Source organism: Salmo salar, chromosome 17 (genome assembly GCF_965601325.2).
Source record: "Salmo salar chromosome 17, fSalSal1, whole genome shotgun sequence".
In the NCBI taxonomy this organism is placed as follows: domain Eukaryota; kingdom Metazoa; phylum Chordata; class Actinopteri; order Salmoniformes; family Salmonidae; genus Salmo; species Salmo salar.
Genome location: NC_138307.1, coordinates 48,237,883 through 48,357,855, shown reverse-complemented (window position 1 = coordinate 48,357,855; position 119,973 = coordinate 48,237,883). Strand labels below are relative to the sequence as shown.

At 43.1% G+C, this 119,973-nt stretch overlaps 2 protein-coding genes across 6 annotated transcripts; both read right to left on the bottom strand.

Annotated features, from left to right (window-relative positions):
• Nucleotides 1-34,364: 34,364 nt before the first annotated feature.
• On the bottom strand, nt 34,365-56,979 carry LOC106576020 (solute carrier organic anion transporter family member 1C1). 5 transcript variants are annotated; one of them, XR_014381159.1, is made up of 9 exons: nt 56,746-56,978; nt 56,389-56,487; nt 54,093-54,215; nt 53,646-53,792; nt 53,090-53,188; nt 46,183-46,436; nt 40,362-40,517; nt 36,557-38,901; nt 34,365-36,355 (listed from the first exon to the last, which is right to left on the bottom strand). XR_014381159.1 is itself a non-coding variant. In XM_014152816.3 (7 exons), the coding sequence occupies exons 3-7, from the start codon at nt 54,148-54,150 to the stop codon at nt 40,458-40,460; spliced, it is 618 nt and encodes a 205-aa protein (XP_014008291.1). In that variant the 5' UTR covers nt 54,151-54,215; nt 56,389-56,487; nt 56,746-56,979; the 3' UTR covers nt 34,365-40,457. The 5 variants fall into 5 exon arrangements, 1 of the variants encoding a protein (XP_014008291.1); XR_014381158.1 differs by having other exon boundaries at nt 34,365-36,352; XR_001321881.3 differs by having other exon boundaries at nt 34,365-38,901.
• A 3,354-nt stretch (nt 56,980-60,333) lies between these two features.
• Nucleotides 60,334-92,727, bottom strand: LOC106593893 (mucin-6-like). The gene is made up of 38 exons (XM_082963327.1): nt 92,721-92,727; nt 88,602-88,830; nt 87,787-87,916; nt 87,572-87,635; nt 86,619-86,701; nt 86,051-86,234; nt 85,769-85,894; nt 85,414-85,534; nt 83,523-83,658; nt 83,332-83,409; nt 83,023-83,230; nt 81,100-81,249; nt 80,698-80,792; nt 80,409-80,541; nt 79,532-79,775; nt 75,341-75,381; nt 75,133-75,221; nt 74,836-74,990; nt 74,331-74,469; nt 74,053-74,157; nt 73,573-73,770; nt 73,089-73,331; nt 71,142-71,298; nt 69,858-69,968; nt 69,479-69,620; nt 69,329-69,357; nt 64,276-64,479; nt 63,815-64,056; nt 63,391-63,577; nt 63,062-63,269; nt 62,658-62,830; nt 62,370-62,439; nt 62,149-62,258; nt 61,179-61,210; nt 60,930-61,080; nt 60,778-60,815; nt 60,533-60,640; nt 60,334-60,411 (listed from the first exon to the last, which is right to left on the bottom strand). The coding sequence occupies exons 1-38, from the start codon at nt 92,725-92,727 to the stop codon at nt 60,334-60,336; spliced, it is 4,998 nt and encodes a 1,665-aa protein (XP_082819453.1).
• Between the last annotated feature and the right edge of the window lie 27,246 nt (nt 92,728-119,973).

The window sequence follows — 119,973 nt, the reverse complement described above, 5'->3', positions numbered from 1 at the left end:
TTGGGGATCGGGGTGTGGGTGAGCACATTTAGAAACATGATCTCATGTGAAATAAATGTGACAAAATGGGGATGCAACATTGTAACATGTGATACCATGAACCTACGCATGTGACAACATTTTTGCACACGTGAAAACCCAGGCGTCAAATGTCATTGAGAATATTTTACTTCAAATAATTGACATATATTTAATTTAAACAGTCATGGTCACCTGCAGGTTTTGTCTTGTTCCCGGTTTGTTCCAGGAACGTCCCAAAGAAAATGTTTAGAACGTTTTTAGAACCTGGAGGTTTTTGTCTAGTTGCGGTTAGTGACTGACTTGGACTGAAATAGGTGCCTGTACTCATTTTGGGTGCCGGTACTGTTTACATTCAGGTGCAGGAGTTCCATAAAATGTTCAAGCTAATATTTCATAAGGTGGTGCAGGATCTCAAGCTTTAGAACATTTAAAGAGCCGGTACTAAGCTCAGTTACTGCACAGCTATTTTCAGGTATTTCCAGAGATATTAGATTGGGTTCAAATCCGGGCTATGGCTGGGCCACTAAAGGACATTCAGAGACTTGTCCCGAAGCCACTCCTGCGTTGTCTTGGCTGTGTGCTTAGGGTCGTTGTCCTGTTGGAAGGTGAACCTTCGCCCCAGTCTGAGGTCCTGAGTGCTCTGCAGCATGTTTTCATCAAGGATCTCTCTGTACTTTGCTCTGTTCATCTTTCCCTCGATCCTGACAAGTCACTTCCCTGACCAAGGCCCTTCTCCCCAGATTGCTCAGTTTGGCCTGGCGGCCAGCTCTAGGAAGTGTCTTGGTGGTTCCAAACTTCTTCCATTTAAGAACGATGGATGCCACTGTGTTCTTGGGGACCTTCAATGCTGCAGAAATGTTCCTTCAACCCCATGGCTTGGTTTTTGCTCTGACATGCACTGTCAACTGTGGGACCTTATATAGACAGGTGTGTGCCTTTCCAAATCATGTCCAGTCAATTGAATTTACCACAGGTGAACTCCAATCAAGTAGTAGAAACACTGCAAGGATGATCAATGGAAACAGGATGCACCTGAGCTCAATTTCAAGTCTCATAGCAAAGGGTCTGAATATTTATGCAAATAAGGTATTTATGTTTTTAACTTTTAATCAATTTCCAGCATTTTCTAAAAACCTTTTTTACCTTGTTATTATGGGGTGTTGTGTGTCAATTGATGAGAAAACATATATATTTAATCAATTTTAGAATAAGGCTGTAATGTAACAAAATGTAGAAAAAGTCAAAGGGTCTGCATACTTTCTGAATGCACTGTATGTGTATTAAAGTAGTCAAAAGCTTAGTATTTGGGCCCATATTCCTGGCACGCAATGATTACATCAACCTTGGGACTCTACAAATGTGTTGGATGCATTTGCTGTGTGTTTTGATTGTGTTTCAGATGATTTTGTTCCCAATATAAATTAATGGTATATAATGTATTGTGCCATTATAGAGTAACTTTTAATTGTAAATAAGAACAGAATATGTTGCTAAACACTTCTACATTAATGTGGATGCTACCATGATTACAGATAGTCCTGAATGAATCATGAATGATGATGAGTGAGAAAGTTACAGATGCACAAATATCATACTCCCAAGACATGCTAACCTCTCACCAATAACAGGGGAGGTTAGCATTTTTGGAGGGTATGATATTTGTTAGTTGCTTTTGACTGGAGTAATTTGTTTGGGGGATCAAGAAGACAGGGTTATGTGCACCATGGTGGCTGTAAACTTAAAGTCTGGGGTCTGTCACCGACTTCAGCAGCCCTGTAGCCTGAATTCTTACTTCTGTGTCGTCTGAACGCGTACTGTACATTCAATGTCAGAGAGGAACTGGTTTGAGCTAGCTAAATAGGACACTAAGGCTAATAACACCAATGCTTTATACACCTAGCTAAGAAGCTAACTAAACTATAAATATAACAGGTGGATGCGTATCGCGTTATTCACTTAACCTACCACAGATGAGAAGCGTTTTTTCTTGCTTTTTATGAAAACTGAAAGGAGTCATACATATCCACCCCAGTGGCTTTCCATAGCCCCCATACACACACTGTAGCGCGCTATGCCATTGTGCTGAAACAGTGCAGCAGAGATACAGATTTTGCGCCAACCTGTCACTCAATCATTTTAATTTTTGTTGCTGTTTTTATATAGGGACATATATTTTTTTATATAGTGACATCAAATCTAAGTCAGACAGGGCCTATGGCAAGATGACCCCGATGAATACGGTAGCCTCGCCTCAAGCTCCTACAAAACTCGCCTCGAGCTCCTAGTGATTTTTTCTAGCGTTTTTCTCAAATTTTCTTACTCTGTTTTGTGTATTACTTTATACACCCAGGTAGAACTATTGGAATATGAATTGCTGGGTACTCACTGTGGTGGAACAGTGGTCTAGCCTCTTCAGCTAGGCGCCGGGTAGCCTGGGAGTCCTACCAGTGAGAAGGAAAGGAAGACACTGACTGAGAGGCAGACGTCTTAGTGAGTTTGAGACGGCGGGCAGCCCATCCTCCATTACCAAGCATACTACTTGTTCAATTATTAGTGAATGAACTTGGCGAACTCAGAGCGAGGTACTCCTTACAGAGGAAGATCAGATTCTGCAACATATATGTTTTTCATGAAGAATTGGCTTTCCTCCGACATGCAAATGGAATATATACAACCAGCGGGTTTTACAGTTTATTGAGCGGATATGAAGCGGACTCTCTCTGGCAAGAACAAAGGCGGTGGTGTTGGCTTCATGACCAATTACATGTGGTGCGATGGGGGAAACATACAGGAACTTGACTCGCTCGACTCGCAATACTTGATGATCAAATGCTGCTTTTTTAAAACTTTTTTACTTTCCGAGAGAGTTCTCAGGCATTATTGCCACGGTTGTGTACATCCCACCCGAAGCCGACACTAAAAATGCTCTCAAAGATCTTCATTGGACCCTAAACAAACTGGAGACCGTGTACCCGGAGGCAGAGTTCATTCTGTTCACTTTATATTAACAAAAGTCATTTGATGTCCGTGCTCCCAAATTACTATCAACACAGTGACTGTCCAACTCGTGGAAATTCCATTCTTGACCATTGCTACACGCCATCTCAACAAGGATATAAGGCCCTCTCCCATCATCCTTCTGGCAAATCTGACTCCATTTTACTCCTCCCCACCTACAAACAAAGACTCAAGAGGGAAGTTCCAGAGGTCAGATCTGTACAACGCTGGTCTGACCAATCAGAATCCATGCTCCAAGACTCTTTTGATCATATCTTCTGGGGCGACTCTGGGGGTAACATCAATGAATACTCCAACTCATTCACCGGATTCATCAAGAAATGCATCGATGATGTGATACTGATGGTGTCTTTCAAAACTTACCCGAGTCAAAAACCGTGGATTGGTGGCAGCCTTGTCGGGAAACTGAAGGAGAGAGATGCTGCTTATAAACACGGCAAGGTGACCAGGGATAATTGTTTGGCTAAACAGTGCAAATATGACCTATGCAGATCGATCAAGATGGCGAAACACAAGTAGAGGAACAAAGTATGTAGCAAGGGCTTCTAACGATCCCGGATTACAAAAAGAAAGCCAGTCACAGTGCAGATACCAACCGCGCCTGAGCTAAACACCTTTTCTCACGCTTCGAGTATAACGATTCTGAGCTGCCGAGGATAGCCCTTGAGGACAACAAGGGCTACGTGCTTATGGTCTCTACGGAGGACTTACTGTATGTAAGTCATTCAAGCTTGTCAACCCTCGCAAAGCTACCGGCCCAGACGGTATCCCTTGCCATGCCATCAGAGCATGTGCGGACGAGCTAGCTGTCCCCATGCAACTGAGTTCTGGACCTCCTGACGGGCGGTCCCCAGGTGGTGAAGGTCTGCACATTTCCTCCTCCACACTGATCCCCAACATGGGTGCCCCACAAGGGTGCGTCCTCAGTCCCCTCCTGTAGTCCTTGTATTCCCTCAACTACGTGACCTCATACAGTTCCAACTCCATCATCAAGTTTGCTGATGACACAACAGCAGTAGGCCTGATTGCCAACAACGATAAACAAGCTCTCCCTCAACGTCAGCAAAATTAAGGAGCTGATTGTGGATTTCAGGAGGAACCAGGCTGGGCCGGAGGCTCATGAAATTTGGCCTGACCCCGAGGGCCTTCACAGTGTTCTACAGGTGCACAATCAAGAGCATACTGTCGGGCAGCATCAAAGCCTGGTAGGGCAACTCCACCGACTCTAACCCGAAAGCTTATAAGAAATCCTACTATGTCCTGCAACGAACCATCAAACAGGCAAGCGTCAATACAGGGCTAAGATTGAATCATACTACACCGGCTCCGACGCTCGTCGGATGTGGCAGGGCATGCAAACTATTACAGACTACAAAGGGAAGCACAGCCACGAGCTGCCCAGTGACACGAGCATACCAGACAAGCTAAATCACTTCTATGCTCGCTTCGAGGCAAGCAACACTGAGGCATGCATGAGAGGATCAGCTGTTCCGGACGACTGTGTGATCACGCTCTCCGTAGCCGACGTGAGTAAGACCTTTAAACAGGTCAACATACACAAGGCTGCGGGGCCAGATGGATTACCAGGACGTGTGCTCTGGGCATGTGCTGACCAACTGGCAGGTGTCTTCACTGACATTTTCAACATGTCACTGATTGAGTCTGTAATACCAACATGCTTCAAGCATACCACCATAGTCCCTGTGCCCAAGAACACAAAGGCAACCTGCCTAAATGACTACAGACCCGTAGCACTCACATCCGTAGCCATGAAGTGCTTTGAAAGGCTGGTAATGGCTCACATCAACACCATTATCCCAGAAACCCTAGACCCACTCCAATTTGCATACCGCCCAAAGAGATCCACAGATGATGCAATCTCTATTGCACTCCACACTGCCCTTTCCCACCTGGACAAAAGGAACACCTATGTGAGAATGCTATTCATTAACTACAGCTTTGCGTTCAACACCATAGTACCCTCAAAGCTCATCACTAAGCTAAGGAACCTGGGACTAAACACCTCCCTCTGCAACTGCATCCTGGACTTCCTGACGGGGAGGTGCCTATAGGGAGGAGGTCAGAGATCTGGCCGGGTGGTTCCAGAAAAACAACCTATCGCTCAACGTAACCAAGACTAAGGAGATGATTGTGGACTACAGGAAAAGGAGAACCGAGCATGCCCCCATTCTCATCGACGGGGCTGTAGTGGAGCAGGTTGAGAGCTTCAAGTTCCTTGGTGTCCACATCAACAACAAACTAGAATGGTCCAAACACACCAAGACAGTTGTGAAGAGGGCACGACAAAGCCTATTCCCCCTCAGGAAACTAAAAAGATTTGGCATGGGTCCTGAGATCCTCAAAAGGTTCTACAGCTGCAACATCGAGAGCATCCTGACCGGTTGCATCACTGCCTGGTACGGCAATTGCTCGGCCTCCGACCGCAAGGCACTACAGAGGGTAGTGCGTACGGCCCAGTACATCACTGGGGCAAAGCTGTCTGCCATCCAGGACCTCTACACCAGGCGGTGCCAGAGGAAGGCCCTAAAAATTGTCAAAGACCCCAGCTACCCCAGTCATAGACTGTTCTCTCTACTTCCGCATGGCAAGCGGAGTGCCAAGTCTAGGACAAAAAGGCTTCTCAACAGTTTTTACCCCCAAGCCATAAGACTCCTGAACAGGTAACCAAATGGTTACTCGGACTATTTGCATTGTGTGCCCCCCCCCCCCAACCCCTCTTTTACGCTGCTGCTACTCTCTGTTTATCTTATATGCATAGTCACTTTAACTATACGTTCATGTACATACTACCTCAATTGGTCCGACCAACCAGTGCTACTGCACATTGGCTAACCGGGCTTTGGTGCGAAAAGTGCAAATCAATCCCAGAACAACAGCAAAGGACCTTGTGAAGATTCTGGAGGAAACAGGTACAAAAGTATCTATATCCACAGTAAAACGAGTCCTATATCAACATAACCTGAAAGGCCGCTCAGCAAGGAAGAAGCCACTGCTCCAAAACCGCCATAAAAAAGCCAGACTACGGTTTGCAACTGCACATGGGGACAAAGATTGTACTTTTTGGAGAAATGTCCTCTGGTCTGATGAAACAAAAATAGAACTGTTTGGCCATAATGACCATCATTATGTTTGGAGGAAAAAGGGGGAGGCTTGCAAGCCGAAGAACACCATCCCAACTGTGAAGCACGGGGGTGGCAGCATCATGTGGTCGGGGTGCTTTGCTGCAGGAGGGACTAGTGCACTTCACAAAATAGATGGCTTCATGAGGAATGAAAATTTTGTGGATATATTGAAGCAACATCTCAAGACATCAGTCAGGAAGTTAAAGCTTGGTCACAAATGGGTCTTCCAAATGGACAGTGACCCCAAGAATACTTCCAACGTTGTGGCAAAATGGCTTAAGGACACAAATTCAAGGTATTGGAGTGGCCATCACAAAGCCCTGACCTCAATCTCCTAGAAAATATTTGGGCAGAACTGAAAAAGCATGTGCGAGCAAGGAGGCCTACAAACCTGACTCAGTTACACCAGCTCTGTCAGGAGGAATGGGCCAAAATTCACCCAATTTATTGTGGGAGGCTTGTGGATGGCTACCCGAAACGTTTGACCCAAGTGAAACAATTTAAAGGCAATGCTCCCAAATACTATTTGAGTGTATGTAAACTTCTGACCCACTGGGAATGTGATGAAAGAAATAAAAGCTGAAATAAATCATTCTCTCTACTATTATTCTAACACTTCACATTCTTAAAATAAAGTGGTGATCCTTAGTAACCAAAGACAGGGATTTTTTTACTAGGATTAAATGTCAGGAATTGTGAAAAACTGAGTTTAAATGTTTTTGGCTAAGGTGTATGTAAACTTCCGACTTCCACTGTATGTCTCTCCCTTATGTTTTCTCACCAGTTGGTATTGTTCTTTTGTACAGGCGTGTAGATTTATGTAAATGTCTTGTTACTAATTTTGTAGTTTTATTATACGTTTCACCTGCACCTGCTTCCCGACTCTCAGCTCCGTTGTTACAACAACCTCCCGATTTGAGCTGCACTGATCTTTCTGCTGTGCCACAAAGTCTGTAGCATTCCCCTACACATTCCTTACCTGTAATACATCTCTGCACTTAGCAAAAGAGTGATATCTCAAATCAAATCAAACAAAATTGGGTTAGTCACATGTGCTGAATGCAACCTTACAGTGAAATGCTTACTTACGAGCCCAAAACCAACAATGCAGTTTAAAAAAATATGGATAATAATAAAAGTAACAAGTAATTAAAGAGCAGCAGTAAAATAACAATAGCGATACTATATACTGTACAGGGGGGTACCGGTACACAGTCAATGTGCGGGGGCACCGTTTAGTTGAGGTAATATGTACATGTAGGTGGAGTTATTAAGTGACTATGCATAGATGATAACAACAGAGAGTAGCAGTGGTGTAAAGAGGGGGTGAGGGGGACAATGCAAATAGTCTTGGTATCCATTTGATTAGATGTTCAGGAGTCTTATGGCTTGGGGGTAGAAGCTGTTTAGAAGCCTCTTCGACCTAGACTTGGCGCTCCGGTACCGCTTGCCATGCTGTAGCAGAGAGAAAAGTCTATGACTGGAGTAGCTGGAGTCTTTTATAGGTCCTTTAACACCCACTGGCAAAAAGGTCCTGGATGGCAGGAAGCTTGGCCCCAGTGATGTACTGGGCCGTTCGCACTACCCTCTGTAGTGCCTTGCGGTCGGAGGCCCGAGCAGTTGCCATACCAGACAGTGATGCAAACGGTCAGGATGCTCTCAATGGTGCAGCTGTAGAACCTTTTGAGGATCTGAGGACCCATGCCAAATCTTTTTAGTCTCCTGATGGGGAATATGTTTTGTGGTGCCCTCTTCATGACTGTCTTGCTGTGCTTGGACCATGTTAGTTTGTTGGTGATGTGGACACAAAAGAACTTGAAGCTCACAACCTGCTCCACTACAGCCCCGTCGATGAGAATGGGGGCGTGCTCCATCCTCTTTTTCCTGTAGTCCACAATCATCTCTTTTGTCTTGATCACGTTGAGGAAGAGGTTGTTGTCCTGGCACCACACGGCCAGGTCTCTGACCTCCTCCCTATAGGCTGTCTCGTCATTATCGGTGATTAGGCCTACCACTGTTGTGTCATCGGCAAACTTAATGATGGTGTCGGAGTCTTGCCTGGCCATGCAGTCATGAGTGAACAGGGAGTACAGGAGGGGACTGAGCATGCACCCCTGAGGGGCCCCTGTGTTGACGATCAGCGTGGCGGATGTGTTGTTACCTACACTTACCATCTGGGGGCGGCACGTCAGGAAGTCCAGGATCCAGTTGCAGAGGGAGGTGTTTTGTCCCAGGGTCCTTAGCTTGTTGATGAGCTTTGAGGGCACTATGGTGTTGAACGCTGAGCTGTAGTCAATGAATAGAATTCTCACATAGGTGTTCCTTTTGTCCAGGTTTGAAATGGCAGTGTTGAGTGCACTAGAGATTGCGTCATCTGTGGATCTGTTGGGGCGGTATGCAAATTGGAGTGGGTCTAGGGTTTCTGGGATAATGGTGTTGATGTGAGCCATGACCAGCCTTTCAAAGCACTTCATGGCTACAGACATGAGTGCTACTGTTTGGTAGTGATTTAGGCAGGTTACCTTTGTGTTCTTGGGCATAGGGACTATGGTGGTCTGCTTAAAACATGTTGGTATTATAGACTTGGATAGGGAGAGGTTGAAAATGTCAGTGAAGACACTTGGCAGTTGGACAGCGCATGCTCGCAGTACACGTCCTGGTAATCCATCTCTTCCTGCGGCCTTGTGAATGTTGACCTGTTTAAAGGTCTTACTCACATCGGCTGCGGAGAGCGTGATCACACAGTCGTCCGGGACAGCTGGTGCTCTCATGCATGTTTCAATGTTATTTGCCTCGAAGCGAGCATAGAAGTAGTTTAACTTGTCTGGTAGGCTCGAGTCACTGGGCAGCTCTCGGATGTGCTTCCCTTTGTAGTCTGTAATGGTTTGCAAGCCCTGCCACATCCGACGAGCGTCAGAGCCGGTGTAGTACGATTCGAACTTAGTCCTCTATTGACGCTTTGCCTGTTTGATGGTTCGTCGGAGGGCATAGCAGGATTTCTTATAAGCTTCCGGGTTATAGTCTCGCTCCTTGAAAGTGGCAGCTCTAGCCGTTAGCTCAGTGCGGATGTTGCCTGTAATCCATGGCTTCTGGTTGGGGTTTGTACGTATGGTCACTGTGGGGACCATGTCATCGATGCACTTATTGATGAAGCCAATCACTGATGTGGTGTACTCCTCAATGCCATCGGAGGAATATTCCAGTCTGTGCTAGCAAAACAGACCTGTAGCTTAGCATCTGCTTCATCTGACCACTTTTTTATTGATTGAGTCACTGGTGCTTCCTGCTTTAAATTTAGCTTGTAAGCAGGAATCAGGAGGATAGAATTATGGTCAGATTTGCCAAATGGAGGGCGAGGGAGAGCTTTGTATGTGTCTCATTGTGTGGAGTAAAGGTGGTCCAGAATTTTTTTCCCCTCTGGTTGCACATTTAACATGCTGATAGAAATGTAGTAAAACGGATTTAAGTTTCCCTACATTAAAGTCCCTGGCTGCTAAGAGCGCTGCCTCTGGATGAGCATTTTCTTGTTTGCTTATGGCAGAATAAAGCTCATTCAATGCGGTCTTAGTGCCAGCCTCTGTTTGTGGTGGTATGTAAACAGCTACGAAAAATACAGATGAAAACTCTCTAGGTAGATAGTGTGGTCTACAGATTATCATGAGTTACTCTACCTCAGGCGAGAAATAGCTCGAGACTTCCTATCGTGCACCAGCTGATATCGTGCACTGGCTGTTATTTAAAAAAAATTCATAGTCCGCCGCCCCTTGTGTTACCAGACGCCGCTGTTCTATCCTGTCGGTACAGCGTATAACCAGCCAGCTGTATGTTGATAGTGTCGTTGTTCAGCCATGAGATATTACAGTTTTGAATGTCCTGTTGGTAGTTTAATCTTCCGCATAGGTCATCTATTTTATTTTCCAAAGACTGCACGTTTGCTAGCAGAACGGAAGTGGGTGTTTATTCGATCGCCTACGAATTCTCAGAAAGCAGCCCGCCCTTTGGCCCCTTTATCTCCGCCTTCTCTTCACGCAAATCACGGGGATCTGAGCCTGTTCCCGGGAGAGCAGAATATCATTCACGTCGGGCTCGTCAGACTTGTTAAAGGAAAAAAAGGTTTCTGGCAGTCCGTGGTGAGTAATCACAGTCCTGATGTCCAAAAGTAATTTTCGGTCATAAGAGACGGTAGCGACAACATCATATACAAAATAAGTAAAAAAACAAGTTACAAACAACGCAAAGAAACAAACAAAAAAACACAATTGGTTGGGGACACGTAAAACGCCAGCCATCTTATCTGACTGCTATTTTAGTTATCAGTTAATCTGACTATTCTCACCATTGATTTAATTTTCTTATTTCAGCAATTTAAAGGTTTTCTGTATAGTTGTCTAATGTTGGTGTGGCATACAGTATTATTCTCTTTCAATGTTATTCCTGAAATATAATAGGTTTCTTGAGTGTATTTTTACCAAAGCTGATATTTACTTGGAAGTCCAAAGTGCAGGAATACAGGTGAAATCAATCATTGACACAGATGTTGTGGCATAGCAGAAAGATTGGAATGCTGTGAACCAAGAGGTTGTGAGTTCAAATCCCATGTGAGGACATGTTGAATAATAATTACTGTATAAAAAACATACACAATTAAGTCATATGTAAAATGAAAACACTGTATGTTAAAAGCACTATGTGTATCATAATGACTAATTTATGTTTTTACATGTGAAGTGTTCCAAAAACACATTTTCACATGGGAAATGTCACGTGAAGTTTTCCAAAAACACGTTTTCACATGTGAAATTTGATATGTAAAATCGTGGTTTTTCCATAAGGGAAAGTAAAAAAGGTGTGTGAAATCCTTAATGAACAGGGGAAGGGGGAAAATCCTTAGAATGGAACTTTTACTCTCCTTCTGTCTAAGACCCTTGAAATGTTTTTCTTGGCCCTGGAAAAAATCACAGAGTTCAGACAGAAAGAAAGATCTCACCAGATTTCATCACCAATCAGGCGTCATACTCTTATGAGTGTGCCCATGTGTCAATTAGTGCTACTAATCAGAGTTAAACAGACTTCCATGTCTACATCCAGACAGAGTAGAATCAAATTAATGCACCCAGCATGTTAATTACCCTGTGACAAGGGCCCGTAACCTCTGACCCTTCTGATATGGAATTATGTAGACACTCACGTCAGTGTGAGCGATATATAACAGTGTGTGAGATATAATAGCCAACCAGATAACCATGACTGCGGCTACATGTTCTATTAAGGGCTAATAAACTCTGTTGGTGGCTGTGGTATTGTTTAATATGCTGGGATTATTAAAAGAGAAGTGATCTGACATTAGAGGGGAAAACACATTTCCGATAGCTGTATGGTATAATTACACTGTGGGAGTATATCACAGGTGAAATGCTACTGATGTGACTCACATTAGAATGAATGGGCCGCTTTGCTCTGCTCCATCCAAACTATTTTTCAGAACAAAGGTTTGTAGTATTAGTAAAGATATGATCAATACACTTGGACGATATAGTTACTGTAGTCTTTGTAAACACTCTGGTAGATTGATAATAGCTATATCCAGCTATTTGAGTAATAGGCTACACTATCAACAGTATTGATGGAATTAGCTCAGACACTCCATAGAGATAAAGCTATTATCAACCTACCAGAGTTTTTATAAAAAGTACAGGAACTACATCATCCAAGTGTATTGATCATATCTTCACTAATTGTTCTAAAGCTGTATCCACAACCATTGGATGTAGTGACCATAATATAGTGGCTATATCCAGAAAAGCCAAGGTTCCAAAGGCTGAGCCTAAAATATTGTATAAGAGATCATAAAAAAAGGTTTTATAATGATTCCTATGTTGAAGATTTGGTAGCCTGGTGTGTGTAATGAGGAGCATCCAGACGCTGCACTTGATGCATTTATGAAATTGTTACTTCCAGTTATCAATAAGCATGCACCTATTAGGAAACTGACTTTAAACTGTTAAGGCCCTCTGGATTGATAAGGAATTTAAAAACGAAATGGTTTTGAGAGAAATCAAGCAAAGAGAGTGGCAAATACATCTGGCTGCACATCTGATTGGAAGACATATTGTAAACTGAGAAATTATGAAACTAATATAAATTATATAAAGTATGATGGACATAAGCTTTGGAGTGCTTTAAATGAAATTATGGGCAGAAAGACTAATTCAACTTCATCTTTATTGAATCAGAGGGCTCATTCATCACAAAACCTTTTGATATTGTCACATTTCTTATGACTATTTCATTGGAAAAGTGGGCAAACTTAGGCATGAAATGTGAAAACCAACTGTGGTCATCATATTAATGCATAAAATACCTAATAATTAAATACATTTTTTGAATTTTGTAAAGTTAGTGTGGAGAGGTGGATAAATAATTGCTGTCCATCAATAATGACAAACCACCTGGTAATGACAACCTAGATGGAAAGCTACTGAGGATGTTAGTGGACTGTATTGCCACTCCTATTTGCCACATCTTTAATCTGAGCCTGGAGAAAAAGTTTGTCCACAGACCTTCAGGGAAGCTAAAGTCATTCCGCTACCCAAAAATGTGTAAAGCTCCCTTTGCTGGCTTTAACAGCCAACCAATCAACTTGCCAATTCTTAGCAAACTTATGGAAAAGATTGTGTTTGACCAGATACAATGCTGTCTCTGTGAACAATTTAACAACTGACTTTCAGCATGCTTATATGGAAGGACACTCAACATGTACTGCACTAACTCAAATGACTGATGATCGGCTGAAAGATGTCGATAATAAGATATTATTGACCATAATTTCTTTTTTTTACATCATCTGTCATGTCATGGCTAGATAGCTATCTACCTAATAGAACACAGAGGGTTTTCTTTAATGGAAGCTTCTCTATCGTAAACCATGTAAAGTGTGGTATTCCACAAGGGAGCTGTCTTGGCCCTTTACTGTTCTCTATTTTTTACAAATGATCTGCCGTTAGCATTAAACAAAACCTGTGTGTCTATGTACGCAGATGATTCAACACGATACATGTCAGCATCCACAGCTAGTGAAAAACATATACAAATAGTTGCAGTCAGTTTTAAAATGGTTGGCTAGGAATCAACTTGTCCTGAACATACAGTATTTAAAACCAAAAGCATTGTATTTGGCACAAATCACTCTCTAGGTACTGGACTTCAGCTGAATCTGGTTATGAATAATGTGGCTGTAGAGCAAGTAGAAGAGACTAAACTTCTTGGTCTTACCTTAGATTGTAAACTGTCAGGGTCAAGGCATATTGATTATATTGTTGTAAAGATGGGGAGAGGTTTGTCTGTGATGAAGAGATGCTCAGATTTTTTAACATCACATGCAACCAAACAAGTCCTGTAAGCTCTGATTTTGTCGCATCTTGACTATTGCCCAGTTGGATGGGCAAGTGCGGCAAAAAAGGACCTAGAATAGCTGCAGCTGGCCCAGAACAGAGCTGCATGTTTGGCCCTCACATGTACATGGAGGGCAAATGTTAATTACATGCATGTCAGTCCTTCCTGATTCAGATTGGAGGATAGATTGACTGCATCACTCAATGTCGGTCTTTGTAAGAACTATTGACATGCTGAAAGAACTGAAATGTCTGTTCAGCCAGTTAACACACAGCTCAAAAACCAATACAAGACACGCAATCATAGGCCTCTTCACAGTCCCCAAGTCCAGAACAGAGGCTGGGAGATGCACACAACTGTATAGAGCAATGACTACATGAAATTCTCTTTTTCACCTCAGGTAACTCATGCAAGCAATAAAAAAACTGTTTTAAAAAACAGATAAAACAACACCTCGAGAAACAATGAGGACTGTGAAGACGCACAATATACAATATACAATATACACTCTACACACCCACACATTATTTTTAGTACCATTTTTCCCCCCTTATTTTTTTGTTGAGTAAATAGTCGTATTGTTCTTTAGTCGTAGTGTTCTTAGTTTAAATTTGTGTTGCTGTTCCTGTCCACTAGTGTTCTGTATTTTGTCTGTAATGCTTTCGTTAGAAGAAGTATCGGAGTCAGGCGCAGGACACAGGAATGAGTGCAAACAAAACGTGTTACTCAAAACCATAATAAAACTTCTTCCACAGCAAATATCCAGGGTTGGGAGAAACACCTCCAACAACCACAAAACAGGAAACATTCACGGACAAGACAAACAGGGAAGCCAGAGGGTTAAATAATGAACATAATCAGGAAATCATAAACAGGTGAGTATAATTAAGACTAAAGCAAACGATCAGGGAAACATAGATCGGTGGTAACTAGTAAGCCGGTGACGTCGACCGCCGAAAGCCGCCCGAACAAGGAGAGGGGCCGACTTCGGCGGAAGTCGTGACATTGTCATGTTCTATGTTTTGTGTGGACCCTAGGAAGAACATCTGCTGCTTCTTCAACAGCTAATGGGGATCTGAATAAAAATCATAAATCTGTATTGTTTACAAGGTTGAAGGCCTTGATGTTTTCATTATATTACGAACCCTTAAAAAACATGTCTATGTGATGCAATGCTTATAAGGTCTGTAGTACACTTCTGAAACAGAGTTTCTGTTTCAATATAATAATAGAACATATCCAGAAGTCTTCCAGGGTAATAGTTCTCTTCTCAGTCAATGGCAAATCTCAACTTGAATTGCCTGTATATTAAATAGCCATTGAGGCAAATTACCAAAGGTGGCCTGAAAAGCAAAGGTTGTACTTGGCATCTGAAGGTGCTATAGCCACACTGAATTTATTATTTCTCTCATACATATTCTATCCCTCCCTGCTGTGATATTGATGTATTTTATTCATTTCTGGACCTCATACCTATTTATAACATTTCTATGAGCTGTTCGGAAGGGCCTTTCTTTTTCTTCTGGAGCGCTGTTAAAAGACATGTCCAACTTGCTATTAGCGGCAAGCAATGATCTCTAAATGGAAGGAATATGGTGATGTGGTGTGAGTGATAGATGGCAGCCTGCATGACTGCCGAGCTGGATGGATGGATGGCTGGATGGAGAGAGAGAGAGAAAGAGAGAGAGAGAGAGAGAGAGAGAGAGAGAGAGAGAGAGAGAGAGAGAGAGAGAGAGAGAAAGAAATGGAGTAGTTCATTCCATCGTCGGTGATATTGTCACTGATAGACAACTCTCATCAGCAATCAGTATTGCAATGCATCAACGACATCTCCGTCGACATGAATTACCCCTGTCTAATTGACTACTCTTGACGTACATTATCCTACAGGTAGGCTATATGCGTGTTATTCATTTGAAGAGCTTGACACACCTCTGACCCCCATCACACAGTGGTAGCCATGTTTGGGGGCTTAATGGTTGGTCTGTGTATGGCATCATCAACTTAATTAACCTCTGTGCTCTTTTTTTTTTATATCCTCTCATGTCTGGGTTAAAAAGCAGTGGAATACAGGTGTCATTTTCTGCTCGCGTTGGGAATGGTATTAATCAAACACAGGTTAATGTAGTGCGTCACACCTTCCCCCTCCAATACCTGAAATGACATGTATCTGTTGAGTAACTCATGTATTATAGTATATGTCTGCGTGTATAATATGTATGCCTCATTGAGTCTACATGTTGTCTTATGTTTATGAGCATACAATTTAATTATAATTTGTAAAGCATTTAGAAGTATTCATAAGCGTACTGGTTTGTTCATGATAAGTTAATGCTTTATTTAAGATATAAAAGAGCTCAACATTGTCTCTGCATGACTGAAACTATTAATGAGGTGCACTATTTGTATTTATTATGGATCCCCATTAGCTGCTGCCAAGGCAGAAGTTACTCTTCCTTGCTTCCAGAAAAATTAAGGCAGTTATACAATTTTAAAAACATGACATTACATTCATTACAGAATTCACAACACACTAAGTGTGTGCCCTCAGGCCCATACTCCACTACCACATATCTACAACGCAAAATCCCTGTGCACGTGTGTGTATAGTGCATATAGTGCCTATGTTATCATGTGTGTGTATGCATGTGACTGTGCCTATGTTTGTGTTACTTCACAGTCCTCGCTGTTCCATAAGGTGTATTTTTTACCTACTTTTTAAATCTGATTCTACTGCTTGCATCAGTTACCTGATGTGGAATAGAGTTCCATGTAGTCATGGCTCTATGTAGTACTGTGCGCCTCCCATAGTCTGTTCTGGACTTGGGGACTGTGAAGAGACCGCTGGTGCCATGTCTTGTGGGGTATGGATGGGTGTCCGAGCTGTGTGCTAGTATTTTAAACAGACAGCTCGGTAACTTCAGCTTGTTAACACCTCTTACAAAAACGAGTAATGAGGAAGTCAATCTCTCTTCCACTTTGAGCCATGAGAAATTGACATGCATGTCATTAATGTTAGCTCTCCGTGTACTTTTAAGGACCAGCAGTGCTGCCCTGTCCTGAATCAACTGCAATTTTCCCAAGTCCCTCTTACTGCAACAAAACCAGGGCCTGTAGGACCTGCCTTGTTTATAGTGTTGTTAAGAAGGTAGAGCTGCGCTTTATTGTGGACAGACTTCTCCCCATCTTAGCTACTGTTGTATCAATATGTTTTGACCATGACAGTTTACAATCCAGGGTTACTCCAAGCAGTTTAGTCACCTCAACTTGCTCAATTTCCACATTATTCATTACGAGATGTAGTTGAGGTTTAGGGTTTAGTGAATGATTCGTCCCAAATACAATGCTGTTAGGTTTGGAAATATTTAGGACTAACTTATTCCTTGCTACCCATTCCGAAACTAATTGCAGTTCTTTGTTAAGTGTTGCAGTCATTTCAGACACCATTTTTTCCAGAAGTTTACTAAGGGTTGGTAACAGGCTGATTGTCCGCTATTTGAGCAAGTAAGGAGTGCTAGCAGAATGTCTTTGGCTTCCCTCCAGGCCTGAAGGCACACACTTTCTAGTAGGCTTAAATTGAACATGTGGCAAATAGGAGTGGCGATATCATCCGCTATTATCTTCAGTGATTTTCCATCCAGATTTTCAGACCCCAGTGGCTTGTCATTGTTGATAGACAACAATACTTTTTTTCACCTCTTCTGCACTGACTTTATGGAATTCAAAAGTACAATTCTTGTCTTTCATAATTTGGTCAGATATACTTAGATGTGTAGCGTCAGCATTTGTTGCTGGCATGTCATCCCTAAGTTTGTTTATCTTGCCAATGAAAAAGTAATCAAAGTAGTTGGCAATTTCAGTGGGTTTTGTGATGAATGAGCCATCTGATTCAATTAATGATGGAGCCGAGATGGCTTTCTTCCCCAAAATGTCATTTAAAGTGCCCCAAAGCTTTTTACTATCATTCTTTATATCATTTATCTTTGTTTCATAGTATACTTTATTTTTATTTAGCTTAGTCACATGATTTTTTAATTTGCAGTACGTTTGCCAATCAGTTGGGCTGCCAGACTTATTTGCCCTAGCTTTTGCCTCATCCCTCTCAACCATACCATTTTTTAATTCCTCATCAATCCAAGGGGATTTAACAGTTTTTACAGTCATTTTCTTAATGGGTGCGTGTTTATTAGTAACTGGAATAAGCAATTTCATAAATGTGCCAAGAGCAGCGTCCGGATCCTCCTCATTACACACCACAGACCAGCAAATATTCTTTACATCATCAGCATATGAATCACTACAAAACTTCTTGTATGACTTTTTATACACTATATTAGGCACAGCCTCTGGAACTCCTTGATATGTCTATTATATTGTGATCACTACATCTGACGGATCTGGATACTGCTTTCAAGCAGAATTAGTAAAGATGTGATCAGTACGTGTTGATGGTTTCATTTCTGTGCTGTTTGTAACTACCCTGGTAGGTTAACTGATAACCTGAACCAGGTTGCAGGCACTGGTTACAGTTTGAAGTTTTTTCTTGAGTGGGAAGGTTGATGAGAGCCAGTCAATATTTAATTCACCCAGAAAGTATACTTCTCTGTTGATATCACATGCATTATCAAGCATTTCACACATATTATCCAGATACTGACTGTTAGCACTTGGTGGTCTACAGTAGATTCCCACAAGAATGGGCTTTAGGTGAGGCAGATGAACCTGTAGCCATATTACTTCAACAGTATTAGATCTTCTCTACGCTTTACAGGAATATGGTTCTTTGTATAGACCGCAACATCGCCCCCGTTGGCATTTCTGTCTTTTCGGTAGATGTTATAACCATGTATTGCTACCACTGTATCATCAAAGGCATTATCTAAGTGGGTTTCAGAGATAGTCAGAATATGAATGTCATCTGTTACAAGCAAGTCATTGACTTCATGGACCTTGTTTCTAAGGCTGCATTGTTAATATGGGCTATTTTTAGCACTTTTCTTGGTTACTTGGTTGCTTTACTGGGAAGCTTATCGGAAGTAGACTTGATAGTGCAGGGTGAGCTGCACAAAGTGGTCTTCCTACTAGGGCACACCGCCTCATTGTTAACAGTGTAACTGTGGTTCAAGGAAGTGCAACACGGCTACCTGTGTGACCCAGCAGTTTCACCCAGCAGTGTAACCAACGACTTTCAAAAATCGATCAACTTTATTACAAAAAACAAATAACCTACACAACAGACAAACAGAAGGACAACACTTGTATTTTATATGCCTTATGCACCCGTTTACATTTTTTTTTTACATTACAATTTAGTCACATGCCATTGTGGGGTTAGTGTTGAGTTGAACCAGTTAGGGTCACAGAACAGAGACTAGTATCTCATCAGCCTCTAGTCTGATTTGTGTAACAAATACTTTTTAAAATTATTATTCTATACCAAAAGGCACTTTTTTTCTGAAGTTTATAAAATAACCAAAAACTCAAGTTAATGATTCATAACCATCATTGTTGTATTGAAACATATACATTGGTCTATACATGGCGGTGTGGTAATTTCAGCTGAGCATATCCTACATCAGTGGGCTTCAACTCATGCATCACTAGAGAGGCAGATAGCTGGGAGGCTGCAGTAGATCCCGTTTCCCATAGGTGCTGGAGCCTACATTGGTGGGGGCGTACACCGTGCCGATGGTGTTGCTGGAGCGGGTCAGGAAGTCGGCCAGTCGCTGGGTCACACAGGTAGCCGTGTTGCACTTCCTTTTCTCTATGTGGTGGCTGATGGGATATGGGAGGACAGCAATCAATTCATCCAATATGTCAAACAAATGATGCATTAGTTATCTAAACATTTATAGAGTGATAAAGATCAGGAAAATGTAGAAAAGTTATTGGCCTACCAGACATACTGTCGGTAAGTGGATAAATATAGCCCACCATAACAATAGCCTACTATATGATACTAATATGATAATATCACTACTGCAGCTACTAGTAACAATAATAGTAACAGCAATAAACTATAATTATTATTAAGATCACTATTATTTTGTTTAATTTGTAATACTATTATCACTATAAATTAAAATATTCGGTGATTCCCCCCCCCCAGATAAAATTTCTTATAAAACTTTTGACTGACGAGTTGAGTATATTAAAAAAAGGCTGTGGATCCATTTACTAAATAATAATTTTCTTACAGTGTTGTGTCGGCAATATTATCAACATTTGCACTCAATCAACAAATCAATAAAATAGGTGAAACTTATATAATAAGGTGCAACCTTACCTGTTGACAGATGTGAGCCCTCTCTGTAGCCGCTCGGAAATGAGACCGAGGAAGGGGTTGGAGACGATCCCGGGCACGAGCCAGCCTTCTCTGTCCGGGAGCGCGCTTTCCTGCTCACTAGATGAGGTGAAGTACCTGAATCAGGATGAGGAAAGAGCCAAACCGTCACTCCGACCGGTGACTGATGCCCACTTCAAAACATCAGCTCAATTCTCGAGGGCGCAATGGAGTGGCCACTAGTCCCCCTCCAGCACACACTTGATCACATTTACACGAACCACATATTCCTGTCTCTGCCTAGGTAAGACAAAACTCGACCTCTTGGATGTCACGATTGCAATGGATATTCATCTCAATGATCTCATCAATGTCATTAGCCGATTTTAGAGTTAGACTACCCACGTCGTTAATTGATTTCTTACGGTTCAAGATGGATGTGCCAAGTTACTGGATGTGCCAGCTTAAAACCGATGCTATATCAGTTGAGTGATTCATCCACCTGCAAAATTAAACCCGCTTCCCAACCGACAATTGAACTTTCGGCGACACGGAACGACACTTGTAATTGTACATCACAGAAGTGACACTCAGAAATAACGGAAATAACTGAGGCAGCTTTGCACTCTCACCTGTTGCTAGGGGCGGTGGCGACACAGCGCAGCAGCACGAGAGGCACGAGAAGGAACACGGGCAGCTTCAGGTGATACATCGTGCACGCGAGATCCCTGCATGAAAACAAAAGATGGATAGTCAGTAATCACACCGCCATTGAATTATACATGCCTGTGAATAGGGATGCACATGCCTGTAAATAGTGTAACCTACACCCATCAAATATGTTCAGTGTATGCTACTAGAACACTTTATAATAGAATGACAGTAGAAACAGTAAAAGTTCTGTAGTCTAGAGAACCATGCAAATCAAAGACCACCAAACAGACACCACACAACAGCCTACTCTCAACCCCACAGGGAAAACAGAGAAAAAGACTTTGGATAGTATGGTGTATAGTGTCCTGGCCTCCAACTCTCTCAGTTCAAATACGAATCCTAATGGTCTGGTCAACTCACCCTCAGTAGTTAAACCCAATCGCCAGTGGTTCCAAAGACAGACACGGCAACTGTCAGTGGTTTCTCAGACTGTCACACACATGCTCACACAGATAAAGGCTTCACCGTCAACCACTTGTGACATCACCCCCTCCAAATATAGTCCTGCTTTTCCATTATCAGGGATGAGGTTCACTTAAAGAAACTCGAATCCACAGCAAGAGTCACCTACTCCACACACACGCACACACACGTCATCATTTTCGTCATTCTCATCATCAGCGTCATTGGCGGCTGTGATTGGTCTGGCCTGGTAAACTCACACTCGGGGAGACAACACAGCTGGGGCGGGAACCGCACATTAATTTTACATCAAAGTATTGAATTAAGTTCTTTGGGCACAAAGTTAGACTTTGTGTTTTTAGGTGGCTTATATAATGGAGGTAACCTCTTGGCAAACTGATGGGATAACAACTTTAATATTGCAGATAAGGAGATAACATCTACAATATTGTGGATAATGGGAAAGGGAAAGGGGATACCTAGTCAGTTGTACAACTGAATGCATTTAACTGAAATGTGTCTTCCGCATTTAACCCAACCCCTCTGAATCAGAGAGGTGCGTGGGGCTGCCTAAATCGACATCCATGTCTTCGAGGGCCCGGGGAACAGCGGGTTAACTGCCTTGCTCAGGGGTGGGTTCAGGAACTAGGTTTCACCCCCAGTTCATTTTCAAATGTAGTTACTGGTGAGTGTTTGGAGATTTCTTTAGGAATTAGTATGCACTATCAATAACTCATCATGTCACCCACTTCTCCTCCATCCCACTACCTAGTCTCCAGTACCTAGTCCACACGCTCCTGTTGGGGCTAGGGGGCAGTATTTTCACGGCCGGATAAAAAACGTACCCAATTTAAACGGGTGACTACTCTGGCCCAGAAAATAGAATATGTATATTATTAGTAGATTTGGATAGAAAACACTCTGAAGTTTCTAAAACTGTTTGAATGGTGTCTGTGAGTATAACAGAACTCATATGGCAGGCAAAAAACCTGAGTAAAATTGAATCAGGAAGTGGGAGAAATTAGAAATGTAGTTTTTCTTTTGAATCTCTTGAAAAACTATAGTGACATAGGATTTACGTTGCACCTCCTAACTCTTCCATTGGCTGTCAACAATCTTTAGGAACTGGTTTCATCCGTCACCTGTTACCGGGCAGAAAATTGTGGCTCAGTCAATCACTGGCCAGTCTGAGGACAGGTGTCTTATGATGCGCCTGCACGTGACTTCGTAGTTTTTTTTCTTCTTCTGGGATGAATACCTATTGCCCGGTTGTAAAATTATCGCAATTTTACGTTAAAAAATACCCTAAAAGATTGATTGTAAACATCGTTTAACGTGTTTCTACGAACGGTAATGGAACTTTTGACCATTTCGTCTATGGATTTGCGTCCACGCCACATAGCATTGTAAAGTGTTCTGGATGGGTCAACAAAACGGACGTATTTGGACATAAATGATGGACTTTGCAGAACAAATGAACATTTCTTGTGGAAGTGGGTGCCCTTCCGAGTGCATTCCGCCGAAGATCAGCAAAGGTAAGAAAATATTTCGAACATATTTTTTGAGATTTGTCGACGCCGTGGTTGTAGGCTAATTGTATAGCTTAGCATTGAAGGCTAAGTTCTGTACTCAGAATATTGAACAATGTGCTTTTTCCGTAAAGTTATTTTGAAATCTGACAAAGTGGTTGCATAAAGGAGTAGATTATCTCTAATTCTTTAAATAATTGTTATAAATGTTGTCAATGTTTATGAGTTCTTCTGTAAATGTATGTGCCTATTCACCGGAGGTTATGGGGAGAAAACATTTTCTGAACGTCACGCGCCAATATAAAAATGGGGTTTTTGGATATAAATATGAACTTGATCGAACAAAAAATGCATGTATTGTCTAACATGATGTCCTATGAGTGTCATCTGATGAAGATTGTCAAAGGTTAGTGCTTCATTTTAGCTGTATATCTGGTTTTGTGACGGCTATCCGTGCTTGGAAAATGGCTTTTGTTTTTGCTAATGTGCTATGCTAAAATAATCGAATGTTTTGCTTTCACCGTAAAGCTTTTTTGAAATCGGACAATGTGATTGGATTAACGAGTAGAGTATCTTTAAAATGCCGTATAATACTTGAATTTTAATTTTGCGATTTTTTTTATTTTTTATTTCGCGCCGTGCTATCTCACTGGTTGTTGTCCAACCAATCCCGTTAACGGGATTTTATCTTGAAGGGGTCCTCTAGAGGACAACCCACTCATCTCGTGACAAGAGGTGAAATGAAGGTAGTAGGAAAAAGGGAATTCTACAGTAACTATACTGAACAAAAATGTAAACACAACATGTGAAGTGTTGGTCCCATTTTTCATGAGCTGAATTGAAAGATCCCAGAAGTTTTCCATACGCACAAAAAGCTAATTTCTCTCATGTTTTATGCAGAAATTTGTTTACATCCTTGTTAGCATTTCTCCTTTGCCAAGATTATCCATCCACCTGACAGGTGTGGCATATCAAGAAGATGATTAAACAGCATGATCATTACACAGGTGCACCTTGTGCTGGAGACAAAAAAAGCCACTGTAAAATATGCAGTTTTGTCACTTTGTCAATTGGCATGCTGACTGCAGGAATGTCTACCAGAGCTGTTGCCAGAGAATTTAATGCTAATTTCTCTAACATAAACCTCCTACAACGTCATTTTAAAGAATTTGACAGTACGTCCAACCGGCCTCACAACCGGAGACCACGTGTAACCACTCCAGCCGAGGACCTCCACATCCGGCTTCTTCACCAGCAGGGTCGTCTGAGACCAGCCACCCGGACAGCTGATGAAACTGAGGAGTATTTCTGTCTGTAATAAAGTCCTTTTGTGGGGAAAAACTCATTCGATTGGCTAGGCCTGGCTCCCCAGTGTGTGCGCCTATGCCCTCCCAGGCCCACCCGTGGCTGCACCCCTGCCCAGACATGTGAAATCCATAGATTAGGGCCTATTGAATTCATTTAATTGACTGATTTCCTTATATGAACTGTAACTCAGTAAATCCATTGAAATTGTTGAACGTCGCGTTTATATTTTTCTTCAGTATAGTTCAAGTCAAACTCCATGGAAGTTGCTAGCATAACTGGCTCTGAGGTCGTTTGCGCTCAGATACACCCTGATTACCTAGAGTCCTCTCCTTAGAGACTCTGCCTACACCACCGCCGACAGGCCCCGTAGGGGGCCTGCAGACAGAGACTTACAGAGAAAGGCTCCTACAGTAGTTAAGTGTAGAGTTTTACCCACAGGCCTGAATTAGGGGAGACGTGACTGACACCCACCTGTGGTTTAGCTAGGCCTGCTGGATGCAGGATTCTCCCCCAGTCTCCCCAGTGATCCTCAAGACACACTCACCCCATTTATGGAAGCGTTTGACCCAAAAATGTCAGAGTTCTACCATGATATACTTATATTCATATAATTCTAAAGTTGCATGAGATAATTTGATTTCTCTCTCAGACAATTTTACATTACATACAGTACCAGTGTTTGGACACACCTACTCATTCCAGGGTTTTTATTTATGCCAAGAGCGTTCAAAGCTATCATCAAGGCAAAGGGTGGCTACTTTGAAGAATCTAAAATATATTTGGATTTGTTTAAAACTTTTTTGGTTACTACATGATTCCATATGTGTTATTTCATCATTTTGATGTCTTCACTATTATTCTACAATGTAGAAAATAGTAAAAATAAAGAAAAACCCTTTTAACTTTTGGCAGGCACTGTATGTTTTATTATAAGATAATACATCATGGTTATAGTGAGATGTTTCTTATGCCTCTTAGATTAAAATGAGACTGTTGAGTGTTACTGACGATCTGGGGAATTGAGAGACAGTGAAAGGGTGGGTTAAAACCTCTCTAGGCTAGGCGGGACGAATTCGTCCCACCTACGTAACAGCCACTGCTATCCTGTGGCGCGATTTTCAAAACCTTAAAAATCCTATTACTTCAATTTCTCAAACATATGACTATTTTACAGCCATTTAAAGACAAGACTCTCGTTAATCTAACCACACTGTCCGATTTCAAAAAGGCTTTACAACGAAAGCAAAACATTAGATTATGTCAGCAGAGTACCAAGCCAGAAATAATCAGACACCCATTTTTCAAGCCAGCATATAATGTCACCAAAACCCAGAAGACAGCTAAATGCAGCACTCACCTTTGATGATCTTCATCAGATGACAACCCTAGGACATTATGTTATACAATACATGCATGTTTTGTTCAATCAAGTTCATATTTATATCAAAAACCAGCTTTTTACATTAGCATGTGACGTTCAGAACTAGCATACCCCCCGCAAACTTCCCGGGAATTCGCTAACATTTTACTAAATTACTCACGATAAACGTTCACAAAAAGCATAACAATTATTTTAAGAATTATAGATACAGACCTCCTCTATGCACTCGATATGTCCGATTTTAAAATAGCTTTTTGGTGAAAGCACATTTTGCAATATTCTAAGTACATAGCCCAGGCATCACGGGCTCGCTATTTAGACACCCGGCAAGTTTAGCACTCACCATAATCATATTTACTATTATAAAAGTTTGATTACCTTTTGTTGTCTTCGTCAGAATACACACCCAGGACTGCTACTTCAATAACAAATGTTGGTTTGGTCCAAAATAATCCATCGTTATATCCGAATAGCGGCGTTTTGTTCGTGCGTTCCAGACACTATCCGAAATAGTAAAGAAGTGTCGCGCGCATGGCGCAATTCGTGACAATAAAATTCTAAGTATTCCATTACCGTACTTCGAAGCATGTCAACCGCTGTTTAAAATCAATTTTTACGACATTTTTCTCGTAGAAAAGCGATAATATTCCGACAGGGAATCTCCTTTTCGGCAAACAGAGGAAAAAATCCCAAAGGCGGGGGCGGTCAGGGTCACGCGTATAAGCCAGTGTCCCTTGATCGGCCACTTGAGAAAGGCGATAATGTGTTTCAGCCTGGGGCTGGAATGACGACATTCTGTTTTTTCCCGGGCTCTGAGCGCATATGGACGACGTGGGAAGTGTCACGTTAGAGCAGAGATCCTTAGTAAATGATAGAGATGGAAAACAAGTTCAAGAAATGGTCAGACAGGCCACTTCCTGTAAAGGAATCTCTCAGGTTTTGACCTGCCATTTGAGTTCTGTTATACTCACAGACACCATTCAAACAGTTTTAGAAAATTTAGGGTGTTTTCTATCCATATGTAATAAGTATATGCATATTCTAGTTACTGGGTAGGAGTGGTAACCAGATTAAATCGGGTATGTTTTTTATCCAGCCGTGTCAATACTGCCCCCTAGCCCTAACAGGTTTTAATGGAGATTGGATAAGGAAAGAAAATGGTGATGAAGGAGTCTGGGGTGTGAACGAGTGGGAGGTGGAGAGACAACGATAACAGAGCAAAGACAGAAAATGCTTGTAGTGTATAATTTCATGACTCTATCAAAAGTTGTGATGAGCTAACAGTATGGCGTTCATACTTAGTTCTTGAAACAAGAACTGAGGAAAGAGACAGGCTTGCAAACATGAAAAAGGACACCAGGCAAATTCTGAATGTCTCATGTAACAATTAGTCTTTGGCGAAATAAAGGTGTGTGAGGCTCTTTTTGATAAAATAGCTTGACAGACATGACCACATCAGCTCTGTGCTGTTACCAAGTGGTGACTAATGTTCATTACAGTAATAGTTATAATCGTCATCACAATAATAATGCCAATACAGCAAAACAACAACACCAACTCCTTAAAACAACAGTTGTTGAGACAAATAACCTTTAACCTAGCAGATGGTTATTGTTAAAAGTAGTGCTGCACTCGACAAATGTCATTTGAGATGCCCCTATAGAAAATGGATAGAGCTGGGTCGGAGAACTCGGAACGCACCACAGGAACCACCGCGACCCAATCACTATGGAGACGACCATGGAACTCTCCAGCAGGGTCCTCTTAGATGGAACATCTCGTGGGAATCTTGAGTAGTTCTTAAGTTCTAAACAGAATGCAGCTGCATCCAAACTCACCAAGTCTGTTTTACCCTGCTTACAAAGCCCCATGGCTGGGTGTTTTTTAAGTTCCACACCCTCAGCTGACTCCTGGTCTCTCTGGAGCTTCCTCTTGATCAGCAGGATGACAAGGCCCAGTAGCCCGTAGGCACATGCATCCAGAGCCAGCACCACACCTAAGAATGAAAGAGAGACTCCATTTGGACTCCAGACTCCAGCCTGGTCTCATAGACGAGACGTAACATAGTAAATGTAAATCTGGGGACTGAGACACTACGATTTTGTATTATATGTTATGTTTGGTATGGTTATATAAGACAGATAGTTACTTAAGACAAAAATGAAAGAAGGGTGGTTCGTCAGGCTGGATGGGTTGGCATATAACACGAATGTCTAGCAACCCAAAGGTTGCGAGTTCGAATCTCATCACGGCCAACTTGAGAATTTTAACTAACTAGCAACTTTTTAGCTACTTACTACTTTTTAGCTAATTTTGCAACTACTTAGCATGTTAGCTAACCCTTCCCCTAACACTAACCTTAACTTCATCGGGGTAGGGGGCAGTATTTTGACGTCCGGATGAAAAGCGTGCCCATAGTAAACTGCCTGCTTCTCAGGCCCAGAAGGTAGGATATGCATATTATTAGTAGATTTGGATAGAAAACACTCTGAAGTTTCTAAAACTGTTTGAATGATGTCTGTGAGTTTAACAGAACTCATATGGCAGGCAAAACCCTGAGAAGAAATCCAACCAGGAAGTGTGGAAATCTGAGGTTTGTAGTTTTTCAGGTGATTCCCTATTCAGTATACAGTGTCAATGGGGTCATTTTGCACTTCCTAAGGCTTCCACTAGATGTCAACAGTCTTTAGAACGTTGTTTCATGCTTCTACTGTGAATGGGGAGAGAATACGAGCCATTGGAATCAGATGACTGAGAAAATGACATGAGCTCAATCGCGCGCACCCACGTGAGAGTTAGCTGTGTTCCTTTTAATTTCTGAAGACAAAGGAATCGTCCAGTTGGAATATTGTGGAAGATTTATGATAAAAACATCCTAAAGATTGATTCTATACATCGTTTGACATGTTTCTACGAACTGTAATATAACTTTTTTGACTTTTCGTCTGAACTCACTGCGCGAGCACAGTGGATTTGGATTACTCGACTGAACGTGAGAACAAAATGGAGGTATTTGGACATAAAGATGAATTTTATCGAACAAAACAAACATTTAATCTGGAAATGGGATTCCTGGGAGTGCATTCCAATGAAGATCATCAAAGGTAAGTGAATATTTATAATGTAATTTTTGTCATTTCTGTTGACTCCAAAATGGCAGGTATCTGAGCACTGTACTCAGATTATTGCAAAATTTTATTTTGCCGTAAAGCTTTTTTGAAATCTGACACAGCGGTTGCATTAAGGAGAAGTGTATCTATAATTCTTTGAATAACAGTTGAATATTTTATCAACGTTTATGATGAGTATTTCTGTAAATTGATGTGCTCATTCACCGGAGGTTTTGGGAGGCAAAACATTTCTGAACATTACACGCCAATGTAAAATGGGGTTTTTGGATATAAATATGAACTTTATCGAGCAAAACATACATGTTTTGTGTAACATGAAGTCCTATGAGTGCCATCTGTTGAAGATCATCAAAGGTTAGTGATTAATTTTAGCTGTATTTCTGGTTTTTGTGATGCCTCTCCTTGCTTGGAAAATGGCTGTGTGATTTTTCTTGTCTAGGCGCTGTCCTAACATAATCTAATGTTATGCTTTCGCCGTAAAGCCTTTTTTAAGTTGGACAATGTGGTTGGATTAACGAGAATTGTATCTTTAAAATGGTATATAATAGTTGTATGTTTGAGAAATTTGAATTATGAGATTTTTCTTGTTTTGAATTTGGCGCCCTGCTATTTCACTGGCTGTTGAATAGTGTGTCCCGCAGGTGGGACGCTTGCGTCCCACATACCCCAGAGAGGTTACACTCAGTTTTTCAGAATTCCTGACATTTAATCCTAGTAAAAATTCCCTGTCTTCGGTCAATTAGGATCACCACTTTATTTTAAGAATGTGAAATGTCAGAATAATAGTAGAGAGAATGATTTATTTCAGATTTTATTTATTTCATCACATTCCCAGTGGGTCATAAGTTTACATACACTCAATTAGTATTTGGTAGCATTGCCTTTAAATTGTTCAACTTGGGTCAAACGTTTTGGGTAGCCTTCCACAAGCTTCCCACAATAAGTTGGATGAATTTTGGCCCGTTCCCCCTGACAGAGCTGTAACTGAGTCAGGTTTGTAGGCCTCCTTGCTCGCACATGCTTTTTCAGTTCTGCCCACAAATTTTGTATAGGTTTGGGGTCAGGGCTTTGTGATGGCCACTCCAATACCTTGACTTTGTTGTCCTTAAGCCATTTTGCCACAACTTTGGAAGTATGGTTGGGATCATTGTCCATTTGGAAGAACCATTTGCAACCAAGCTTTAACTTCCTGACTGATGTCTTGATGTAACGCCCTGGCCATAGAGAGGGGTTTTTTGTTCTTTATTTTGGTTAGGCCAGGGTGTTACATTGGGTGGGCGTTCTATGTTCTTTTTCTAGTTTTTTTGTATTTCTTTGTTTTGGGCCGTGTGTGACTCCCAATCAGGCACAGCTGAAGTTCGTTGTTGTTGATTGGGAGTCACACATAAGGAGCAGGTTTCTCCTTTGGGTTTTGTGGGGGATTGTTTCTGTTTTGTTCAGTTGGGACCAGACAGGACTGTTTGCTGTCGTTGCTATCAAGTGTTTTGTTTGTAGTGGTTCATTTTTATTCAATGTCAAGATGAACACACAACCTCCACTGCATCTTGGTTTTCTTGCGACGACGGGCTGTTTCTTCAATATATCCACATAATTTTCCTGCCTCATGAAGCCATCTATTTTGTGAAGTGCACCAGTCCCTCCTGCAGCAAACCACCCCCACAACATGATGCTGCCACCCCCGTGCTTCACAGTTGGGATGATGTTCTTCGGCTTGCAAGCCTTCCCCTTTTTCCTCTAAACATAACAATGGTCATTATGGCCAAAGAGATCTATTTTTGTTTCATCAGACCAGAGGACATTTCTCCAAAAAGTACAATCTTTGTCCCCATGTGCAGTTGCAAACCGTAGTCTGGCTTTTTTAATGGCAGTTTTGGAGCAGTGGCTTCTTCCTTGCTGAGCGGCTTTTCAGGTTGTGTCGATATAGGACTCGTTTTACTGTGGATATAGATTATTTTGTACCTGTTTCCTTCAGCATCTTCATTACATTACATTACATCTTCACAAGGTCCTTTGCTGTTGTTCTGGGATTGATTTGCACTTTTCGCACCAAAGTACGTTCATCTCTAGGTGACAGATCACGTCTCCTTCCTGAGCGGTATGATGGCTGCGTGGTCCCATTGTGTTTATACTTGTGTACTATTGTTTGTGCAGATGAAATTGCTCCAGACTTGTGGAGGTCTACAATTTATTTTCTCTGACGTCTTGGCTGATTTCTTTTAATTTTCCCATGACGTCAAGCAAAGAGGCACTGAGTTTGAAGGTAGGCCTTGAAATACATCCACAGGTACACCTCCAATTGACTCAAATGATGTCAATTAGACTATCAGAAGCTTCTAAAGCCATGACATCATTTTCTGGAATATTCCAAGCTGTTTAAAGGCACAATCAACTTAGTGCATGTTAACTTCTGACCCACTGGAATTGTGATACAGTGAATTATAAGTGAAATAGTCTGGAAACAATTGTTGGAAAAACTACTTGTGTTATGCACAAAGTAGATGTCCTTACCGACTTGCCAAAACTATAGTTTTTTAACAAGTAATGTGTGGTTGTTGAAAAACGAGTTTTAATGACTCCAACCTAACACGGAAGCCAAACTGGTTGCGCGCGTGCGCCATCATGCATACATTTATTTTGTCCCCCTACACCAAACGTGATCACGACACGCAGGTTAAAATATCAACACAAACTTTGAACCAATGACATTAATTTGGGGACAGGTCGATAAGCATTAAACATGTATGGCAATTTAGCTAGTTAGCTTGCACTTGCTAGCTAATTTGTCCTATTTAGCTAGCTTGCTGTTGCTAGCTAATTTGTCCTGGGATATAAACATTGAGTTGTTATTTTACCTGAAATGCACAAGGTCTTCAACTCCGACAATTAATCCACACATAAAACTGCCAACCAAATAGTTTCTAGTCATCTCTCCTCCTTCCAGGCTTTCAACTTATATGGTGATTGGCATCAACACTTTTACCACGACACCGGCAAAACATTTAGTCTTTCAATCAACGACGTGGGTATAACCAATGAGGAGATGACACGTGGGTACCTGCTTCTATAAACCAATGAGGAGATGGGAGAGGCAGGACTTTCAGCGCGATCTGCGTCAGAAATAGAAAGGAGTTCTATTTTAGCCTTTGGCATCGCAGACGCTCGTTGGCGCGCGCGAGCAGTGTGGGTGCAATAATTGAATAACATGGATTTCTCAATGTATTTTGCTAGCGTCCCACCTACCCCAGAGAGGTTAACCCTTTTAGCTAATCCTTCCCCTAACCCTAACCTTAACCCTGTAACCTAACTCCTAAACTTAACCCTAACCTTAACCCTACACCCCACCCTAACCTAACTAATGTTAGCCAACTACCTAGAATTCTTATCATATGTTTTTAAAATTCGTAACATACAGTATAATATGAATTGTAATTCATAACATATTATACAAAATAGATGATGGACATTCACAAATTAATACATACCATACATAACATTTCATACTGAATGGGGTGTCTCTGAGATGCATACAGAATAATACGAAATTCTCTGAGACCAGGTTGCGCTAGCACCTCCCCCGGTAAGAAGGCAACCTCAGAGTTACATACAAGGATACATTATTGACACACAGTAATGAAATGGACATGGAAAGGTAGTGTAATGGTAGTGGTTCAGTAATGGACAGAAAACAGGGGTGATGAATATACACAATAACTGATAGCACAAGTAGAGTAACAACACTATTAACAAAGGAAGGACTGTATAAGTGGCATAGCTACCTGCAGAGTATTACACAACACAGTAAACACAGAGAAGTAACTTACAATAGGCAATAGTAGTAACTATAAAGAACAACAAGCAAGAAGGATACACATTTTACACACTCACTTTGTGCACACACACTATACCACGAGTCCAGTTGATGGGCAGAGACAGAGATGTTGATCTCTGTCTCTGCTTAAGGGAGACTGGGAGGGGGAGGCAGGAGTTGGGGATCTGTGACACAAGTTGACTGCCTGTGATTTGCTGAACCCATGGTGTGATAAGGCCCCTGGCGGCCATGACCCCTAGCAACTAATCAGTGGACAGGGCCCTAGGCGTGAAGGGACAGTTTGCGACACCCCTGGCCTGCTTAGCTGCAAACAGATTTTTCCTGCAATCTAGAGCCGTAATCATTATGCTTAATTTCTTTTTTCTGACATGTCTGGTGAGTATGCAGGCCATTGAAGAACTGGGACATTTTCAGCTTTCAGGATTTCTGTACAGATCCTTGCAGGCCGTGGATTATCATACTGAAACATGAGGTGATGGCTGCGGATGAATGGCACGACAATTGTCCTCAGGGTCTCGTCACAGTATCCCTGTGCATTCAAATTGTCATTGATAAAATGCCATTGTGTTCCCTGTCCGTGGCTTATGCCTGCCCATACCATTGCCACATGGTGGCAGTGGGGTTCTCTATTCACAACGTTGACATCAGCAAATCGCTCGTCCACACGCTGCCTTACATGTGGTCTGCGGTTGTGAGGCCAGTTGGACGTACTGCCAAATTCTCTAAAGCCGCCTCAGCTTATGGTAAAGAAATGAACCTTCAATTCTCTGGCAACAGCTCTGGTGGACATTCCTACAGTCAATAAGTCAATTGCACTGTCCCTCAAAACTTGAAACATCTGTGGCATTGTGTTGTGTGACAAAACTGCACATTTTCGAGAGGCCTTTTATTGCCCCCAGCACAAGGTGCACATATGTAATGATCATGCTGTTTAAACAAATCAAAATATATTTGATATTTGAAATTCTTCAAAGTAGCCACCCTTTGCCCTGATGACAGCTTTGCACAGTCTTGGCATTCTCTCAACCAGCTTCATGAGGTAGTCACCTGGAATGAATTTCAATGTACAGGTGTGCTTTGTTAAAAGTTAATTTGTAGAATTTCTTTCCTTCTTAATGCATTTGAGCCAATCAGTTGTGTTGTGACAAGGTAGGGGTGGTATACAGAAGATAGCCCTATTTGGTTAAAGACCAAGTCCATATTATGGCAAGAACAGCTCAAATAAGCAAAGAGAAACGGCAGTCCGTCATTACTTTAACCTTTTTTTGGTTACTACATGATTCCATATGTGTTATTTCATAGTTTTAATGTCTTCACTATTATTCAACAATGTTAAAAATAGTATAAATTAAGAAAAACCCTTGAAAGAGTAGGTGTGTCCAAACTTTTGACTGGTTCTGTATATTGCAAATATGGTACAATCCAAGTGTGCAAAGCTCTTGGAGACTTACCCAGAAAGACTCAAAGCTTTAATCACTGCCAAAGGTGATTCTAACATGTATTGTGAAAACTTATGTAAATGAGATATTTCTGTATTTCATTTTCAATACATTTGAAAAAATGTCAAACATGTTTTCAGTTTGTCATTATGGGGTATTGTGTGTAGCTGGAAAGGATAAAAAATTATAATTTTATCAATTTTGAATTTAGGCTGTAAGAAAACAAAATGTGGAATAAGTTAAGGGGTATGAACACTTGCTGAAGGCACTGTATATCTGCAAGAAAGTGATAAATGAGCGACTCTTTGAAAGGGGGTCATATAAACGTTGCCTTTTTTTTTTCTTCACAGCTATCATGCTATATTGGGCATTGTTTCTCAGACCAAATCTCCATTCTGGCTTAAACAAAGCAATCTGATCACGCTCCAGTCAAATTCACGCTATAGGGAATGCCACAAAATGGCTTCTGTAAAGCACCTATACATTGTCCAAGCAACATCCACACATTGATTTCATTCTTTGCATCTTTATTAAAACACAAACACACTTTGAAATAAATGCTCTTTTAGTGTCTTGTGCAGGTTGTGCAATGTTGAAAAGTGTGTGAGATATTAGCATTAACGTGTGTGTATGTGTGGGGTCAAGTTTGGATGGTCATTGTTACGCACGCCTCTAGAAAGAGGGAACGCAACACCCTGCTACAACTCAACTCTCCTTGTTGTGAATAAGGTAGGAAAATGTAGGTGTGAACAAGTATGACGAATAGGCAGAGAATACCGTTAACAGGGAATTTATTCCTTCACGTGATAAGGTTTGGGAAAAAGGGGCTGGACGGAACCAAAGCAAAGAAAGTAAATATCAAAGCCCCCTCTCCTACCTTACCTGACTACCCACTACTTACCTATCTAGCACCACCTGGTGCACTAACCAAAATACAGGGGATGGTCCGCCCAGGTCTTTCCTAGTGTGCATAGACAGCAAACTACTACGGGTATATGTATGCCCGCGGGCCTCTTGCCTAAACACTCCCTAGGTGCCTTCCCCTTCCCCCCTGGGAACAAATGAAACAGAATTACACAAATGTAAGTCAATAATCAAAACACTGCATCCTATTGACACACACAACCAATCAGCTCCCTCAGCAACAACGGACACAGTACATACCAAAATTCTTGGAAACAACCAACATGCTATAACCCTCAGCCATTAGCCTTGTCTCTCAGCAATCATCTTCCTTCTGAGCAACAGAACTGGGGCTTATATAGCTTCAGAAGAAGTTAGTAATTGGAGACAGCTGCGTCCTGATGAGGGGGGGCGGGGTCAGCTCTCCAAACAATCAATGTTGATTGCCCAATCAGCTGCTCGTTGAGAACTTCAGGAATCCATCTCCTGAAATACATACATGATAATACACAAACCACAACAGAAACTGGGGAACGTAACAGTCATACATTTGCAAATAGCTGAGATTGGATATTTCAGCGCCATGGACAGCAGCGAAATCGGAATAGCGAGATCTCTCATTCAGCACCACATGGCAGTAGACAGCGGCCATCTCATGTGAAGTTGGCACTGGGTAAATCCCACGTAATGGGAAATGAGGCCTAGGAGGCAAAAAGACTGAAGGAGAAGACTCCCACAGGAACCTTATGCTAAACTGGTCTGCCACATTAATTTCAAATGTTACATCTTTCGATCTGCAAATAAATTAAACTGACTTCTCAAACTACACTGTACAGCTTTAGTGTGTCTGTGCGTCATAGGTACAACTGTACAAAATTCCATTCTCAAATATCTGTTTGTGAGAAACAAAATGAAAAACAACTGTTCGACTATTACAATGCGCACTGTCATGCATTTTTACTATTACCAACAAGACAACGAAGTGATGGTCTTTACGCGCCATGGAGACATAACGGATACTTCCCCCACACCAAAAGTTCCCATGCTGAGCGATATTGTTTACTACACTATTATGCATATAATCCAAGTAATACGTTTATTGTCATTCATACTCTTATTTTTAACCGAGTAGCTTTGCAAAAGTGTACCTTTTCAGAGCTACAATTCAGAGCTCGGAAATATTGGAATAATGTGCTTAAGAGGACTCTGACACACCAGGCGCACAACAGGATAACACAACGACCACATTTTCAATTGACAATCATTGCTTTAAAGAGATGTGGTCAATAGATTTGTATAGGCATATATAAACAATTAATTTCACTTGTAAGCCAAGGTTGGATCAGTAGGTCTAAGCAACATGCACCTGGATACCCGCCTCATGAATCGGAATGGGCTCCAACATCCTCATGTACACATTATGACAAAATAAAGAGCTTAATCTTTCACGAAATAAAGACATAGAAGCATACCCATTTATACAGGTTCTACACATTCCATTTCTCCATAGCAATAGAATGTAAACATTCTATTTTGTGCCAAACACAGCCTACAACTCAATTCTAAGTGCAGCATATTGGACGACTCCACAGTCATTGATCATTCACGACTTTAAGTCATTCCTGTAAATCTCTAGAGCACCCGTATATCTATAACGCTGCATTTCTTCCCCATCTTACCATGGATAGGGTTTGGTGCATTCCGGAGTTCACTTATGGTCCCACAAAGGTAATCTTAAGATAAATTAATTTTAGCATACTGTAAATGCCTGTGCATAATGTGCATAACAAAGCATAATTATTTTCATTCTCTTCAAAGGAATTCTGTAGAAGCAGCCTTTATTTTCAGACTCTGCAGGCCTGCTGGGAGGAAGCATATTACAATAAACAGGTAAGATTCATCCCACAAAAACAAGCATTATTTCAAGACAGTTTAGAGAAGTTGGTCATAAAAGTTCTTAATATCACTTGCATATTGTGAGGTATGAGCAGTTGTGAAATGTTGCGAGAGGCCCTTCTGAAAGCACATGATATGGTATTTCGTGGCACGGTATCACACCTTACCTGATCTTGCAGAAGAAGCTCATGGTCCACTATCTGCTGCTCCAGAGTCAAGGCCAGATCCCGCCCCATGTCACCACGGAGCACATGAGCGACTGGCTGGTGTCTCAGGGCAAAAAATCCCTAAGGGAGAGGTGAGTACCACATCAGCACTCACCTTCACTGCCATTCCCTGCCAACACCAGCATTACTCCAGGAGGTGTGGGTAAAATAAACAACAGAAAAATCAGAACCCAGGAACGTTGAATTGCTCTGTGTTTTATTTGAAGGTTGTGGAAAGAAACCCTGGAGGAGGGGAACGACCTCGCCCGGCTGGTAAGAGAATGAGAGTTAGAGACATACTACAAGTCAGTGAGCTCTTTACTAGCCTTTCAACAACTAGTTAGTACAGCAGAATAGATCTGTTGTGAAATTACACTAATGGGACTTCCTGTTTCTTCATGTTTCCTACGGCAGGCCTGGGAAGTAAACACTTGCCTAAAAATGATAGACATAGAGCACGAGGCTGTCTGCAAGCTTCGCCGCTCCATCCACCCCACCTCGCCAGCTGACATGTGAGTTCCATGTACTGTCCTGCATATGACTTGATCCATTTATCTACACATCTGGAACTACGCAGAAACTGACTAAGACAGTGTTCTCTGTGAGCACATTGCATATCGTTTAGCTTTGTCTTCTCCTTTCTGTTGATTTCAGTGACCTTAAGGTCCACACCATCGTGGAGAGAGCTGTGAGGAGCATTCTGGGCAAGCTGTCCAATGAGCCCCAAAGCAACCTGCTCAGCCCATCCCAGGTGGTGGTGGAGGTGGTGCCCATGCTCCTCCTGGCCCTGTGGCTTCAGCCAGAGGAAGGCCATTCAGAGCACCCAATCCTAATAAGCGGGATGGCCGTGGGCATGGTGGAGAAGCTCTCCAGCATGTTAACGGCTCCTTCCCCTCACATCCCTTTCTCCCAGGCTGCTGCTTTTGAATCTGTGTGGTCAATCCGAAGGGAGAATCAGTCAGTCCTTCTCCACGGATGACCTCCAAAGCCCTTTTTATATGAGATCTGTCTGTGCCTTTGTGGCGGACGAGGTGTAGAGCTGCTTCCAGCCCCCTGCAGCCACCTTACCAGTCCCCCCTGTCCTTGCGGTGGCCGTCTCCACCACACTACCAGCTGACATCCAAGCAGGTGAGTAGCACTAATAGAGAGCACTCTGACAGATGCCTGTTGTGATGACATCTTGGTGCCTTGTAGTAGTAGAGCTCATCAGGATTGTTGTTGTCACCCCTAATCCAGAGGCAGACCCGGCTTCTTTCCACCTGGAGGTTGTGGACATCACCCTTAACACAGAGGCAGACCAGGCTTCTTCCCACCTAAAGGTTGTGGACATCACCCCTAACAGAGAGGCAGACCCGGCTTCTTCCCACCTGGAGGTTGTGGACATCACCCCTAACACAGAGGCAACACAGGCTTCTTTCCACCTGGAGGTTGTGGACATCACCCCTAACCCAGAGGCAGACCCGGCTTCTTCCCACCTGGAGGTTGTGGACATCACCCCTAATACAGAGGCAACACAGGCTTCTTCCCACCTGGAGGTTGTGGACATCATCCCTAACACAGAGGCAGACCCGGCTTCTTCCCACCTGGAGGTTGTGGACATCATCCCTAACCCAGAGGCAGACCAGGCGTCTTCCCACCTGGATTTTGTGGACATCACCCCTAACACAGACCTGGCTTCCTCCCACCTGGAGGTTGTGGACATCACCCCTAACACAGAGGCAGACCAGGCTTCTTCCCACCTGGAGGTTCAAGACATTATCCCTAACACAGAGGCAGACTCGGCTTCTTCCCACCTAAAGGTTGTGGACATCACCCCTAACACAGAGGCAGACCAGGCTTCTTCCCACCTGGAGGTTCAAGACATTATCCCTAACACAGAGGCAGATCTGGCTTCTTCCCACCTGGAGGTTGTGGACATCACCCCTAATGCAGAGGCAGAGCCCATCTCTTCCCTCCTGGAGGTTATGGATGTCACACCTGAAGAAAGGACTCTCACGATGGCCGTCTTCGCCACTCTGCCAGCTGACATCCAAGCAGGTGAGTAACACTTAGAGAGCACTCTGACAGGTGCCATTTGTCATGACATCTTAGTAGAACCTTTCAACTGGCAGTGTTTAGAACCTACGGTTTGCATTTGTTTACATTATGTCCCTCTTTTCTCCCTTTCCAGAGGATGATGCTGTGGTCATCCCGGATGTCACCCCACATGTCACCAAGGATGTGACCCTGGATGTTCCATGCAGAGCTAGGAAAGGGGCAGTCCGGCGATTTTTTTGCAGGCTTTGGAGGGCAGTGTGCTGCTGCGCCTGCCACAAGGAAGAGGAGGAACAATATTAATTATTCATCAGACCTTCAGAAATGGGATTGAACCACAGACCATTAAATTATTCGCAGTGCCCCTGTGACAACAATTTTGGACCCCTTGTGGCCCCCCTAAACGTGGAGTATGAAATAATTTTTACATAACAAATTTTTCCTATCGTTCTTTTTTTACATCCGTTCTTAGACAGTGCCACTGTCTAAGAACGGATGTAAAAAAAGAACGATAGCAAAAATTTGTTATGTAAAAATTATTTCATACATGGTCTTTTGCCTGCAATGTAGTGAAGAAAACGATATGACAACAATATCGTCTAATGTAACTGGCCCCTCTAACAGTACAACTGGCCCCAGCTTGGCCTCCCCAGTTGAAATGGTCTAGAACCGCCACTGCAAGGAAGATCACTCTGCAAGGACGGGATAGGACACATCACAACACTGCTGCTCATTCATATTCAAACACACCTCAGAGTACGCACACAAACATGGACACACGCACACATCTGCGCGCACCCCCCCCCCCCCCCCCCCACACACACAATTACCTGTACACATCAGAATCATACACTCTTCCCCCACATTTCTTGATCCCCCACCTCAAACATGTTGAGTCAATCAAAGCCCAGATGCCGGAATGGTGCTGGAATGCAGGTGCAGTAGGGCCTAGTATGTAATGGTGTGATACCATGTGATACCCCATATCCTGTGTGTTTTTTATTTTATTTATATTTTATTTAAACAGGGAGTCACATTGAGATTAAACATCTATTTTACAAGAGTGCCCTGTAAAAGTTGAAATCATATTGATTAACTATCAGAGAGAACCTTCTCTACATAGGAATTGCATACCATATTTTTTCTATACATCAAAATAATACTTTATTGCCAATCAGCAATTACTTACTTAGTCCTCTTCGTCCCGGGTGGGAGACAAGGCCCCAGTTAATGGTTGAAAATAACTTATTTCAGTGCCAATGAGTTACACTGAGTGTATAAAATATTATGAACACCAGCTCTTTCCATGACACATGTTGACCAGGTGAATCCAGGTGAAAGCTATAATCCCTTACGGATGTCACTTGTTAAATCCACTTCAATCAGTGTAGATAAAGAGAAGGAGACAGGTTTAAAAAAATATTGTAAGGCTTGAGACAATCGAGACATGGATTGTGTATGTGTGCCATTCAGAAGTTGAATGGGCAAGACTAAATATTTACGTGCCTTTCAACGGGGTATGGTAGTAGGTGCCAGGGGCACCAGTTTGTGTCAAGAACAGCAATGCTGCTGAGTTGTTTTAAGCTCAACAGTTTCCCGTGTGTATCAAGAATGGTCCACCACTCAAAAGACATACAGCCAACTTGACACAACTGTGGGAAGCATTGGAGTCAACATGGGCCAGCATCCCTGTGAATGTTGTGTGCACTCAGTACATTAATAGTATTTGTACCGTGTTCTTGCCGTATCCTGTAAAGCTGGAGCAGACTGTGGCAGGGGGAAGTGTTGGTGATGCCGTTGTCTGAACACACAAGGTCCCACTCCCCATTCAAGCGGGAGCAGTCTCTGTTACACTCTGACACCAGGCTGCCATCGTACACCAGGGGACCTGGGGGACAGAGAAAATGGCTGCAAATCATAATGATGTTTAAATAATTGTTGCTGAACTATCATTGACATAGGCACAGTGACAAAACAGCCAGGAATCCTGGCTCAGTAACAACCATACTGTATATTCCCACAAGAGGGAGCCCCGGCACAAGCCCATGTGTGTTTTGGTCTAACTCTCCCTCATATTCCACTGATCAAAACTTTTGTTTTTAAATGTAAATGACTGAACTCAATGATTGAATGAATGTATCAACCCACCAACCAACCAATCAGATGTAATAATTACACGTTGTAGGAACGTTGTAAAACTTAGTGCCAAACTGCAGAAGGAGGAGGTAGGCCATGAAGGAGGTGATACAGCTGGTTCATTGATAGTAGTTAGGTCGTTAGCTAGTTAACATTTCACACATATTGCCAGGGTCCAGTAAGTAACTACGTTAACGTTATAACTTGAGGAATGGCAAGAAGTCGTATACCAGTTAATACTATAGCGAGTTGGTTCGTTTACTAATGTTAGCTTATCCGATGTAACGTTCCTGTTAGCTAGTTGTCTGACTTCATTACCCAGCTAATTTTCACACCATAAACTCAATTATTTGATCAGCTAAGTTGGATAATGTTGCTCAACATTTCTCTGGCTAGCTAATGCGGAGAATTCGATCCAGCTAGCAAGATACTTAATAATGCTAACAATTCTTGTTCCACCACAATTGCTCCCTCACCTCAAACTTTCCAAATGCCATTGTTTTTCGGTTACAGCTCATGAAGTACGCTTCATCACCTTCTCACTCCAGTCTCCGTGGTCAGGCTGCTCACCTACCTCTTCGTTATCGTTCAGGGGACGCGCTGCTCTATCTGGCAAACTGCTTTTCCACTCTCTGCTGTCTTTCCAGAGCGTGCACGGATGCTGTAACTAGAAAGTTGGTTGTCTCTTCTCTCTTCAGTCGCATGCTGCATTCTGTTGTTATGTGAATGATTGACTGAGCCTTGGATACAGCCAGTATTGCTCCAAACACGCATCAGTCATTCGCTTCCTCCAAATACGGAGGTGGCTCTGGCTCTGGCCTTAGTCCCCATTCTAACCTGCCCACCCCCGCTGAAGGCTCAGGGCTGTAGACCACTGCTGAAGGCTCTGGGCTGAGGTGCATCGCTGGAGACCTCGGGCTGAGGTGCGTCGCCGGAGACCTCGGGCTGCGGGCCGTCGCCGGAGACCTCTGGCTGCAGGCCGTCGGCGGAGACCTCGGGCTGCGGGCCGTCTCTATCGGTTCCGGGCTGCGGGACGTCTCCGTCAGTTCCGGGCTGCGGGACGTCTCCGTCGGTTCCACACTGCGGGACATCGCCGGAAGCACTGGACGGGGAACTGTCGCGGGAAGCTCTGGACGGGGAACTGTCGCCGGAAGCTCTGGATGGGGAACTGTCACCGGAAGCTCTGGATGGGGAACTGTCGCAGGAAGCTCTGGACTGATGCGTGGAGCTGGCTTTGGAGGCGCCAGACTATTGACACGTTCCTCAGGGCTAGTGCGAGGAGCAGGAACAGGACGTACTGGCCTAGACAGGCGCACTAGAGACCTGATACGTGGGGCTGGCTTTGGGGGTGCCAGACTAGTGACACGCACCTCAGGGCTAGTGCGAGGAGCAGGAACAGGACGTACTGGACTGGGCAGGCGCACTAGAGACCTGATGCGTGGGGCTGGCTTTGGGGGCGCCAGACTAGTGACACACACAACAGGGCTAATGCGAGGAGCAGGAACAGGATACACTGGGTCTTGAAGACGCACTGGAGGTCTGGGATGCATAGCCTGCACAACCCGTCCTGGCTGAGTTGTCACTGTAGCCCTGCACGGGCGGATTGCTGGCACAGGGCGAACTGGGCTGTGCTGAGGAATGATGGCTGCCGTGCGTAGAGCAGGCGCAGGGTAGCCTGGGCCTAGGAAATGCACTGGTGGCCAGATATGCTGAGCAGGCATACTCCTTCCTGGCTGGATGCCCACTCTAGCACGGCACTTGCGGGGGGCTGGTATCGACTGCACCGGACTGTGCGTGCGGATGGGCGAGACCGTGCGCACTTCCGCATAGCACGGTGCTCTCCACGTCAAACGCTCCCCATAATAAGCACGAGGAGTTGGCTCAGGTCTATTGCCAGACTTACCCCAACTCCCCGTGTGCCCCCCCATTTTTTGGGGGGCTGCCTCCTCTCCTCCTAAAATGGAGGATATAATGCCTCATACCTCCGTCGTTCCCTCTTAGCTTCCTCCAGCTCCTCCTTCGGGCGCTGGTACTCCCCAGCCTGGCTCCAGGGTCCCTTACCATCGAGGATCTCCTCCCATGTCCATGACTCCAAGTAGCTCTCCTTCTGCTCCTTCCTCCGCTGCTTGGTCCTTCTTTGGTGGGTGGTTCTGTCACGGGCGTTGTAAGGAGTGGACCAAAATGCAGCGGGTATATTGATCATCTTCTTTACGTTAATAAAACCTGTTGGGGCTAGGGGGCAGTATTTGCACGGCCGGATAAAAAACGTACCCGATTTAAACTGGTTACTACTCTTACCCAGAAACGATAATATGCATATAATTAGTAGATTTGTATAGAAAACACTCTAAAGTTTCTAAAACTGTTTGAATGGTGTCTGTGAGTATAACAGAACTCATATGGCAGTCAAAACCCTGAGACAAATCCTAACAGGAAGTGGAAATCTGATTTGTGGAATCACTTTCAAGCCTTTGCCTATGAAACACACCGTGAGATTCATTTAGCACTTCCTAAGGCTTCCACTAGATGTCAACAGTCTTTACAAAGTGGTTTGAGTCTTCTCCTGTAAAAACTGACCGAACGAGAGGCCTGGAAAGTTTGTCATAGGGGGAGGGCCATTACTACTATGATGCGCGTGCCCGTGGGTACTCTTTCGTTCCGAAATGTTTTGTAAGACAATGCAATCGTCCGCCTTGAATATTATTGACGTTCTGATTGAAAAAGACCCTAAAGATTTATGTTATACAACGTTTGACATGTTTGAACGAACGTAAATACATTTTTTTTGCACATTCGTGACAAGTCCCGCGCGCTTCGTACATTTTGAGTAGCCTTCGGAACGTGCTAACAAGAAGGAGCTATTTGGACATAAATTATGAACTTCTTCGAACAAAACAACATTTGTTGTGGACCTGGGAATCCTGGAAGTGCCTTCTGATGAAGATAATCAAAGGTAAGGGAATATTTACAATAGTATATTTGATTTTAGATGGTTCCAAGATGGCGCTAGTCTGTATCACCTAGCCTATTTTTCTGAGCATAGTACCTCGTTTATTGCAAAGTGTGATTTCCCAGTAAAGTTATTTTGAAATCTGGCAATGCGGTTGCATTCACGAGATGTTAATATATAATTCTTTGAATGACAATATTATATTTTACCAATGTTTTCGAATATTAATTTTATAAATTGTAGCGCAGATTCACCGGCAGTTTTGGAGGCAAAATATTTTCTGAACATCACCGCCATTGTAAAATGCTGTTTTTGGATATAAATATGAACTTGATAGAACAAAAAATGCATGTATTGTCTAACATAATGTCCTAGGAGTGTCATCTGATGAAGATTGTCAAAGGTTAGTGCATAATTTTAGCTGGTTTTCTGCTTTTGGTGACGCCTGTCTTTGCATTGAAAATAGCTGTGTGTAATGTTTTGTCAATGTACTGTCCTAACATAATCTAACTTTATGCTTTTGCCGTAAAGCCTCTTTGAAATCGGACAACGTGGTTGGATTAAGGAGATGTTTATCTTTCAAATGGTGTAAAATAGTTGATTGTTTGAGAAATTGAAATTATTAGATTTTTGCTATCTTGTCAAGCAATCCCGTTACCGGGATGAGAACGGGAAGGGGTCCCATAGAGGTTAACGAGAGTCTTGTCTTTAAAATGGTGTTAAATCGTCATATGTTTGAGAAATTGAAGTTATAGCATTTTTGAGGTATTTGTATTTCGCGCCACGCGATTCCACTGGCTGTTGACTAGCCCAGGGAAGTTAAAGAGAAGACACTTAAACAAAACAAACGACGACAACAGTCCAGTAAGGTGCACAGACTATACTAGGAACAACCACCCACAAAAGTGAAAAATTAACACACTTAAATATGGCCTCCAATTAGAGACAACGACAACCAGCTACCTCTAATTGGAGGTCATTGAAAAAAAAACAACATAGAAATAGAAAACTAGAATAAACATATAAATAGAAAATATAGAACATAAATCAAAAACCCCGAAACATACAAAACAAACACCCCCTGCCACGCCCTGACCAAACTACAATAACAAATAACCCCTTTTACTGGTCAGGACGTGACAGTGAGACAAAACCGCGACTCGTCAGTGAAGAGCCCTTTTTGCCAGTCCTGTCTGTTCCAGCGACGGTGAGTTTGTGCCCATAGGCGACATTGTTGTCGGTGATGTCTGGTGAGGACCTGCCTTACAGGCATACAAGCCCTCATTCCAGCCTCTCTCAGCCTATTGCGGACAGTCTGAGCACTGATGGAGGGGTTGTGCGTACCTGGTGTAACATGGGCAGTTCTTGTTGCCATCTTGTACTTGTCCCGCAGATGTGATGTTCGGATGTACCGATCCTATACAGTTGTTGTTACACGTGGTCTGCCACTGCGAGGTCAATCAGCTGTCTGTCCTGTCTCCCTGTAGCGCTGTCTTAGGCGTCTCACAGTACGGACATTGAAATGTATTGCCCTGGCCACATCTGCAGTCCTCATGCCTCCTTGCAGCATGCCTAAGGCAAGTTCACACAGATGAACTTGCCTTAGTGTTTTTCAGAGTCAGTAGAAAGGCCTCTTTAGTGTCCTACGTTTTCATAACTGTGACCTTAATTGCCTAGAGTCTGTAAGCTGTTAATGTCTTAAGGACCGTTACACAGGTGCATGTTCATTAATTGTTTATGGTTCATTGATCAAGCATGGGAAACGGTGTTTAAACCCTTTACAATGAAGATCTGTGAAGTTATTTGGATTTTTATGAATTATCTTTGAAAGACAGGGTCCTGAAAAAAGGACATTTCTTTTTTTGCTGAGTTTATATTTTTGTACCCATCTACACACAATACCCCATTATGATGACGTCAAAACATGTTTGTAGGCATTTTTGCAAATGATCTGAAAATTAAATACAGAAATATCTAATTTACATAAGTATTCACACCCCTGAGTGAATACTTTGTAGAAGCCCCTTTGGCAGCGATTACAGCTGTGAGTCTTTCTGGCCAAGTCTCTAAGAGCTTTCCACACCTGGATTGTACAACATTTGCCCATTTATTATTTTCAAAATTCTTAACTCTTTCAAATTGATTGTTGATCATTGCTAGACAACCGTTTCCGAGTCTTGCCACTCAGGAACATTCACTGTCTTATTGGTAAGCAACTAGAGTGAAGATTTGGCTTTATGTTTTAGGTTTGTCCTTGAGTAATGTGTTTTATTGGATTTGCCTCAAACATAATAATTTGTATTCAGGACAAAAAAAGATTTGCTTTGCCACATTTTTTGCAGTATTACTTTAGTGCCTTGTTGCAACATTTTTATTCTGTACAAGCTTCCTTCTTTTCACTCTGTGTATTAGGTTAGTATTGTCGAGTAACTACAATGCTGTTGATCCATCCTAAGTTTTCTCCTACCACAGCATCCTCCTCAGTGTTGTCCTCTGGTAGGAAACTGCCCTGCTCCTGCTCCTCCTCTGGGGTGTCAGAGGAGTTCTTCGCCTGTATGTCCTCCTGTTTCTTTTTGCTGGGGCTCTTGCCCTGCTTAGCCAGAGTATTGGGGAGGAACCAAAATGGAATCCCAGCCAGGAGCATCAGGAAGCCAGATACCAGTAAGCTTAGCCACCAGGCCCCCACCCAGCGAGAGTCCTTGTGGTTGATGGAGATGCTCTCTGTGGGTAGGAGAGAGATACAGATGTGAGTGAATATGAGGGTAAACAGGGTCAGTTGATCAGCCGTTGCCTTAAAATAACTAACTGGGCTGCTGAATTCACATTCCATTATAATCTGAAATAGCAATAATATCAATATCAATGTTATCAAGTAATGCTCAAAATGTGATGAATCAGCAACATGGCTCAATTAGCTCTATAGAAATCCCTGGTAATCTTAGCTCTCTAAGGACCATCATTATCACACAGCAAATTCTCCAGTTGAATAAACACCGATTCTTACATTTAACACTGTTCCAGTGTCTATACGGGTCCACACTTTTCAGTGTTAAATTAACACTATGCTTAGTGTTAAGTCTTGTTTGTATATTTTCCAGTGTGCCTTTCGAGTAGGTACCACCCATGACTGTATTTGTTAGTGACAGAGACATGGCTGTTCATTGATTTTCAGTCTTGTGGCCATCACCAAGTGAGATCCAAAGCGAATATGTTTTCATTAAAATCTAATTCTATAAGACACTACAATAATGAGTGCACAAAACATTAAGAACACCTTCCTAATATTGAGAACTGCTGACTCCAAGGCTTCCTACAATTGTGTCAAGTTGGCTGGATGTCCTTTGGGTGGCCATTATTGATACACACGGGAAACTGTTCAGCGTGATAACCCAACAGCATTGCAGTTCTTGACACAAACTGGTGCGCCTGGTACCTACTATCATACCCTGTTCAAAGGCACTTACAACTTTTGTCTTGCCCATTCAACTTCTGAATGGCACAAATACACAATCCATGTCTCAATTGTCTTAAGGCTTAAAAGTAATTATTTAACCTGTCTCCTACCCTTCTTTTACACTGATTGAAGTGGATTTAACAAGTGCCATCAATATGGGATTCACCTGGATTCACCTGGTCAGTCTATACCATGGAAACAACAGTATGAAAATAATAATTTGTATACTCAGTGTATTTCATAAGGCCAAGTCTTACCCCAATACAGTGGCCTGAAACTCATGGTTTACAGGCCACTTCAGGTCTGCAAGTCACATTATGATGGCTTGCAAGTCATGTGTAATTCCTATTGGAATCCAGCCAGTATGAGAATATCCAACATTTGGAATTGTTATTCACTCAAAACCTGCATTCAGCAGGATTGCCAGGTTTCCGAAAACAAAAATATGACACTACCTAAAGCATCTAAACTTGAACAACCATTTCAGTAACAGGTGAAATAAGTCCAAGTAACAGATTGGATTAGTTTAGAACAATGCATGTTATTTATATTTGCATTGCATAAAGTTAATTAATCAATCAATGTACATTTAAAAAATATGGAAATTGAAACAAACAATTAAAAAAATCACACTGTAATAGAGCATGCTAGGAAATATGATAATGATGGGTGTGGTTTTGGTTCAACACTGGTTATTAACATCAACACTGGGGTTATTTTACACCACTGAGTGTTAATTCAACTCTTACCGAGTTAATTTAACTCCTGAATTAACATTAGAAATGTTATATTAGGAATCCAAGATGGCGTAGCAGTCAGACGTCTTTGTCTCTGTCTTGTCTCGTCCCATGTATGTATCTTTTTATATATTTTTCTTCGCATTCTTTTTAATATTTTTCCTAAACGTCAACTTCAAAATATTCTCCTGCAACCCGCCTCACCCAGTGTGGGGTGGATGTGTTTTTTTTCTAAAGTATTTCTATTTACCTCCGAACTGGAATACCTCAACTGAAGCTAGCTAGCTAACTAGTTACCAGCTATCAGCTATCAGTCAGCTAACCTTTAGCTCGGAAAGCTCTCGCCAGTTCGTACAACGCGTTTCAAACCATAGCGTACCGGACCTATTTTTCTCTCCATACCCCCGGATTCCTACTGCAAACTCTGAACCCTTTCATCTGGATCATGGCAGCTAGCTAACCGCAACCCGGGTTGACTACTCCTGGCTAACTTTTCCATCCTGGAGCAAGCACCAACTAGCCTGGGGCTAGCCCATGCCAGACCCATCTCCCGGCTTGGGCTCCTGGGCTACTCCTGAAGCCAACTCCTCGGCTACAATATTCGGACCCCTTCTACTGCCGGTACGGGGCACGGAACCCCGCCGATCCTTCACGACTGGAATACCGACATAATCTGACCGAGGATCCCAACAGGCCCCTCATGCGCGACGTCCCCTGAAGGCCCATTCTGCTAACCGCGGCCTGCTAGCTATCTATAGCATATTGGACTGCTAGCTGATCCATCGGCCAATTTCTTGGACCACTATACCCATTTTGCCAATTGGACTTGGACCCCTCTGCTACTTGGAACCCTACTAATTCCACGACTGGTCTATCGACGTCACCACACGAGGAGGCAAAAACATACTTTCCCCCATCGCGACGTCCCTCTAAGGCCCTTATGCTAGCTTGCTAGCCCCGGCCTGCTAACTGCTAGCTTGCTATCCCCGGCCTGCTAACTGTCTGAATTGCCGTGTCCCCAGCCAGTCCAACCACTCACTGGACCCATACAATTACTAGGCTACGCATGCCTCTCCCTAATATCAATATGCCTTGTCCATTACTGTCCTGGTTAGTGATTTCTGTCTTATTTCACTGTAGAGCCTATAGCCCTGCTCAATATGCCTTAACCAACCATGTTGTTCCACCTCCGACATATGCGATGACATCACCTGGTTTAAACGTCTCTAGAGACTATATCTCTCTCTTCATTACTCAATGCCTAGGTTTACCTCCAATGTACTCTCTTCCTACCATACCTTTGTCTATACATTATGCCTTGAATCTATGCTATTGTGCCCAGAAACCTGCTCACTTTACTCTCTGTTCCGAACGTGGTAGACGGCCAGTTCTTATAGCCTTTAGCCGTACCCTTATCCTACTTCTCCTCTGGTGATGTAGAGGTTAATCCAGGATCTGCAGTGCCTAGCTCCACTCCTACTCCCCAGGTGCTCTCATTTGTTGACTTCTGTAACCGTAAAAGCCTTGGTTTCATGCATGTTAACATTAGAAGCCTACTCCCTAAGTTTGCTTTATTCACTGCTTTAGCACATTCTGCCAACCCAGATGTCGTAGCCGTGTCTGAATCCTGGCTTAGGAAAACCACCAAAAACCCTGAAATTTCCATCCCTAACTATAACATTTTCCGCCAAGATAGAACTGCTAAAGGGGGCGGTGTTGCAATCTACTGCAGAGAGAGCCTGCAGAGTTCTATCTTACTATCCAGGGCTGTACCAAAATAATTCACCTTTCCAGAAACAAGTCTCTCACTGTTGCCGCTTGCTATAGACCACCCTCTGCCCCCAGCTGTGCCCTGGACACCATATGTGAATTGATTGCCCCCCATCTATCTTCTGAGCTCATGCTGCTAGGTGACCTAAACTGGGACATGCTTATTAACACCCTGGCCATCCTACAATCTAAGCTTGATGCCTTCAATCTCACACAAATGATCAATGAACCTACCAGGTACAACCCCAAATCCATAAACACAGGCACCCTCATATATATCATCCTAACTAACTGGCCCTCCAAATACACCTCTGCTGTTTTCAACCAAGATCTCAGCGATCACTGCCTCATTGCCTGAGTCCGTAATGGGTCTGGGGTCAAACGACTACCCCTCATCACTGCCAAACACTCCCTAAAACACTTCTGCGAACAGGCCTTTCTAATTGACCTGGCCGGGGTATCCTGGAAAGACATTGACCTCATCACATCAGTAGAGGATGCCTGGTTATTCTTTAAAAGTGCCTTCCTCACCATCTTAAATAAGCATGCTCCATTAAAAAAATGTAGAACTAGGAATAGATATTGGTTCACTCCAGACCTGTCTGCTCTTGACCAGCACAAAAACATCCTGTGGCGTTCTGCATTACATCACTTCTCTGTATACATAAATGATGTCACTCTCGCTGCTGGTGATTCTTTGATCCACCTCTACGCAGACGACACCATTCTGTATACCTCTGGCCCTTCGTTGGACACTGTGTTAACCTCTCTTGGGTAGGGGGCAATATTTTGACGTCCGGATGAAAAGCGTGCCCAAAGTAAACTGCCTGTTACTCAGGCCCAGAAGCTAGAATATGCATATAATTTGTAAATTTGGATAGAGGTTCTAAAACTCTACAGTTTCTAAAACTCTATTTACAATGGCTATCACTTTAATTATAAGGCCAAGTCCACCCAGATTGCAGTTCCTAGGGCTTCCACTAGATGTCAACAGTCTTTAGAAAGAGTTTCAGGCTGGTGTTTGGAAAAATTAGCCAGAAATTGTAGTATTTCTGGGTGGCTCCCATTTTGGCTGTAGTGTTTCCAAGCGGGTGGAAGAAAGCGAGTTCTTTGGTATTTCTCTCCGGTAAAGACAATAACGATTCTCCGTCTTAAATGTTATCATTTATTTACGTATTAGGGTACCTAAGGTTTGATTATAAACGTTGTTTGACTTGTTTGGAAAAGTTTATTAGTAACGTTTGGGATTCATTTTGTATGCATTTTAATGGAGGGAAACTGAGTGGATTATTGACTGAAGTGTGCCAGCTAAACTAAGTTTTTATGGATATAAAGAAGGACATTATCGAACAAAAGGGCCATTTGTGATGTAACTGGGACCTTTTGGAGTGCCAACAGAAGAAGATCAAAGGTAAGGCATTTTTTATATCGCTATTTCTGACTTTCGTGTCGCACCTGCCTGGTTGAAATATGTTTTTCATGTGTTTGTATGCAGGGCGCTGTCCTGAAATAATCACATGGTTTGCTTTCGCCGTAAAGTCTTTTTGAAATCTGACACCACGGCTGGATTAACAGAAGTTAAGCTTTATTTTGATGTATTACACTTGTGATTTTATGAAAGTTAAATATTTATAATACTGTAGTTTGACTTTCGCGCTCTGCAATTTCACCAGATGTTGGCCAGGTAGGACGCTACATAAGAAGTTAACTAACCTCCAGATGAGCTTCAATGCCATACAACTCTCCTTTCGTGGCCTCCAACTACTCTTAAATGCAAGTAAAACTAAATGCATGCTCTTCAACCGATCGCTGCCTGCACTGCCCGCCCGTCCAGCATCACTACTATGGACTGTTCTGACTTAGAATATGTGGACAACTACAAATACCTAGGTGTCTGGTTAGACTGTAAACTCTCCTTCCAGACATTTACATTTACATTTTAGTCATTTAGCAGACGCTCTTATCCAGAGCGACTTACAATAGTGAATGCATACATTTCATTTCATGCATTTTTTTTGTACTGGCCCCCCGTGGGAGGCCAGACTCACATTAAACATCTCAAATCCAAAATTAAATCTAGAATCGGCTTCCTATTTCACAACAAAGCATCCTTCACGCATGCTGCAAAACATACCCTCGTAAAACTGACCATCCTAAAGATCCTCGACTTCTGCGATGTCATTTACAAAATAGCCTCAAACACTCTACTCAACAAATTGGATGCAGTCTATCACAGTGACATCCGTTTTGTCACCAAAGCCACATATACTACCCACCACTGCGACCTGTGTGATCTCGTTGGCTGGCCCTCGCTTCATACTTGTCGCCAAACCCACTGGCTCCAGGTCATCTACAAGTCTCTGCTAGGTAAAGCCCCGCCTTATCTCAGCTCACTGGTCACCATAGCAGCACCCACCCGTAGCACGCGCTCCGGCAGGTATACCCCCAAAGCCAATTCTTCCTTTGGCTGCTTCTCCTTCCAGTTCTCTGCTGCCAATGACTTGAACGAACTGCAAAAATCTCTGAAGCTGGAGACTCTTACCTCCCTCACTAGCTTTAAGCACCAGCTGTCAGAGCAGCTCACAGATCACTGCACCTGTACATAGCTCATCTGTAAATAGCCCATCCAATCTTCCTCATCCCCATACTGTATTTATTTATCTTGCTCCTTTGCCCCCCAGTATTTCAACTTGCACATTCATCTTCTGCACATCCTACCATTCCAGTGTTTAATTGCTATATTGTAATTACTTTGCCACCATGGCCTATTTATTGCCTTACCTCTCTTATCCTACCATTTGCACATGCTGTATATAGATTTGTCTACTGCATTATTGATTGTGTGTTTGTTTATTCCATGTGTAACTCTGGGTTGTTGTATGTGTCGAACTGCTTTGCTTTATCTTGGCCAGGTTGCAGTTGCAAATGAGAACTTGTTCTCAACTAGCCTACCTGGTTAAATAAAGGTGAAATCAAAAATAAATAAAAATATAGAAAAATAAACAACAGCTAACCCTGCCCAATTTGCTGTGTGGATAAAAATATACTGTTCTAGATAGATAAGATAATTATTCTCTTAATGCAAACAGATTTAAATGTCTATGTTTAGAAATGACCTTCAGCACCCAACAAGTCCCAACCAATAAACCGAGATGACCAAACCGTTCTGCAAACAAACCACACAAACAACTACCCTCTGACACGATTTAGCAACATCATAGAAGTTCATCAACTTCAGATTCAACCAAAATAGATGGATTAATAACTTAGTAACTAATAAAATGAGGCAAATGCAACATGATTATTAGTAACACATATTCCGCCATAAATACATTATTGATGTGTACATATAAATACATACTAGCTCACAGAAAATAGACAATGTATGATTTGTTAATTCAAGGGTTGGTTACCTAAATCCACAGAGCCAATGTCCACATAGATCTTGGCACAGAAGGAGCCAAACATGAAGCCAAATACAGGCCCCAGGATGCCAACAGTCTGTAAACACTCTGAGACAGAGGAGACAGAGAGAGTTGATCAGATACAGTTCAAGCAGCAAGCAACAGAAAAGACAATAGATTTAACTGAAGTTAGGTAGTTTGGCCATATTCGTTTGCCATATGGTTTGCTGTAGCTGATACATCTAAATCAGCTACCGGAATTTGTAGGATGGCAGATTTTGATATGGAATGCCTGAAGAGGTTGTTTCTAACCAAGGTTTACACGATACAAGTGGTAGGTGTTGAGTGAAGTTTCCCCAAGATGCTGATCTTGGGTCAGTTTTCATTTCCCCACTAATGGTTAAGTTTAGGATTGAGGAGGGGAAGCTAATCCTAGACCTACGTCTAGGGGAAACTTCAACCGGGAGCGATGTGGTATGGAAGAGGTTGAAGAGATGCAATATGCTACAAAAAGAGGTTTACTATTCAATGTTGATATGGTACACCTGAAAAGTGTTTCACTAACCAAGGTAGGTGGCAGTGTTCTCCTTTCTGGCGTAGTCGTCCAGATAGGACACTCCTAAAGGCATGACAGGCGTCTCTCCAATCCCACGCAGCATGTTACCCAGGAATACATAGATCCACATGGACGAGCCTGCCTCCTTCTCACACGCTGTGGGAACACAAAACACGGTTTCTTAATCCTGGGGACCCAAAGGTGTGCATATTTTTGTTTTTGCCCTAGCAATAAGACACTTGATTCAACTAATCCACTCATCAATACATTGATTTAAATCAAGTGTGTTAGGGCTAGTACCAAAACAAAAAAGTACACAATTTTGGGTTCCTAGGACCAGTATTGAGAAAAAAAAAGGCTTATACAATTAGGATCAACTTTCTTGTCCTTAAGGGTAAAATGGTCTTGAATACACAGTGCTGCTTTATAAAAAATAACTTCTGGCAATTTTTTTACATTTTTTACTCCCTTTTGCTCTCCAATTTTGTGATATCCAATTGCGATCTTGTCTCATCGCTGCAACACCCCAACGGGCTCGGGAGAGGCGAAGGTTGAGTCATGCGTTCTCCGAAACATTACCTGCCAAACCACGCATCTTAATAAGACAGGACATCTATTGTAGTTCAAGACAATCCTAAAGAAACTAATTATACCCGGACAACAAGACTCTGACCCATTTCGAAAAGGTGTTGTCCTCCAGCCATGTGCTCATATCGCTTCAGTTATGGATTCATAACAGACAAAGTAACAGGTTATCGACCATCATAACAGTCAGTTCTAGGGAATAACTTGTGTACGCATCTATTGTTAATCTATTAAATAAACGTTAAATAAAAATAAAAATAAATTTATAAGTGAATGTGTGTGTCTAGTATGTATGGCTGAATAAATACAAACACTGTGTTTCAACCAAATATTTAGGTTGAAAACTGCTTTCTCATTTTACAGGTCTGACTGTTGGATGACACAGCAAAACATGTAACTCTTGTATCTGCCCCCCCCCTCCACCCCTCCTGCTTCATCACCTTTTTGCCTATTTGGCCTCCCTCCCCTTCAGTCCTTCAGGTCAGATATAGTTAAGAGTTTGTTTGCTCTTTTGTTAGTCAATCTGCCATTGGTGTTTTTTTCTAAAAGACTGAACCTGAGCTGTACAGAGAATAAACAATTAAAGAGCTGTCGGTAAATGTCTGGATCAGAGGCTGTCCATGGAATACGTTTACACAATCACTGTAATCCCATCTGCCATAGACAACAGCAGCAAATATAACAGCCAGGCTGTCATGTAAAAATCTTCCCAGCGTGAAATAGTTCACAATCGTTCTGATCTTGTTCTGATTGTGACGTCATGCTGTAAAATTCCTCAGCGTGAAAATGTTGCCAGTTCAATAATTGAACTCGTATCTCTTTATGTGGATGACTGAGCTCTTGAGGATTCCTCCCTCTCACACGTTCCCTCAAACTCGGGAAAACTATTCTGTGGGCAAGCGCATATGCTTCACACATCTGCCAATCATGTCACATCTGCTCCTGCTACGCTCTCTGGTGGTCATCCGGTGTCTCCTTGCCCTACAGTTAATTCCCTGCACTATCTCTCTCTCCCTCTCCCTCTGTTTAGTTGTGTGGTTGGAGACAGTTGTGCTGGAGTCAGAGCAGATCCCTACCAGCTGCAACTCATCCATAAATCAAGACCTCTACATATACCCATTCCTGCCACTTCCATTCTGCCAGATCATAATCTCTGCTCAGTCAGTTATCATTCTAGCCTTTTGTCTATTCTCAAGATCCTTTTGCTCTGCTGTGCTCGTTTTCCTGCCTTACACTATTTTTGTCCTCTCCTTGCAGTTAACGCTCTGTCTTTGGTTCCTGTTTCCTGTTCCACATCTCACCACCAACCACCTTGCTCTGGATATCACTCACCACCATTCCCTTGGATTCCCCTCAGGACCTGTTCCCCAGTTCTACTCAGCCAACTCCAACCTCACTCTACACTCCTGGTTTTTGCAACTCATCTGAGCTATCCCGATTCTGCACTCCCCATTTCTCTGTGTTAAATAAAACATTTTGTGCATTCATCCCGGCTTCCTCTTCTGAGTCCGCTCTTGGTTTCCCCCCTTCGCTCATCGTAACAAATCAATGGTGACAAGGAGTATTGACACTGACCAATCAGAAGCTTGTTGAGGCATGAGGTCAGCATATAAATACCCGGACTCGAGCACCAATGTGCTAAGGGTTGATGTGAGAAGATATTTTTTTGGCACTACTTTTTTGATTGACTGTGCATATAGTTGTTAGTTAGATAGCTAAATCAAGGGCAAGGGAGGGTGAGAGAGAAACATCCGCATGAACTCAGCCATCCACATAAAGAGACGCACATGCAATTATTGAACTGGGAACTATTTCACGCAGGGAAGATTTTTACATGACACAGGCGGCCTGTCAATACTTGACTTACTTAGTTGTCTTCATTCCTATGTGGAACATAAGGCTTCCACGAGAGAATGGCACTATTCCCTAGCTTCTGCCTGTCTGGCCAGTACTTCAATCAGGCTTATTTCATCTTATTGAACATTTATTTTTCTCTTTCCAGGATACATATTTTTTAAAAGAGACATCAGTTAAGTTCTCCTTGCAAGTTCTGTGTGGACCACAAAGTTCCAAATGTTTCTTTCCAAGTACATCTAATTTGACTGTTTCTCTTCATCATCTACGTCCTTACTACCCTGAAGATGAATTGAGGAATTAAAACACTGACCTTCAGTTTGGAGCAGCAAGGCTCCCGGGGCGCCTTAGTTTCAACACTCATGATGACCTCTGCAGTTGACACAGGTAAATGTAGAGTGAACCAGGAGACCTACAGGCAGACAGACGGCAAGATCTGGGGTTGACTACTGTGGTTATCAAAACCTTCCGGTAGAATCACATTTTCTTAGGTACACAAATGTCAGTGCAGCAACGCAGGTTAAGCATTACATAATCATTTTCTCCTCCTGTTGCTCTAGTCATTATACCAATTATTAATCAAATCAGTCAACATACTATGTACAACACACACTATCCAGCACAAGGAACAGTATGTTGATTAAAAAAATACAAATATACCAGTTTTTACCAGTGCAGCAGCAGAGGTCCCACGAGGAGATGGAGAGATGTGTTAGAGCAGCAGAGGATTTCACTGACAGGACTTTGGTTGAAGAGCAAACCTTTATCTTAAAGAGGCATTATAGCCCAGGTAGTTTGGATCCTGGATGTTGATTGGCTGAAACTCTAACATCCATTCTACAGTAATCAGTAACCCGCAGGCCACCACTCATGTGAACTCTTTGATCATGTCGACATGCAGGTCTTCCCCTAAAAAACATGAGTGTCCATGAGAGAGGTAGAACCCAATCATAGGAATCCTGGAGCAGAGTCCACAAGGTTCACGGAACACTATGGCACAGACGCAAAACAAATAGACATAAACACAAACATGCTCACACATTTACACACATTTACACACACACACACACACACACACACACACACACACACACACACACACACACACACACCACACACCACACACACACACACACACACACACACACACACACACACACACACACACACACACACACACACACACACACACACACACACACAACCGCTGAACTCATGGAGAGAATATCATATGAGAGACTCCGTGACACACTGTAATCCTCTCCTTGAGTCCTACTACTAAAAACAGTGTATTTTACAAGCAGGTCACGTAGAGTTAAAGTATCAATCTTCTACAGACTTGCAGTGATTAAGGTCCCTTTTCCTCCCTCATGAAACTCATGAATGCTTTTCTAAGGCAGGGTGTAACCATGCCTGTTCAAAGTCTTCCAGGTCTTTGTTGTAGAGTTTCAAACAATATCGCTCTCCCTCAACTGAGGATGGGACAGGAGGCTGTGGAACAATGGTTCTCAACCAGGGGAGCTAGAACACCTAGTGGGCCTTACAGAGATCTGACGGGTCTATGGAAAAGCATGGAAAAACATGAACTAACATGCCAACATGAATAGAAAAACATCAGCAACAAGAACATAATATTTTATGGAAGAGCACTGTTAGTTGTTTTAAGGTGAATATGTTATTGTTTATTATGAAGACAAAAGGGTTAGTGACATTGTGCCATTTAATTTCAGTGGGGTTTCCTCTTTAAAATGTTCTCAGAAAATATGGATATTATTCTTACAGGGGGTCTCCACATTTGAGGGGTGTCTCAGTAGGCCCCCCAGAGGAAAGGTTGAGAACAATCGAGGCTGTATCACCGCCTGGTACGGCAGCTGATCCGTCCATAACCGGAAGGCTCTCCAGAGGGTAGTGAGATCTGCACAACGCATCACCGGGTGCAAACTACCTGCCCTCCAGGACACCTACACCACCCGATGTCACAGGAAGGCCAAAAAGATCATCAAGGACAGCAACCACCCGAGCCAGTGCCTGCTCACCCCACTACCATCCAGAAGGCGAGGTCAGTACAGGTGCATCAAAGCTGGAACCGAGAGACTGAAAAACAGCTTCTATCTCAAGGCCATCAGTCTGTTAAACAGCCATCACTAACATTGAGTGGCTGTTGCCAACATACTGACTCAACTCAAGCCACTTTAATAATGGGAAAATTGATGTAATCAATTTATCACTTGCCACTTTATATTAGTTATATTAGATAATATTTACATAACCTACATTATTCATCTCATATGTATATACTGTACGCCATACCATCGACTGCATCTTGCCATCTTGATGTAATTAGATGTATCACTAGCCACTTTAAACAATGCCACTTTATATGTTTTCATAACCTACATTACTCATCTCATATGTATATACTGTACTCTATACCATCTACTGCATCTTGCCATCCTGATGTAATGTATCAATAGCCACCTTAAACAATGCTGCTTTATATGTTTTCATACCCTACAATACTCATCTCATATGTATATACTGTACTCCATACCATCTACTGCATCTTGCCTATGCCGTTCGGCCATCACTCATTTATATATTTTTATGTATATATTCATATTCATTCCTTTACACTTGTGTGTACAAGGTAGTTGTTGTGGAATTGGTAGATTACTTGTTAGATATTACTGCATGGTCGGAACTAGAAGCACAAGCATTTCGCTACACTTGCATTAACACCTGCTAACCATGTGTATGTGACAAATACATTTGATTTGATTTGAACCCCTGGCAGCCATAGAAACTGATCCTGATTGGTAGGTAATAGTGCACCTATACATCTCTGATAGGATTAGCAACTTTTGTTGAACTCAGCTAATCAATACTGATGTTAATGTATCAGATTATTCTTAATCAATACTGATGTTAATTCAATTCATGCAAATTCATCAATGAAAGTCAACTGATTTTGTTAAGTAAATGGTTATTGAATGTAGAAGCTTCAGTACTTTATTTTAAATAAATCAGAAAAATCAAAGTGGTTACAGTTTTTGAAATAAACATTTCAATAAAATAAGAAAATCACTTTCAAATTGGAGCTGCAGTCATTTATATTAAAAAGTGCTGGGTTGATCATTAGAAGATTTCCTATGTGAAATCTATGGAACACATACACAATCAACAATATGCTACATACAATTGTCCATTTCCTGCACTGGAACAGAGTATATGCAATATAGAAAAAGGCCTTCGACCGATGTGCACTAGGTGAAAAACCTATTACACTAAGGAAACCATTGTTCTGCACGTACCGTACAGTATACCCTCAACACACCGACCAAGACAGTATTATAAGAAGGTAGCAGAATCTAAAAAAAACATTGATTTGGCACATTGTCACCATCTTAATAACAGTTCAATATAGATTTTTTTGTTTGTGTGCATATACGTTCAGAACACAAGGCAATGTTTACTGCAATATACTGCAGTTATGGCACTCGCAGCTGGTAACATGTGCATACAGGTGTGGCATAACGGAGCCTCCAGTACAGGTCAGATTCACTGACTTCCTCTCATAACTCCTCACTCTGCAACACTCACACTTCTGTTCCAGTAGGAGAATACTGCGAGCAACAACCCATCTGAGGTTTAGAAAGAGGGAGGAGAGGAAGGAGAAGAGGACCAGACAAGACATTCAGATTGTAGTCATGTCACACACTCTTATCCAGAGAAACATACAATAAGTGCATTAATAATCTCTGACCAGTCTTACCTCGTCTCTGTCCCACACTGGCCTTGACACATGGGCAGCTGTAGTGTTGCTGTGCAGTTGTCTACAGTGATGTTCACACTAGAAACCCTGGTAGCACAAGTCTGGTTACCTGGGGTAGAGAGAACGGCAGTGTGTGAGTGGAACAAAATGCATCATCATCATCATCATCACAGTTTTTTCTCTGAACTAAAGGTTTCTATGTTGAAAACTTTAACAATTGTTTTAACAGAGGACTGACAAACAAAATACTAAAATAGTTTTTTTTTTAGAACTAACCCTTTAACACAGTTCAGAGTTACATTGTAAATAATCTTCCCTTGGAGCTATAAGCAGTAGATTCAGACTAGGAAATGTTCTATTGTTGTTGATTTTCTAGTCTCTCCTTGCAGTGGAAACATCCACAGTGAATAAGTGAACCACCTCAGTTCAACCACTAGATGTCCGACTCTCCATCTCTTCATGGTCAGTGTGACCAGATATGATAATTTACCTACAACACAGACTGGAGATAAGAGTTAGCTTACATGTGTAGCAGCAATGTTGTTCGTCCCATACTCTGTCCTCCTAGAAACAAAAAAGTTACATTGAAAAGAATGTCCTGTAGCTCCATACGTTGTGACAGCTGTTGACGTAAAAATGTCTTCATAAATACATTTGATTGATACAGAGAAAGAGCAGCAGGTACCTCTGAGCAGTTCTGATGGGGACACACCCTTCTCACTGTCTGAGTGCCCTCTCTGGTACAGCTATAGGACTCACAGGGCAGGGCAAGGTCTGTCCATCTGTCTCCCACCTAACCAAACAGGCACATAGACATCAGACAATGAAGAGCTGCCAATGTGTACAAAGGTCTTGTGTGTGTATATGTATACATTTTTTCTGGTACAGTAGCTATATAAAATTGGTGTTTCTAAACATCTGGATGCTTACTTTGTAGGTCCTTCTGTCATAGTTACATGTCTTCTCAACTGCAAAGGAAAGTGAGGTAATGTGAGCACTAGGAAGGTGAGTGTATTTAGAAACACCCTATACAAAAGACATGCATCATTATTATTCAGTATCAGATAGATCCATTATCTTACCACAGGTTTGTTTGCCACAGCAGCCGGTGACCAGGACTGAGTTCTGACTGCAGAGAGGTGGGGGGGAGGGGGGTTTAGGTTGACACTCCTCTGTCTTGGTTTGGTTGCTACACGTACACACCTGACAGTTGGATTGCCATGTCTCCCCAAGCTGTAAAACATAAGAACATTAATACTAAAAAGTACCAGTATATCAGCTCTGTAACAGAGCTGTAATCATGGAGCCATGAAAGCACATGATCTTCTCACCTGCTTGTGTTCTCCCAGTGGACCCTTGCAGTCTGGAAGACATGATGAACAGGTTTAACTTCATACACATAAAACATCAGTATAGTATGAATGGTTGGGGTCAATTCCAATCTAATTGTAATTCACTCATGAAGTGGAGAATTTATGTTGAATTTAATTCGAATGTCAACAATCTTCAAGTTCTTGAATTTATTTGCAATTAAACTGTTTGGACTGTTTGAATTGGAATTGAAAAACATAACATTTTTGGAAGTGAATTGGAATACAATATTATTATATTTCCCAGTAAATTAAATGAATGCACAAAGTATGACAAAATGACTGCAAGATTTATTTAAAATTAATTTCAACTTGTATTTCTAAATTACCAGTATAGCTAGGCTGTCTAAACAGTGACATGATCAGTCTGAAAGCCTGAAGGATTTGGAATTGTTGTGGATAATACTGAATTGGGAAATGAATTAATGTAATTTAACTTACATTGGAATTGAGAGGAATTAAAGTATCTCTGAGTTTAAAGTGACCTGGAATTTATTTAATTAAATGGAATTTACAGGGAGAGGGAATTTAATTAGAATTGAAATGGTGAAATTAACCCCAACCCTGATAGTATGTATTAATTGCACACCTGGAGGTCATTGCAGTGAATGTGTTCAGGCCAAATCCTGATTTGGGATGCTCATAGCACAGCATTTCCCAAACTTGGTCCTCGGGACCTCAAGGGGTGCACATTTTTTTTTATACCCTTAACACCATCAAAGCTTGATGATTAGTTGATTATTTGAATTAATTGTGTATTGCTAAGGCAAAAATCAAAATGTGCTCCCCTTGGGGTCTCGAGGACCGAGTTTGGGAAACCCTGTCTTAGCATAACTCAGATGTTCACAAGCTAAACTTCAACCTATACAAGTGGATTTCTCAAATTAGGATTTGGCCTTAGGCTCAAGAGAGAATCCCAAACTCCACTCACAGGGACACTCCGACACACAGATCTTCTTGTGCTCCTCAGCTCTGAACTGTCCTCTGAGACAGAAACATCCAGCCTTAACGTCCTCCAGTACTCTCCCTTGAACACGGACTCTGCAGAAAGAACGTGGAACGTGAACTTTTTAGACACTTTCTTATACATTAAGACACATAAAATGTCCCCTGTTAAATAATGTTAGGACACAGGGAGATGGATTCACTTACCCTCCGTGACAGTAGTCATCCAATTGACCTTGGCACTCTCTGTACACCATCCCTGTTGGGCACCCTACAGCTGAAAAAAAGAACGTTATTTAGTGAAATATTTTTTCGCTCTTCTTGTCCTTGTGTCTTAATGAATTTCCCCAGCATCAGCACACCATGATGGATGAATATTTTTTCTATATACACAAATACAACTACATTTCTTAATTTTCTTTATTCCTCAGTTGATTTTCCAAGCACCAACACACATTTCAGGAAGTTTGAGAAACAAAAAAAAAGGTAAATTACCACAGGTCCCATTGGTGAGTGTTCTCCAGTTCACACAGATGCCTGCTTTCTTACACTCCTCAACAGCCTGCTCCAGAGGAGAACAAGCCATGTCGTTCCTCCCACACGAATCAAACCTACAGTTCCTCTCAAGTTGGCTCAGATCCAACCGCCTACTGCAATCTGCAAAAACTCTGTAATGACACATACCAACAGACTGATCAACATACAGGAAAATAAACCTTCAATAGTTTTACAACACACTGCTTTTGGCACAACACAATCAGTTTGTATGTTGCATGGTTTTATCTCAATATAACGTTTTATCATAGCTGTCACAGCAACATTGAATGAAACGCAACAGATATTTGACCATTTGGGAGATCATCATGTGAAAGAAATCAAGTTGAATTGAATCATCCTACGGGTGATGGAGAAGGTCACAGAGGGGGCTGCCAGGACAGTTGGTGGTTGGAGGAGGGCCTGTATGATTGCAAGGGACGTCCCTGGGAGCAGCGCTACACTCAGGCTTCAGGGGGTCCTCATAGATCCAGTCATAGGCGGTCTTATCACAGCAGCTGTCAGCTTCAGACTCCCCACTTCTACGCACACAAGAGCTCCCACCGCACACACCTGCCAATGGCCAAAAATGTAAACGTAAGCTTGGAAACGCACACATGCATACACGCTCGCAAGCATGCACACAGTCAGGCATGCACGCACACACAGACACACTTCCTCGTCTAATACAAACCGCATTGTCCTTGGGTGTTATGCAGGAAATGCTCCATGGCCAAGGTGACAGTCACAGTGTTGGATGGTGTGAGAGAGATATGTGAGCGTATCTCAGGGATGTATACAGACACCATATAGCCGGTCGTCTCAAACCTGATACCATTCTCCTCATAGGGAGGCTCGACGCTCTTCTGGTTCAGAGTCGACTAGGACAGAGAGGAGCAGAATGGTTTGAGTGAGTGAGATCTCAGAAAGATCACTATCATGGCTATATATTCAAGAGTCAATCAATCAAATGTGCTGACTACTGGAATGAATTAACTAATAATTTAATGAATGGATGGACGGATGAATGAATCCTTAAACCAATCAATCAATCAATCAATCAATCAATCAATCAATCAATCAATCAATCAATCAATCAAGTTGAAGACCGGCAGTACCTTCACCCTGTACTCATCCGGTACGATGCTGACAGTGGCCGTGTTGTTCTGGTACTGCAGGATGATGCCTTTGGCACAGGAGCCGTCCAACTCGGGAATACAGAAGTAGTTGTCCACGGCAACAGTCAGATGGTGACGCAGCGTTTTCTCCTTGACCAGGATGTATGTACAATTATCCAGGAAGTCAAAGGTCACACCCTGGAAGGAGATGTAGTGAGGGTCTCCATAGAGGTCACAACGACCTGGGGGACAGGGGGAATAAGAGTAGAGGGGCATAAGAGTAGAGGGGGAATAAGAGAGGAATTGACTTAAAATAAGTGCATTCCCATAAGGAAGACAAAACTACTACATAAAAAGAGCATCAGACTTTGCAGGAAGTAAAACCCTCTTCAAAAACAAGATACAAGGATAGACAAACTCTAGCACTTCACACAAAGGAACAGACAGGCAGCCAGACTCACAATCACACTTCCAGTAGTCACAGCATCCGTCTGAGACTCTGACCATCTGTCCCCTGGGGCACATGGTGGGGCGAACTGGATTCGGACAGGTGACCGAAGTCATCTCTATCTTCCCACCCTTACAAGTCTTATTGATGCAGTCTTCTGTCCACTTCTCTCCACACGCCCATATCTGGTTCCTCTTCAGGTCTCTACACTCACAAACTAGAAACAAGGTGAAGATTTGACTTAAACATAGTGGAACAATTTCTACATTTATTTGTAAGGTCAGCATTAGTGTAGATTTTAGAGATATCAACCAATATCAACAATCCAAATTGCCAAAAATATATTTAAATATGTGATAAGAGAATTATCTAATAAAGGTAAATGAATCAATAATCCATGATTAATTAGTAGTTATGTAGCATGGGTAATTAATAATGAAAGTACTGAACGTTAGTTCCATAAGGTCTAGTAGAGACCTGGAAGGGAGAGACATGTGTGTGTAGAGACCGAGAGTAGCCTACAAGGTTCTCCTAATCTCGGGGGAAAGGAACAGGCAGCGCTGGACAGTGATTAACAGTGGTGGGAAGTCAGGGGAGAGATACTGTTCACCTACTGTTTGTGTGTATGTGTGTGCGTAGGTTATCTACTTTTGGTGTGGAGGTGTGTGCATAAGCGGAGAAAGAGGATAAAATGAACTTCTTTGTTAATGTTGGGCAGAACGTTCTCTGAATAAACTGTACAGACCTTTTGCAGAAAGCTGAGTCCTTGCCTAATTATTAACCCATTGTCTTACAAACCTTGGGAATTAGTCAAGGCTTATTGATTGTTAATTATTATCATTAGGATAGAAAATTCCTATGACAATATGTTGGCCTACTTGTACGTGTTGTAGACTCTGTAGATATTGTTGTTGACATGGTTGTTGGACCCGCAGATGTTGTCGATTCAGAGGTAGTGGGAGATCGTGTAGAGAAGGTTGTTGGTTGACTTGTGTACAGGGTTGTAGCTTCAGTTGATGGTCCTTCAGATGTTGGTTTGGTTGTCATTTCAGTAAAAGGAGTTGGTTTGGTTGTCATTTCAGTAAAAATAGTTGGTTTGGTTGTCATTTCAGTAAAAGGAGTTGGTTTGGTTGTCATTTCAGTAAAAATAGTTGGTTTGGTTGTCATTTCAGTAAAAGGAGTTGGTTTGGTTGTCATTTCAGTATAAATAGTTGGTTTGGTTGTCATTTCAGTAAAAGGAGTTGGTTTGGTTGTCATTTCAGTAAAAATAGTTGGTTCGGTTGTCATTTCAGTATGTGAAGTAGTTGGTTCGGTTGTAGATGTTGGTTCAACATATTTGGTTGTAGAATATGAGAATGTAGTTGTGGGTTGTGTAGATGTTAATTTAGTTGTAGTTTCAGTGTATGCTGTAGTTGCTTCTGCAGTAGTGGTTTGTCCGGCGGTAGTACTCAACACTAACCCAGCTGTACTAGGTTGAGTATTTCTAGGTCCTGTAACTATCGATGAGAAAAGTGTGGTTGTATATTCAGGTGTGGTTCTTGTTGTTGTGGGTTGTTTAGGTGTGGTTGTATATTCAGGTGTAGTAGTGGGTTGTTTAGGTGTGGTTGTATGTTCAGGTGTAGTAGTGGGTTGTTTAGGTGTGGTTGTATATTCAGGTGTAGTAGTGGGTTGTTTAGGTGTGGTTGTATGTTCAGGTGTAGTAGTGGGTTGTTTAGGTGTGGTTGTATATTCAGGTGTAGTAGTGGGTTGTTTAGGTGTGGTTGTATATTCAGGTGTAGTAGTGGGATGTTTAGGTGTGGTTGTATATTCAGGTGTAGTAGTGGGTTGTTTAGGTGTGGTTGTATATTCAGGTGTAGTAGTGGGTTGTTTAGGTGTGGTTGTATATTCAGGTGTAGTAGTGGGTTGTTTAGGTGTGGTTGTATATTCAGGTGTAGTAGTTGGTTGTTTAGGTGTGGTTGTATATTCAGGTGTAGTAGTGGGTTGTGTAGGTGTGGTTGTATATTCAGGTGTCATAGTCAGTATAGTTGTTGTAGGTTCAGGTGTAGTTCTCATTGTAGTTGATTGTGTAGCTGTGGTTGTAGGTGCAGATGTAGTAGTAGGTTGTGTAGGTGTGGTTGTAGATTCAGGTGTAGTAGTGGGTTGTGTAGGTGTGGTTGTATATTCAGGTGTAGTAGTGGGTTGTTTAGGTGTGGTTGTATATTCAGGTGTAGTAGTGGGTTGTTTAGGTGTGGTTGTATATTCAGGTGTAGTAGTAGGTTGTTTAGGTGTGGTTGTATATTCAGGTGTAGTAGTGGGTTGTTTAGGTGTGGTTGTATATTCAGGTGTAGTAGTGGGTTGTTTAGTTGTGGTTGTAGGTTCAGATGTAGTAGTGGGTTGTTTAGGTGTGGTTGTATATTCAGGTGTAGTAGTGGGTTTTTTAGGTGTGGTTGTAGATTCAGGTGTAGTAGTGGGTTGTTTAGGTGTGGTTGTATATTCAGGTGTAGTAGTGGGTTGTTTAGGTGTGGTTGTATGTTCAGGTGTAGTAGTGGGTTGTTTAGGTGTGGTTGTATATTCAGGTGTAGTAGTGGGTTGTTTAGGTGTGGTTGTATATTCAGGTGTAGTAGTGGGTTGTTTAGGTGTGGTTGTATATTCAGGTGTAGTAGTGGGTTGTTTAGTTGTGGTTGTATATTCAGGTGTAGTAGTGGGTTGTTTAGGTGTGGTTGTATATTCAGGTGTAGTAGTGGGTTGTTTAGGTGTGGTTGTATATTCAGGTGTAGTAGTGGGTTGTTTAGGTGTGGTTGTATATTCAGGTGTAGTAGTGGGTTGTGTAGGTGTGGTTGTAGGTTCAGATGTAGCAGTAGGTTGTTTAGGTGTGGTTGTATATTCAGGTGTCATAGTCAGTATAGTTGTAGGTTCAGGTGTAGTTCTCATTGTAGTTGATTGTGTAGCTGTGGTTGTAGGTTCAGATGTAGTAGTGGTTTGATCAGGACCTAAAGAGGCAAATCACATAAATGGATGTGTTAATACCAGATTTTTTATTTCACCTTTATTTTTTTAATTTTTATTTCACCTTTATTTAACCAGGTAGACAAGTTGAGAACAAGTTCTCATTTACAATTGCGACCTGGCCAAGATAAAGCAAAGCAGTTCGACACATACAACAACACAGAGTTACACATGGAGTAAAACAAACATACAGTCAATAATACAGTAGAAAAATAAGTCTATATACAATGTGAGCAATGAGGTCAGATAAGGGAGGTAAAGGCAAAAAAAGGCCATGGTGGCAAAGTAAATACAATATAGCAAGTAAAACACTGGAATGGTAGATTTGTAGTGGAAGAAAGTGCAAAGTAGAAATATAAATAATGGGGTGCAAAGGAGCTAAATAAATAAATAAATAAATACAGTAGGGAAAGAGGTAGTTGTTTGGGCTAAATTATAGATGGGCTATGTACAGGTGCAGTGATCTGTGAACTGCTCTGACAGCTGGTGCTTAAAACTAGTGAGGGAGATAAGTGTTTCCAGTTTCAGAGATTTTTGTAGTTCGTTCCGGGTCATTGGCAGCAGAGAACTGGAAGGAGAGACGGCCAAAGGAGGAATTGGCTTTGGGGGTGACCAGAGAGATATACCTGCTGGAGCGCGTGCTACAGGTGGGTGCTGCTATGGTGACCAGTGAGCGGAGACAAGGGGGGACTTTACCTAGCAGGGTCTTGTAGATGACCTGGAGCCAGTGGGTTTGGCGACGAGTATGAAGTGAGGGCCAGCCAACGAGAGCGTACAGGTCGCAGTGGTGGGTAGTATATGGGGCTTTGGTGACAAAACGGATGGCACTGCGATAGACTGCATCCAGTTTATTGAGTAGGGTATTGGAGGCTATTTTGTAAATGACATCGCCGAAGTCGAGGATCGGTAGGATGGTCAGTTTTACGAGGGTATGTTTGGCAGCATGAGTGAAGGATGCTTTGTTGCGAAATAGGAAGCCAATTCTAGATTTAACTTTGGATTGGAGATGTTTGATGTGAGTCTGGAAGGAGAGTTTACAGTCTAACAGACACCTAGGTATTTGTAGTTGTCCACATATTCTAAGTCAGAACCGTCCAGAGTAGTGATGCTGGACGGGCGGGCAGGTGCAGGCAGCGATCGGTTGAAGAGCATGCATTTAGTATTACTTGTATTTAAGAGCAGTTGGAGGCCACGGAAGGAGAGTTGTATGGCATTGAAGCTCGTCTGGAGAGTTGTTAACACAGTGTCCAAAGAAGGGCCAGAAGTATACAGAATGGTGTCGTCTGCGTAGAGATGGATCAGAGACTCACCAGCAGCAAGAGCGACATCATTGATGTGTACAGAGAAAAGAGATGGCCCAAGAATTGAACCCTCTGGCACCCCCATAGAGACTACCAGAGGCCCGGACAACAGGCCCTCAGATGTGACACACTGAACTCTGTCTGATAAGTAGTTGGTGAACCAGGCGAGGCAGTCATTTGAGAAACCAAGGCTGTTGAGTCTGTGGATAAGAATGCGGTGATTGACAGAGTTGAAAGCCTTGGCCAGGTCAATGAATACGGTAGCACAGTATTGTTTCTTATCGATGGCGGTTACGATATCGTTCAGGACCTTGAGCATGGCTGAGGTGCATCCATGACCAGCTCTGAAACCAGATTGCATAGCGGAGAAGGTGCGGTGGGATTCGAAATGGTCGGTAATCTGTTTGTTGACTTGGGTTTCGAAGACCTTAGAAAGGCAGGGTAGGATAGATATAGGTCTGTAGCAGTTTGGGTCAAGAGTGTCCCCCCCTTTGAAGAGGGGGATGACCGCAGCTGCTTTCCAATCTTTTGGAATCTCAGACGACACGAAAGAGAGGTTGAACAGGCTAGTAAAAGGGGTTGCAACAATTTCAGCAGATAATTTTAGAAAGAAAGGGTCCAGATTTAACCAGGTAGGCCAGTTGAGAACAAGTTCTCATTTACAACTGCAACCTGCATTCCTGATAATATAATACTTTAATATAAGTCAGTCACAATTGTGATCAAAGTCTTAACTGATTTACAAATATGTTAATGCTGTCATAACTTATATCCACTTACCACAGTTAATATGTCCCTGTTCACAAGTGCTGTAGACAGAGAACACAGTAAAAGATCAGTTACCATTCTCCTGTACGTTAAATTTATTTTCCCTTTGTCATTTCCTCACATAGGCCTACATGCACTGATATAGTGTAAATAGGTACTCACCATTTCTCAGTGGGTTTCCTGATAACTGTACCAGGTTTAACAATAGTCTCGTTGGAATAACAGGTGCAGTTGTCCAAAGTGGAGCATCTCCCTGTGTTCTCATCATAGTATGGAGCCTCTGCTGGGCATCTCGGGTAGCAGCCTGCACACAGAGACAATGGCAAAGTTAGCATTAAGGTCAACATCACTGTGAGGAGTAGATTCATCTCTCATGACAGATATAAACATATGGGTGAACTTAAACAGAATTATCTATTAGTGTACACAAGATTTGGTTCTGGGATCATAGCCTGGTGACAGGTCGGTTTGACAGCACAAACAGATCTGGGACCATGTTAGATGGATCATCCATTTCCATTAATTGAGTCAGTTCAGTTACCTTCCAGCTTGCCAGTGAAGAGGTTGTTTTTGCCACAGGTCTTGATCTGTCCACAGGGATCGTAGTGCCAGCTACTGTGGCCCTGCTCATTGTAGTAGTCGCAATATACCGCTGTATGGGTAGGTAGAGGAATAGTTAATTTAAACACTGTTTCAATAACACATACATATACAGTTGAAGTCGGAAGTTTACATACACCTTATCCAAATACATTTAAACTCAGTTTTTCACAATTCCTGACATTTAATCCTAGTAAAAATTCCCTATCTTAGGTCCTTTAGAATCACCACTTTATTTTAAGAATGTGAAATGTTAAAATAATAGTAGAGAGAAGGATTTATTTCAGCTTTTATTTCTTTCATCACATTCCCAGTGGGTCAGAAGTTTACATACACTCAGTTAGTATTTGGTAGCATTGCCTTTAAATTGTTTAACATGGGTCAAACGTTTTGGGTAGCCTTCCACAAGCTTCCCACAATAAGTTGGGTGAATTTTGGCCCATTCCTCCTGACAGAGCTGGTGTAACTGAATCAGGTTTGTAGGCCTCCTTGCTCGCACATGCTTTTTCAGTTCTGCCCACAAATTTTTTATTGGATTGAGGTCTGGGCTTTGTGATGGCCACTCCAACACTTTGACTTTGTTGTCCTTAAGCCATTTTGCCACAACTTTGGAAGTATGCTTGGGGTCATTGTCCATTTGAAAGACCCATTTGCGACCAAGCTTTAACTTCCTGACTGATGTCTCGAGATGTTGCTTTAATACATCTACATCATTTTCATTCCTCATGATGCCATCTATTTTGTGAAGTGCACCAGTCCCTCCTGAAGCAAAGCACCCCCACAACATGATGCTGCCACCACCGTACTCCACGTTTGGATGGTGTTCTTCGGCTTGCAAGCCTCCCCCTCTTTCCTCCAAACATAACGATGGTCATTATGGCCAAACAGTTCTATTTTTGTTTCATTAGACCAGAGGACATTTCTCCAAAAACTACAATCTGTGTCCCCATGTGCAGTTGCAAACCGTAGTCTGGCTTTTTTATGGCAGATTTGGAGAAGTTGCTTCTTCCTTGCTGAGCGGCCTTTCAGGTTATGTCGGTTGAAAAACGAGATTTAATGACTCCAACCTAAGTGTATGTAAACTTCTGACTTCAACTGTAAGTAGCATATAATTGAAAGACTATCCTGGGCAGGCTCATACATATTTCAGAAATAACAATAAAGTGTTAGCGTTACTTTTAAATGAAATGCTGAGGATAAAATTTGCATCAGTTGTGTTACTTACGGCACATGTCTGGCGTTCTCCAGCGGACACACACATCCTGGTCACTGCAGGCCTCAGCGTAGGCCTCCACGGCCGTACAGAAACCTAAGAACTTCCCCCCAAACTCACAGGAGCACGACTCCAACACACAGGCCTGGTAGTAGGGCTCTGGGTCCACCTGGAGAACAAAGCAGAACATCTTAACTGAATGTCTCCTTAACATGTTTGGGCTAGGGGGCAGAATTTTCACGGCCGGATAAAAAACGTACCCGAACTAAACTGGTTACTTCTCTTGCCCAGAAACGAGAATATGCATATGATTAGTAGATTTGGATAGAAAACACTCTAAAGTTTCTAAAACTGTTTGAATGGTGTCTGTGAGTATAACAGAACTCATATGTCAGGCAAAAACCTGAAAAGATTCCAAGTAGGAAGTGGCCTGTCTGCGATTTAGTAGTTCTCCTGTTGCTTGTCTATCGAAACTACAGTATCCGTGGGATTATGTTGCACTTTCTAAGGCTTCCATTGGCTCTCTAAAGCCGCCAGAAAGCGGATTGGGGCATCTCCTGTCTCTGGGCAAAGTATAGTAACTCAGTTTGTCAGTGGTCTGCCTGAGGACAAAGTGAATGGAAATGTGCGTTCACGAGACCTCGCCATTTTTTATTTTCCTCTTTGAATGAATACAGTATTGTCCGATTGGAATATTATCGCTATTTTACGAGAAAAAAAAAAAAAAAAAGATTTTAAACAGCGTTTGACATGCTTCTAAGTACGGTAATGGAACATTTAGATTTTTTTTGTCTCGAAATGTGCTCGCGCGTTACCCTTTGGATAGTGACCTGAACGCACGAACAAAACGGGGGTATTTGCACCTAACTATGGATTATTTGGAACAAAAACAACATTTGTTGTGGAAGTAGCAGTCCTGGGAGTGCATTCTGACGAAGAACAGCAAAGGTAATCCAATTTTTCTAATAGTAATTCTGAATTTAGGTTGCCTCGACCTTGGTGGGTGTCAAATTAGCTAGCCGTGATGGCTGAGCTATGTACTCAGAATATTGCAAAATGTGCTTTTGCCGAAAAGCTATTTTAAAATCTGACATAGCGATTTCATAAAGGAGTTCTGTATCTATAATTCTTAAAATAATTGTTATGTATTTTGTCAACGTTTATCATGAGTAATTTAGTAAATTCACCGGAGGTTTTGGGTAGGAATGCTAGTTCTGAACATCACATGCTAATGTAAAAAGCTGTTTTTTTATATAAATATGAACTTGATTGAACAAAACCTACATCTATTGTATAACATAATGTCCTAGGAGTGTCATCTGATGAAGATCATCAAAGGTTAGTGCTGCATTTAGCTGTGTTTTGGGTTTTTGTGACATATATGCTTGCTTGAAAAATGGCTATGTGGTTATTTGTGTCTATGTACTCTCCTAACATAATCTAATGTTTTGTTTTCGCTGTAATGCCTTTTTGAAATCGCACAATGTGGTTAGATTAACAAGAGTCTTATCTTTCAAATGGTGTAAAATAGTCGTATGTTTGAAATATTGAAATTATTGCATTTTTGAGGTATTTGTATTTTGCGCCACAAGATTCCACTGGCTGTTGAATAGAGTGGGACACTAACGTCCTACCTAGCCCATAGAAGTTAAATGTGTTACATAATAATATAATACATGAAATTTAGCAGATGCTTTTACTGGTACATAAACATTTAAAATATCTTATACGGGTGTTTGTGGGAATCAAACCCACTATCCTGGCATTGAAAGCACCATAATCTACCAACTGAGCTACAAACGACCCACATGTTTGGGGTGAACTATCCCTTTAAGCCTACCTTTAAGTGGAGGTGTGTGATGTTCGGGGTAAACTAACCTTTTAAGCGTACCTCTTTGGCAGTCCTTAATTAAAGGTGTTTAACGTTTGGGGTGAACTGTCCTTATAAGCGAACTGTACCTTCAAGTGGCAGTCCTTAAAGGTGTCTCCCCTGAGGATCATACAGCGTCTCTCGGCCCAGGCGGAGCAGTAGGAGTGGCGCTGGCACGGAAACACCTCATTGGTCACGTCAGAGCAGGGGGGTGTGGCCGTCTTCCAGCTGTTGCCAAAGGCGAGGGGGCTGGACACCACCGATGACCCGCTTATCTGAAGGTCGTTCATCTCATTGGAATCGAAGTTCCCGCAAAGTCCACACACTCGGTTCTGTGAAAGTACAGCTGATTAATTAGGTAATTAACTTAATAACAATCAAATTCATTGATGGGTTACTAACTTAGGCAAGACAGTTGTGCTAACTTAACCATAGCTTAATACTAAACAGTACTTAGTAGCTATGAAATGATATTTCAGCAGTTGAAATGATATTTCAGTAGTTGCAATGATCAACGAGCAATAGGGAAATCTTACAGGTTACATCTTTAATGTCTAGATAGAGAGGACTCACCCTCCATCGGTCGTCCAGTATGACGGTAAGTCTTGTGTGTTTGTCCCAGATGAGGGTTAGTCCTCTAGAAGGCACTGAGATCATGATGTAGAGGCCCACAGTGTGGGTGGAGTACAGAGGCTCCGCCTCCAGAGAAGCCCATCCCCCTTGGAGCCGTCTCATCACCTTCATTTCATTCAGAGTCAGAGTGACATTACCCTGAGAGAAAAGACAAACACCTCATTAATGAAGTTAATAACTCTCCATATTACAGTCCTATTACCACAGGTATTCAGTTGAAAATTACTTAATTTTCATGCAAACTTTCTGATACGTATTTACATTATTCAATACAATTAGTATCAACCTGGTGATCCCAAGTGGTGCTTAGTCCTACTTAACAAAACACATTCCAAACAAACTGAGGGGTAGTTCTATTTAATAATAATGGACATCAAAAGCATGGTGTGACAGAGGAGAGAAGTGAGCTAAGTGTATTACCAGCAGGTCTAACACGATGGTCCGGGAACAGGTCAGAGCCTCGTCACAGCACGGGACACTCTCCACTTTGACAGAAAACGACCCAGCTTCCCTACCACAGCCATCCTATGAGAGAAGGAAGAAAACAGCAGAATTGCAGAAGTTTTTTTTTAAGAAGCAGTACCATTAATTTCACAGCAGTATAGAATAGAAAACAAAACAAATATCCCTAACAAAATGAAGAACAATGCTTGACAACCCAATGAAAAGGTGATATCAGATTGCCTTCTCTGACTCACCTCCACTAATGTGTACTGACAATTCCCATCGTAGCGATACCATTTAGAGTCGAAGGTTTGATAGTGTCCGTTTCCATACACCAGGCATGTACCAGGGCATGGTTCATCTACACAGCTCCACTGGGCATGGTGGCAGGTGCTGGGAAGTGGATGGAGACAAACTTTTAGGGGACAATTCCGAACTTCCACTTCAGTATAATTTTTTGCTTAGTCATGTATTGATGTTAATAGTAAACTACGTGAAAAATCAACTTAAGTAGAGGTTAGGATTCAAATGATGGATTACATTTCAGACAGTAAGTATATAACACTATCTTTGCTTCAGCTCAGACAAACACTTCCTGATGTTTGTTAGATATAATACACTTCGTGGTGTGTTTGTTGGTTTGTTTGTCTTTAAAAATAGATACATCCCCAAGTCGTACTGTGATACATTCACTTATGCATGTATCTGTAATTAATACACACTTCAGCAGTTGCAAGGCAACAGTTGTGGCTCACTCACCATGTTCTACAGTTGGTCTTGACACTCTGTCCCGCTTTGAACACTCTGCCGCTGTACTGACAGGTGCAGTTGTCCACAGTGACACACATACCCCAATGGTCTTCCAACTGGCCCCCTGGACAGTAACAGCCACTTGTACAACTCTGAACAGCACTCTGGGAACAAAGAAGATGAGTGTCTCATTACAATTCAATGCTAATTGAATCAATGAACAGTTTTCAGTTCTACTTTTGGGCTAGCATGAAATATTAACTTTTTATAATTTTTTTAATATTAACTCTAATTCTGTGAACTTACTGTTGGTTTGCTCAGACTGGCACATGTTGTTTGAGCTGTGTCTATTGAAAATTGTGAGCAATGCACACAAACCTTCCCCTGGGTGCAACCTGAAACAGACAGTAGCATACAGTATTATATTTGAAGGCATATCAAACACAAAAATAGGGTAATATCATGTAAAAATTAGACCATCGAGAGGCTATTAAATAAAAATATATATATTTACCACAATCTTCAGAGCACAGCAATTCTCCATCCTCACATTTGCTGCAAAAGGGTATAAAAAGGTGGATGTAAGATGTTGGTGTATAGGCTGTCTGATCGTCATCAGTGATCAGGCCAACCACCGCTGTGTCGTCAGCAAACGTAATGATGGTGTTGGAATCCTGCGCGGCCACGCAGTTGTGGGTGAACAGGGAGTACAGGAGGGGACTAAGCATGTACCCCTGAGGGGCACCCATGCCGAGGGTCAGAGTGACGGATGTGTTGTTGCCTACCCTCAACACCTGGGGGTGGCCCATCAGGAAGTCCAGGATCCAGTCAGTTGCAGAGGGAGGTGTTCAGTCCCAGGGTCCTGAGCTTAGTGATGAGCTTGGAAGACACTATTGTGTAGTCAATGAACAGCATTCTTACGCAGGTGATCCTCTTTTCCAGGTGGGAGAGGGCAGTGTGGAGTGCAAGAGAGAGTTTGTCATCTGTGGATCTGTTGGGGCGGTATGCAAATTGGACTGGGTCCAGGGTGTCTGGGATGATGGTGTTGATGTGAGCCATGACCAGTCTTTCAAAGCATTTCATGTCTACAGATGTGAGTGCTACGGGGTGATAGTAATTTAGACAGGTTACATTGGCGTTCTTGGGCACAGGGACTATGGTGGTCTGCTTGAAACATGTAGAAATTACAGACTGTCAGGGAAAGGTTGAACATGTCAGTGAAGACATTTGCCAGCTGGTCAGCACATGCTGCCAACACCATGCTTCACTGTGGGGATGGTGTTCTCGGGGTGATGAGAGATGTTTGGTTAGCGCTAGACATAGTGTTTTCCTTGATGGCCGAAAAGCTAAATTTTAGTCTCATCTGACCAGAGTACCTTCTTCCATATGTTTGGGGAGTCTCCCACATGCCTTTTGGTGAACACCAAATGTGTTGCTTATATTTTTCTTTACAAATAAAGCCCAGCTCTGTGGAGTGTACGGCTTAAAGTGGTCCTATGGACAGGTCCTTCAGGGTTAACTTTGGTCTCTTTGTTGCCTCTCTGATTAATGCTCTCCTTGCCTGGTCCATGAGTTTTGGTGGGTGGCCCGCTCTTGGCAGAATTGTTGTGGTGCCATATTCTTTGCATTTTTTAATAACGGATTTAATGGTGCTCCGTGGGATGTTCAAAGTTTCAGATTTTTTTTTATAACTCATCCCTGATCTGTACTTCTCCACAACTTTGTTCATGGTATCACTTGCTTGGTGGTGCCTCTTGCTTAGTGGTGTTGCAGACTCTGGGGCCTTTCAAAACAGGTGTATATATACTGTGGCATACAGCAGATCAGCCACCAGTGGGAGACTCGTTGAGGTGGAGTATACATCACGAGGCGATAGCTCCATTTGCTGGACGTGCCAGGTCTCGACGGGCTCTCCGCCCAGGGCTAATTGGGGCTGATTGGGGAGTTGGTGAGTAATCAAGGGCTGATTGCTCACCAGCTGTAAAAGCCCCATAAAGCTGCCAGAAGGGCAGCACACAGGAGAGGACTGGAGGAAGTAAGGAGACTTCTGTGTTGTTGGAGACGGTGCCCGAGCTAAGACGAGGGAGTTTGAGTTTGTGTGCCAAACAGGATACAGCAAGACCTGGAGCCCAGAAGACGGTATCCCGGAGAGGGTCTCATGGGGGAGACCTATCCTTTTCTTTTGATTTTTATTTAATAAACACCCTTGAAACCAAGCTAATCATACTCTGTCCGTGTCTTGACCAAACCCCCTGGTCTGCCACAATACACAGAGATCATGTGACAGATCATGTGACACTTAGATTGCACACAAGTGGACTTTATTTAGAAAGGAGCAGCAGAGGGAATACATGGACTATAGTGAGAGATGGACTTGGGAGGAGATTCTGGACGGGGCAGGACCTTGGCACCAGGCTGGGGAATACTGTCGCCCAAGGGAAGAGATAGAGGAGGCCAAGGCGGAGAGGCGTCGATATGAGGCTATGTACGCGCTGGCGAGGAAGCCGGAGAGGCACCCCCAATATTTTTTTGGGGGGGGTCACACGGGTAGTTTGGCTAGGCAAAGGAAGTGCCATAAGCCAGCTACCCGTGATTATATGGAGGAGCGTATGGAGTGGAGGGCGTCGTGTTTTGCTGAGGTGAGCACAATCTCACCCATACGCACGCACAGTTTGGTGCGAGCTATTCCAGCCCCTCGCAGATGCCGTGCTAGAGTGGGCATCCAGCCTGGTAGGAGGATGCTTGCGCAGTGCGTCTGGTCGCCGGTACGCCTCCTAGGACCAGGCTACCCTACGCCCGCTCTACGCACGGTAACCATCAAGCCCCTGCACAGCCCAGTTCGCCCTGTACTAGCACCCCGCTCGTACAGGGCTGCTAGTTCCACCCAGCCAGGACGGGTTGTGCAGGAGGTGCGAGCAAGACCACCTGTGCGCCTCCATGGCCCAGTCTGTCCGGTTTCCGCCACTCTCGTGCTGACCCGGAAGTGAGTACCTCCAGTCTGGCATGACCAGTACCAGCACCACAGATCAAGCTTCCCATGAGTCAGCCTAGTCCTATTCAGCCTGTTCCCGCTCCTCGCACTAGCACTGAGGTGCGTGTCCCCAGGCTGGTACCTCCACTACCAGCCCCACGCATCAGGCTTCTACTGCGTCAGACCAGGCCAGAGTGTCCGGCAATAGTGCCTCGTCCAGAGTGTCCGGCAATAGTGCCTCGTCCAGAATGTCCGGCAATAGTGCCTCGTCCAGAGTGTCCGGCAATAGTGCCTCGTCCAGAGTGTCCGGCAATAGTGCCTCGTCCAGAGTGTCCGGCAATAGTGCCTCGTCCAGAGTGTCCGGCAATAGTGCCTCGTCCAGAGTGTCCGGCAATAGTGCCTCGTCCAGAGTGTCCGGCAATAGTGCCTCGTCCAGAGTGTCCGGCAATAGTGCCTCGTCCAGAGTGTCCGGCAACAGTGTGCAGTCCAGAGTATCCGGCAACAGTGTGCAGTCCAGAGTATCCGGCAACAGTGTGCAGTCCAGAGTATCCGGCAACAGTGTGCAGTCCAGAGTATCCGGCAACAGTGTGCAGTCTAGAGTATCCGGCAACAGTGTTGAGTCCGGAACCGAGGGAGCCTGCCTGTGACCCGGAACCGAGGGAGCCTGCCTGTGACCCGGAACCGAGGGAGCCTGCCTGTGACCCGGAACTGAGGGAGCCTGCCTGTGACCCGGAACTGAGGGAGCCTGCCTGCAACCCGGAACCGAGGAAGCCTGCCTGCGACCCGGAACCAAGGGAGTCTGTCGACAATCCGGAACTGAACAAGTGTATATTTAACTGTGAACTAAATGAGTCTGCGTACAGCGTTGACCGGAAAGAGTCTGCCTACAATCCGCAACAGTGAGTCTATCTACGACCCGGAACCCAATGAGTCTGCCTACAGTCTGTAGGGCAGTAGGCCGGAACCAGAGCCACCTCCAGGGTAGGTGGGTTGGGGGGGCAGCCACCCTCCCTTCCCTCCCTTTTTTGTTTAGGGGTATTATTTTTTGTTGTGGTATTGGGGATTTTTGTGTTTTCTTATAAGGTGCATTCCGGGGTCTGCACCTTTAGGGGGGGGGGGGGTACTGTCACGTCCTGACCAGCAGAGGGAGTAGTTGTGTAGTATTTTGGTCAGGACGTGGAAGAAGAAGTCTGTATGTGTTTTCTAGTATGTCTGTTTCTGTGTTAGTCTTGTGACTCCTGATCAGGAACAGCTGGATATCGTTGTTCCTGATTGGGAGTCATATATTAGGAGTGTGTTTTTCACCTGGGGTTTGTGGGTTGTTGTTTTAGCACTGCTTTATGTTAGCCTGCTAACTGTTCCTGTCGGTCTATTGTTTCTTGTTTTTTGGTGTTCATTTTATTCTAATTAAATAGAAAGATGAGCATTCACATCCCGTCTGCGTTTTGGTCATCCATTCACCACGACAGCCGTGACAGTGACCATGCCCGGGGACTGCAGATGGAAATTTGCAGTTGAATACATCTGGTCCAACACATCTTTTCTCAACTGTACTGAGACTTATGTTTTGTTGTACATTGTCCCTGTTCAAATAAACGTAATAACAATAATACCAACAAACTGTAGCATGTTCTGTAATAGGATCTCCTGTTTTTTTGTGCAAGAGTCAAATTATTTATGCTGACACTGTCATCTGTAATGACACCTCCATAGCAGTATGTAAGAGGAACTCACCACTGTCGTCCATCAATGATAACAGGTCCTGGTGGTGTGACTCCTCCCTGATGGTGACATGGACACTGGGCCTTCGGGGTACAGGTGAGCCCCCCGGTCAGATGAGTGCCCTCCAGGCAGCCACAGCCCTCCACAGGTGCATCCTCCACCCCACACCTGGGGTCTGGCCGGGATAGGGAGAGACAGGTGCTGTTGCACACCTGCATTTCGTAGTCAAACCTCTGATTGTTCTCACACGATACCGCTGGAAATCCAAAATGACATTCATGTTAATAAACATTTACAGAAAATGGCAGAAATATTGGTCAGTGAGAAATCCAAACCAGTTTAATTGGAATGAATGGCAGTAGAGAAGAAGTTAATGCATTTCTTGCTTTTACTTTTGCAGCGAAATAAAAGTAATGTGATACAGTATATCAGAAATTGTGTAATAGAATTGTCAATCAAAAATATTGTCATATAAATACGGTTTACACAGGTTTTATACCGATTTTCTGTATAAATAGCCTATAAAATATATGGTGACAGACAATACATTTCTCAATGTTTGTTTTCTTGGAAAGCTGTGAGTGTTATTATATGATACATGTTTGCATTTCCAACTTGTCTAAGTCCTATCACAAACTAATTTCAGCCAGTGTATGACTGTGGATTGACTGCATTGTTTGTATGGAATGTAAATTAGAAACATTATTGGAATCATTCCACCTAACAAACATACTGTGCAAATAATATTCAAATATATTGTTTTACACAATATCGTATCACAGCACTGGCTGACCACTGGCTTACCAAAGTGTCTGACCTTTTATACCATCATAAGAAGGTTAATGTCCAGTGTAGTATTCCAATTGCTAACTCTATGGGTGTTACTCACTGCAGTTGGTGGCCCTTCTCCAGTCACCCACTGTGATGCCCTGGTTGGCACAGGCTTTGGCATAATTTGCCAGGGCCACACACAAACACTGCTGCAGCCCAGTTCCACAGGTACACGTTCTCTGGATACAAGCCTGCAAACATGAAGTCACAAATAATTACAAAACATTGTTACATCATCATTTCCTAGTTAAATACAAGGTAAATAGCAATTCAAATATGTATTTTTGTTTTAACTTAATCAATGTATAAAAAGTTCTCAAGATTTGTTGGTATTAGTTAATCCTTGCCTTGTGGTAATTGTCAGTAGGCACGTGATCGTAGCACTTGGCGAAAATCCCACTGGGGTCTCTCAAGGGGTGGCACTTCTCATCTGCAAATATTTCTGAGAGGTAATCGTCCACATGTTAGATTAAGAAGCACAAAAACAGAATTAGGATTTTTCCAATTCTACACTATGTCGTATTGCAAGACGCATTCACATTCCCCTCATTCTTGAAGTCATGTAGACTATGTAATGTACCCAACAAAAAATAGCTATACTATACTATATATAAGTAACACATTGTCACTACATGCATTAGTTTCATAAAGTCATTAAAACAAACTGATTCATTTCCTTCATAGAAAAACCTACTGAACACATGTAAGAACCTATTTTTTAAGTCATGAGGCCTTCAGAGGGACTTTACCGTTGTCGGTGGTGATGCAGACTTTAGGTATGTTAACAGGACAGTCCCCTACACTCCAGGACAGCGCAAACGGTTCCGCTGCATTTTCTACAATACCACTGCTTGTGGTGAAATCATCAGTGGTATCGATATTGTAGTTTCCACAAAGTCCTAGTAAAAGGAACGTTACCACTTTATTTTACAGTAGAGAAATGACCAGATGCATGACATTTGTTTGTTTACAGGATTCATTCAATGTGACTTAAATTCTGATACGACAATGATAATATATAATTACAATGATCATATATAGTGATAATACTGTACAGTGAGGGAAAAAAGTATTTGATCCCCTGCTGATTTTGTAAGTTTGCCCACTGACAAAGAAATGATCAGTCTATAATTTTAATGGTAGGTTTATTTGAACAGTGAGAGACAGAATAACAACAACAAAAATCCAGAAAAATGCACGTCAGAAATGTTATAAATTGATTTGCATTTTAATGAGGGAAATAAGTATTTGACCCCCTCTCAATCAGAAAGATTTCTGGCTCCCAGGTGTCTTTTTTTTATACAGGTAACGAGCTGAGATTAGGAGCACACTCTTAAAGGGAGTGCTCCTAATCTCAGCTTGTTACCTGTATAAAAGACACCTGTCCACAGAAGCAATCAATCAATCAGATTCCAAACTCTCCACCATGGCCAAGACCAAAGAGCTCTCCAAGGATGTTAGGGACAAGATTGTAGACCTACACAAGGCTGGAATGGGCTACAAGACCATCACCAAGCAGCTTGGTGAGAAGGTGACAACAGTTGGTGCGATTATTCGCAAATGGAAGAAACACAAAAGAACTGTCAATCTCCCTTGGCCTGGGGCTCCACGCAAGATCTCACCTCGTGGAGTTGCAATGATCATGAGAATGGTGAGGAATCAGCCCAGAACTACACAGGGAGGATCTTATCAATGATCTCAAGGCAGCGGGGACCATAGTCACCAAGAAAACAATTGATAACACACTACGCCGTGAAGGACTGAAATCCTGCAGTGCCCGCAAGGTCCCCCTGCTCAAGAAAGCACATATACATGCCCGTCTGAAGTTTGCCAATGAACATCTGAATGATTCAGAGGACAACTGGGTGAAAGTGTTGTGGTCAGATGAGACCAAAATGGAGCTCTTTGGCATCAACTCAACTCGCCATGTTTGGAGGAGGAGGAATGCAGCCTATGACCCCAAGAACACCATCCCCACCGTCAAACATGGAGGTGGAAACATTATGCTTTGGGGGTGTTTTTCTGCTAAGGGGACAGGACAACTTCACCACATTAAAGGGATGATGGACGGGGCCATGTACCGTCAAATCTTGGGTGAGAACCTCCTTCCCTCAGCCAGGGCATTGAAAATGGGTCGTGGATGGGTATTCCAGCATGACAATGACCCAAAACACACAGCCAAGTCAACAAAGGAGTGGCTCAAGAAGAAGCACATTAAGGTCCTGGAGTGGCCTAGCCAGTCTCCAGACCTTAATCCCATAGAAAATCTGTGGAGGGAGCTGAAGGTTCGAGTTGCCAAACGTCAGCCTCGAAACCTTAATGACTTGGAGAAGATCTGCAAAGAGGAGTGGGACAAAATCCCTCCTGAGATGTGTGCAAACCTGGTGGCCAACTACAAGAAACGTCTGACCTCTGTGATTGCCAACAAGGGTTTTGCCACCAAGTACTAAGTCATGTTTTGCAGAGGGGTCAAATACTTATTTCCCACATTGAAATGCAAATCATTGTATAACATTTTGTTGTTATTCTGTCTCTCACTGTAAACCTACCATTACAATTATAGACTGATCATTTCTTTGTCAGTGGGCAAATGTACAAAATCAGCAGGGGATCAAATACTTTTTTCCCTCACTGTATGATGCAAAACCATTATGATGATGAAAGCAAAGTACCTTCTGGCATCCCTACTTCACTCTGTGGTAGTGTGATATAGAGCTGGAGGTCTGGAGACATCTGTACTTGGATCTTCATGCCAGAGGATGTCAATACCTGAACATACATGGATGACTGCCAGAACACCATGGCATTGTCTGACTGATGTAGCTCTCGAATTTCCTCTTTCTCAAACTGTACACTGTTGTGAGAGAATCTGTAGGTATTCTGTAATTGACAAACAAAAAAGTGTTTTAGATGTTGTTGTTTATCATAAACAGACTTTGAATGTAAAGGGGAAGCAAAAGTTACAAGCAGACAAACAGTACCTGGTAAATCTGAAGAAACACGTTTTGGATGGAGGACGTCGTCTCAGAAAAATGTATGGATATCGTCCAATTAAAACCCTGTTTTATTTCATTCATAAAGAATAAGGGAAGTTAGTACTTTAGGTGAAAGTACTGTATGAGTACAACTCAAAATGACCATAGTGCTGTGAGATGATAATCTATTGATTTACCTTAGAGGCCATGTATGTGCATTTACCGGGAAGGGCATACTGTTTCCCATCGAACGTGGTCACAAACTGCCCTTCAATCACACACCTACTAGGGCAGCTGTTCTGAGAGCATATCCACTTGCCATTGTTGCACACACTGTAGAGAAATAAATGAGTATCATGTTACGGTATATCTGATCGGGACAAAATCAATAATTGAACAAATTCAATGAGAAGTCTGACTAGTTCACAAATGACATCCTTTTAACACAGAGTGCCTTCGGAAAGTACTCAGACACCTTGACTTTTTCCACATTTTCTTAGGTTACAGACTTACTCTAAAACGTATTAATTTGTTTTTTTTCCTTCATCTATCTACACACAATACCCCATAAAAGCAAAAACAGTTTAGAAATGTTTGCTAATTTATATATATAAATTTTTTTTAATCACATTTACATAAGTATCCAGACCCTTTACTCAGTACTTTGTTGAAGCACCTTTGGCAGCAATTACATCCTTGAGTCATCTAGGGTATGATGTTACATGCTTGGCACACCTGTATTTGGAGAGTTTCTCCCATTCTTCTCTGCAGATCCTCTCAATCTCTGTCAGGTTGGATGGGCAGAGTCACTGCACAGCTATTTTCAAGTCTCTCCAGAGATGTTCGAACAGGTTCAAGTCCGGGCTCTGGCAGGCCACTCAAGGACATTCAGAGACTTGTCCTGAAGCCACTCTTGCTTTATCTTGGCTGTGTGCTTAGGATTGTTGTCCTGTTGGAAGGTGAACCTTCGCCCCAGTCTGAGGTCCTGAGTGCTCTGGAGCAGGTTTTCATTAAGGATCTCTCTGTACTTTGCTCAGTTCATCTTTCCCTCGATCCTGACTAGTCTCCCAGTCTCTGCCGCTGAAAAACAAACACACAGCATGATTCTGCCACCACCATGCTTCACCGTAGGGATGGTCCCAGGTTTCTTCCAGATGTGACATTTGGCATTCTTGGTTTCATCAGACCATAAAATCTTGTTTCTCATGGTCTGAGAGTCTTTAGGTGCCTTTTGGCAAACTCCATGCGGGCTGTCATGTGCCTTTTACTGAGGAGTGGCTTCCATCTGGCTACTACCATAAAGGCCTGATTGATGAAGTGCTGCAGAGATGGTTGTCCTTCTGGAAGGTTCTCCCATATCCATAGAGGAACTCTTGAGCTCTGTCAGTGACCATTAGATTCTTGGTCACCTCCCTGACCAAGGCCCTTCTCTCCCGATTGCTCAGTTTGGCCAGCTCTAGGAAGAGTGTTGGTGGTTCCAAACTTCTTTCATTTAAGAATTATGGAGGCCACTGTGTTCTAGGGGACCTTCAATGCTGCATATATGTTTTGGTACCCTTCCCCAGAGCTGTGCCTTGACACAATCCTGTCTCGGCGCTCTATGGACAATTCCTTCGACCTCATGGCTTGGTTTTTGCTCTGACATGCACTGTCAACTGTGGGACCATATATACACAGTGTGCCTTTCCAAATGATGTCCAATCAATTGAATTCACCCCAGGTGGACTCCAATCAAGTTTTAGAAACATCTCAAGGATGATTAATCAAAACAGGATGCACCTGAGCTCAATTTCAAGTCTCATAGCAAAGGGTTTGAATACTTTGAATAATTCTTTTTTATTTTATACATTTGCAAACATTTCTAAAAACCTGTTTTCACTTTGTCATTTTGGTCTATTATGTGTAGATTGTTGAATATTTGTATTTATTTAATTAATTTTAGAATAAGGCTGTAACGTAACAAAATGTGCAAAAAGTCAAGGGGTCTGAATACTTTCCGAAGGCACTGCATACTCTAGTACAATACTTTTGACGAAAACCACATAGTGCTCTGGTCCAAAATAGACTCCTGAGTTCTGATTCTCTCACCAGGTCTGGCATTTTGTTCTGCGTTCTTCCCTAGGTGCATAGTTCCTCTCGGCGTACACACATGGGCAGGCTGACACACTTACACAGTCATGGCCCTCCGCTCGATCGTTCAATACCTCACCTGAAACATAGCCATTTAATACCCTCATCAACCTTATGTGATTGTAACACTAAAGATAATGTTTAAAATTGTCTCCTGGCAGATTGCGTAATATGTGATGGTAATCTTAAAAGCAGTGCAGATCTGCTTGCTAAGACATTGTCTGCTCAGTTACAATTAATATTTTAAAGAAACCTTTTACACTTTAGACTACACTTGAAACTGTGTTTCTCCGGATGACAGTGTAAGGCCTACCTTGGGGGCAGACACAGGTGCTGGTGATGTCCTGATCATTGGTTCTAGGTGCTGGGTTGGAACAGGTGGGAACAAACGCATCACCCTGCTCCTCAAAGTGTAGTTCTCCTGGGCAACTGAACTCAGCTGTTTCACAACAAACAGACACACACATCTTTAAGAATTTGTTAAAGACATTATAGACAAAATTACTTTAACAAGATTAATAGTCATTATAATGTGTTATAGCTGTTCATAACATATTTATAACCTAACAGCTTTTTTCTGAACTGATTTACTTACGGCAGTGTGTCAAGGTCCTCCAAGCGTAGCTGGTCTGACACCGATGGGCAATTTCTTTGTAGAACGCACATCCTACATAATGCTCTTTTTCATATCCGTAAATATTCTCTTTACAAAGAGTTATGTATTTGCTTGTGTTAGCCTGCAGACATTCAATGTAGTTGGAGAAGAACTTCTGACAGACCTATTAAATAATACATAATACATACAGTACATCATACTGTAAAACACTAGTGCAGACTTCAAAACAGTATAACCTATGTTACAGCAACATGGCATTATCTATATAGAAATATTAACATCAAGAAAACATTTTAACATCAAGAAAATTGTAGGGTTCTATGTCTTAGATCCATTCATTACCATTCACCAGAAGTCTAGTGTTATTTACCAAGCCATAACCTTGAGGCCAAGCACGCAATACCAGAGACCCCAAGTAGTGATACTAGTATTTTACCACCAGATTCAAACGGTGGTCCACGTCCAAAATAGCAGCCTATTACTTATATAGTGATCCAAAAGAAGTGAGGTGTCATTTGGGACGTAGAACATAATTCAGGAAATGTACCGTGCTCTTAGTGCGGAGGGAGTCCATGGTCTGGCACCCGTCCTCTGAAAGAACACTCTCTGCAATCAATCGCTGACGGTCATCTAATTTTGCAGGAAAATATAGAGTAGGTAGTACACTGAAGTGTAGTTAAAGTGCAGTTTACAGCAATAAGTGTAGTTAGCGCACAGCTAACAGCAAGAAGTGCAGTTAGCGCCCAGACAATTGATATTCAAGAGGCTGTTCACTGTATTTTTCTCCATACTGCATTTTGCAGATTACTTAGACAATCCATATGTACAATACAATGTGATATATATATATATATATATATATATATATATATATATTATATATATATATATTATATATATATATATATAGTGTACCAGTACACAGTACCAGTCAAAAGTTTGGCCACACCTACTGTAAGGGTTTTTCTTTATTTTTACTATTTTCTACATTGTAGAATAATAGTGAAGACATCAAAACCATGAAATAACACATATGGAATCATGTAGTAACCAAAAAAGTGTTAAACAAATAAAAACATATTTTAGATTTTAGATTCTTTACAATCACCCGACCTCAACCCAACTGAGATGGTTTGGGATGAGTTGGACCGCAGAGTGAAGGAAAAACAGCCAACAAGTGATCAGCATATGTGGGAACTCCTTCAAAACTGTTGGAAAAGCATCCCAGGTGAAGCTGGTTGAGAGTGTGCAAAGCTGTCATCAAGGCAAAGGGTGGCTACTTTGAAGAATCTCAAATATAAAATATATTTTGAATTGTTTAACACTTTTTTTTACTACATGTTTCCATATGTGTTATTTCATCATATTGATGTCTTCACTATTATTCTACAATTTAGAAAATAGTCAAAATAAAGAAAAACCCTTGAATGAGTAGGTGTTTTGACTGTTACTGTATATATTTAGAAGAGGTACAAAAAATATGTTTCTAAGTTAATCGACCTGGTATATCTGGTCGTCCACAGAGTCCAGTCATTCCAAGGACTAGCTCCTGCTCCAGTTTCACCTGTTAGAGGACAGACCAGGGACCAGTCAATCAGTTATGTATTAATAGGTCATCTCGGCACCAGGAACCTTATCAAATTTGTTAAGGATAGCATGAGAGATTAAATAATAGGTAACAACAATGTATTTGAAGCTGTTCATGGATCAGTCACCCAGAGAGAGTCGATGCCCACGCCCACACTGCTCCAGATGACAGACAGAGGTAGAACAGTGCTCCTCAGCTTGGTGTTGATACCGTACTGGAACACATGTTGATAGGTGTGATCGTAGGGAAGGGACACCCTGTGACAAACACGTCATAGTCAATCGTCATCAATCATCATCATCCTCTTCCTCAATGCCAAGTAGGTTAATGATCATTTTAGACTGTATATTTTGTTGGTGTGAAGAAAAGGGCAGGAAAGTCTAGCTAATATTTGGTGAAATATCTCATTAATAACTTGGTCATGCTAGAGCTCTCAGATTAATGATGTATGTAACTGCATTACGCAAGAGACTATAGTAAGATCACCTTGGTGTATTTGAAGGTAACCAGATTCATCCATTCATTATTTTCGCTTAGAGCTAGCAGTTTATGTAAGATAATTACAGTTACAAGTAATCACAGACGTCAAAAAACTGTGAAGGACAGACATTTCACTATTCAATGTAATCACTTGCTTTGAAGTAATAGTGTAATTGGCAGTATCACAGACGACGATTAAGAACATTGAATTAAAAATCCCATTCAATACAGGATACATACATCCACTGAACATGTTTTAAATCCAGCTTTACAGTTAACTTTATCTGGATCTTGAAGACCCACTCCTGAACTGTGTTATGCATGATTTTATATGAAAAGTGACTATTTCAGGAACTTTGCAACTACCCCTTTATGTGTTATCTGTTTTTTTTATGAGTAAATAATTAGACATAATTTAGCCATTTATTAAAATAGCATAAAATAGAGTAAATAAAAACAAACATTCTCTGCTCGACGAAGATGGTTCCATTGTACAGAATCCGGGTCTGGATCTTGTTGACGTTGATCTCGATATATTCCAGCAGGCCGTTTTCACCTCGACGCATGGTGATGTCACAGTCCACCCGGTTGTGAGTAAAACGTGTCAGCGTGAACGGACAGGTGGAGCGGATGTAGAATACCGTTCCGTTGAACATCTGGACGACTCCACTGCCGAAGGTCTTACACACATCTGGAAACAAACAGAGAAGAGTCAAAAGTCTGCTGCAGTAATAAATGTACATAGAAAAACTGAATTTAAAGGGAAACTCCGTCACTTTTCATCCTTTTTAATTGTCTTGAACATTTAAGTTGAGTAGAGTTCAGTAGATTTAATGTTATGTATCCATTAGTGTCACGATTTCTGCCGAAGTCGATGCCCCTTCTTGCTCGGGTGGTGCTCGGCGGTCGACGTCACCGGTCTTCTAGCCATCATTGATCAGTTTTTCATTTTCCATTGGTTTTGTCTTGTCTTCCTGCACACCTGTTTCCAATCCCATTAATTACATGTTGTGCGTTTAACCCTCTGTTTCCCCTCATGTCCTTGTCGGTGATTGTTTGTGATGTTATGTTACGTGTGTTTTTTGTATCGGTGTGCGACGGTGTCATGTCCTGACCAGTATAAGGGGTTATTTGTTATTGTAGTTTGGTCAGGACGTGGCAAGGGGTATTTGTTTAGAGTGTTTCGGGGTTTGTTGGGCTATGTGTTTATGTAGAGGGGTGTTTGTTTAGAGTGTTCCGGGGTTTTTGGTTATGTTCTATGTTAGTATATTTCTATGTTCTGGTCTAGTCTTTCTAGTTCTATGTTTAGGGTTATTGGTTTGACCTTCAATTGGAGGCAGCTGTTCCTCGTTGCCTCTGATTGAAGGTCCTATATAGAGGGGTGTTTTTGTAATGGGTTTTGTGGAAAGTTGTTTTTGCACTGCTGTGTGTGTAGCCTGCATTACTGTTCGTTCGGTCGTTTTCTTGTTTTGTAAGTGTTCTAATAAAAGTTAAAATGAGCACTCAACCTGCTGCGCCTTGGTCCATTACATATGATGACCGTTACAGACGGGTTATGTTTACCCATGTTATTTTGTACTTTGGTTTTGGAGTTTGTTTTGTCATTAAATACTCCAGTTTAACCAATTTGGTTTCTCCTGCGCCTGATTTCCTTGCCACCTGCATACACGATTATGACAATTAGATAGAATTGAATTTCCAAAGCCATTGTTAAATAATCTTGGCTAGCCAAGCAATGTGTTGCTTGCTACAGTGGTTCTTTCTTTAAAAGTTTTGAGCTTATGCCGCGACCGTTTGTGGTAGATAGTGGCAGATTATGGTAAATTGCGTCATTCTGGCAACAATGGCTGACACTTTAATAACGTGCAATAGAATTCTCTTTCACCCCGCAAGCTGTGCCACAGTACGTAACTTTTAAAGGAAGAACCACTGTATCTAGCTAACCTAGCTAGCTTTAGTGAGGGTTGGGTGTCTCTGATAGAATTGCCTAGCTAGCTAGCTAGATTATTTCTAGCAAAAAAAATTATCAAAATGTTCCCTCCTGCAGTGGATTGTTCTGGTCTGGCACCTCAGCTGCCTATGGACAGACCCCAGTCAATGTAAGTAGTCTTTTTTATAATTTATCTAGCTAGTTCCGAGTGAAATTAAAATATGTTCATGACAATTAACCCCTTATTTATTCTTAATCTTGTGTGGAATTGTTTCTCTGACTATGTCTCTTCATTCTCCACAGGGTAACTGTTAACTTGCGACTCGGAAATGAACACTGGAGGTGAAGGAATCTGCATTGTAAGTATACATTTTACGTTAAAATACGTAATTTTCAAATACAGATGTTAAGTGCACAGTGTCACGTCCTGACCATGGAAAGCTTTTATTTTCTGTATAGTAGGTCAGGGTGTGACAGGTTTTTTTTTGTTGTTGTTATTTTCTATGTGGGGTTCTAGTTTTGTTTTTCTATGTTTGGGTGATTGGTATGATTGCCAATTAGAGGCAGCTGGTAATCATTGTCTGTAATTGGGGATCATTAGTAGCTTGTTTTTCACTTGGGGGTTATGGGACATTGTTTATGTATAGTTGCATTGTTAGTCACGGTTTGTTTATTCTTTATTTGTTTTGTATTTTCTAAAGTTTCACTTTCTAATAAATTATGTGGAACGCTACTCACTCTGCGCCTTGGTCCGATCATTCTAACGAATGTGACAGAATATCCCATCCGACCAGGACCAAGCAGCGTGACCAGGTGAAGGAGTCCTGGACTTCAGAGGAAAGCCAGGAGTGGAGGACATCCTGGATGTGGGACAAAATCATGGCAGGAGACAGAAGCTTGCCATGGAAGCAGGCGGAGGCAGCGAAGGAACATCAACGACGACTCCGGGATTCGCAACCACGACAAAAGCCCGAGAGACAGCCCCAAAAAGTTTTTTTGGGGGGGCACATGGAGTGGTCGGCGAGGCCAAGGGGCCAGTCGGAGAGCGAAGAGGAATATTGGGGGGAGTCAGAGTCCGTTGAGGAGATATTGGATAAATTGGAGGAGAGTGAACGGAAGGGAGATTTAGAGACTTTCGAGGAATTGTTGGATAAATTGGAGGAGAGTGAAGAGAGAGAGAGCTGTTGGTCTGGCGAAGTATGCACGGCATTCGCCCTGAGGAGCATGTTAGATGTCCAATGCCACCTTTGTCAGCTCCCTGTACTCGTCCTAAGAAGTGTGTTAAAGTTCCGGTACAATTGAGGCCGGCTATACACACCAGGTCTCCAATGCGCCTTCACAGCCCAGTACGTCCTGTGTCGCCTCCTCGTACTCTCCCTGAAGTTCGTGTCCCCAGTCCGGTGCATCCTGTGCCTGTTCCTCGCACTCTCCCTGAAGTGCGTGTCACCAGTCCGGTGCTACCTGTACCGGTCCCAGGCATCAGGCCTCCAGTGCGCCTTCACAGCCCAGTTCGTCCTGTGCCAGCTCCTCGCACTTGTCCTGAAGTGCGTGTCAACAGTCCGGTGCCACCTGTAGCGGTCCCACACTTCAGGTCTCCAGTGCGCCTTCCCAGTCCAGTACGTCCTGTGACTGCTCCTCACACTTGCCCTGAAGTGCGTGTCACCAGTCCAGTGCCACCTGTCCCGGCTCCACGCACTAGGCCTCCAGTGCGACTGCCCAGTCCAGTATGTCCTGTGCCTGCTCCTCTCACTCGCCCTGAAGTGCGTGTCACCAGTCCAGTGCCACCTGTCCCGGCTCCACGCACTAGGCCTCCAGTGCGCCTGCCCAGTCCAGTACATCCTGTGCCTGCTCCTTGCACTCGCCCTGAAGTGCGTGTCAACAGTCCGGTGCCACCTGTAGCGGTCCCACACTTCAGGTCTCCAGTGCGCCTTCACAGCCCAGTTCGTCCTGTGCCAGCTCCTCGCACTTGTCCTGAAGTGCGTGTCAACAGTCCGGTGCCACCTGTAGCGGTCCCACACTTCAGGTCTCCAGTGCGCCTTCCCAGTCCAGTACGTCCTGTGACTGCTCCTCACACTTGCCCTGAAGTGCATGTCACCAGTCCAGTGCCACCTGTCCCGGCTCCACGCACTAGGCCTCCAGTGCGACTGCCCAGTCCAGTATGTCCTGTGCCTGCTCCTCTCACTCGCCCTGAAGTGCGTGTCACCAGTCCAGTGCCACCTGTCCCGGCTCCACGCACTAGGCCTCCAGTGCGCCTGCCCAGTCCAGTACATCCTGTGCCTGCTCCTTGCACTCGCCCTGAAGTGCGTGTCACCAGTCTGGTGCCACCTGCGCCGGTCCCACGCACCAGGCCTCCAGCGACAGTCTGCAGTCCAGAGCCTCCAGCGACGGTCGGCAGTCCAGAGCCTCCAGCGACGATTCAACAATGAAACAAGTTATTTGGGCCAATAAAATATGATTTTTGAAAGCACTCCTTGTGTCACGACTTCCACCGAAGTCGGCTCCTCTCCTTGTTCGGGCGGCGTTCGGCGATCGACGTCACCGGCTTTCTAGCTATCGCCGCTCCACTTCTCATATTCCATTGGTTTTGTCTTGTTCCATTATACACCTGGTTTTCATTCCATAATTACTGCATGTATTTAGTCCTCTGTTACCCTCCATTGTCTTTGTGTGTAATTGTTTGTTAGTTTTACATTTGCTATGTTCCGTGTTTTTGGCATGTTATTGTTTTTATGTGCTGTCATTTTTAGAACGGAATTAAAGTGTGCCTGTTCACTACACTCTGCTCTCCTACACCTGACTTCGCCTCCCGTACACACCCTTGACACCTTGTCCATCATGCTATTGTGATTTTGTGCTGAACTTTGTAGTTTTATGAATTGTATTTTAATGTAGCCTAGCTACTGTATGTAAGTTAAAAAGCTACATTTTCCATTAATTTAATTACATGGCAACATATATTTATTAAATATTTTTTGGAATATATTTTACTAGCTACCACAACATGCTGTCAAAATGTATTTCCACACCACGTATTTAAATATATAAATATACATGCAGAAAAATATAAAAATTGCCAATTTTGCAATATGTCAATATATTTATGTACATTTAAATATATGTAAATATAAAGCTTAAACATATATTTAGATATCTATAATTTACATATGTATAATTAAATACATTTACATACAGATTGTAAAAAAATATGTCTATATATTTTTTTTCAGTATGAGCAATCTAAAGTTTGAAAAACAGTGATTTTCAAGCACTATGAGATTCATGAGGACGTGGGGAGCAAGAAAATACCATGCAGGTTTTGAAACTCACCGTTTTTCTTACTTGTAATTCTACCCTGTGAAGCATTTTTTAGGACCTTTCTTCTTACAGTATCCTTTTAACCACAGATCATAGAAACTTACCGTTTCACATATGTAGACTGGTTTGGTGCTGGAGTTAATGAATATGAGGTTGAAAAGTGTCGGAGTTGCCCTTTATGGGCCGGTTTCCCAGACACGGATTAAGTCTGGTCGAGGACTAAAAATCATTCTCAATGGAGATTCTCCAATGAAAGAGCTTTTTAGTCCAGGACTAGGCTTAATCTGTGTCTGGGAAACTGGCCTTCTATGTATATGTAATTTAGAGGAAGGTACTTTACTTACTTTGATGGGTATCAGAGGTTGAAACAGAACCAACTGGGCCTAGAACTGGAAATAACAAAATATTAATATGCCAGCCCATCCATACGCAAAATGGAGTACAATTCTGTACAGTAATAACTCATTTTACCATATATACATTTGCAGTGGGGACAATCAGTTAATCCGGATAAAAATGCATAAAAAAATGATCACAGTCAAGTTTCAAAGAAGACCTACTGTACCTGAGACAAGAGAAAGTAAGACAGCTACCAGAGTCCACCATGGAGGAACCATGCTCCCAAGCTCACCAGTCTTAACGAGAGACAGAGAGAGAGACAGTGTGACAGAACCACAGGACAATTCACTGACTGCCCATATCTCTGGTCTTTTATACCCTTCTCTGACCCACCTGCATTGAAAAGACCAGGAAATTAACCAAAGATTAAACATTCAACTCATTCCCCCACCGAGTCCCTATAGAGTTAATAGCCATCCCTTTCCAGTTAAAACTTTTCCTGCATATCACCTTACAGTGGGTGTATTTTCATTTCTTTGGACATTTTAAACTAATGACATCCAATCCTTTATCAGGGCCATGTTCATTAAGCTAACATTGTTGAACTTTCATGAATACAGCTGATACAATTCCTTATTCTACATGCCAGAGAGAGGTATTTGTTCTACATGCTGTATTTCTATCTGAACGTCACACAACATTGTGTTCTCCAGCTGAATGTATGGAGCGATTTCAGTGCCAATAGAAATTGTATTTGAATTCCATAATTTTGAATTTCTATTATGGTATTGAAATTGAATTAATATTTTATATTATAACTTTAGTGCCTTGTTGCAAACAGGATGCATGTTTTGGAATATTTTTTATTCTTGCTACGCACGTTGTTGTAAGGATGGTCGGACCAAGATGCAGCGTGGGGTAGGTTAATCATATTTATCAACTTCTCTAGGGTAGGGGCAGGATTTTGACGTCCGGATGAAAGGCGTGCCCAAATTAAACTGCCTGCTACTCCGACTCAGAAGGTAGGATATGCATATTATTAGTAGATTTGGATAGAAGACACTCTGAAGTTTCTAAAACTGTTTGAATGATGTCTGTGAGTATAACAGAACTCATATGGCAGGCAAAACCCTGAGAAAAATCAAACCAGGAAGTGGGAAATCTGAGGCTTTAGTTTTTTCAAGTGATTGCCTATCTAGCACACATTTTGCACTTCCTAAGGCTTCCACTAGATGTCAACAGTCGTTAGAAAGTTGTTTGAGGCTTCTATGGTGAACAGAGAGCGAACAAAGGAAGTTTGAAGTTGTTGACTTAGGAAAGCACATGAGTTCATTGGCGCACGTTCACGTGAGAGGTAGCTGTGTTCCATTACATTTTTCAAGACATTGGACTCGTCCGGTTGGAATATTATTGAAGTTTTATGTTAAAAAGGCCCTGAAGATTGATGCTATACATCATTTGACATGTTTCTACGAACATAAATATAACTTTTTTTTACTTTCGTCGTGAAATTTTCGGCGCGCTTCCTACATTTGGAGTAGCTTACTGAACGCGCAAACAACAAGGAGGTATTTGGACATAAATTATGGACTTTATCGAACAAAACAACATTTATTGTGGACCTAGGATTCCTGGGTGTGCATTCTGATGAAGATCATCAAAGGTAAGTGAATATTTATAATGCTATTTATGATTTAAATGACTCCAAAATGGCGGGTAACTTTATTGCCTGCTGTTGTTTTCTGAGCGCCGTACTCAGATTATTGCAAAGTGTGCTTTCCCCGTGAAGCTTTTTTGAAATCTGTCACAGCGGTTGCATTAAGGAGATGCTTATCTATAATTCTTTGAATAACAGTTTAATATTTTATCAACATTTATGATGAGTATTTCAATAAATTGATGTGCTCATTCCCCGGAGGTTTCTGAAGGAAAAACATTTCTGAACATTACGGGCCAATGTAAAATGTTTTTTTTGGATATAAACATGAACTTTATCGAGCAAAACATACATGTATTGTGTAACATGAAGTCCTATGAGTGCCTTCTGATGAAGATCATCAAAGGTTAGTGCTTAATGTTAGCTGTATTTCTGGTTTTTGTGACTCCTCTTCTTGCTTGGAAAATGGCTGTGTGGCTTTTCTTGTTTAGGTGGTGTCCTAACATAATCTAATGTTTTGCTTTCGTCGTAAAGCCTTTTTGAAATCAGACAATGTGGTTTGATTAACGAGAGTCTTATCTATAAACTGGTGTATAATACTTGTATGTGTGAGAAATTTGAATTATGAGATTTTGGTTGTTTTGAATTTGCCACCCTGCTATTTCACTGGCTGTTGAATAGTGTGTCCCGCAGGTGGGACGGTCATGTCCCACATACCCAAGAGAGGTTAATGATAACCAGCAACAAAACAACAAAGAGAAACCAATGAAACGTACAGCCTTGTAGGGCTCAACAGCAAAAATACAAATACAAGATCCGCCGGGGACTCCGGGCCGTGGATCATCACTGGAGGCTTCGGGCCATGGACCATCACTGGAGACTCCGGGCCATGGATCATCACTGGAGGCGTCGGGCCACGGATCATCACTGGAGGCTTCGGGCCACGGATCATCACTGGAGGCTCTGGACCGCCGACCGTCGCTGGAGACTCCGGACTGGGAACCCTCGCTGTAGGCTCCGGACTGCAGACAGTCGCTGGAGGCTCTGGACTGCAGACTGTCGCTGGAGGCTCTGGACTGCAGACTGTTACTGGAGGCTCCAGCCTGGGATTCCTCGCTGGAGGCTCTGGACTAGGAACCCTTGCTGAAGGCTCTGGACTAGGAACCCTCGCAGGAGGCTCTGGACTGCCGACTGTCGCTGGAGGCTCTGGACTGCAGACTGTCGCTGGAGGCTCCGGTCTGGGATCCCTCGCTGGAGGCTCTGGACCGCAGAACGTCGCTGGAGCCTTTGGACCGCCGACCGTCGCTGGAGGCTCTGGACCCCAGACCATCGCTGGAGGCTCTGGACCGCAGAACGTCGCTGGAGGCTTTGGACCGCCGACCGTCGCTGGAGGCTCTGGACCCCAGACCATCGCTGGAGGCTCTGGACCACTGACCGTCGCTGGAGGCTCTGGACTGCAGACGTCGCTGGAGGTCTGGTGCGTGGAGTGGGCATAGGACTTACCGGGCTGGGGAGACGCACAGGCGGCCTGGTGCGTGGAGCTGGCACAGGACATACCGGGCTGGGGAGACGCACAGGAGGCCTGGTGCGTGGAGTTGGCACAGGACGTACCGGGCTGGGGAGATGCACAGGAGGCCTGGTGCGTGGAGCTGGCACAGGATGTACCGGGTTGGGGAGACGCACAGGAGGCCTGGTGCGTGGAGCTGGCACAGGACGTACCGGGCTGTGGAGGTGCACTGGAGGTCTGGAGCGTGGAGCTGGCACAACGTGTCCTGGACAGATAACATGCTCCTCAAAGTGAGTGCGGAGAGCTGGCACAGGACGTGCAGGGCTGGGGAGGCATACTGGCGACTTGGTGCGTGGGGCCGGCACAGTCTTCGCCAGACGGCTAGCACGCTCCCCGGGACGAGTACGGAGAGCTGACTCAGGTGGCATTAAACTGAGGACACACTCCTAAGGGCGAATGTCGTGCCTCATGCACCAACACAACAGCTCTCTCATAACGCTCTCCTCCAATTTCCCCATCAACTCCTTAACTGTCTCTGATTCACTCCCTTCACTCCCCTCCAAGGTTCACCTTCCTCTCCCAGACTGGCTCTGGTTCACACCTTGGCTCCTCCGACCACCCCGTGTGGACTGGCTCTGGTTCACACCTCGGTACGGCCGACCACACCGTGTGCCCCCCCCCCCCAATTTTATTTGGAGGCTGCCTCTCGGGCTTCCTATGTCGTGGCCGCGAGCCCCGATGTCGTCGCCTTTCCTCCTTCGCTGCTTCCATGGCAGGCTTTTGTCTCCTGCCATTATTTTGTCCCAAGTCCAGGATGTCCTCCACTCCTGGCTTTCCTCCCAGGCCCAGGATCCCTGCTCCTCCTGGGCACGCTGCTTGGTCCGTGGGTGGTGGGATCTTCTGTAACGCACGTCGTTGTAAGGATGGTCGGACCAAGATGCAGTGTCGGGTAGGTTAATCATATTTATTAATGATAACCAGCAACAAAACAAGAACGAGAAACCAACAAAATGTACAGCCTTGTAGGGCTCAACAGCAACAATACAAAACCAAGATCCCACAAACAACAGGTGGGAAAAGGCTGCCTAAATATGATCCCCAATCAGAGACAACGATAGACAGCTGTCTCTGATTGGGAACCATACCAGGCCAACATAGAAATACAAAAAACTAGAGTACCCACCCTAGTCACACCCTGACCTAACCAAAATAGAGAATTAAAAGACTCTCTAAGGTCAGGGCGTGACAATTCTGTACAGGCTCCCATTTTTACAAGGTTAGTATTGTGGAGTAACTACAATATGGATTATCCATCCTAAGTTTTCTCCTATCACAACCATTAAACTCTATAACTGTTTTAAAGTGAACAAGTTGAGGAATGCTATGATTCCAACTGATGGTTCCATGTCATATACCCTTATAAAAGATTATATCATGAAGGAGAGGCAATGCATGATCGAATTTCATCAAGTAGAAAGGTAAGAGGTAGAAAGGATGCTGTTGTCTCTTTCGGATGACAAGTCACCTGGTACAGATAATCTTGACGCCAAATTGCTTAGAGTTACAGCTAACCAAATATCTACCCCAATCTCTCATATGTTTAATAAGTGCTTGATGTATGGGGTGTGCCTAGAAGTCTGGATAGAGTCAAAGGTTATTCCACTACATAAGGATAGAAATCCTGCATTCACTGGTCCTAATAGTCGTCCTATAAGCTTGCTGCCTGTATTAAGTAAATTATTGGAAAAAATTGAATCTGTACAAATAAAGGATTATGTCTCATGCAATGGTCTGATAACTGGTTTCCAGCATGCATACAAAGAAGGGCATTCTAAGAGTACGGCCTTAGCACAAATGACAGATGATTGGTTAAAGAGTATGGATAACAGGAAGTTAGTTGGTGCAGTGTTGCTAGATTTAAGCGCTGCTTTTGATGTAATTTATCATGAACGGTTACTAGGTAAACTCAAATGTTATGGTTTTAAGTCTGCAGCTCTATCCTGGATGGAAAGCGATCTATCCAGGAGAAAGCAAAAAGTGTTCTTTAATGGTAGCTTTTCAAACAGTAAAGATATACACTATGGTGGTCCTCAAGGAAGTTGCCTAGGCCCACTTCTCTACTCTATCTTTACTAATGATTTACCTTCAGTAATGAACAAAGCAAGAGTGGTCATGTATGCTGATGACTCTATAATGTATAGCGCAGCATCAGAATGTAATGAGCTAACAGATGAACTGAGCAGTGAACTAAGAATGGTGTCTGAGTGGGTTGATATGAACAAATTGGTGTTGAACATTTCTAAAACTAAATGCATTCTATTTGGTTCAAGATATATGCTTGCTGATGACCCCCAATTGAATTTGTCGATGAATAGTACACATGTAGAGTAAGTGAAAAAAACAAAACTACAAGGCATCATGTTGTATGCAGCTTTATCATGGTCAGAACACATAGATAATATTGTTATTAAGATGGGCAAGGGAATTGCTGTTACAAGAAAATGTTCAGAGTATGTAACATCTAGCACATTGAATCAGGTGATTCAATCCCTGGACCTATCACACTTAGAGAACTGTCCGGTTATATGGTCATCTGCAACAAAGAAAGATATAAAAAATATCCAAATGTGTCACACGTGTTGAAGAGATGAGACCAAGGCGCAGCGGTACCGGAATACTCATACTTTAATTTATTATTTAAAGTGAGTAACGGGAAAAACAAGAAACAGAACGACAGCTAACAGATTTGCAGGCTAGACAAACAGCAGTGCAAATACAACTACCCACAAAACCCCAAACCAAACACACACCTATATATAGGACTCTCAATCAGAGGCAACTAGAAACACCTGCCTCCAATTGAGAGTCCAACACCCAAACCTAAACATAGAAAAACTAAACTAGACAGAACGTAGAAATACATATAACACAAACCCTCTGCCACATCCTGACCAAAACTAATACAATTACTCCCTCTGCTGGTCAGGACGTGACAGTACCCCCCCCCCCCCCAAAGGTGCAGACCCCGAATGCACCTAAAAGAAAAGACAAAAACCCCCAAACAACAAAAATATCCCTCTAAACTAAAGGGAGGGAAGGGAGGGTGGCTACCGTCAACGACGGCACTGTGCTACACCCCCCCTCCCCAACCCACCTATATCGGAGGCGGCTCAGGTGCGGGACGTGGACCCCGCTCCAACCTCGGCGTCGCCCCTGGCCGCATCAGAGGACCGGTGGGCGACCCTGACTGCGCCCGGCTGGCGGGCGATCCTGGCTGCGCCCGGCTGGCGGGCGGCTCTGGCGGCTCCTGACTGGCGGGCGGCTCTGGCGACTCCTGACTGGCGGGCGGCTCTGACGGCTCCTGACTGGCGGGCGGCTCTGACGGCTCCTGACTGGCGGGCGGCTCTGGCAGCTCCTGACTGGCGGGCGGCTCTGGCGGCTCCTGACTGGCGGGCGGCTCTGGCAGCTCCTGACTGGCGGGCGGCTCTGACGGCTCCTGACTGACGGGCGGCTCTGGCGGCACCAGACTGGCGAGGCTGGGCTGACGCACTAGATGCCTGATGCGTGGGGCTGGTACAGGATGTGCCAGTAGGGGCACACGCACCTTAGGGCTAGTGCGGGGAGCGGGAACAGGCCGAGTCAGACTGGGCTGACGCACCTCAAGGCTCGTGCGTGTAGCAGGAAACACTGGACCGTAGAGGCGCACTGGCGGTCTTGAGCGCAGGACTGGCATCACCCCTACTGGCTGAATGCCCACTTTCCCCTGGCACATGCGGGGCGCTGGTACTGCGCGTACTGGCCTGAAAATGTTCGGCTTCGCCACCGTACCCATCACCCCAAAGCACGGGACCTGTCCAGTTCGTCTCTGCCTAAAAAGGGTACGGGGAGCTGGCCTGGTGCTCCATCCTCGCCCCGCCAAACTGCCCTTGTGCCCCCCAAAAACATTTATTGGGGCTGCCTCTCGGGCTCCTTTACCAGCCGTGTTCCCCGGTCCTCGCCAGATATCCTCCGCTGCTTGGTCCTGGTATGGTGGGTAGTTCTGTCACACGTGTCGAAGAGATGAGACCAAGGCGCAGCAGGTACCGGAATACTCATACTTTAATTTATTATTTAAAGTGAGTAACGGGAAAAACAAGAAACAGAACGACAGCTAACAGATTTGCAGGCTAGACAAACAGCAGTGCAAATACAACTACCCACAAAAACCCAAACCAAACACACACCTATATATAGGACTCTCAATCAGAGGCAACTAGAAACACCTGCCTCCAATTGAGAGTCCAACACCCAAACCTAAACATAGAAAAACTAAACTAGACAGAACGTAGAAATACATACAAAACACAAACCCTCTGCCACGTCCTGACCAAAACTAATACAATTACTCCCTCTGCTGGTCAGGACGTGACAAAATGGCTCAAAACAGGGCAGCCAGATTAGCTCTTCATTGCTCTAACCGTATGAATATTATCCAAATGCATCAGAATCTCTCATCAAATTACTATCTAGTCGTCTGATTATCTTTAGGTAACGTTATATATTTTTTTTAAAACACAGTATTTTTCAGTCCATGTGTCACGTCCTGACCATAGTAAGAGGTTCTTTTCTAATGTAAATGTAGAGTAGGCCAGGGCGTGACAGGGGGTGTTTTGTGTTTTCTATGTTTTGTATTTCTATGTTTATGTTCTAGGTTTCTATTTCTATGTTGTTTTTTTTGGGGTTGATCTCCAATTGGAGGCAGCTGGTCCTCGTGGTCTCTGATTGGAGATCATATTTAAGTAGGGGTTTTTCTTCCTGGTTTTTGTGGGTTATTATATTTTGAGTCGTGTTTGTTTCTCTCTGCGTCAAGGTTTGTTGTTTTGCCAAGTCAGTTATTTATGTATTGCAAAGTTTCACGGATTTAATAAAATGTGGAACTACAACCACGCTGCACTTTGGTCCGCTCCTTTCGACAGCCGTGACACCATGACATATCTTTTCAGTCACCCTAGTCATAGACTGTTCTCTCAGCTACCACATGGCAAGCGGTACTGGAACACCAAGTCTGGAGCCTCTTGGACCTAGACTTGGTGTTCCAATACCGCTTGCCATGTGGTAGCTGAGAGAACAGTCTATGACTAGGGTAGCTGGAGACTTTGACAATTTCTAGGGCCTTCCTCTGACACTACCTAGATATAGAGGTCCTGGATGGCAGGAAGCTTGGCCTGGTGATGTACTGGGCCGTTCGCACTACACTCTGTAGTGCCTTGCGGTCGGAGGCCGAGCAGTTGCCATACCAGGCTGTGATGCAACCCGTCAGGATGCTCTCGATGGTGCAGCTGTAAAACCTTTTGAGGATCTGAGGACCCAAGACAAATCTTTTCAGTCTCCTGCGGGGGAATAGGTTTTGTTGTGCCCTCTTCACGACTGTCTTGGTGTGCTTGGACCATGTTAGTTTGTTGGTGATGTGGATGCCAAGGACCGGGGGTGTGCTGAGAATGGGGGTGTGCTCGGTCCTCCTTTTCCTGTAGAGCACAATCATCTCCTTTGTCTTGATCACGTTGAGGGAGAGGTTGTTGTCCTTGCACCACACGGTCAGGTCTCTAACCTCCTCCCTAAAGGCTGTCTCATCGTTGTCGGTGATCAGACCTACCAATGTTGTGTCATCAGCAAACTTAATGATGGTGCTGGAGTCATGCCTGGCCGTGCAGTCATGAGTGAACAGGGAGTACAGGAGGGGGCTGAGCACGCACCCCTGAGGGGCCCCCGTGTTGAGGATCAGCGTGGCGGATGTGTTGTTACCTACCCTTACCACCTGGGGGCGGCCCGTCGGGAAGTCCAGGATCCAGTTGCAGAGGGAGGTGTTTAGTCCCAGAGTCCTTAGCTTAGTGATAAGCTTTTGAGGGCACTATGGTGTTTAATGCTGAGCTGTAGTCAATGAACAGCATTCTCACATAGATGTTCCTTTTGTCCAGGTGTGATGGCAGTTTGGAGTGCAATAGGGATTGCATCAGCTGTGGATCTCTTGGTGCGGTATGCAAATTGGAGTGGGTCTAGGGTTTCTGGGATAATGGTGTTGATGTGAGCCATGACCAGCCTTTCAAAATATTTCATGGCTACAGACGTGAGTGCTACGAGTCAGTAGTCATTTAGGCAGGTTAACTTAGTGTTCTTGGGCACAGGGACTATGATGGTCTGCTTGAAATATGTTGGTACTACAGACTCACAGGGAGAGTTCGAAAATGTCAGTGAAGACACTTGCCAGTTGGTCAGCGCATGCTCGGAGTACTTGTCCTGGTAATCCGTCTGGCCCTGTGGCCTTGTGAATGTTGACCTATTACTCACATCGGCTGCAGAGAGCGTGATCACACAGTTGTTCGGAACAGCTGATGCTCTCATGCATGTTTCAGTGTTACTTGCCACGAAGCGAGCATAGAAGTTATTTATCTCGTCTGGTAGGCTCGTGTCACTGGGCAGCTTTCGGCTGTGCTTCCCTTTGTAGTCTGTAATAGTTTGCAAGCCCTGCCACATCCGATGAGCGTCGGAGACAGTGCAGTACTGTATTGATGCTTTGCCTGTTTGATGGTTCGTCAGAGGGCATAGCGGGATTTCTTATAAGCTTCCCGCTCCTTGAAAGCGGCAGCTCTACTCTTAGGTCAGTGTGAATGTTGCCTGTAGTCCATTTGTGGTTGAATCTGTGTTTGAAAGGGACCTTACAGATCATTTTATATGTGGGGTACAGAGATGAGGTAGTCGTTTAAAAATCATTAAAAAAATTGCGTACAGAATGAGTCCATGCAACTTATTATGTGACTTGTTGAGCACATTTTTATTCCTGAACTTATTCAGGCTTGCAATAACAAAGGGGTCGAATACTTATTGACTAATGTCAGCTTTTAATTTTTTATTAATTTGTAAAAAAAAAATAAAAAAACATTAACATAATTCCACTTGACATTATGGACAGAAACAAAAATAAAAATTGTATCAATTTTCAATTCAGGCTGTAACACAACAAAGTGTGGAAAAAGTCCAGGGGTGTGAATACTTTCTGAAGGCAACTTCACAGATGCATTCAGATTCAGTTTTCTAAATTCAGATTCAAAACCAGAGACAACATTGTGGTACTTTGCCAGCCAGGAAAGGTAGAGGAGAACAGAAAGAATCAAACGCTCTCTGTGGTCAACAGAAGCTTCTGGTGGTTTCTGTAGCCAATGTGGCATGTTGAATATATTTTTTCCTATAAATGTGGCTCTAGCATTAGAACTGTTTTGGCTATGATGATCACAGGCAGCGCAGGACACGTTAGAAGGGAGTGTCACAATAAACGCAATTTGTCATTGCCTTTCTAAGGATATTTTTTCCAATCCCTATTTAATCTTGCTCTTGTGACTGACTGGGTTCAAACCAGGTCTCCAGCATGTCACAAAACTGTTTTAGCTTACTTAGCCAAAGCCCATAGGGGTGAGTTCAGGAAGGTAACACAAGTCTTCAAGTCTCCAGCAAGGTTACTCATCAAAGAGCGTGGTTCATCAAACCACCTCATTTACATTTCACCCCCTTTGACCTCATACTCAGAGATTACGGCACCAACATAACTGACTGGGTTTGACATCAGGCCTTCTGCACAACAACACTTTCTATGGCAAAGAGAAGCAGAAGGATCTGTGCACCCCATTTAATGAGAGTGCAACAGGGGTGGCTTAGTGATCCATGCATGGGATGAGTAACCTTGCCTAAGACCTGAAGACGTGTTAGTTTGACTGAGGAGGTTCTAAGCCAGGTCTCCTGTGCACCAGACAATGTCTCAGGCAAGTCACTCATCACTTAAATGATTAAATATGAAACCTTTAAACCTCTCACTAAATACTGTAAGTTATACCAAAATGGTTCTCCAGTAGATTATTAAGAAAGGCTCATCCTTTGTTCTAACATGGCCTTTGTGTCTTTATACAGATAACAACTTCTCATTTCCGACTAATTGAAAATTAGACAAGCCATACAAAGCTGGTTACAATTTCAGTTTTATCCTCCAGAAAAGATATAACATATATTACAACAAATGTTATGGTTAAACTCAAATATACTGATTCATAAAAAAAGCAACCTTCATGGAAAAAATGATAAATGTTTTAATTATATTTATTAATGATATTATGAATAGAAACAGAGGAGTTATGTCACATATGCAGCTATCGAAAATATGTGGGAATATCTGCTCAATCCAAATTTACAACCAACTGATTGCAGAATTACCACAAAAATGGAGGAGGCAAGTGGAAAAGGGAGAAGGTAGGGAACTTGTTTGCCTGACATATATTAAAGATACAAATTGGCTGAAAGGAATTGGACAAAATGTTGACAGCTGCACCATACCGGTTGCAAAATAGATGGGAATAGATTTTCGATGTACTGATTCCATGGCACATGGTTTATGAACAGGTAGAAAAAACAGCACTTAGACAGCACTTAGAGTTTTTCTATTTAAATTATTATATCAAATTCTTGCCACCAACAGAATGCTATATATATATGGGGCATAAAATAATCTCAGCTCTGTAGATTTTTCTGCGAAGAGACAGAATCAAAAGATCACTTATTCTGGTATTGCGCCTATGTAACTTGTTTCTGGTCACAGGTTCAGGAATGGTTAAAAAATCACAACATGCACTTAAAATTAACCTTACAAATAGCAGTGTTGGGCGATTCGGAAAGCCATAGTCAGTCAATAAATAATATAATAATACTCGTAGGAAAGGTTTTCATCATTAGCTCACAATCTGTGGATACTATACGATTATAAAGATGAAAAAATTATGTAAAACATCACAGCACAATGATAATAGCAGAAAAGATGTATAAAAAACTAAAAATATATTTGTCCTCCGAAGAGGGTAACATGGATGGGATGGGTTAATAATCAAATGTAAAAATTTAAATCTTACTCATCACGCGAGCGTGGTCACCGGACCACCTGTGTTACACTTCACCCCCCTTTGACCTCCTCTTTGAAGAGACCGCTGCAAGCAGGACCAAAGACTCAGCTTTATCTCAGCAGGCTAACAAAGTCTTAACCCAGTCAATCACATATTACCCTTATAATGAGTACCCTTGCCGGAGACTTGAACATGTCTAAAATTGTTTGGGGAACACATTCAATCAACAACCAACACCACATGTCCTTTCTTCTTTCCTTTATCATTCAAGTATTGAATTTCAAGCACAGATTCAATAACAAAGACTAGGGTTCCTCATAAATAAGGGTTATTGGTAGATGGGTTTCAATAATAAATCAGACATTGAATATCTCTTTAAGCATGGTCAAGTTAATAATGATGTATTAAACCACCCAGACACATCAAAGATACAGTTGTACTTCTGAACTGAATTGCAGGACAGGAACGAAAATGCTTAGGGATGTTACCATGAAGCCATTGCTGATTTTACAGCTACAGAGTTCAATGGCTGTGATGGGATAAAACTGACGATGGATAAACAACATTGTACAATAATTACCCAAATGACAGCAGAGTGAAAATAAGAATACAAAAATACAGACAAAAACATTCCAAACATTGCAACAAGGCAATAAAGCTGTTTGGTTGGAGGTGGCACAACCAATTACTGAGTGTAAGGGGGCCATTACCTTTTCACACAGGGGAATTGGGTGAGCATAACTTTGTAAATTAAATAAATCAAATAAGTATAATTGTTGTGTTATTTGTAAACTCAGGTCCCCTTTATCTAATATTAGGTTTTAGTTGAAGATAAGATAACATTCAGTAACAAAAATGAGAAAATCAGAAAGAGGGCAAATACTTTTTCACGGCACTATAGGTCATAGACCTGGTTGAGAAATTCTTCAGAAAAAAGACTATTGTAATAACATGGGCGGTGTCCATAACGGCTGAAATGTGATCTTATTCTCATGACCAGGAAGGAGGAAGAAATTGTGTCTGTTTTGTATACACATAAGGAAGCAAAAATTGTCTTTACTGAAAGTAGTGCACTATCTAAGGAATAGAGTGCCATTTCAGACGCAGCCAGTGGGCTTCAATGCTTCAAGGTGCAATTGGGGGGGGGGGGGGGGGGGGAATTCTGGCAGTTGTAGATACAGTACAGTAGGTGTCCTGGAGGGCAGGCAGTGCGCACCCAATGTTGCCGTTCCAGGCTGTGATGAGCAAATGAGGCATTTAAAAGCTATATTCCTTAAGAATTAATAGCTACATACAGTGTCTTTTTTTGTCAACAATCTACACAAAATAATGTCAAAGTAGAATATTTATTTTTTAAAGATTAATACAAAATTCAGCAGTAAAATATAGTTGTATAAGTATTCAGCCCCTTGTTTAGGCAAGCCTAAATTAGTTCAGGAGTAAAATTACATACAACATCTGTAAGGTCTCTCAGTCAGGTGTTTAATTTCAAGCACGGATTCAATTACAAAAACCTCATAAATAAGGGTGAAAATAAATAAGGAAAAAATATTTAAGTGCCTTTGAACGAGGTATGGCAGTAGGTGCCAGGCACACCGGTTTGTGTCAAGAACTGAAACGTTGCTGGGGTTCACGCTCAACAGTTTCCGACGTGTATCAAGAATGTTTCACCACCCAAAGGACATCCAGCCAACTTGACAAAACTATGGGAAGCACTGGAGTCAACATGGGGGGGTGAAACTCAATATTAAGAAGGTGTTCCCAATGTTTGGTATACTCTGTGTATACAGTGTCAATGTTTAAACTCTGATATTTCATAATCAATGACCCAAAGCACCCACAGTGTACCTAATGTACTTCTGCACGGACGTCATTGTTCCATTTTCCTCACCACTTCCCTGTTCACAAACAAAAGGAGAAAACCTTTAGCCTACATCTTACCTCATACATTGGGGGGATTGAAGGATTCTTAATCACATTGTCCTCTCCTCTTCCCTTTTGCCGAACAAAGGGAGAAATCTATTACATCTTACGGTACAAATGAGACTAGGTGGGACATTTTACGCCTACTTGGACTTAACAGTTAGTAAGTGAAGAAATGACTTTTGAATCTTTGGAATGTGCAGATATTGTATTCAACTTTCATTTAAAATGACAGATTAGATTATAGTTTACACAATATCCTTTTATCACAAAATCACATTGTTTGGTCAAATAATGGGACTTTATTAGCCCACTGTATTCAAAGCATTAATAGTTAATCGGTCAATGAAAGATTAAATAATTGAAAGACTGTGATGGAAATATTTAATCATTCCATTATAGAGGATAGTAACATCAATAAGGATCTGTTGAGATATTATACACAGCAGGATGCTTTTCTGCTTTTCTCTAGAGGATGAGACACTGTATAGGAACATCATGGGGCTGTAGTTACCTGATCCATTTGTGGTGGGGGCTCCCTGCAATGGATAAAAACAACAAACATGGTTAGCAGATGTTAATGCGAGTGTAGCAAAGTGCTTGTGCTTCTAGTTCTGACCATGCAGTAATATCTAACAAGTAATCTAACCTAACAATTTCACAACAACTACCTTATACACACAAGTGTAAAGGAATGAATAAGAATATGTACATAAAAATATATGAATGAGCGACGGCCGAACGGCATAGGCAAGATGGTATAGAGATGGTATAGATGGTATAGAGTGCAGTATATACATATGAGATGAGTAATGTAGGGTATGTAAACATCATAAAAAGTGGCATTGTTTAAAGTGGCTAGTGATACATTTATTACATACATTTTTCCATTATTAAAGTGGCTAGAGATGAGTCAGTATGTTGGCAGCAGCCACTCAATGTTAGTGATGGCTGTTTAACAGTCTGATGGCCTTGAGATAGAAGCTGTTTCGGTCTCTCGGTCCCAGCTTTGATGCACCTGTACTGACCTCGCCTTCTAGATGATAGCGGGGTGAACAGGCAGTGGCTCGGGTGGTTTTTGTCCTTGATGATCTTTTTGGCCTTCCTGTGACATTGGGTGGTGTAGGTGTCCTGGAGGGCAGGTAGTTTGCCCCCGGTGATGCGTTGTGCAGACCTCACTACCCTCTGGAGAGCCTTACAGTTGTGGGTGGAGCAGTTGCCGTACCAAGCGGTGATACAGCCTGACAGGATGCTCTTGAATGTGCATCTGCAAAAGTTTGTGAGTGGTTTTGGTGACAAGCCGAATTTCTTCAGCCTCCTGAGGCTGCTGCGCCTTCTTCACCACACTGTCTGTGTGGGTGGACCATTTCAGTTTGTCCGTGATGTGTACGCCGAGGAACTTAACATTTTCCACCTTCTCCACTACTGTCCCGTCTATGTGGATAGGGGGCTGCTCCCTCTGCTGCTTCCTGAAGTCCACGATCATATCCTTTGTTTTGTTGACATTGAGTGTGAAGTTATTTTCCTGACACCACACTCCCAGGGCCCTCACCTCCTCCCTGTAGGCTGTCTCGTCATTGTTGGTAATCAAGCCTACCACTGTAGTGTCGTCTGCAAACATGATGATTGAGTTGGAGGCGTGCATGGCCACGCAGTCATGGGTGAACAGGGAGTACAGGAGAGGGCTGAGAACGCACCCTTGTGGGGCCCCAGTGTTGAGCATCAGCGGGGTGGAGATGTTGTTACCTACCCTCACCACCTGGGGGCGGCCTGCCAGGAAGTCCTGGACCCAGTTGCACAGGGCGGGGTCAAGACCCATGGTCTCGAGCTTAATTACGAGTTTGGAGGGTACTATGGTGTTAAATGCTGAGCTGTAGTCGATGAACAGCATTCTTACATAGGTATTCCTCTTGTCCAGATGGGGTAGGGCAGTGTGCAGTGTGATTGCGATTGCGTCGTCTGTGAACCTATTGGGGCGGTAAGAAAATTGGAGTGGTTCTAGGGTGTCAGGTAAGGTGGAGGTGATATGGTCCTTGACTAGTCTCTCAAAGCACTTCATTATGACGGAAGTGAGTGCTATGGGGCGATAGTCATTTAGCTCAGATACCTTAGCATTCTTGGGAACAGGAACAATGGTGGCCCTCTTGAAGCATGTGGGAACAGCTGACTGGGATAAGGATTGATTGAATATGTCCATAAACACATCAGCCAGCTGGTCTGCGCATGCTCTGAGAACCCAGCTGGGGGTGCCGTCTGGGCCGGCAGCCTTGCAAGGGTTAACACGTTTAAATGTTTTACTCACGTTGGCTGCAGTGTAGGAGATCCCACAGGTTTTGGTAGCGGGCCGTGTCAGTGGCACTGTATTGTCCTCAAAGCAAGCAAAGAAGTTGTTTAGTTTGTCTGGGAGCAAGACATCGTGGTCCGCGACGAGGCTGGTTTTCCTTTTGTAGTCTGTGATTGACTGTAGACCCTGCCACATACCTCTCATGTCTGAGCCGTTGAATTGCGACTCTACTTTGTCTCTATACTGACGTTTAGCTTGTTTGATTGCCTTAAGGAGGGAATAGCTACACTGTTTGTATTCGGTCATGTTTCCAGTCAGCTTGCCCTGATTAAAAGCAGTGGTTCACGCTTTCAGTTTTGCGCGAATGCTGCCATCAATCCACGGTTTCTGGTTGGGGAATGTTTTAACCTGTCTGGGCTAGGGGGCAGTATTTTCACGGCCGGATGAAAAAAGTACCCAATTTCAACAGGTTACTACTCTGGCCCAGAAACTAGAATATGCATATTATTAGTAGATTTGGATAGAAAACACTCTGAAGTTTTTAAAACTGTTTGAATGGTGTCTGTGAGTATAACAGAACTCATATGGCAGGCAAAAACCCGAGAAAAATCCAAGCAGGAAGTGGAAAGTCTGAGAACTGTAGTTCTTTTTTTGATTCTCTATCGAAGCTCCAGTGTCTGTGGGGTGACGTTGCACTTCCTAAGGCTTCCATTGGCTGTCAACAGCCTTCAGAAAGTGGTTTGAGCATTTTCCTGTCACTGGGCAGATAATAGGAGCTCAGTTACTGAGTCGTCTGCCTGGCAACAAAGGGATTGGATATGTGCAGTCATGCGAGCGCGCCGTTTCTTCTTTTTCTTCTTTAATGAATATGCTATTGTCCAGTTGGAATATTATCGCAATTTTATGTTAAAAATACCATAAAGATTGATTTTAAACAGCGTTTGACGTGCTTCTAAGTACGGTAATGGAACATTTTGACTTTTCGTCTCTGGTTCCGCGCTCGCGCGTTATGCTTTTGGATAAGTGATCTGTACGCACGAACAAGGTATTTGTACATAAATATGGATTATTTGGAACAAAAACAACATTTCTTGTGGAAGTAGCAGTCCTGGGAGTGCATTCTGACGAAGATCAGCAAAGGTAAGAGAATATTTCTAATACTAATTCTGAGTTTAGGTTGACCCGAACTTGGTGGGTGTCTGTATAGCTCTCTGTGATGGCTGAGCTATGTACTCAGAATATTGAAAAATGTCCTTTCTCCGTAAAGCTATTTTAAAATCTGACAAAGTGGTTGCATCCAGGAGTAGTCTATCTATAATTCTTTAACCTCTCTAGGGAAGACGAAATCGTCCCACAAATTCAACAGCCAGTGACAAATCAGAGCGCCAAATTTAAAACCACAAAATGTCATAATTCAAAGTTCTCAAACATAGGACTATTTTACACCATTTTATAGATACACTTCTCCTGAATCGAACCACGTTGTCCGATTTCCAAAAGGCTTTACAGCGAAAGCAAAACATTAGATTATGTTAGGAGAGTACATAGACACAAATAATCACACAGCCATTTTCCAAGCAAGCATATATGTCACATAAACCCAAACCACAGCTAAATGAAGCACTAACCTTTGAACCTTTGAGAAGTCCTGGGAGTGCATTCTGATGAAGAACAGCAAAGGTAATCCAATTTTTCTAATAGTAATTCTGAGTTTAGTGAGCCCCAAACTTGGTGGGTGTCAAAATAGCTAGCCGTGATGGCCGAGCTATGTACTCAGAATATTGCAAAATGTGCTTTTGCCGAAAAGCTATTTTAAAATCGGACATAGCGATTGCATAAAGGAGTTCTGTATCTATAATTCTTAAAATAATTGTTATGTATTATGTCAACGTTTATGGTGAGTAATTTAGTAAATTCACCGGAAGTTTGCGGTGGATATGCTAGTTCTAAACGTCACATGCTAATGTAAAAAGCTGTTTTTTTATATAAATATGAACTTGATTGAACAAAACATGCATGTATTGTATAACATAATGTCCTAGGAGTGTCATCTGATGAAGATCATCAAAGGTTAGTGCTGCATTTAGCTGTGGTTTGGGTTTATGTGACATTATATGCTAGCTTGAAAAATGGGTGTCTGATTATTTCTGGCTGGGTACTCTGCTGACATAATCTAATGTTTTGCTTTCGTTGTAAAGCCTTTTTGAAATCGGACAGTGTGGTTAGATTAACGAGAGTCTTGTCTTTAAAATGGTGTAAAATAGTCATATGTTTGAGAAATTGAAGTAATAGCATTTCTAAGGTATTTGAATATCTCGCCACGGGATTCCACTGGCTGTTGACTAGGTGGGACGATTTCCCACATATCCTAGAGAGGTTAAACTGAAAGAGCACTCTGTACTGTTATTAGATAGTACAGTAGCTAACCTGATTACTCACCACCACTTGTCAACGAGTATCTAGCTCATATTGTACATGACTGTCATGCAACACTTTTCCCACACAACTTATACTCTTAGCAGTAACAGTGCATTTAAAATACTCTGCTATGCATTAGTTATACACATGCTAGACATTATAAATCATGCTGATACACATGTATCCATCTATGCTCAACTACTTTCCTGACAGTCTTTACAACTCTTTCAATTTAGCCTGTTTTATGTTTTAAAATGTGATGCATGGCAAATGATTTGATCACTTTTGGGAGAATAAAGTACTACAAACTTGACTTGTCTGTCTCTGTCCAGGTTCGATGAACCTGCCTGCGGTGGCAGTTGGGGTCATCGTGGGAGGCTTGGTGATGAAGCGGTTCAAGCTGAGCGTTCTGGGAGCAGCCCGACTCTCCATCATCTCCGCCTTCCTCTCCTTCTGCCTCCTGCTCATCCAGTACTTCCTACAGTGTGACAACTCAGAGGTGGCTGGCCTCACCATGACCTATCAAGGGTAAGTACTGATTTCGTCCCACATACCCTAGAGAGGTTAAAATCAATTTTTATGCTACTTTTCTCGTAAAATAGCGATAATATTCCAACCGGGCAACGTTGTATTCATTCAAAGGCTGAAAGAAAAAAAATTGAGAAGTCTCGTGAACGCGCATCTCAGTCTCACTGTCCCCAGGCGGACCACTTACAAACAGAGCTGTTGTACTTTGCCCAGAGACAGCAGACACTCCATTCCACTTTCTGGCGGCTTTAGAGAGCCAATGGAAGCCTTAGAAAATGTCACGTTACAGCACAGATGCTGTATTTTCGATAGAGATGCAACAGAAGGACAACAAGTCTCTGATGTCTCTCTGGAAGGCAACCCTTGCTCGGATTTCATCTACCTTGTTGTCAAGGGACTGGACATTGGCGAGTAGTATGCTCGTTAGCGGTGAGCGATGTGCCCGTCTACGGAGCCTGACCAGAAGACCGCTCCATCTGCCCCTTCTGCGGCGCCGTTGTTTTGGGTCGCTGGCTGGGATCCGATCCATTGTCCTGGGTGGTGGACCAAACAGAGGAAAGTCGTTGTAAGGGTGTGTAACCGGTGGCAGGGAAGTCAGACGCGGGAGAGCAGAACTTGGTAATAGCCGGAGCAGTATAACTTCTCTAGGGTAGGGGGCAGTATTTTCACATCCGGATGAAAGGCGTGCCCAAATTAAACTGCCTGCTACTCAGACTCAGAAGGTAGGATATGCATATTATTAGTAGATTAGATTGAAAACACTCTGACGTTTCTAAAACTGTTTGAATGATGTCTGTGAGTATAACACAACTCATATGGCAGGCAAAACCCTGAGAAAAATCCAACCAGGAAGTGGGAAATCTGAGGCTTTAGTTTTTTCAAGTGAATGCCTATCTAACACACAGTAACTTAGGGTCCATTTTGCACTTCCTAGGGCTTCCAATAGATGTCAACAGTCTTTATAAAGTTGTTTGAGGCTTCTATGGTGATCAGAGAGCGAACAAAGGAAGTTGGAAGTTGTTGACTCAGGAAAGGCGCACGTTCATTGGCGCGCATTCACGTGAGAGGTAGCTGTGTTCCATTACATTTTTCAAGACATTGGAATCGTTCGGTTGGAATATTATTGAAGTTTTATGTTAAAAAGGCCCTAAAGATTGATGCTATACATCGTTTGACATGTTTCTACGAACGTAAATAGAACTTCTTTTGACTTTCGTCTTGAAAATTTCAGCGCGTTTCCTACATTTGGAGTAGCTTACTGAACGGGAGGTATTTGGACATAGATTATGGACTTTATCGAACAAAACAACAATTATTGTGGACATTGTATTGTGTAACATGAAGTCCTATGTGTGCCATCTGATGAAGATCATCAAAGGTTAGTGCTTAATTTTAGCTGTATTTCTGGTTTTTGTGACGCCTCTTCTTGCTTGGAAAATGACTGTGTGGCTTTTCTTGTTTAGGTGGTGTCCTAACATAATCTAATGTTTTGCTTTCACCGTAAAGCCTTTTTGAAATCGGACAATGTGGTTGGATTAACGAGAGTCTTATCTATAAAATGGTGTATAATACTTGTATGTGTGAGAAATTTGAATTATGAGATTTTGGTTGTTTGGAATTTGCCGCCCTGCTATTTCACTGGCTGTTGAATAGTGTGTCCCGCAGGAGGGACGGTCACGTCCCACATACCCAAGAGTGGTTAATCGAAAACTAACGGCATAAAAATAACAAGATATGGGAAATGCGGTACCCTAGGAAGGAGACGGATCCCTAAACTAAGGGCGAACGATCTGTCAATAAAATTCACAGCCGCGCCTGAATCGACAAGCGCCTTATGCTGTGAATGCAGGGAAAACTCAGGGAAAGAAATATACAAAAACATGTGTGCAACAGAGGGCTCTGGGTGAGAAGGGTGCCGGCTCACCTGGAATGATGCCAGAGTGTCCTGCCTGCTGCCTCGATCCCCAGAGGAACCAACCCGGCACCGACCAGCAGTGTGACCTCTGCGGCCACAGATGGTGCACGAGCCGGAACCTCCTCCAGTCTCCCTATGCACAGCACCTCCCAGCTCCATGGGTCCTGGAGCGGCGGTGCTCGGGGATGGAACCGATAGAACCCGATCTGGACGTCCGCGGGTGGCCAGCAGGTTATCCAGCCAAATGGACAGGTCCACCAGCTGGTCGAAAGTAAGGGTGGTGTCCCTGCAGGTCAACTCCAGTCGGACGTCCTCGCGCAAACTGCAGCGATAGTGGTCAATCAGGGCCCTATCGTTCCATCCCTCGCCGGCGGCCAGGGTCCGAAAATCCATGGCGAACTCCTGGGCGCTCCTTGTCCCCTGCCTCAGATGGAAGAGACATTCAATCCTCGAAATGGTCCAGCGCCGCATCTCCTTCTCCCCACATGGCGTTGGCCCACTCCAAGGCTTTCCAGAGAGGCATGAGACGAGGGCGGACACCTTCTCATGACCTGAAGAAGCTGGGTGGATGGTTGCCTGGTAGTGGTCGAGCTGTAACAGGAAACCCTGGCAGCGTGCAGGCGTCCCGTCATACTCACTGGGAAGGTTGAGACGAATCCCACTGGGACCGGGTGAAGGGGGGGCGAGTAGTGGAGTCCCTGGTTGTGCTGGTGGAGGCGCTGGAGGAACTCCCTGTCTCTCCCAGCGGTCCATAGTTTTGGACAACGCGGTCCATGGCGGCGCCGAGATGGTGGAGCATCGCCGCATGCTCCCGGACGTGCTCCTCTACCCCTATTCCAGGGGTACCTGCTCCTGCTGACTCCATATAGTTGGTGTGGGATTCTGTAAGGGGTGCATAACCGGTGGCAGGGAATCCAGACGCAGGAGAGCAGAACTTGGTAATAGCCAGAGCAATTTAATCGCAAAACCAATGGCATAAAAATAACAAGATATGGGTACAAAAACCCGTTGCGCACCAATCAACACGTGCACAAGCACTTACAAAAAACAATCCCACACAAAGACATGGGGGGAACAGAGGGTTAAATACACAACAAGTGACTGAGGGAATTGAAACCAGGTGTGAGGAAAAACAAGACAAAACACATGGAAAATGAAAAGTGGAACGATGATGGCTAGAAGACCAGCAACGCCGACCGCCGAGCGCAGCCCGAACAAGGAGAGGTCATGACAGTGGTATTCCTGGTCTTAATGTTGGTGAGTTGACGTTGCTCTTATATCCAATAGTTCCTCCCGACTATGTAATAAAACCTAAGATTTCCTGGGGTAACAATGTAAGAAATAATACATAAAAAAACGAAATACTACATAGTTTCCTAGGAACGCGAAACGAGGCGGCCATCTCTGTCGGCGCCCGAAGTATCTACATTGTACAATAATAGTCTAGACATCAAAACTATGAAATAACACATACAGAACCATGTAGTAACCAAAAAAAGTATATATTTATATTTGATATATTTATAAAATATATTTTATCTTTGAGATTCTTCAAATAGCCACGCTTTGCCTTGATGACAGCTTTGCACACTCTTGGCATTCTCTCAAAGCTTTTCATGAGGTAGTCACCAAGAATGCATTTCAATTAACAGGTGTGCCTTCTTAAAAGTTAATTTGTGGAATTTCTTTCCTTAAAGCATTTGAGCATATCAGTTGTGTTGTGACAAGGTATACAGAAGATAGCCCTATTTGGTAAAAGACCTAGTCCATACTATGGCAACAACAGCTCCAATAAGCTAAGCGAAACGGCAGTCCATCATTACTTTAAGACATGAAGATCAGTCAATACGGAACATTTCAAGAGCTTTGATAGTTTCTTGAAGTGCAGTCGCAAAAACCATCAAGCTCTATGATGAAACTGGCTCTCATGAGGACTGCCAGAGGACAGGAAGACCCAGAGTTACCGCTGCTGCAGAGAATAAGTTCATTAGAGTTACCAGCCTCAGAAATTGCAGCCCAAATAAATGCTTCACAGAGTTCAAATAACAGACACATCTCAACATCAACTGTTCAGAGGAGACTGTGAATTTGGCCTTCATGGTTGAATTGCTGTAAAGAAACCACTACTAAAGGATACCAATAATAAGAAGAGACTTGCTTTTGCCAAGAAACACAAGCAATGGACATTAGACCGGTGGAAATTTGTCCTTTGGTCTGGAGTCTAAATTGGAGATTTTTGGTTCCAACCGCCGTGTCTTTGTGAGACGTGGTGTGGGTGAACGGATGATATCCGCATGTGTATTTCCCAGTGTAAAGCATGGAGGAGGAGGAGGTGTTATGGTGGAGGAGGAGGTGTTATGGTGGGAGGGTGCTTTGCTGGTTGTTGATTTATTTAGAATTCAAGGCACACTTAACCAGCATGGCTACCACAGCATTCTGTAGTGATACGCCATCCCATCTGGTTTGCGCTTAGTGGGACTATCATTTGTTTTTCAACAGAACAATGACCCAACACACCTCCAGCGAATGGTTAGTGAGGGAGGCCCTGCTCTCTCGCTTCCCCAGTTGTTTAGTTAATTTTCTTTCCAATCTCCTTTGCATTAGCGTAGCCTCTCCTGTAGCCTGTCAACTATGTGTCTGTCTATCCCTGTTCTCTCCTCTCTGCACAGGCCACACAAACGCTTCACTCTAACCTGGTGGTCCCAGCGCGCACGACCCACGTGGAGTTCCAGGTCTCAGGCAGCCTCTGGAACTGCCGGTCTGCGGCCAAAAAGGCAGAGTTCATCTCAGCCTATGCTACCCTCCAGTCCCTCGACTTCTTGGCGCTGACGGAAACATGGATTACCACAAAAAAAACTGCTACTCCTACTGCTCTCTCCTCGTCTGACCACGTGTTCTCGCATACCCAGAGAGCATCTGGTCAGCGGGGTGGTGGCACAGGAATCCTCATCTCTCCCAAGTGGACATTCTCCCTTTCTCCCCTGACCCATCTGTCTATCTCCTCCTTTGAATTCCATGCTGTCACACTCACTAGCCCATTCAAGCTTAACATCCTTATCATTTATCGCCCTCCAGGTTCCCTTGGAGAGTTCATCAATGAGCTTGACGCCTTGATAAGTTCCTTTCCCGAGGATGGCTCACCCCTCACAATTCTGGGTGACTTTAACCTCCCTACGTCTACCTTTGACTCATTGCTCTCTGCCTCCTTCTTTCCACTCCTCTCCTCTTTTGACCTCACCCTCTCACTGTCCCCCCCTACTCACAAGGCAGGCAATACGCTTGACCTCATCTTTACTAGATGCTGTTCTTCTACTAATCTCACTGCAACTCCCCTCCAAGTCTCCGACCACTACCTTGTATCTTTTTCCCTCTCGCTGTCCTCCAACACTACTCACTCTGCCCCTACTCAGATGGTATTGCGCCGTCGCAACCTTCGCTCTCTCTCCTGCTACTCTCTCCTCTTCCATCCTATCATCTTTTCCCTCTGCTCAATCCTTCTCCAACCAATCTCCTGATTCTGCCTCCTCAACCCTCCTCTCCTCCCTTTCTGCATCCTTTGACTCTCTATGTCCCCTATCCTCCCGGCCGGCTCGGTCCTCCCCTCCTGCTCCGTGGCTTGACGACTCATTGCGAGCTCACAGAACAGGGCTCCGGGCAGCCGAGCAGAAATGGAGGAAAACTAGCCTCCCTGCGGACCTGGCATCTTTTCACTCCCTCCTCTCCACATTTTCTTCCTCTGTTTCTGCTGCTAAAGCCACTTTCTACCACTCTAAATTCCAAGCATCTGTCTCTAACCCTAGGAAGCTCTTTAACACCTTCTCCTTCCTCCTGAATCCTCCCCCCCCTCCTCCCTCTCTGCGGACGACTTTGTCAACCATTTTGAAAAGAAGGTTGACGATATCCGATCCTCGTTTGTTAAGGCAAATGACACCGCTGGTCCTGCTCACATTGCCCTACCCTATGCTTTGACCTCTTTCTCCCCTCTCTCTCCAGATGAAATCTTGCGACTTGTGACGGCCGGCCGCCCAACATCCTGCCCGCTTGACCCTATCCCCTCCTCTCTTCTCCAGACCATTTCCGGAGACCTTCTCCCTTACCTCACCTCGCTCATCAACTCATCCTTGACCGCTGGCTATGTCCCTTCCGTCTTCAAGAGAGCAAGAGTTGCACCCCTTCTCAAAAAACCTACACTCGATCCCTCCGATGTCAACAACTACAGACCAGTATTCCTTCTTTCTTTCCTCTCCAAAACTCTTGAGCTTGCCGTCCTTGGTCAGCTCTCTTGCTATCTCTCTCAGAATGACCTTCTTGATCCAAATCAGTCAGGTTTCAAGACTGGTCATTCAACTGAGACTGCTCTTCTCTGTGTCACGGAGGCTCTCCGCTCTGCTAAAGCTAACTCTCTCTCCTCTGCTCTCATCTTTCTAGACCTATCTGCTGCCTTTGATACTGTGAACCATCAGATCCTCTTCTCCACCCTCTCTGAGTTGGGCATCTCCGGCGCGGCTCACTCTTGGATTGCATCCTACCTGACAGGTCACTCCTACCAGGTGGCATGGAGAGAATCCGTCTCCGCACCACGTGCTCTCACCACTGGTTTCCACCAGGGCTCAGTTCTAGGCCCTCTCATATTCTCGCTATACACCAAGTCACTTGGCTCTGTCATATCCTCACATGGTCTCTCCTATCATTGCTACGCAGACGACACACAATTAATCTTCTCCTTTCCCCCTTCTGATAACCAGGTGGCGAATCGCATCTCTGCATGTCTGGCAGACATATCAGTGTGGATGACGGATCACCACCTCAAGCTGAACCTCGGCAAGACAGAGCTGCTCTTCCTCCCGGGGAAGGACTGCCCGTTCCATGATCTCGCCATCACGGTTGACAACTCCATTGTGTCCTCCTCCCAGAGTGCTAAGAGCCTTGGCGTGACCCTGGACAACACCCTGTCGTTCTCCGCTAACATCAAGGCGGTGACCCGATCCTGTAGGTTCATGCTCTACAACATTCGCAGAGTACGACCCTGCCTCACACAGGAAGCGGCGCAGGTCCTAATCCAGGCACTTGTCATCTCCCGTCTGGATTACTGCAACTCGCTGT

What these genes read in the sequence shown, in the direction of transcription:
- LOC106576020 (XM_014152816.3), bottom strand. Translation starts at nt 54,150, where the DNA reads ATGAGACAAGATCGCAATTGGATATCACAAAATTGGAGAGCAAAAGGG. An exon ending in AGCAAAAGGGAGTAAAAAAT is followed by an intron (nt 53,793 to 54,092) that starts GTAAAAAAATTG and finishes GTGTTCCCACAG; the next exon opens with CGTGTGAGAAGGAGGCAGGC. An exon ending in ACACTGAGGAGGATGCTGTG is followed by an intron (nt 40,518 to 46,182) that starts GTAGGAGAAAAC and finishes TCTGTCCCCCAG; the next exon opens with GTCCCCTGGTGTACGATGGC.
- LOC106593893 (XM_082963327.1), bottom strand. An exon ending in GCACATACATGGCCTCTAAG is followed by an intron (nt 83,410 to 83,522) that starts GTAAATCAATAG and finishes GAAATAAAACAG; the next exon opens with GGTTTTAATTGGACGATATC. An exon ending in GCTGTGCTCTGAAGATTGTG is followed by an intron (nt 75,222 to 75,340) that starts GTAAATATATAT and finishes TGTCTGTTTCAG; the next exon opens with GTTGCACCCAGGGGAAGGTT.